The following is a 144,179-nucleotide window of genomic DNA, read 5'->3' on the forward strand; positions in this document are numbered from 1 at the left end:
GTTCAAACTGCTTTTTACAAGTTCAAAAGTACAGCACACAAAAGTTCTCATACAAACACACACACACACATAAAGCCCAAGATACACAGTTCATAGGTTTGCCTATTGTGCCATCCTCACATAAAGTAGCACACAACTCTGGAGTTTATATTGGCAGTATGTTGAAGCCCAGTCAGGTCAGGACTTATGACATAACAGAGTCTCCACCCATGTTGATCTGAAAGTACAGGCTCATAAATCTCCCGTGATAAAGAGCTACAAAAGCAACAGAGGACGAGAAATAGAGATAAAAGGAGGGTGTTTTGAATCAGCAGATACTGAGAGGGTTGTTACATTACTTTACGCTCAGCGATGAGTCAAAGGGTGACACAGTCAGGGATCGACTGTGGTTTTCATAATAAGGGGAAGACGAGACAACAACATCCCTGCGAGGCAGGTCTTACATGTGTTGTGCTGCTCTGATGGTTAGGCTCCAACAAGTCATAAGCCTGTGAGTGGACACATGTACGTGAGCACTGTAGAGGAAATACATGTGTTACATAGGCGCAGTCACCGCAACTCACCTAACTCCAGTCATTTTGAAATCCTTTAATTAAGTAAAATTAGCAATACCACGGTGAAAAGAATACTAAATTACAAGGTAGAGACCAAGTATCTTTGATAAAGTATCCAAAGTAGATAATACTCATTGTTCCAGATCAAACTGTAATTATTTCCTGGTTGAGTAGGAAAGTAAAAAGTCTCAATACAGAATACTTTAGTTAGTCCCACCACCGGGAGTCACACCGGGAGATGGAGCGCTGTACGTGCCGGCGGGGAGTCAGCTTAATCAGTGCTATCTGCTAACCTCTAATACGAGGCTAGGGTGCGAGTCGTTTTCTCGTTTTTGCCACTTTAAACCAAAACAAACTATCAAAACGTGCAGGGATCATGGTAATGTCAACATGCCCTGAGTCTGCAGGCAGCTGTGCTTCTCCCTCTGGTCTGAGGGCTACACTGTCTCACTATCGCCTCTAGAGGAACAAGTGGTATTACACACTGGACGGGCCAGGTCAGTCAGATGCTAATTTCAGTAGATATCTCTGCAACACAACAAGTCTTTGAAATAGCCTCAACACTGTTACCTCTTCACGGTCTGTTGATAATCTTAGTTCACTGTTTTAATGTGTTAAATTTAAATGATGGCATATCTTACACATTGAACCTTTAAGAACCAGTAACTCAAAGTTGTACTCGAAACGGAAAAAGACATAACGCTTATTTAAATCGAAAGCACTTAATGATGATGGATAGGAAGTGCAGGACTTCCTATTTGATGCATTCAATTTGTGTACTTAATTATGTTCTTCCGAGTAAATGGGCCATGTTAGTTTACTCCTTAGCTTAACACAGCCATATATATACCAAAAATCCATTTAGTGCCCATCGTCTACCAGGATTACCACATCCTCCGTTCCCTCACACATCACACACCGCCTTGCCTCCGAACACACTGTCCTTGAGTTGTCACTGGGCTTCTTGCTTCAAGTTTCAGGCAAACTTATGTTTGTCCTATACGTTGAAAGTGACAACAACACTAGACACTCTATAAATACTCTTGCCCGGGCTGTTGTGAAACAGCATCGTCATATGATTGGAAATGAGAGGAAGCATCTCTACGTGGCCCCCACAGGGAAGTGGTCTGTTCTAACTGGTGTTCTCACAGCCTGATCTCGCCTACAGGACCGGCTGACACTAACCCTGGGCTGGGCTGGTCTACCCTGACCTTCAGCAGGGAGAATAAATAGCCATTGCAATTTCATTCTAAAGGATCTTGCTGAACATCCCTAGTTAGAGTGAAATGATGGACACAAATCTAAATGTATTCCCACAATAGTGACTTATTGTTTACATTTATCTGCATGGAGGGCCAGCTGCTTTATTTACATTGTAGATAAGCTTTTGTATACTCAAAAAAAAACTCACATACTGGTGTCGAGCCATACATTTTGTTAATATGTTTTGGTTTAATTTGTCCGACTAAATGGTAAACCTCAGCACATGAAACAGGAAAATATCTACTTGGAATACAATTTTTGTTTTTTTTTAATTTGGTTGCACTGACCCTTTAATCTACATGGAGAGGCAAGTCTTTTTTAAACTTTTTTGAAATGTGACCTTTGTATACATTTTTGAGATTTCTTTAAACATTCTTGAATTCACTTATTACTTCAGTAAATAGCCTAAAACAAACAATCTAGGTGCAAATGATATTGTGCTCAGTTGATATTAAAAGGTATGATACAAGAGAACTGCAAACAAAACATATGAAAAAGAAAAAAGAAAAAGAAATTCCAGGTTTTTCTGAGATTTCTGCTTCCGAACCAATTAGTGGGGGTTAATGGCATCTCATTTGTATTGCTCATAGCACTGACAATTACTTTAAAAATATTCCCTGGACTTTTTGAAATGTAATTTGAAGAGAGAACAACAAATGAAATTCCATTCACCTGCGCTTGTAATGTGGTGGAGGCAGAGACATACTACATATCTTAAAACTCCAGCATATGCATCTGCATGTTCTTTGTAATTTGTACGAACAGACTCTTTTAATCCACATGTAAAGCCAGTTACCTTGACAGCTTGGATAATGTATCAGCCACTTAATATAAGCAAATGTGAGTTGTGTATACATTTGCCAGACTGCCTCTCTCTCTTGACTCTTGAAGTCACTGATACCTAGGTAGCCTAAAACAACTGATGAAGTGGAAAACTCTGCTCTCATTGTTTGCATTGGACTTGTCAGCAAATCATAATTGGATCATACGTCAAACTAATTTATTATCAGACTTCAACCAACTGCTGTCAAACGCTTTTATCAACCAGATAACGTTGCCCTTAGTCACAAGCACTACGCCTGATAAAACTACCATTAACCTCACATTATATTGTTAGTTCTTCTGTAAGCGTGCCACTGTGTATCCTCAGCAACACACACACACACCTTCTTTTGCCGTCCATACGTATACTCACAGTATGAAGAAGTCACACACCTGCCCCACACTGCTACACAGCTGCTACACAGCTGCTACATGCAATCAAGCAAGTCACACAGTTGGAAGAGAACACACACTTACCTGATACTTGATCACTGTACCGACTTCGGGTACATCCTGCTGCTGCAACACTGGCTGATAAGCATTTCTTGCTCTTGTGTGTACATGCATGTGTGTGTATTAGTGTATGTGTGCCAGTCATAGCAGTACACCTACCTCTTTGTGCAGACATGGGTTCTTTCTCAGCAGCAACACAATGCTCTTTCTATTCTTTGCCCCTCTCACTCCTCTCTGTCTCCCCCCTCTCTCTCTCTCTCTCTCTCTCTCTCTCTCTCTCTCTCTCTCTCTCTCTCTCTCTCTCTCTCTCTCTCCCTCTCTCTCTCTCATACACACACACACACACACACACTCGTTCTCTCTAACACTCTCTCTTCCTCTCTCTCTCTCTCTTTGGTAACACAGCTCTCTGCTCAGTCTTAACGCTTTTCAGCACCTCCTTTCACATACACTCGCTTTATTAGGAAAAGCTGAGCTTCTCTCCTCCCTCCTGCTCAGCCCACTCCCCTCCTTCACAAGCGCCTTTAGCTTTGCCTTCTGTTTTACCTCCTTTCTCTTCCTCTCTCTCTCTCTCTACACCTTTGTCATTCTCTTTGCCGCTGTCACTCTTTCAATCAGTCTTCCTGCGTTTTCTCCTTTTCCCACTTTCTGCATCTGTCTCACTGATAACTCTCCTGCTCTCTTCCACTGGTGTCTTTTTAATCATTTTCCTTTTGCCTCTCTGTCTCTTTGTCATTGTCTCTGTCTTGTAAAAGTGGGTCAAACATGAAAGCAGTGTTAGATCTGGATGGGAGCTGGAGCTCAAGCTGGAGGGATATTGGAGTAAAGGCAGCGGGTGAACTCAGTTTCATCTTAAATCTTTGGCAACCTCGTTTTTATAGATGTAATCTTAACTCTTTTGAAACATAATTGGTCTGTTAATGACTCCACTGAAGTCTTTAACCTCAAATACAGAATCTATAATTATGTAAGATTTATTTCAGTTCAGGATGATAAAGAAACCGTGAGTCCAGGGCCATGGCATTGACTCTGCTACCTGTTTATTGTGTGTGTGCTTGTCACACACTCTTAACCAAGGCTGAAAAACAAAGCTCTGTCTGTTTTGGAGTCACAGTCACACGGGGAGTCCAATTCAAATTCCCACACCACGTTACACTTTAACCGCAACAATAAGCCACCACTCTTCAGCACTGATGCTTGTATGAGAAAAATCTGCCACAATCAGCAGAAACCAGCTAACATATGGGTGTGATCAGTATGCATGCTAATGTGTATAGCGCAATCGGTGCAAGTGGTATTTGGGAAATGCTTTGCTTTTATTGTGGGACCGCAGATGGAGGTATTATTATGCTTGGCGCTCTCACAGTGTTTGGGGAGTGATAGAAGAAAAACACACATTAGTATGACAACAATAATCCCCACTTAATGATTGTCAAAATTGCATGCTGAATATTTCCTTCAAGATGGGAATAATGTCCTATCACTCAGCTTGAATCTGGAAACGCTCCATCAGTCTGTCACTAAATATGAAAATCATCATTAGTGATGGTAAATATCTATCTATCCAGTGGTGTGCACCGTGAGAGGGCAGGCAGGGTTACTGCCGCTGCTACTTATTCTCTGAGTGCCGGAGTCTAATTACCCCCCCCCCCCCACACACACGTACCATTCTAGTTGGTCCAAGTGTCCCTCTGCTCGGTCCATGTGCATCTATAGTCCAAGTGTTTCCTAAATGCTATTTTGTTTGGTCCAAATGACTCTCTGAGGAGCCCAAGTTTCCTTTTGATCTGCACAATTGCTCCTGTAGTCCGTAAAAGTGCCTTTAATCACTTCAAGCAGCTGCTCAGTGCCCATCTGGGTTTAAAGGAATAGTTCAACATTTTGGGAAATTCGCTTAATAATTCTTTTGCCAAGCGTTAGATGAGAGATTAAACTCCACCGTCATATCTGTTTAAAACATATTAAGGCTATGGCCAGTTTAGTTATTTTAGCATAAATATTTTGACTGTATCTCTCATATGTTTAATCCTTACCATACTTAAAGTTTTAAAAACATTAAGTTGCATTTTATGGACATTATATGCCGAAATATTTTTTAAACAGCAACTAGTTGTTCATTAATGTTTTGCTGTTGCCCTTTAGGTGCAATGGTGTGCATAGATTTTCTACATCAGCTGTTAATAGAGTTTTAAGAGATGAAATGAAGTTGTGACCACTGTTTACTGTCTAACGATACTTCAACTCTCTGTTCATATATGTAAAAAAAAAAAAGCTACCGCAGTTATGATGCTGTGACCACTTATAGAAGCTCAAGAATTGATCAGTTCAATACATCAATACAAGTCACTTGACATTTACCTGATGACCTCATCAGGATATGTTTTCATGACCTTCAGCAACAATCTCTGAATTTCTTTGTTCGTTTTGTTCCTTTTCAAAAAACCACACCCAGTGTTTCCCCTACCATTGCCTTTGTGCAGCGCCCCGCCAAGGGAACCCCGCTCCGCTCGCTCCCGACACACAAACACGTGCGCACACAGTCAGAGACAGAGCGGAGGAAAGTGTAAAAAAGTAAAAAATCCAACAAATGAATGGAGCGACGTCGACCACAACATTTGGACACACAGGCGAAAATGTCCCCGTCCACAGCCTGAATCAACCACCAGTGATGCTAATATTATCTCTGCTACTCAGACCAGCCAGAGTGCTGGCAGCTCTTCTGCTAGTCCTGAACACAACTCTCCTGATGAAACTGCACCCCCTGAAAAGCAGCACAGGTCTGGTCACAGGGCGACAGGCTTTGACGAAACTTGGTTGTTGGAGAAGAAATACTCATCCTGGCTGGACAAAACTGATCTGGGTAAATAAATACATTGATAAATACCTAAATACACCAATTAATAAATCAATAAAATACAGTGCATAGACAATGAATGGTCAAATTAAAATTGTTCTAATGTTCTAACTGTTATTATTTATTGTAATATAATTGTATTTATTATTATTTATTAGGTTAATTGTAAAAAGCAAAAATGCTTCTAATCACTGTTATTATTTATTGTAATTATTGTTATAAAAAAAAATATGTGAACACTTATAAATATGACTCCTAACCTGTTCAGGTCCAAATGCACTGTATTTGCCAAAGCAGTAAACCTAGGGGAAACACTAACACCCTTTCATCCTACACAAACAAAAAGATAATACAACTAATATTTGATCAGGGTCTAGCATATAAACTCCTAGTAGGCTTTGATGATTTATAAATTGGCTGCCATGCTTAAGATGAATTGAGCTGACAATGAACAATTGCTGGTGTTTTCTGAGATATTTACTTCATGGGACTCGCCCTCCTTGTTCTTAAAAGTGCAAATACCAAAGGTTTACTGAGGTTTTGTAGTAGTACTAGCAACATGTCATGTCTTTTGACACATTTGGTTTGAGTAGGTGACACATCTTTCTGTTTATGGCACATTCCTTTATCAATGCCATGAGAAGTAACAAAACAGTAAAGGAAGAGTGTTATCTGAAATAACATCATCTTGCTGAAGCTGTCGCGAGCAGAATGTGTTAGAAGTGTCACTGTTTCTTTGAGGCCTTTCACAACTCATTGTTTCCTCATTTCACAAATCGCTTACTGACGCAATATCTTTCAGTTCCTCTGAAGACAGAAACTGAAAGACAGACAGAAGAGGAACAGGGAACTAAGAGGGTCACCAGGCAAAGTTCAAGACGTTTGCTGGGACACATATCCATAATCAGCAAACACTGAAACATGACAATCAATAAATTAAAGTTGTAATTCTACGGCTTCTCCCTGTGTGGCACCCAGAGGGCAGTTTGCTAATGAAATGCAACCATAACCATAATATTTCATGTTTAATGTCTTTTGTTCATCTCTGCTGACCTCTTAAAAAGGAACCCTGTACATTATTCAGTTTTATATATTATCACTACGGATGTCAACAAGCTGCACAGTCACGGAATGTTCTACTTCTTGTTTTTTATTTTTATTTACTGATGTTTTGTAGATGTTTTAAGCTGAATAGACTGCATATATTATATCAGTCAACTTTGGTCAAATGATAATGACATCAAGCAATTTGTATTTAATTAAAAATAATTGGATTTTCATAAACTGAAAGATGATGGATCCCCACAGTTTATTTGAGAGCTGTTAGTGGAGAATGTGGTTTCTTGTCACCACCATTTCCAAATGTTACACAAACCTGACCACAATTTAAAAAGCACGTCAAAAGGTCATTTTCTGTGACCATTTAGGAGGTTCAATGTGGTTGAGGAAGTATGGATTCACTTTTGCTTTTTTTATGCCACTTCTCAAGTCAGTCACAAATGCTGTACTGCTGTATGCCGTCTGTATCATGATGCTGTTCAGTTGTTTAACACAGATGCACAAGACACTCTCTAGGACTGCCAGTAAGCCCTCTCATCATGTATTTCCCCTGGAGGTAGCCCTGTGGCCCTGTGTCACTCAGTATGGTTTAGTTTATTTTGGTTTTCCTAACAATAAAAAGCCAGATTTATGTCTCGGCTTGTTTGCCAAAGATGTCGCAAAAAAAGTTTGGGGCTCCATTTCCATTGTGGTCCGCGATATATAAACAGCAAGAATAATACATGAATACAATTGGCATGGCAGAACCTAACAAACACAATTCTTGTGATTATGATAACAATACATAGTAGCAACCCAAATAATCGAACAAAACAACATTAAACAATGTAGTTTCATACTAAAACAAACTGGATTTGCACTTCAACAGTCAACTCTCCTGAGTATCTAAATCGGCTCTTGCCACTCATTGTGTGGAATCTAACCAGACTAAAACCGGCGACACTGTATGTTGTAATGCAGCTCGGGATGTCATGAGAACCGATACTTAGGTACCAAGTCGATGCCAAAATTCTGAAAACGTGACTATACTGGTTGATCTACAGTATCACAGGTACTGTCAGGGCTCCAGGCCAAGGGAGTCCCGTTGTCCCGGGGACAATAGAAAAAGGGTTTGAAATGCAGTAAACTTAGTATCAACGTGTCCAGGGAACCCATCCTATTCTTTTCCTTGATCTTGCTACATTGTGTACAAGAGGATAACTAGTCAAAGTTAGCTGCTAGCAGTTGGTGGAGTGACGTTCCATTAAGTTACAGTTTGATGTGTTCAAGCTCTAGTCAGTAAAACTGACTATTTGATGAAGGCAAATTGTAACATTACCATGATGTGTTCAAAAGTAGTCTTGTAAAATGTGTTTTTTGGCTAGAAACTTAAATCAAATAAATACAGTTGTTTGAAGGAGATTTTAGAGAAAGAATTATGACCTTTTTAAAATGTTTTGTTTTTTACCGTGGTATCAAATTGCTATTGAGAATTGTGGAAGTTCACTGGTAATTAGTATTAACAGCTAAATTCCAGTTATTTTGACTTTCCTAAATGCTTCGTCTCTCATGAGAGAAATAATCTGTGATGTAGTTTAGAGCCCTGTTGTTAATGACTTTTTATGATTTTTGATTCTGTCTTCTCAGCTTTTGATAATTACGTTATGAATGAACTTATGCCTTATTGTTTGTTTTTATTGGCCTCGATTAAAGCAATTTGTCAACAACAATGTTAACAAGGCAATACAATATTGAAGTGAACTCTGTAATCAGTAATTAAATATCTTTACTTTTTGCAGATACAGTGAGTCTTAGGTTAGCCTTGCTATCAGTACGGCTCTATGGATGGTTCATGATGATTCATATTTAAAGGGATAGTTCACCCCAAAATCAAAAATACATATTTTGCCTTTCACCTGTAGTGCTTATAATTGATCTAGTTTGTTTTGGTGTGAGTTGCCAAGTGTTGGAGATGTTGGCCTTCTCTTCAATATAACGTAACTTGATGGTCCTTTTTGTGGTGCTCAAAGCGCGGCAAAAAAACATTTGAAAAACTCAACAACAAATGTCTCTTTCCAGAAATCATGACCCAATTACCCAAGATGATACACAACACTTGTTGTGAGCAGTTTCATACAGGATCTATTCTCTTTCCACCCTAGAAGTGTGCATCAACTCAAAATATGTATTTTTATTTTTGGGGTCAACTGTCCCTTTAAGAAATCTGAATGAAATGAAAAATCTTTGGCACGTTAAAGCAATGTTTTGCTCTTAACAGCATTCTTCAAATATATTTTTCAGTGCTTTACATTACACGTGTGTTTTTGAATCTTTGTTATGTTTAGGACATGGTGAAAGGAATGTGAGCTTGTTTGGGGAAAAAGTGACAGAACAAGTGAAAAGACTTTGCTTGCGCATACACACAGTGTAATCAGAAATGAGTCACACATGAAAGCATTTCGGCACAGGGGTTACAGTGTGGCCACCCTGCCAATAAATGGCTCATGTTCCATATTATATTAGATAGAAAATGGGAAGCCTTGTGAATGACAAAATATAATTAGTTAGGGGTCAATCAAAATAAGAAAGTCGGTTAGGGTTAATACATAATTCATATGACCTCTTCACTCATGTTGACCTTTTTTGGGTTACAGCCCATCCCGTTGGTGACGGGTCCCAGAGGAAATGGAAATTGTCAACAAAGAGGCTTTCTGTCACTTGTTTTTTTTTGCAAGATGAGAAACATGATTGTTGGGCATAAATAGCTCACATATACTCCTCCCTGTTATTGACTGGTGATAATCACAAGGATAAAAGAGCTTTATGTAACTTTATGCCATGTCATGTTTAGTGGAAAGCAGTTTCTCGTACAGAAGAGATCGCGTGGATTTACGTGGATGTGAAACTTGTGATTACAGTGAGGAGATCTAGTGAGGTCATGTGACAGTTTCTGAACTTGTTTCCTGAGAATTGTATATGAGCAATCACAACTTAATTACTTTACATGGGTCTCTATAATCTGACTCACATTTTTATCATGGTGACATGTAGGAGTAAGCGCAGCTTCAGCATTTATCTTCACGCTGGCCTCGTACTTTGATGATCAGCATATATGGTCACTCAGTAAATACTGAAATGACTTATGACTGACTAGTATGACAGAAACCTGCAATTTATTATCAGTTAAATGTTCCCTTGTAATTAACAGATTCTTCTTATTTACATATAGATTGAAGTGCACTGCCCCCTGTTGGCCTAAAGTGTTACTTGCACAGGTCAATAAGTCTTTTTGATTTTAGGTGATACTTTATTGGGTGAGTGCTACTGACAGTCTTCAAGCGTAAAATGATACTAAAGTATCTTCAGTGGTGACTTCTTCTTAGTGTTTTCATAGAATAGAATATACATATGTTGGAGACACTGAACTTCTTTGTGTTTGTGTATGTTTTGAATTAGTTTGAGGTTTTTCAGTTTTTTGTTTTTAACCATTGCCAGTTGTTCATCCACATTATTGTATTTTCTCTGTGCCCGCTGGTATTTAATCCCACATTTCATTAATCAACATACTATGCTATGCCTTTTAAATGGCATACTATAATTTTTAATGACCTATTTTTATGTTCTTTTTTATTTCATACCATATCATGACATTTTTATGATTTGTTTTATGACATACTTATATTTATTTCATGGCATACTACTGTATATATACTACATGTGTATGACATCTTTTATGACTGACCTTTTTTTTTTGCATATTAAACTATGACTTTTTATGACATTAGTATATCATGATTTTTTATAATGCATACCATACTATGACTTTGTCTTTACATACTGTATTATATTATGAATCTTTTAATTAATTATTTTATATAAACTTTCTAGTGAATCATTTTGTATGATATTTGTATGGCATACTGTACTGACTATTATATCATGACATTTTTGTTCATTGTATAGTATGACTTTCTTTTCAAAATCTAGCGAAGACATCTGCAGAAAAACTTTCAATGACCCCCAAAGCATTTTCAGATTTGTTTAATATTGCAACTTGCATTTGAAAGACATTGAGAATCCAAAAATGGATAGACCACCCACAGAGAGCAAAGGCAAAGAGCTGTAGTCCAAACAGACACTCCTCAATTAATCCTTAAAAAGAAGTCATAGGCAGAAAAGATGCCAAAGGAAAATAGATTTGGGTTGTTTTGTTAAGTCTCGTCTTGTACTGCACCTCACATCTCCCACAGACATAGCACACACAATGACCAATCACTTGACAGTCCCTTGCTGCTCAGCCACTTACACAATGTTAGCACTTTGTCATGTAGTATTTACATACAGCATTGACAAAATTACACATTTCATTGAGGATTAAAGCAGAGCTGGATCAAATTATTCCAAATGTTTGGTTTAATGTCTGAGTACCAGATGGATGGAGGTTACTGCCGCAGACAAAATGCACAGAAAAGTCGTTTCACATTCAGATAATTCCTATAAATGAAGTTACCAATAGATACTTTTCTATGAAATATTATGCTTCCTCATCTTGACCGATGTGAAAAAAACTAACTCATGTATAAAGTAACTGAACATTGATAGAACGGGATGTTTATTTGATTTTATTGTTGCTCTGGCATTAAGCAGGCACTGAAGCACCACATGTGTGTATTGTGGTATTTGCCATTACAGGTCTCATCTAATGTTACACTTTAAATACTTTACTATGACCCAGGTTGTTATGAAATCGTTCTAACTCTACTGCATTAAGCGCTTACCTTTTCTTAAGATCAGATTTCATTGCTTCACCTAATGGTTGTTCTACTTTTCCATGTCTTAAGAAAAGTACATATGGCACTGATTTGTGAAAAATCTATAATACAAATAATGCAATAAACATACTCTTGAAAATTGCAGGTTCTTGGCAAAAGGCGTAGTTATATGTGCTTATTAATGTGCAGTCATTTTAACAAAATACCTTTTGCTGTCTACAGAGAAAAGGCAGACTGTTACATCCATGTTAAATGCAGTTGCATACCACGTTTTTTGAGGTACAAAACCAGTTAAATTGTATGTCATGTCTTTGTGATAAGTCTAAACTGTGAAACTTCTGCCTGAATCCATAATGGCATTCAACCCCTGTATCACCTCGGCCTCTGTTGCATAACTTTATGTTCTCTGCATTATGGCTGAAGTGATTAATTATTTTTCTGACAATATTTCCATTGGAAAGAGTATCACATTCGTGATGTGCATGTAGTTTCTCAGATCTAATCTCAGATAGAAGTCATCAATAAAAGAAATGATGTAATGTATGTTCACATAAATCTTAACATTCTCCAAACTCAAGAATGGAATGTCATTGTCAATACATAAATACATTTACATAACTACAACTTTCAAAAATATTAAGCGGTCAATCGAAAATAACACTTAGATAAACATTTAAAGTACAGTATTATACAACAGAACTGAAATAAGAGACCAAGTTCGAAACAACACTTCATGACAAAATAATTATCATACATGTGAAATATACATTAATAATCTAACTTTTTTCATTTACAATTTTCATCCACTGACAGACAGTATATTACAGCGAGGATGGAGTTAATGGTAGGACAAGTGCATAGCAAAATAGATCATTTGACCAAGTTAAAGAAACCCATAAAACTGACAAACCAGCTTTTAGAAAACAACATTAAAAACCAGGTTTAAGGCAAATCTCGTCATTTAAAATTGGCATAGTCTGAGAAAATGTCGACAAAGTCTTGTACCACCCTGTAGCAGAAGTCATATTGTTCCTGTGGAATAAAGAGAACATAAAGAGTGGATTAGGTTTCACGCAAGATAAAGCAAGAAGCAGGAGGGTGAGGCATTACATTTTTGTAGACTTTAAGATTATTCATTATACTTGACACTTACCACAGTTTGGACCATATGAGGCCTCTGCATGCGTAAACTCTTCACAGTTTGGAACACGTCCAGCAGGCCTTCTGCCTTGACTCGCTCCAGGATATTGCTCAGTGCAATGAACGTACCTGTTCGCCCTGCACCAGCACTGCAGCACACAAACACAAAAACTCTTATTATTAACTAATTCATGCACGAACAGAAGCTTGCAAATACAAAGATTTTAAGTTGTCATTGCAAAAAAAGCTGCAGTAAACAACACAAATAAAATGAATAAAAAAGGCTCAAAAGTGTGTGTGTGTGAAGCTACCTGCAGTGTACGACAATCGGATTGTTCCCAGACTGCTGCTGCTGTCTCTGCACTGAGGCGATGATGTCGATCATGCCTTTTCCCTCGGCCGGGATGCCGATCTCTGGCCAGCCGTGGAAGTGGAAGTGCCTGATCACCCTTGTCTGCTTCTCCTTTGAGAGGAAACGGACAGGCAGACGAGAGATCATAATACCTTTTTAAATATGATTTATCAGCCGTATATGAAAGCATAATGGCAGGTGCAATGTCGGTGGAGGTTAAGTGTGCAGTAGATTAGTGCCGGGCTGATGGGTGCTACACCAAGAGGAAGGAATGTACTACTGAGCCTCTGAGAAGTGAAGTGGGTCGAATTTAATGAAATCTGAGATGGGAAGCTCCTCATTGATAATCCTAAACACATCCTGCCCACCACATTTCTTCTGGCAGTCAAGAGTTTAATTTACTCACTTGGCCTTTTGCTCTGTTATAAGACACTTTGTTAGATCCTGAGTAGCTTTACAAAGTAACATACACAAATGCTGTACATCAATAAAACATCAGTTTACTTTATATACCTGCTTGAGGCTTAAAGAGGTAAAATGATCAAATCACAAAAATGCAAAGTTTACAGAAAACTCCAAAAAGATTCAGTTGAGTTTTTTCTTCTTCCCTCATTAATCTTCTCACCCTCAGATTTACACTGTGAGCCTTTGGAAGGGGCCCTGGAAACACTGGACTATATTACCCAACTGTATATAAAGTAGTTAAAACCAGCTCCACCTCTACCAGTCATTGCAAATAATTAATTATGAGAAAAATTTGTGACACTATTATGATTTGAAGCAGATCCAATCTTACTCGCTCAATATAAGTGTTTAGTTGCAATTATGCAATGAAAAAAAAAAAAAAAAAGCCTCTTGGAAAAGAACAAAATGCTCAAAGGAATGACATCAATAGAGCCAATAAATGCCTTCTTATCCTGACAGGCATTGTGGTGTTAACGATCTCATTTACATTTGTGTGACAGTGTGAAGTTAACTTCATTTGCTTACCGGGACAAAGGTGAGTACCAAGTCTCGTAGACTGAAAGTGTCACACAAAGTGTCTCCTTTCAACTCTACTGTGTAATCTCCATAGGTGACCGAGTCCTCTGCGGGCCAGTAATGGCAACATTTGTCCTGCAACAGACGCAAACAAATATTAGTGTTTGTTTTCACACAGCTTAATACATGGAATGTAAATATACTTCAAAAACACACACTGACATAAAAGTACAGTTTTGTGAACGGAGCAGGAAATGGGAACACGGTTTATGTTGCACTGCTGCTGTAGTCTTTAAATGTAGCCATTAATCATGATTTGCTTGCAGTCATCAGCTATCACAGCTTACCTGCTCCCTCTCCTGGAGCTCTGTGAGCATGACAATGGAGTGACATTTCCATTCCCACACCATTCTCCAGAAATCCTCTACTGTGTGTGTCAGAGGGCCCTGGGTGGCAATGAAGTAGTCCTTCTGTCTGTAGCCCTGAGTAACAGCAAAACACACACTTCTTAAACTCCTACTAATGTGTGTTAAAAGCAATACTATCACATATGCACATGCAAGAAGGAAAGCATTAGGTATACAGGCTTACGTCTATAAATGAGGCATTGACGTAATCGGTGAACTCTTGACCTCTTCTCATGGAGAGAATAACCCTGTTGAAGTCATCTGAAACGGAAACAGGAAACTCATCAAAACTATTCAGAATAAAGCTTATCAACATGTTCGCAGAGTACCAAGAACACAAAGTGTACTCTCTAGTGTTCTCTCTGAATGCAGCGGAGCTCGAGACTGGAAAAACATATTCAGATTATAAACATAGTGACAGACAATATAATCTGGAGGTCAAAATCTGCCACAAGTCACAACATGGAACAGGCATCCAATATATTTCTTTCTATGGGATTCGTTATTTTCTTACATGGAATAATTTGCAGAACTCTGTTCTTCTTCATGTTGGCAGGAAGATTCCCCGTTCTCATGTTCTCCTTCATTATTCGCATGTTGGTCAGTTTCTGGGTAGAAATCAAGCAAAAGAAAGTGTAACAAACCTGCAGATGTTCTATCCTGTCGCTCACAAAGTCTTTACTATTGTTTTATTAAGGCCTGAGTGAGATTTAAGAAGTACATCTGTGGGTTCTGGCATCTTTCGCAGTTCTTGCACTGTTATGTAATCATTTTGTACAAATATATCTAAATGTGTTAATATACTGTATATAGTATTATGTCTGATTTTAACAGTCGTATTGTACAGTTTGTTTTTCTATTATCATTGGTAAATTAAGAGAGGCAGTTTAAAAAAAACTACTCTTTGTGATCATTTATGAGCCAAAACTGAATATAATCGGTCTTACCTTAAACTCTTCCTCTAGGCCGACCCGGTCACCGTTTGCAAATGTGTTGTGCAGCTTGTGCAGATGTCCTTCCAGAGACGACACGTCCAGCTCCGTGTCTCCATAGAGGTAGTATTCAAGCAGGGCCTGGTAGATGAACGAGTACTGCATCTGGAGTGAGAATAAACACAAAAACATGAACACACACTATGTAAAGGCACATTAGACATTTCACAGATGATTGAGAAGGGACAATTAACTGTCAAGTATAACTGTAATGTCACATGCATGATGAACAGCAGGAAACTTGTCCAGTCTCCAACTCACATCTGTCTGAACAAGCTGGGAGCGCTGCTCTCGTATCTTAGCGACAAACCCAAACACATCAACTTTCTGCTCCGCGTGCATGGTGTCGATCATGGCATCTATTACGATGAAGGTTCCGGTCCTCCCAACTCCAGCGCTGCAGAGACACAAAACAAACCACAATCCTCAGCTGACACTTGCATGTTAGAAGTCAACAGCAGTGAAACAAAGGGACGTCTGTGCTGGTATGTATCGCTATAGTCACTCACAATGTTTCCCAGCGCATATTTATCTCCATAGATACAAATTGGATAATTAAAACCATTTGAAAGTAGAAACACGTAGATCCAAGTACACAATAAATTGATAAAAAATGATGCATTAGATTCATTCTGGTACCTGCAGTGGACAACAATAGGCCCAGCAAAGGGTGGATTGACCACCTTGACCTTTTTGAGGAACTTGAGCATGCCGATGGGGGAGAAAGGAACTCCGAAGTCGGGCCAGCTGGTGAAGTGGAGCTGGGTGACAAGCCTGGGAGTCTTTGCAGTGTCACTGGCTTGCTATATAGAGAAACAACCGCAGGCAGAAAAACAGTGTTAACAACACCTACTGTACATAGCAAGTTTGAAGATAAAACAGACCCGGCCTGGCCCCAGGTCAATCTTTTCAGAAGTTATTCAGAAATGCAAAGCTACTAAGAGTTTAGCAATGATATATTCGACTTACTATGAAAAGGAACTGAACTACACACGATACAACATGTAGTAATGTTTTCGCAAACACCGCCCATGTTCCTGTTAATTTCCACTTTCTATGAGGTACAGTCGTTTCATAAGCACTGCTTGAAACTTACATATTGTATACAGAACTTGCGTATGGTGTAGTCCACGAGGACAGTGAAGTCTTCTACTGCCACCCTCACATTCCCATAGGTCCAGCAGCCCTGATCTGGCCAGTACTGGTAACACTTGTCCTGGGGAGAGATGACAGTTGTGATTTAATATTATACACCGACTGTATAAAGGAGTTGTTCTTCTGTGACGTATTCAAGGACTTTCGTTTCAAGAAAGAAAATGTCTCAAATGCATCCCAATGATGAGCTTTACTAAAGGCTCTCATGCTTCAATTTCACAGCCAGTCAGTTCAGATTAGTATTAAGTGAGAGGTGAGAAACCACTCAATATAAAGCTATGCTGGGTGATTATGATACTGCCGTAGAGGACTTTATTACACATTATGTAGCCATCAAGTGTCCACATGCTGATCTTTGCCAATTCTCCTCTTATTGATCTCTTAAGCCTCTCTCCTTCAGTGAGCGAGTTCTGGTTCACATAGTTCACAATAAAGACTTAACAATTATAGCAGAAAAACAGAAGTCAGAGGAGAGATTACAGGTGTGAATTGGATTATTTAAAAGTAGCTCTTTGGTATCACCTTTGACCGTAACGAATTAAATCAATTTAAAGCACATTTACTCTCAAATCTTTTTGTGATGCTCCATTAATCCCAACAGAGAAATCAGATTTTTCACGTGTCCCCTTCACAGGAAAGTCAGAGCAGAGGCTTGGCTGGAGAAGAGATCGTAGGAAAGGCCTCATGTTCATGTAGCTGAGAAACATTTAAGAAAGAAACGAGGCCAAATCACTCACTTCTTTCCTTTCTTTCAAATTTGTCAGCATGACAACAGTCGCTACTTTCTGCTCCCATATCATCCTCCAGAAATCTGCTACGGTGTCTTCCTTTGGACCTGAGAGACAAAAACGTTCAAGGATTGTAACAATACAGGATTTATCAAGACATGAAATTAATAATAAAGACGTCAACATAATTATGCATGTCGCTTCCAAGTGCACTATATCTTACCTTGTGCTGCAATGAATTTGTTCTTTTCCGTGTAACCCTGTTGGAAACAAATATTAAGTTAAGAACTTTAAGCTCCAGAACAGCTACTAATGGACCTTGTGGTGAGATTGTAACTTCAACTGCTGTTTCCAAGGTCAAGAATTAAAGACTTTTAATCTCAATTTTTAAACCAATGTGGAAGAGAAATCCTTAAATGCTCAAAAAAAGGGAAAATTGCAATTCTGCTGCAAATAGGCAAACTTCACCCGCTGATTGTGTGATAAGATTGAAAGCTTTAGAATAAATACTAATGGACCTTTCACCAACCAAACAGCATTAACCTGATTTATGAAATTCATAATAATTGTTATTTTGGTACAGTTATTGTTACCATTTTACAAATGAATGTACCATGTTGAGCAGAACAAAATAGTATTACTCACATCAATATAAGAAGCATTCACATAATCTGAACAGGGATTTCCATCCAGCTGAGTCAACATCACTCTGGAATGATCATCTGTTGGTGGAAATACATCGGAAAGTTTAGAGGGTGCAGCGACAAAACAATCCAGAGTGTGTAACATTACTCTGATTAAACACTACAACAGTGCACATAGCATATAGAGCAGTAAATAAAGAGTTTGACTTTATGTGAAATACACTTATTTGCTTTCTTACTGAGAGATAAACAAAAAGTTAGACTCTCATGCCACAACGGCAAATATGAAGCTACATCCACCTTAAACACTGGGAATAATTGGGAGCGGAATAACAGAAGTTGCTGCTTGTTGACTGGAAACTGCTTCAAGCAAACAAATAGTCCAGCACATACCCTTTCCATAAAACAGTCAATTATTGTACGTACATTAAACCATTAAGATATAATGTGTTAATTAGTGAGCTTTAGAGGTGTTGGAAGGCAGATTTTGTTAGCTTTAGACATAGCCAAGCTAGCCATTTCCAGTTGCTATGCTACGCTAAGCTAACCGGCCTCTGGCACCAGCCACATATTCACCATACAGATATGAGTATTGTCAATCCTTTCATACAAGTCTTTTAAAAAGGGCAGTTCACCCCAAAATCAAAAATACATCTTTATCAATTTAGATTGTTTTGGTATGAGTTGCCAAATGTTGGAAATATCGGTCGTGAATAGATACACGCTACCTTCTCGCGGTGATACGGCTGACGTGTGTAGTTCAGTAGAAAGAAAATAGTTCCTATAGAAAACTGCTCACAACAAAGTAAGTATAAGTAACCGCGTCATGATTTCTGGATAGAGACATTGCTGTTGAGTTTTTCTAATTCAATTTATGGACGATTTGAGCACCACAAGCTGAGTGCCATCTAGTTCCACTATATTCAACAGAAGGCGGACATCTCTATGGCCGATATCTCCAACACTCTACAACACACACCAAAACAATGTAGTCCCTTTAGGGATCAGAATGCATAGGTTAAGGAATAAAAATGATGCAATGCATTATTAATGAGACAGAGATGAGTGATAGGAACTGTAATAAGGAAACTCTCAGGACTGAGGTGCTACATTGTGAATGAATAAAAGCTGTTGGGGAGGAACTACTGTAGGAGTCAAAAATATGAGACAGGAAACTGTGAGCTCTGGGTGTGACTCAAAAGAAAATGTAGTTGCTACAGAACATAAAGTAAACTCACAAGGAAGGATGTTGGGGTATCTGTTCTTCTCCTTGTTGTCGTCCTTGTTCGCCTCCTCATATGTCCCGTGGGTATTACCCCCTGGCAAGGACTACAAAACAAAATTACAGTTAGGTTTTACACAACCTCCCATACTGACTTTTAACTTGTCATGACAAGTGACGAGTGCATTGTGTTCGGCTGTATGTATGGCTTTGTTCAGCCTCGATGTAGACACTTCCTCTGCTACCTACAGTCAACAGTCTTCCTTTAAAAGCAGATAACTTCAACTTCCTCTATATGTGCTGACACACTATCTGAATCAAATCATACTTTTATGAGTTACATGAGTCATACACTTTATTTTGACTCAGATCCCCAATGATAGCCATAAATACCAAAAAGGGTATTTTTCATGCATGTACGGAGGATATGTGTATGTGACACATACAGCTCCAGTAGTTTCCTGAATAAAAAATACACATATAGGTCTGAATCTTCTGCTTTCTGATGAACGCTTATCGCAGTTGTGGTAAAACCCCTAAACATTTTGTTGGTGGTTTTGTTGACGCAGTTGAAGGCACAAAACACTCATTTTCTAAGCATACACGTGGCTTTGACACAAAGTTACATAACAACAATGATAATTTGGTTATTTTATCATTTGCAGTAACTGTTGAAAAGCACTGCATGGTTAGATAAAACTTTAAAAAGTTCAATACAGATCGCGTTGTATTTAAAATGAGTCCAAAATCAACACATTTAAAGATAACTCATTCAAAAGCAATCCTTTAAAACGTTGAATATGTATGCACCACAATACTTTAACCCCAGACTCCTGATGTGAAAACTTCCAACACTCTGACTACAGAGGACTCTGCCTTATGACCACCTGTTACTCAAACTTTCAGGCGGAGAAGAGGATATGCTTACATTGTACTCCTCCCTGAAGAGCTTCCCATCGTCAGCTGAGCGGAGCCTGTTCTCCTCCTCGAGGTGGTCCACTGGGATGGGGAAGTAGGTCTTCGAGGCTGAAGGGGATCTGGGCAGAAGGACCACCGTCTGTTGCTCTGTTGGGAGAAAGGTCAGTGGGTTTATCATCCCTGCTGGACTCAGATTTTAATACTATGATGGTGAATAATTTGTGTTTAAGAGAATAACACATTCACGATTGGAAATTATTTAATTATTTCTATATAAATGACTGGCTCAGAGAAATTCATTCTAAAACAGGATTTGGGTTTAATTAGACCAACGGTTCCCAACCACATGTACCCACAAAACAGTTGAGCATGACACCACCTGTTGTTATATAACACTATTAAATTATATAAACGTGGATATTGTTACGATAATGTTTTCATACAACAGAATTTAGGTTGTTTGGTCAAGTTTTCGTTTTTACTACTACCACTTGGAGTGGCAGGAGGATGTTTCAACCATTAATATAATACTTTTAACTAGTAGGACTGACCCTTTTTTGCAAAGACCTGTACCTTTTCTTAACTCTGCAGAATAAGATTTGTAGGCCGGGATATCTTTGCTGCACCATAATACTTAAATCAGAATAATATTTCGACACATATTTTGCACCTTATGCGATCAAGTTCAAATAATTGTTCAGCCCTACCCACCAGTAGTTTTTTACTCATCTCAATACCAACACTTGATTCAATATATGAATATATATTTTAAACCAAATCATAATTTCTACTTTCAACTGCCGAAGTACCCCTGTGGTTGGGAATCACTGAATTAGACAATTAGATTATCAAACTACTCTGCAAGGATTTAACAAATCCTCATCAAAAACTGCTAATCAAAAGACCAAAAGGATTGCCACACTGATTTCACATTTTATGACAAGTTGGTGTGAGTTTGCCAACACCTTGATATTTAACAAAGGAGTGTGAGTATTCAATGATCACCAAACATCAACACTTTTTTTTAGAGAATCAAAGAACCCCAGGGAGAAGCCACTTACAGGAACCGGTATGTTTCTGAATAGAAAACTCTCTAAAGCACCCGACTAAGCATTCTGTTAGCGCTCACACTTTGGGAAATGGAGGTTGAAAAAGTACAGCGAGAGTGTTAGTAGCATGAGGTCCCTGATACCGCCACCCTGTATACCTGACCTGGTGGCACAGTGGTGTATAACGACTCAGTACTGTATCCAAACTCTAAAACACAACACATCAAATCAGCGCACATATACAGTCATAAAGGCAAAACAATACTGTCATTTTGACATCATGTGTATAAGACATTAGCAGTTACTGTGCCCACATGTATAACAAAAATATGTTTTAAACATGTACATTTCAATAAAACAGTGTAAGCAGGTGTATGTTTAATTCTTTCCTAATACATAAGAACCACTTCATAAGAAATCCTTTTTAAATTTAAAATGAGATGTATATATTATTATATACATTCATATATTACTGAATATATACTGTAATGCTTACCAAGCACAGTAAACGGTTAAGGTGAAAATTATATATAACATCACTCTCATACGACCATGTGTCATGTTTGCAATCACAGTAATTAACAGCTCAGCTAATACCTAGATATTTACTCAGTGTTTGTTACAGCTCCTTCTGGGTGTGTGGTGTGTTTTCCAGCCACATATCCTAGTTACAATCCTATCTGCAAGAATACAACCTGCTCTGAACTTCCCATTGTAACATCAGATAAGAAAATACTTCCTAAAGAACTCTGGCAAGTCCTCAAGACGTCTCGTTTCCTGTAAAGCCTAATAGCTGTTTGCATATTACACACACATAAGCTCATAATTTAAGTGATGCACAAGCTGACAACTTGTCTGATCTTTGCACCAGTAATACTTATTCTTATGCAGTGTGAAGAAGCTATAAAAAGGGGTTGAACATTAACCACAGGAAGTACACAACTACATTGCAGTGGTGGGACAGCCTGCACCTACAGTTAAAAAGATGAAGCTGCTGCTTCCTTCTGTCTGTGGTAACCTCTTTCTCTTTCTATGCCTCATGTATGTGTACATCGCCTTAACGTTCTCACTATGCTTCTTTTTACTGCCAGCCTGTCAATCTCACAATCTACAATCTGCCTTGCTGTTTCACACAATGTCCAATTCACAACAACGTTACCTTGTTCCTCCAGGATGCCATTTGGTATCTTCTTGTCGACTGTTGTGACGACCGCTTTTCTCTGGTTTTTTAACCTGGCAGAAAAAAATACAATAAAATGAGACGAACATCATATTCAATGATGCCATGGTAAAAATAAGCTTCTTTCCTAATCAGAGCTACAACAATTAAAAATGATCTAGGAAGCCATGAACAAAAAAGTCTATCCATCCTACCATCTGAAACTTGAAAAGCTACTCTTTCTCATTAGCTGATGTCTTGGGAAGACTATAGTCCGAATGGGATACAGAAATTGTTCTTCGTTCTCTTCCGTTGCCTGTCCAGGTCCACTGTCACAGCCTGCTCTCTTCTCACTAAGCATGAGAGGGAGTCAGCTAGCAGCACTTCCTGACTGGGCTCCGCCTCAATGACTAAAGGAGGAAGTGTTTGTCACCCTGAGCTCTGCCCCCGAGCCTGGCTCACAGCCAGCCAGGCCAGGGGAGTGAGATGAGATGGGTGAGCCCTTGCAGGGGTGGGAGAGTTTACCTGAGGAAGTACCAGGCTAGCAGTGCAACGATGAGCAGCAGCAGGGACAGGACCAGCACGGTGGGGAGGACGTGTTGGCTCGGGGATGCAACGTCTTCTGAGGAAGAAGGAGAGGCAGAGCCGGGGGTCAGGGAGCACAGTCAACAAAGAAGCAGGAAGAGGGAGCAAGGCCAAAGATATATACTGTACGTGTGTATGCTTATGTGTGAAAATGCATGGCTGCATTTGTGTGTTCTGTGCCATGTTTATATTGCATAGTAACTGATGGTACAAAATCAATACTTGGCACCTCCCAATGTTCTCTTCTGGTCGCAGGCCTGATTTAATAACTGGCTTCTGTAGTATTGTGTCTACTGAGATAAGTATCAGCTCATTTCATTCCGTCGGTATGTCTGTCTGACAGAAAATGAGAGGCTCTTAGAATGGAGAATCGGCCACACAGCCAGCTATTAACTGTGTTTGTAAAGTCACACAATAAGCCATAAATTACGGTCCAGGGCTGCTGAAGTTCATTGTGATCCAGTAATAACAAGGCTGTAGAAAAGGCTATTATCAAGCAGATGCATGCGCTTAGGAAAACGCATAAAAATATCTTAGGGGAAAGTGATGACCGCAGTGGATAGCAACGTGATTGTGTTGCTATCTCCAATTGTTCAGTGTTCAGTCTCACATGTTGAGCTCCCTTGTTATTGTTCTTACCTTGTGTATAGTTGCCATTGCCGGTGGAATTGGATGTCGCTGTGGTTGCCACCAAAAACAGAAGTGGCACCATTGTGACTGCAGAAAAACAAAATGAAGACGGATATTAGATTTAGTGCCAGACATGTCTGCAAAGTCAAGACTCATGCAAAACAATGCCGCGGGATAATATCACCATTTAGGAAACACAAACGCTATTGACAGACCTGAGGCATATTTCTTTATTCATGACTATCGCCTCCAGGAATGTGCTCATGTTCTCAGGTTCATGGAGACACAATGAAATAACACACTCATATCCTGGTCATATATTAGTCCTGTCATAAAGCGCACAGTGTAGTGCCTCACATGTCCACATGGAGGCACAATACAACAATATTTGAAAAAGTAAGGCTGGCCGTGATAACATGATCACCAACCCATTGAGAAAAAAATTCCAAAAGATAACATCCAGGGAAAGGAAACATCCATTTTACATTAACATTTCTCTCAAAAGAAAAAAAGGCTGCACGTGTCTACAAACACCATTATTGCAAACATCCCAACCCAATGCTCCTCCTTACTCCTCTAATAAGGCATATGCTTTAATCATGGCATTATCAGATAGAGCTAAGAGAACTTGAGTAAACGCCACTCTGATAAGCTGATAACAACCTTTTTTCCTCCAGCTGTTTCCGTGGCAAAGCCACACTGAAAAGTGGGATTTCCAGGATATAGCATGTGTAGGGTCTTGGTGCGCTATACCTTCGAAATCACACGCACACACACAGTTGCACTTGCACGCACACGCACACACACACACACACCAACAGAAGGCCCGGATGTCAGCTGATGTTGAACAACGAATGAGTGGTTAAGTCGAGCGAAACTGGATGAATCAGATTGTGGGGAGCGAAATCTAGAGTCAGGCTGCAAGAGGCTTAACACCTACACCCTCATGCTCCACTCTTTGCCAGCCCCCCTCCCCCCCAACACAAACACTTGTTCACACACACATGCACGCCCACAGCACTATGAGCTCTGTCCAGAGTGACAGCCAGGAGTCTCAGCTGAATGACTCTGATCATTCCTTCATTTTCTCCCCGTAGAAGAATGCGGAGGGGGGGTAAAGAGCATCTCCAATCGATTGTAGTGTTTGAGCATTCAGAATGGGTTTCACATCACATTGATTTAAGCACCTCCTCTCTTTATATCTGCTAACGTTGGAAACCAATAAGCCTCGAGTTGTTTGCAGTTTTAAAAAGGTGTTTTTTTTTTCTCTACACAAAAGTTGGGCACCAGCACAGAGATGCTATCACCCCATAATGAAGCAGAGCAGAGTGTGCTTTGTCTCCCCAAGGCTGCAGGTGTGTGTGTGTGTGTGTGTGTGTGTGTGTGTGTGTGTGTGTGTGTGGGTGTGTGTGTGTGTGTGTGTGTTGCTTTGCAGCTGCAGTGAAAAAGAAAGCTCAGGCCAAGCACATAGTCAATGAAGACACTGTGTGTTGAAGCCTCCTCGCTGTGCCGCAGTGTCCTGTAATGTGTCCAGACAGGACACCGGAGGAATGTGGAGGCAGCAGAGCAGAGACACTGACTGCAGCAGGGAGAGAGGGAGCAGAAGGTCCAGGTCAATAATATTTCCTGGAGCGATTAATAAACCCTGACATGTCCCCCCGTTCCATGGAGGAAGACTGATGAGAGAATTCTAATGAGAGAAGAGAGGAGAGGAGGAGCATGCTACCCCCTTCTCCAACCCTCCTCCCTATTTATCCCCCCTCTTTAAGGCTCTCGGCAAATGTCACACGCTTGGATGAGGGGGAGGTTATTGAGCTGAGTTAGTACAGTGTGGGAATCCTTAGGGTAGGGCTCTGTGTATAAGACTTGGATGTGATGTGGAAATTCACTCATGGAGCCGTTTGGGACTTTCCGCTACACAAGCTGCAATGAAATGTATTGCTGTGTCTGTTTGTTTATTTGCATGTATGATGGCTCAACAGGGACAGCCAGCAGAGTGCTCATAGCTAGCCCTGAGGCTGTGTCATGTGGTAAAGTGCTGCTGCGTCCCCTAGTTGCTGGCTTCCTCTTTCCCCTCCATCGCTTCTGGAGATGTCACCGTAGCACGCCTCCGCCTCCAGCACCATCGTGGCTTAAAATGCTCCCAGGGGACCTCGGGCTGTTCACCCCTTGCTCTAAAGCTTTTCCCATCTTGTCATTGCAGTGGTCTCCAGCCTGACCTCTTCAGCATCTCTGAGGAGAATCGCCAATTTCCTTTCCTCCATCTTTGTGGGGAAATGTCCCTCACAAAACTATAAATAACACTGCTTCCTATTCCTCTGGGTAATCAATTCTTCTCCTTTACTCCTCACTCAGCAGAAACCAGCCAACACCACAAGTCTTAAATTAGACTATTAGTATAAGTCATCACTTAGCTCCGGTCAGACTCTGGGTAACAGCTAGGCATTGTGTGTGCTCTCATCTGTGTATTGTCCTCCATTTAGAACTCCGCAGCTAGCCACCAACCATCAGCCATAATGAAAATAGGTCATGGGAGATGTCAGCTTGGGGGAAGTTCCAAAGCGTATTTTCCGATAAGACACATTTGCAAGTAGCCTAGGGAAATGGTATTGTCCCAGCCAGCTAGACAGCCAGTTACACTAGAGGTATGCGTGTCCCAAATTACCCAGCTCAGAGTTCGCTCTATCTCCTGGTTGGTCTGTGTCGTCCTGTTCTGCAGAATGGGAGGCCTCAGCTGTTTTGATTGGAACTGCAACACCAAGTGAATACAATAAAAAGGTAGAAAATGATTTAACTTATTCTTAACTTCATTCCTCCTATCCTGTCCATACATGCTGTGAGAAACACCAAATATGAGGCTTCATCAATCTGAGTTAGCCAAATCAAATGGGTATCTTTTTATTTATATGGAATTCCCTCGCTGAGCTGCAGTAGAGAGATGTAACATATTGACTTTCTGTGGATTGCATTGTGATTATTATTTTTACAAAATTCAGTTGTCCAAATTAAAGATTGCCAGAAAACTGTAGTTAAAAACTAACAATATGATAACAGAAATGTAGTTAAAGATTTGTTAAAGCATTTCAACAGTTGAACACGCAGTTCATAGTCTTAAACTCTATACAACAGAAATCAAACGACAGGTTTCTTTCTGCTTCAGCTACCTACATGATCGGTTCATCAAATGTCAGCACACAAAAGAGAGGAATATATATTTTATGGTTGATGATGGTGCATCTTATCTGTGAATTAGCCTGTCAGTATACCGTTAGTTCTTTATTGTTCTATACAGCCAATTTGCTTTATTTAATTGTTTTAATTTTAATTTTAGTTTTTTATTTAACTGTGTATTTGTATAAAATAACATAACTGTTTCACAATATGCATGAAGAGCCACACAACACAAGAGCCACATTCAACCCACATTAGCTAACTATGTCCACAATGTGTAGGATTTGAGCCAGCATCTCTATGTCACTGTGTCAAACAGCAATGGGACCCGAGGACACAGAGTGAGTGGGTTGAACGCAAAACATAGACTACAGCAATGTTCACCAGGACCACTTCAACTCATAGTAGCTTTAAACATAAAAGTCTTTTTTTTGTTTTGCCAAACCTGAACAGTATCACCTCTCCCTGCCTGCATCCTATATGACAACACCTCAGCCACTGTCATGTGTTCATAAAGACCTCCAGCACCTGGTATGCACTGTGTGACTCACAGCTCTGTCTCCACTGATTACAACCTGCCACCTCTGAATACCTGCAACCCTGACAGCATGCAAACCGAAGTGTAGACACATGCACAGATTTCAACATGTCATAATACACAAACAGGCAACAGGGAAAACAAGCAGGCTTGTCTTTGCTTCTTTATCCTTGCTCCAAACATGAAAAAGGCAGCGTGGGACTCATACAAACTGAATCTTGTGTTTTCATAGTCCCAAACCAGAAAGCTGATAAATGTTCTTGCCTGACAGTGTTTTGTTTTGGAGGATGAGCTATCCCTCCCTGTAGTCTTGTGTTTTCCGTGTGGTGTCCCTGCCCTGTCATTCTTTCAGTCTGGGTTAAAAGTGACATAATGATATCCCTTCAGCTCTTCACTATTGTCTCACTAATTAGCCCCAGAAAGCTAACCATCAGAATGCACAAGCCTGTTACAATTAGAAGATAAGACGGATAAATTGTCAGTCTTTGCCTCTGACAGGACACTTGGTGTTCCCTGGCATCGTGTCTTCCCGCAGACAGAGCACTGTCAGTTCCACTGAACGTGGTTTCTCTGGGCACACAGTTGCTCTGTCTCTTCAAATACATCAGCTGGGGAATTTTTAAAGTGGGTGGTGGGTGTACGGGCGATATAACAGGGTGAGCGGACAGGCAGTAGGTACATTGTGTCCTCTGAGGAAAAAGCTGCCAATTTATCCTTTAGGCAACAAGGTTTGAAACTGAAACCTGCAAGATGGCTTATTAGAGGAAAAACAACCAGTAATTTAAAGCCTTCTGTGCATTTTCTCACTGCTGCGTTCAAAACATGTTGGCAATCTCTTTGTTCCTGCCCAAAACTGATCTCCCAATTAAGTGTTTAGAAAGTATAAATATGCATACAGTAGATCATTTTATATCTTGCGTTTTTATTAACTATTAAAAGGAATTAATTGGAAATACTCTTTGTTGCTTTTTTTGTACAGGGTTAAGGCCCTGTCACACATATCCGTATGACAGAAACGTATGCTGGCGCATACGAGGACGTGTCAGAGTCCAAATACATCCAACTTTTCATCGGATCGGAAAAGTGAACATACACAGATACGCATATCTAACCTATTGATAGCGCATCACTTACTAATACAAAATGTATCAGACGAATGCCCAACAAATGCATAACGTATACAACAATATGGTGTATACAAAATATCGGCAACACGCTGGTGTACGTTGATATAAGGTAAGGTATAAGTAGTATTCGTTAAGAGCAGGCAGTGCTATGCTGGGGTGCGTTGTTGAACGCTGATGTTTTGAGCGTGTTCGAAATTACTGGACGTACCCGACGTGTGCTTCATAAGATATGCAGACGTTACGTGACGTTAGACAAATATGAAGACGGAATACGTACGTGAATACTTACCTACGTAAATACAGAACGTAAATATAGTACGTGAATACCTACGTGAATACCTACGTGACTACGTTAGAGGTACGTTAGATATAGGCTACGTCGGCTGACGGTGAACCCTACAGCCAATTTATTGATAACGAGTGGATACCCTATTCCTACCCTATGTTAAGATTATGCCTGACGACGGAGTAACTTATTAAACGTGTTTCTACAGTACAGCTAGCGTTCAGCATTCTAGCCGTTCTCCAGCATCAGCATGACGTGAACCAGATGGCACTTTTCCAGCTCCGTTGGCCAGACGCTCTGATACGTTTTAAATAAGTAAGTGATACGCTATAAATATGTTGGACATACGTATAATAACACCGCTGTGGAAAAGTTGGACGTATTTGGACTCATATACGCTGCCATATGGAACTGTGTGACAGGGCCGTATGTCTGGTGTGTTCGGCGTGTCGTCTGCGTCCTTCAAACGATCACAACTTACCTTTAATTTATATCAACCTATTGCCGATATTTCGTATGCGCCGGCATACGTTTCTGTCATACGGATATGTGTGACAGGGCCTTTAGATGAGAAGATCAATACCACTCTCATATCTGTATGTTAATATGAAGCTACAGCCAGGAGACGGTTAGCTTAGCATTAAGACTGGAAACAAGGTGAAAAGGCTAGTCTGGCTCTGTCCAAATGCTAAAAAAAACAGCACCTCTAAAGCTGACTAATTAATTTGTTATGTAATTTATTGAATCCATAAAAAGCGAAAAACTGTGGCTAGCTGTTTCCTCCTGCTTCCAGTCGTTTGCTAAGCTAAACTAAGCTAAGCTAACAGTCTCCTCGCTGTAACTTCATATTAAAAGGACAGATATGAGAGTGGTATCAATCTTCTACTCAAACTCTCCACAAGAGTTAATAAGCATATTTCCTAAAATGTCAAACTTTTACTTTGAACCAACTGTATTCCTTCTACATGTTGTCAATGTGTCAATGCTGTCAACATGTATTATGTGGCCAGACAGATACAAGTGCTGTTAAATATTACCTTTTGACAGATGAGTAACAGCATATGCCAGCCAATAAGTAACAAGAAATGTATGTTATTGTATATTACAATATCAAAAGTTATGATCAGCCTAAAATACTGTAAGATAAAAAAAGACACCAATTTTCTTAAATGATAATAGATGAACAGCCCAACGAACTCTCAAGTGCATTTACGGTAATGATTAGCTTTCTTATTTTGTCCTCTGCACGCGTGGCTGTGAGTGATAGCATCAGTGTTGACCAGAATGCAACATTAATGTTAGCATGGCCCTCCTCTGCTATTATTTTAGGTTCAATATGATCGTCCTCACTTTCTCTTTGTCTGCGGCTCGCTCACTGTGGTGCTGACACAGAGTGACCTGTGAGCAAAATAGAAAGGCCTTATTTACAGAGCAGCGCTACAAGAGCTGTTCAATGTGACTGTGATAGCGAGTCATGTCGTGGTTGGATGCTATATTGTGTTTGTTTCTGTAACTACAGCAACAGGTGTAAAAAAAATGTTTTTTTAATGTTTGGTTACCATTGCAGAGAGATATATATATAGGTACATGTGTTACAATGTGTCTTCCTGTTGTACAGTACTACAAGATTATAAATGTAATTGATGTGTTTGGTGTACGACACTTTAATAATCTACCAAAATCATTAAAGGTGTTATCACGTTGTATTATGGGAAGTGTAATATCAAATGCTTTTAGCAGCATGACCCATTTTATGGACTGAAAGTCCAGATACCCAAGCTACTGATACTACTGCCATCTTTTTTTAAATGTGTCTCCCAACTTTATTAAAATACAATACAAAATTACGAATGTAAAGGATATCAAGAAAACCTCTAAACAAAGACAGCCAGGTTAAAGTTTTAAATCACCCAGTTTCTACGTTCTGGCTTTCTATTTCAGTTGGTCGTCCTCATATCGGCACGTGTCTCTGTGCTCTCTGCCTTTGGGGAGCTGCAGTGAGTAAACCTGGGCCGGGTTAGCTATTTAAAGGACAGTGCACTACATTCAGTCCTCACTGAGGAAATGAAGGTGGGGTGTCCGTCTGCTTACACAGATGTGCGACTGCTTCTCATGCAATGTAACCTAGTTGGACAAGGTGAACAGTGTTGCTCTTTCTAAAGTCATTCACCTATTCCTGAAGATTACATCCATCTAAATTCAGACGGTATCACAATGTATTTCAAATTAATTTGCAATGAAACTACAGGAGATATCTGTGTCCAGTTGATTATTATATATTTCTTTAAGTACACTGTGGAAAATGTGGATTTGTTTCAACATTTATAACACTGTTCACAATGTGTTCCCATGGTAACCTGACCAGTAGTACTGCCACCAACCTGGCACCTATGGGATGTAGAACACTTCGACTTTATCCAGAATAAAAAAATTAATAATTAAACCCAGCATTGGATTATCTTGAGCAACCGGGTCATGATTTCTGTAAAGAGAATTTAAAGAAATCTTTTGATGCTTTGAGCGCCACAAGCCGAGTGCCATCTAGTTCCATTATATTGGAGAGGAAGACGTTTCTACACTCTGCAACTCACACCAAACAATCTAGAATCCACAGGTGACTATCCCTTTATAGTATAAACACACTATTGTAATGAGTAGTGTAACTAGTTACTTAAGTAATTAGTTCAGTAATATCTTTATACTTTTTCAGCATGTAATTAGCAAAGAGAAATTGATTACATTTTACACTGCCCATAACTGTCAGTTTGGAATTTCTAAATACTTCCATCAATTTAATTCTCTTTACTGAAGGTCCTACTTAGATACATAAAGATGATTATAATCATCAGCAGTAGTTGTAGCACTGTGTCACACTCTGCAGTATCTAACTCTAGCACTATCTATAGCACCATTATACAGTAACTCTGCAGCGCTGCACTCTTGCCAATCTGGGCTCCTCCTCTCCTGCGCTCCTAGCATTGTCATTAATCAATTCCTGCCTCCGTCCCAGGGCGCCCAGACGCTGTGGCAGTGGTAATGACCTTGGAGACCCGCTGGCTCCGCTCTGCAGTGTCAGCCCTCCACCTCTGTGAGAACAAATGTAGCATCTCCCACGGAGACCTAAGCTGAATGCGTGAGAAAAATGTCCTTATGTATGCCGGTGTTACGTTTGCATGCAGGAGAGAAACATTTACTGAATAAAAGAACAAAGACAAACCCACGTTAGTCATTGCCAAAAAAAAAAAGAAGCTGTGGTAGGTTGCCAGGTTCAGGCCATAACATCCTGTTGACTGATATGTGGCAGCTACTGTGTCTGCGCCTGAAAGCAACAGCCATTAGAGAAGTGCTCACAGGAAATAAGAGCTATTAGCCGCTGCATATTAGTTAAAAATAACACGGTACTAGATGAAAAGCGATTATCGATAATCCTCTTAAAAACATTCCAGCCATAACATTTGAATGCCACTCTCATGTAGCGTATAAGTTAATGTCTTCAGCATTTATAGCATTTATAAGCTAGTGTCACATTCTGGTGAGGCATGGAAAGCAAGAGCTTAATTGGTAGTAAATATTTACACCAGTCTGTCGCCTGCACTTGCAAACACCACATCTGAGCTTACACTTGGTCGGCTTGTTTGAGTGTCATGTAGTCTCACACGCACACATGCGCAAACACACACGTGCACACACAGTCAACAGGTCTTTAAATCACTTCTGATCCACAGATTTACACTCTTGCACAAACACACTTCATGCATGTGTTTCTGCCCAAATTCAATTGGCATGCAGAGCAACACTGCCTGGCACGAAATACACAGACACACACACACACACACACTCACACACACATGGGGACGCACACATACCCACATAACCACAAACACTTCAGCAGGGATCCATGGGAAACACATGTACCAAGGCCTGTTCGAGGACCACCGTGCCAGAAATCATTCTACTGGTGGTCCATCAAGTGTGTGGAGACAATCTCCCCGTGAGGGTCTCATCATGTCCGCCAGGCCCCTTACACCCCCAGACCTGACAGTATTGAACACAGAAGCATCCATCTTTCTCCCACCTTGACACCTCTGGGATTTACCTCCTCCCTTCTTTCAATTATTCAGAGGCAGGGCAATTACGACCTGGAATCAGAGCCGCCGATAGCCAGCGAAATGCGTGGCAGCTGGGCTGGAAATGACGAAGCCAGCGTAGTGACACTTCTCATTACCACCCAGCACTCTGTGATTATCGGCACTGTGCTATGAACAGGTATTAGTGTGAGAGACGTGGAGGGAAAGAGAGCGAAAGAGAAGTAGAAGAAGGGATTGTGTATAAAGCTTGGAGCCTGTCAGTGTGGTGATGCATGAGAAATGTATTGCGTAGCTTGCTGGGCCATTAAGAGGAGGATAAAAGTAACATACAGTGTAAACTAATGAGTAAACTAATGAGTGCTTAGGTTATTGAATATGAGTCCAGCATCCTTTGTGGAGGTATAGGTATATGTTGTACCTGCATTCTTCAACTGGTTAAAAGCCAATTCTGGTATTTGTCAAGTTGGGTGTTATTTTTATGTTTTATGATTATGATTTATTATGTCATAGGATATCTGGAAAACTAGGACTCCAGCAAGAATGAGAATTGGGGCAAGGATGCAAAACTTCTACAGCTTTAAAAAAAATAATTGTAAAATAGAAATAATCTCAAATACTTGTCTTTGAGGTTGGCGAACACAGAAAGTAGTCCCCTGAAAATCCATCTGTAGAGCAATTAACCACAAATGGAGTCTCTCTTTATCAAATAGAGGTCAATAAAAAGTGCATTGTGTGTAACTTCAAAGCTAAATGTAAGTGAGCCACCATAATGTATACAAACCGGTAAATCAGAAGGCAAATTGAAGTTAGCAAAAAGAGCTACAGGGATTTCAAGAGGACTACCGTCTGTGTTTACTTTCAGTCATACTCAAAGACATAGAGATAGATATATATATATATATATATATATATATATATATATATATATATATATATATATATATATATATATATATATATATATATATATATATATATATATATATACATCCAGCTATTAGCACTTCCAAAACTCACTAATTAACACGTTACGTTTTGCTAATTTAACCCGTACAAAAGCTGAAATGTAAAAACGGCCAGCTGCGGTTTGTCTGTGGAGAGTTACTGTATGTGCTGGAGCTCCAAGCTGAGGCGCCAAACAGCCACTAGACAGCTATTTCCCCCAACTTCCAGTCTTTATGCTAGGCTAAGGTAATCGGCTGCTGGATGTAGCTTCATACATTCATACATTGGTATCAATCTTTTCATCTAACTCTCTGCAAGAAAGAAAATACGTGCATTTCACCAAATAGTGAGTTATGCCTTTTTTGGAAAGCTGTAAGAGACTCCTTGCCCTCCATTAGGGCTATGCAGGTGAGTGAAATCATCAGTCATGGTATAGAAAAAAACATGAAAATGTTAAATCAGGGCTTATTACAATTTGTAACACTGCCATTCTATGGATATGAGTTTCATTAGACTGTGTGGTTCTTTTGTAGTTGGAATCCATGCAGAAACATTAGCCATTCAGGAACCACATCCTTTCTGATAATAAGCTTACACATTAGAATAAATCTGAAGCAATAAACAAAATGATGACTGGTGGTAACATTATGGAAAATCATCTCTTTAACTGACCATAAATCCATCAGACGTCCTTTTTAGAAACGTTAATGGTCAATAAAAAGGATTAAACAGATTAGAATGTAGTTCTATGCAGAATCATAACAGCTGACTCAGATGGCGTCTGGGAGCCTGGTTTTAGAGGAGGAGCATTACAACCAACCACACTGCCTCCCCTGAGAATGTATGGCTCATTTTCATGTCATGTTATTCAAGCGGAGAAATAACAGGCAATTGAGAAATCCTGTGGGATAAAGAAACCTACTTCACTCAAATGAATAAATTGCAGTGTCAGTGCCTGTAATGATGACAATCCACAAAGCTTTTGTACTGGTGTGAGATTTATTTAACATCAGTGCTGACGCAGAGACTGGGGATAAACAGACCTGGCTCTCGTAGAAAACCACCCTCCAGAGAGAGAAGGGGGATCTTGCATAGAACCCCCCACTTTCAAACACAGACAGACAGAGATAACCACAGTCCTTCAGGATCTGCGCAGGACAGACAAGATCTATCCCCAAAAAATCCCCTTTCATTCCCTGAGAGAAAGATGGGGAGGAAGGGGGAGGGCAGCGGTGGAGAAACAAGTGATAAGCTCTGCAGCGGGAGAACAAAAAGCCACTTGATTCTGAGGGGCGGAAAAGAGGAGGAGAGGAGATGTGGGACCAGAAGGGATAAGTCAACGGCCCACGCTGCGAAGATGAGGAGCCCGCCTCTGCCGCTCTGCAGAGATAGAGCAGACCTGTCTGCTCAGTGCAGACGCGGACTATAAAAAACATCAAAAAGGGATGTGAGGACTGGTTCCTGACATGTCCCCAGAGTGTCTGCATGCGTAGTGAGGTTTTACTGTCGAACAGCTCTGGTTTCCATAGCAAAACCGCAGTATCACACTTCATCTTCCAGAATAACAGCTCCCTTATCACACACCCGGTGATAACACGTTTGACAAACAAGCAGAAAAACAAACACAACTGGTATTTTCGTGACATAGTCCAGCTTCACAGTGATTGCTGATTCCAACAGCAGCCTGCCTCCTCGGAGAAACTGGAAGTGGTAGCACAGTAATTATGTTACCCAAACCAAAACCCCAACCTAACACATTTTTCAAAATCCTCTTTCGCAGGATCATAGCCCCTGCAGAGCACATTATGAGCAGCACTTTGTTGATTAAGATTGTGTAACCCTGTTGTTTGGCCTCTGCCTGAATTCTAAATAAATATGAGTCATTCAGTGGGGCCTTGGGAACCATAGTGAGCCTCATTGTCCTACCTCCTAAGCAGGCTTGTTACACGAATGAGGAAAGACACACATAAACCATATGGAGAGCAAATGACTATTCTACGTCGAAGGCCTCTCAGAGAACTCCCTGCCCTCTTGAAAAAGGAAGTGCAACATCCAGTCCTCACACACTGCTGACAAAAGCTTTGCATGACGGGCCAGCATGCAGGGAGAGACCTGGCCCACCACTAACAACTCCTGACAGAGGCACAGAGGCATGACAGGCCATCAGAAATCATGGGCGTACAAATCAGAAGGGGGGCAGGAGGAGGAGGAGGAGGAGGAGGTGGTGATGACATCCTGGGTATCAATAATCTCAACAACAGACAAATGTGTTTGACCTGCAGGCTACCGAGGTAACACAAGGGTCAAATATCAGCTCTACTAAAGTCCATGAGACAAGGTAGAAAACTAAACTGTAGAACTAAATAAAATAATAATAATAAACTGTAAATAAAAATATTTTACTGTTTTTGCCCTAAGGACATGACTTGGGTTTACTGAAAGAAGTTCAGGCAGTATTTGAGATATTCATACCTTGCATAATCTGATTCTTTTACAGTTGGGTGAATAAATCCCTGTCAGCACTCTAGTGCAAGTGAAAGCAAAGCATGATGTGCAAATACTTTTTGACCCTGCTCTGATTTTTCAGAGGTGAATCGAGATTGTAAGGTTGAAGAGCTACAAGGGACTTCAGCACTATGTTAAGTATAAATAGGATAAGCGGCGGGGGGGGGGGGGGGGGGGGGGGGGGGGGTGGGGGGTGTCTTTGCTATTATGAAAACATTTCAAAAGTGCATTTGAAACGTTCTCATTAAAGTAGAACTCTATGAAAACTTCGCCACAGCTGACAATTGCGAAGTGTGATCTGGGTCACACTCTTGATAAAAGCTACTGCATTTGCACATAGTTCCATATGTGTGTAGGACTGCATGCATGCGCGCTTGCGTGTATGCCTGTGTGTGTGTGTGTGTGTGTGTTTCTGCAGTGTAAGCACATGCTGTCCTCCATCTGCTGTTTGATAGAGACTGTTTCCTTTCCTGTGCAGCCAGCCAACCAGCCAGCCTTCCTGTGCTGCTCTGCTCCAGAGCGGAAATGGGAGCAAGACTGCCACACACTCCTGACAAAAAGCCTGGATAAGATACGTACACATGCAAACACATGTGGACGGACAATGACTTAGCCACACATTTTAACAGTCCTCTTTCCTTTCTCTTTCCTTCCGTCTTAGACGTCGGGCTTTGTTTTCCATTCCTCCATCTACTGTATGTTCTTTTTTTCTTTATTATTTCTTCTTCAAACACCTCCACAAGTCATTAAACAACTTGGCCAGGACCAACATATACGAAAGTCAATCTGTACTTGAATATACTGATCATGTGTGTGTATTTATAATTTGACAGAAGCAGACAATCTAACTTGGAAAGCCGCAGCGACCTAAGTTGATTGCGGAGACTGCAAATTGAGAAAGAAACTATTTGATAATATATAATCTATATATAGTCTTAATCATAATGGCCACTTGAATGTCACAATATGATATTAGGAGCAAAAACCTTGGTCAAATCTATAGAATATTGGAAATTAATATGGTCATCTGTAATGGCGTTGTATCCCCTTTTGATGAATCAATGTAGCCAGAAGCTGTCATAAATGTCCTTTTTTATCCAGTTTCAAGCCACATCGATTCGATACACTTTTATGGTCTTGCTTGTTTTTTAAATATACTTTTTAATTAAAATATATAAAAAATATTAAATGACACGTGGCCTTCAAAAACCAGTATAAAGCTAAAAGACGCATAATGAGATGTATTTAAGACAGCATGAATACAAACAATACCATTTTATATTCCAAAAATAAATCGTTGTTTTGAATAAACCACAGCAGGCACGGTCAAGTTAATAGCAGTCCTATTACTGTGTACCTTCTGTGCAGTCTTTTGTTCTCACTACTGTTTCACACTGCTGTCCAACTTCCTGTTTCTTGGTCCTTTTTACCAGCTGACACAAGCTCTGGCCATGAATCTCCAGATTGAGGAAGTGACTGAATGGCCACAAATATGCCAGGAACTTGTGATAAAAAATAAGTCTAACAATACACAAAGAAAATAAACAGCCCTGTGCAAATCTAAGGGAGTTGTGTGTCCAAGTGAAATCCTTAACCTCAAGTGTGAACTCATAAAAAGCTCATACCAGCAGCTAAATACATGCATGTACTGTTATGTATGTAGGTCACGAAGTGCTAAATTACCTGGATGAGTGTTGATTCAATGTATGCTGATTCTCAGATCCATAACAGCAGGTCACATGGTTCTGACAGAGTCCAGTAGTCACATTGTTGTCGTCATCTTCAGTGAGAGGTTGGAGCTGGAAGGAGGGGGAGTGAGGTCTGCTCTCACAGCCCAGTGACGAGAGACGATCCCTGGAAGCAGGAAGGCGGCGGTGAGTTGCAGGTCTCAGCACTTCACTTCCAGGGGCTCACTGAGCAGCAGCCAGCTTTGTGATGCTGCTCACCACCTTTATTTTAACAAGAGAGCAAGAAGGACAGAGATCACATTTTTGCATTTAAAAACTCAGCAGAGACAGATGAGGAAGGGAAGCTGGAGGAGGGAGGTGTGATGCAGTTCCTGTCTAAAGCAGAAATAGTATGGAGCAAGAAGACAAGAAGTGCAGTTAAGATTAGACGACAGCTTCCTTTAAGGAGCAGGCTGTGAAGTAATAAGGAGACCCTAGAGCATTGTGAAGCAGCATATATGCCCTCTATAGCTTACCCTTCATGTGTAATGATGCCATTTAGCTTTGAGGGAAATTAAAAAGAAAGTATGAACAATTTCCTCATCTGCAAAGAAATGGTGAAATGGCACAAAGTCTGAGAAAGCGCCCTAGGGTGATATGCAGATGGTCACAAAAGGTAACCATGGTGAAGAAATGACTGTTAAATTAGTCAGGAGAGTCAAATGAGTCCATTTTTGGGGTTAACATTTTGCAAAGTGCCTATAATGCAAATTAGTCTTCCAAACCCGTAGTGCACATCACTTTGTATCCAGGGTAACCTCATTTGAAAACAAAAAAGTTTCCCTGATTTATAAATCTACTGACGGCAAAAAGATATCAGCCCAGATATGGAGCAGAGTTTCACATAAAGCCTCTTTCTGTCTCGTTATAAACACATTTATTTTGATCCCAGAGAGAGTTAGATATGTCACTGGATCCTTTTTTACTATTTCAGTCTGTTTGTATGGGAAAATACTGGTGCATACTGTGCATAAACTTGAGTAGAGATTGCAGGTTGGTGCCATCTAATATATAATCCCTACTATTACACACAGGAGGCCTGAAAGGAGGGTATGGTAGGAGTGGTGGGGGGGGGGGGGGGACAAGAAATGGGACAAGGAGCACAATTTATCTACCTGAGAACGCTGAGCAGCCAAAGAATCTGGAAGCAGCGTTTAAATGTGGAAACCTCGTAAGTACAGTTTTACCTTCAAATGATTGAGTTTAGGTGAAAACGTGGACCGATTTCATTCTTTACAAAATATAATGAAAACATTTTCAAAACCACTTGAAACTACTGGCTCACAGGTCTTCTTTTCTCTGCTCTCGCAACTTTGACATTTCAAAGATACAAGGTTTACTCCCATGCCACAGGCGGGGAGCATGCCGAGCGGTTGCCATGGCGACGTCCTCGTCTAGCCGAGCAAAAGGGAGGTGTGGAGGGGGGTTCTCTCTCTCTCTCTCTCTCTCTCTCTCTCTCTCCCTCTCTCTCTCCTCTCTCCCTCCCTTTCTCTCCCCGTTTCTCTCTTTTTCTAAGCTGCAACGATAAATGAATGGACACATCTCTTACAGTCCTCCCCATGCCCACCCCTTTTCCTTCTGGAGCTCAATGAAAACAGGCACTCAACGTTTGCTCTATGACATCCTGGAAAATTAGTTGTCATGCTTGAGGATTGCCATGACAGCCAAATAATGGCACAAGCTAAAACGTCCGTGCTCAGAAGGCCAGAGTAGAATAGAGAAAAAACTAAAGATCATATCGTTAATCCTGCGTATTATAGTTTTCAATTTACAATTTCAATTCACACCTAAATTCCTGGAAAGCACTGCGAGGGAGTATTTCAAATCACATATCATCTCAAATCTCATAAATAAATAATGGGAGGTCTGACAGTGTGGAATCAGATCAAGCAAACTATTGAATAATAGAAGAACCTTCCTGGAATGCAATCGGAGGCAGAGCATCAGGCTCGAGGGAGAAAAAACACAGCAATACACAAAAGCTGCTGAATGCAGAATACAATTTGTATGTATCAAGTCTAGTTATTTCCTTTCTGTGTGTTGAACAAGCAGTCCATCGACAGTCACCATTTATGCCCTCTCACAGCATCGACCTGGCAGTGCTGCTGGACAATTGAAAAAGGTAAGAAAAGATAGCCAAGAGGCAGAAATATTGAAGTTCCCCAGGTTCTGCCCTAAAGTTGAATTGACTAATTCAAACAACGTGCTTTCTTACATAATTTTCTTTTATAAAAGAAATGAAAACAATTTCCTCATTGTTTCCAAGCTAAAATAACACAATCATCATCGTGTTAATTTCAGAGTTTATGTGAGGGAAAGCAAGAGCACCGTCACTGACAGGCAACCTTTGGTGACTGTCAACAGCTAATAATGTATCACTTCCATACACCGAGTACCACAGTGCATGTGGTTAACACTGCAAAAATATGGCTATTACTCATACAGGAATTAATACTACATTTGGATTGTGTAATTACAAATGGCAGCCTAAATGTGTTGAGGTACACTGCTAAAGTAATTTGTGCTTATCTTAAAGTTGTATGACTCCATTAACATACAGAGGGAAAAAAATGGTGTTTCTTGAAATTTGAGATCAAGTCCATAACGGCTACAGTACTTATATCTGCAGTCAGAGCACAAGCTGTTTGTGTCTAATAAATATGGAGTGCAAATACACTCATGCATGGGTTAGGGTTAACTCAAATTAGCATTAAAACATGAGGTGAATCTCTCTCTCTCTCAAAACTCAAAAACACAGTTTTTCCAAAACTTTCATACACCTGTTAATTCCCCAACAAGACCCTAAGCTCAGCTGAAAATACATAGAACCAAGGTGACAAATACCAGCTCAAAGACATCAGTCAACAGTGTTTACAGAAGACCTCTCTGACCTGCCGCTGTGTGTCATTTTAAAAAACATAAACAGTTCAGGACCCAAAATAAATCTCAAAGGTCATGAGAGGATTAACAGGATAGAAAAGAAAAAAAATATTTTTTTAAATCTCATGCACTTATTACTTTGCATACTCTTTTTTGTCAATAAGTTAAACAGGTCATAAATTCCCTAATGTTTATTTTATAATGCTGTGAAAACCTCTCCTTCAAACAACTACATTTATTAAAGTTTCTAGCCAAAAACTCCATTTTACAATTTTCAATTGAACACATCATGATAGCGTTATATTACCCAGTAGTAATTTTTATTGAATAGAGCTTGAACGCACCATAATGCTACTCTATGGAACCTCCATTCACCTGCTGCTAACAGCTAACGTTAACTAGCTTTTCAATACAGATCAGTTGTACACAATGTAGCATTATCAGGTTAAAAATAGCTTGCGTCCCGTGGACAACAACGCAATGTTGTCTCGGGCCCGTTTTCAGAATGTTTGATTCGACTTGGTTTAGAAGCATCGGTTCACTGAACAACCCTAGTTTTAAAAAAGAAGGTTGGGAACCACTAATATAGTCAATATATTTATAATATAGTCAATATATATTATCAGTCAATATAAAAAATAAGAGCATGACTATTTTCTAAATGCTGCAAAATGGAAAATAATAAGCTATACAATAATAAGGTGGTGTTCAATTTTTAATGATAACGCTATAATTAGAATAGAGCAGCAGCAGTCTAGCACCTGCTTTACCAAGTCTGTGTTAGAGAGATGTAAAAGTGAGAGGTGAGGCTCATTGTGATTTATGGTGTTTCGGAAATCTGAAAGGGACAAAATCAGCCCCAAGACGAAAACTGCAGCAGCAGGAAATTATAATAAATGGCACTGCAGGAGAGAAATGCATGCACATGGACTTTATGCCTCTGTGATCAGATGTGAATAGAGCTGTGTCCTTGATGAGCTGCGGTCCCCACATTGTGAGCTTAATGTTCCAGAGCGAGAGGACAGAGGGCAACAAGGAGTTCAATTTTGTTAGCCGAGACTCCCTCGTCTGTCTGTCCGCCTCGTCTGTGTGTCTTCGCATCCAGGTTTGCTGAGCACCACTGGGTGGCCCTGCGCCAATGCAAGCAGGATGTGAATGTGATAATATCATAAAGCTGCTAAACTTGGCAATCGCTGTTCAAATTAAATATCTAGAAATGTCCTAAAGGACCCAGGCATGAATAGATCATTTACAGACAGACTGTGTATGTGACAGACTATATCAATGGTGTCATTCATTTAGTGGGTAGCTCAATGAGAACCCTGATTTAATACTCACCTGTGGCTCTCTAAAGATCAATAAGCAATAGAGTGATGGAATAAGCCTCTAAAAATTGAGGAAATGTCCAAAGTCCATCAAGAATATAAGTGAGAAACTGCTGCTAAGGCCTAATGTAATGACTCCCAGAGAGTTTTTAAATATAAATCAAATACCTTCAAAACTAATGACATTCCCATTGGGGAATTGATGCCAATTGTTTGGTGCTAATTACCAATATTTGCATGCCAACATGCTAAACTAAGATGGTAAACAAGGTAAGCATTATAGCAGCCTAATATCAGCATGCTAGCATTGTCATTATTAGCATGTTAGCATGCTGACGCTAGCATTTAGCTCAAAGTATTTTTTACTTGCATCTACATTGGATTGATTACTGAATGAATCTAGTTTCAGGAGTTCTCATGATTTTACCCTTTTGTGTTGCAGCCTGTTTATTTGCTTATCATCCAATGAAGGTCTGCAAAATGTAGATTCTTTAATCAAATAATGTGCTGACAGTGTTTGGTAGTTCACCAATTTTTCATTATAGTCCATTCTACGCATTCTACACATCTGCCTCAAGGATTTGTATTAGGTAATATACTATTTTGGTTTAACAACAATAGTAGGCCTATACAAAAAGAAGGACCCGTCTGGACAGCCCGTCAATCTAGATCTCAGTCGCAGCCCCAGACACGACCAACATCTGGCCAGAGGCCTCAGAAGATCCCCAGTTCATTATAACTGCAGCATGTAAAATTCAAAATTATTCAGCCTTCCATCCCAAAATTCGACACGCATCCCCTCAGTGGTGATGTCTCTCTTCCCTTCCTCTTCTCACATCCACTCCCAAAGCTTGCTCTCCCAGGCACCTGGGAGCAGCTCAGACAGAACAGGGTTAGGATTAAACAAGTCCCCAGCCGAAGATTCCCTGCAACACTTAAACTCCATGAACCCCATCTGGTAAATATTCATGATGGAGAAATAGTGGTATTCCAGGGAGAAGGGAGGAAAAACAAACCCATCTCCACACATAAGCAGATACAAACCCTTCTCTAATACACACACACACACACACACACACACACACACACACAGACACATATAGACTGACATTAATGGCTATAAGAAACATGTACACCCACACTAAAGGAAACAACGCCCTGTGGATTTCTCAAGCTTTCTGTGTGTATATCTAGCTACAGCCCAAGGCTACATGTCGTGTCTGTCTTCACTACCTTGTCTGGGAACAGAGATGTTTCGCACGTTGGTGAGAGAGCCATGAACGCCTCCACTTCTTTCACAGAGAACTGCCAAAAGTAAGAACCGGAATGAGAAATCAAAACACAAATCTAGCGGAGAAGTAATATAAAACAATGCTCTCTTTTCAGGAATTGGGTTAATCGCTTGAGATAATTTTGTCAAGAAAGGTCAGGCTGTCTATTGGATGAATAGCACATACATTACCAAAAATACATTGTGAGAATAGTTTTAAGCTTGAACACAAACAAACCGTGTCCCTCCTGTCCGTATATCTAACATCTTTGTCTACTGATTAGTGAAACTCTGTCTCTCTTCTTCACATCTTTGTGATCGTATGAAGCTGACTCAGAAGACTTGCTGTCCACAATCAGGAAGAGAGACAGTTTAGATCATATCCTGTGTGTCAACTGTGGTTTACAGTCAGAGACGGGGGATACAAAATTAGCCGGACTGTGAGAACTAGAGAGAGAGAGCAGATAAAGAGAGCGAAGAGACAGGCTCAACCCCCCACTCACATAAAAAAAGGCTCAGCAGAGGGAAAGAGTTGGAGCCATGCTTGAAACAGCTCTGCATGCGCCGTCTTCTTGTCAAGTGTGACAACTCTGGCTATACTAACACAGATGTCGACGTTTGCTCAACGCCAGATCAGTTGTGTGGCACATTAAGCCAGATTAGAGAAGGAAATGGCTCACTAAAACTGCATATTTGTGAGCTATGACCTAGAACATTTAATATGGGTGTGTCTCACACCCATAAGCCACGCGTTAGAATGTTAGCATTAATCTCACTTTACAGCTAAAGCTAACCAGAATCCAGCAGTAAATCTAAGGAATCACCACATTCTTTAAAGTTCATGCTCAGGGTGCATGTACCAAATGTTATTGTAATCTATGGGTTTGTCAAAGTGTTGGCCAGAAAGACAGATCATCCAACTCTGCCATCCCTAAAGCCACTGCCGGAAAAAAGAAAATCTTCTACATACACAACAACACAAAAAATAGTTGATTAGCGAAAGAACCATGAATGTGTGAATGAACCAAAGAAGAGCGAGTCGAGTGGAGCCGTATCAAGATCATGCAGAGGAAATGCAGCATAAGACGGTAAGACGCTGCTGTAATCATTTAAATTAATCTTAAAGTTAACATATGACAAAAGTCAAGTGAACTGTGATCTCAGTACTACAGCTGGTCACCCCCATGCTGTCCTGAAGAAAGTATTCCTGCAACAGGAAGTAGGAGCTCATAGAAAGAACGCCCTGTAAACCTAAATCAACAGGATATGCATGATTTACAGGGTAACATCCACTACACTAAGGAGAAGTAGCCAAACACGGCTGAAATAAGGTTCTCAAACCTCTTGTATCTTTCTCTTCAAAGGCATTACTTCAGCTGATCTACAAGCAGGGCAGAGCGCTCAAGTAAATACAGTAATCTAGTCATCAGATAGAGGGGAACTTGAACCCCCCCACCCTACCCTCCTTCCAGGAAATAGTCATGTAAATACTCTGTAAATGCTCTGCTAACATGAAACATACTGAAGGCCACTGGCAGCAGCTTGGAGGGCAAAAGGATCAGATTTGCAGATGTACTGACCACAATTTCGATATTCCTAAAAAAGAAAGTTTTGATGGAATTACATCTCTTGTCGCAGACATGCTGTTCATTTCACGCACAGGCCAGAGAGAATGGAGTCCTGTTTTTCAGTGCACCACACTTCAAACAATATGGCAAACAGGAGTTCTTCTTGGATTGCAAATTATCCAGGGGCTCAGATTACAGATGCAAAATCCCCTGGTGTGTTACTTTTATCTATTTCCTAGCAGTTACAGCAACTCAGAGGGATATCATGATTCAGAGAGCTGAGAGAGAAGCCCTGCTGTGGTGATCTATATTTAACAGGTAACAGGAATATGGCCATTCAGCACATCATCTCCAGTAGCTGCTCCAGTCAGCCAACGCACTGATGTATGTATGGCAAGTCACACTCAAAGTGCGACACCATCGATTTTCTTTGCATACAACCCAACACTGCTGATTCAAGATAATGTTACATTTTTAAAATGCTTCGCTGTGATATTGGGGTGATAAATTCAGCCCATGAAACTGATAGAGGAGCTCAGGGGATATTGACGAGTGAGATTTATTTCCAGGGCATTGATTTATACGTCTGGATGATGTACATTATTTATAGTTTATCATTAAATGTGTTCTTTCATTTCTGGTGCAATATCAGTCTTTTAGAGACAAATAGATTATTGAGAATGCTGCAAAACAAGAGACTGAATTTCCTGTAAGGGAAATGAAAAGCTGTCCTCTGTTGTAATAAACATACCTAGAACGGTCAAATACTGTTCTTCCAATGAACCACAGTGTCATTTAATGACATTTTACAATATTTACCACATCACAGTTCATCACGATGATATAAACTGTGGGTCTTTGTGAATTTGTTGTTAGCCTCCATTGATCCGAAACATCAATGCCCTCCTTACCCTTAAATCAGTCTATAGAGTTACAGTAAACATCAGCTCAAGCGATATTCTGTAACCCTTTATCTTTTTACTATCCACATTACTGTCGACCAAATTCACATAAAGTCAGCATCTCTATGTTTTGGCCTCCGATCCACACAGAGCTGCAGCTTTTCACACCCAAACACAAGCTTTTTCACAAAACCTGATTTATTTTTATTTTTGAAAGCCTGTACGAATCCAAAAAACGGCGGCCTGAGGCTTGAGTGAAAATGTAATGGGTTATTCCTCCGCTCATGCTACACACTTCCTGCTGACAGACAGACAAACCGAGCCAAAAACATAACCTCCTTGGCCTAGGTAATGAAAATAAATAAATAAATAATAAATAAATCATTAGTTATGCTTTATTTAAGCACATTATAAGTTACCATGGAGAGCAGGAAGGAACAAAGCTGAGGTTTGAATTGACAGTCAGCTCCACTTAACAGATGTTGGCTGTGACTAACCGTTTGTTGAGAAGAAAAGTAGGAAGAAGAGTTTTAGTCATTTTCCTGTCGTTTAGGTGGTACAGTGTGGAAGGAGTTCTTTATGAAAATTGACTTGAAAACACCGCTGTTGACCCACAGAGTTTTCACATTTAGTTGGCTTAGCGTGTGGCTGCGGTCTTAGTGCTAGCTCTAGTCCAGCTACTATCAATCTTGGCCATCAGTAAAGGGATGAAAGGTTGGGGACTTGTCAGAGTCGTGCTACCCGTCATGGAGATTACTGGTGTGGATCATTGGAAAGAACTGTAAACAAAAAGGCCCACGTGCCTAGCTCTGAGGAGAGGAGATAAGGAAGGGTTCTGGCGGAGGAGGGGGGTGTTACTGATTATTGTGCCAAGCTAGCAGCTGTGTGATGGATTTCACACATATCTACATCTCTACCTCTGCATCCCTTTGTGTCGCACGTAGAGCAAAAGAGCCTCTTCTGAGTGCACGCAGTGGAGGATCCCCATTTTACCATTCATGTCATTTGCCCTCGCTGCACGTTGTGCATGGGTGAGCAAACACACCCCCATGGTCTTTTGGTGTGTTGAACACAGGCATGCAATTATTGTGTTTGTCAGCCAAACTGGTCTCAGGCATGAATATTTTATGGAATGGAAGGTAAACAAATAAAAAATGTGCCTTTAGGAAAGCTGGTTGAATTGCATGCAAAACCATGGATATATCTGACAAATCCAGCAACATGACAGCGCTGCATTGTCTGTGCTGTATCACACAAGTGCAGCTTCTTGGCGTACACAGCAGACGAAATCTGAACAGGATATTGTATCCCGCTTGACATAAGCTGTGAGCAGCCCCCTTCATTTTTTTAGAAATCACTGACATTACACAAGCAACTAACAACAGAGATGCCATGTCAGCCTCTCCAGAGGGTCAGAAATGTGCGGATTAGACTGTCATTAATACTGAATCTGGATTATAGCAATCCTGAGGCAGCTCTACAGCTACAGATTACTTCTATCCCAGCCGCAGCAGTGAAAGACAATGGCACATTTTGTTCACCCAGAACTGACAGTACCGCACAGTAACAAAGAGGACTCGTTTCTAATAGTGTCAGGAGTGATTAGACAAGCGGCAGGCCTGGCAGCCCATAGAGAGGCCCAAGATCCCCCAGAATCCCCCTGAATCAGACTGGATTTGTCAGATTACGAATCCAACACCAACTCCAATTAGCCTATTAGTGTAGTTAGATGTTGTAAAAAAGGTTAAAATGGCATTATAGTCTCTCCAGGTTGCACCTTTTGAAGATATATTATTACAACATGGCCCTGTAGAAAAAAACGCACTCAATATTAACAGATCTTTGAAGGATACATCAGAGTTGCAAGTAGCACTTTACTGCGATAAAACAAATGGCACCCGACTGTCTAGACATCTTAATATATCTTGTGATGACAGCCTATCCTTTATGGCCGTTGTAAGAGCCGTTGTGCTTTTGATGCATAATTTATTAGCCCCCCACAAAAAAGTCAAAGATTTGAAACTAAGGCTTAAAGACTTTAGAAAGCGTAACATATAAAGCAGACTAGTGTTGTATCGGCATCAGTGTAATTTATAACAAAACGCTTCATCAAAGACTAATTTCACTACAACTTCAAGCCAAAGCTCAGATATATTTTAATGGCATGATTGTCTCCTGCTGTCTCAGCTATTTTGCAGGAAATCTAATACAGTGATTTATAAAAACGTGCAGTATTATGTTATTTAGACACAAAATAAATAGCCAATGTTCCTTTTTTATGCCTTCAAACTAAAATCTCATTTTATGAGATTAACGAAACAGATATTCTAATACCTTGGGTTTCCTAAGCATTTCTTCATTCACAATAATACGTGTTAATGTTATTTCAAAGGAAGAAACTCAAAAGAAGGATGCAAAGTGGAGAGAGAGGATCAGTGGGAGTTACTGTAAACAAGAAGTGAAGATAGGAAAATCTGAAAAGAGAGGGGGCGTAGGGGAGGGGAGAGAGACTAAGAGGCAGAGAAAGAAAGAAAGAAAGAAAGAAAGAAAGAAAGAAAGAAAGAAAGAGAGGGAATACAGATCAGCCGCACAAAAACAAATGACATCAGAGTAGCTGCCAATCAGCTGACGTGGCTCAGAGGGAGGCTGTTAGAATTCACTCCAGCAATTTTTTCGGACACTCTGCCATAACCCTATCAACAAGGAGAACAACTGCTCACTGAAATGGCACAATGGATTAGTGAAATCTCACCAAACGTTTTAGTACAGAACACACATTCTTCATTGTTACCTACAGTGGTGACAAGCTGAGCCTGCTACTCTTCATGTAGAAGTATTCTTTAAACAGTAGGACTAAAGTGATTCTAAGACACTTCAGTCTAATTCAATCCCAGACATATTAAGGGAAATCAATTTAGAGGGAAAAATGTAAAAGCAATTACAGTAGTTGATAGGGCTGGATTTAATAAACTTAATTAGACTTTGATGATGAGGCATAAACCATTACAAACAGCAGTGCAACAGGTGCTTCCATTGACTGCCATTTCAAAGCCAAACACTTTTTGAGTGGAATCACTGATCGCCATTAGAGCAAACAACATTATGAAATATATGGACAGCACTTGTCCAAATTAAATATGAGTTAACAAACAAGATTTCATTTGACCTGTTGCAAAACTAAATCTATTACCTACCGTCCAATCATAGCTTAGCAACCATAACTAGGCATGGCAGGCTTGTAAAACTTACAAAGAACTAAACTTAATATATAAAAACGTCTGGGCGGTCGAGGGTGTTGTGTTTGTTAAGGTTTTCCAAACACAAAAGAGAAAAAAGTTCAAGGATTGGGTTTAACAGTGTGTTTATCTGCTCTAAAGTTAGCTGCAAACGTTAGCATATCAAGCTAATTAGCTTATAGTAACCAAACAAAGTTTAGCATATACTTAGCTAACAATATTATTTTGTGGAGTTACAGGTTGTATATCGGTGCCACTATAAACTTAAAAAGTATTGACACATTAAAAAGTCGTGAGAGTTTTGTTTGTGAAAACAGGAGAGGCACTCCTTCTCGTGGCATCATACACTGGAGAGTGTTGACAGAAAATCATTTTAAATCTGGTGAGCGTCCAAAGGTCAAAAGCAGAGTGTGCTCCCGCTAATCAACCCACCTACTGTTCCAGAACACCAATTTGAACTCCTTATTTAATGATCTATATTTATGACACAAAGTAGACAGCTATTGACTTTAATGATAAGCATTTTTTACAAGGACCTTCTATGATAATCATATGGCACTGAAACAGGCTGGTAAAGGTGACTTTCTCCAATTCATCATATAAATAAAATATAAAACAATATGTTCTGACTTATTGCACCTGAATTCAGTCTGAAACAACACAGCAGTGGACAACAGCCGTTTTAGGCCGATTAAGCTGGTTTTACTGATTTCTAACAGAAAACAGTCAAATCAGCAGGTTTTATGACAGTGAGGTCATCTCTAATGACGTCCAATGTGTTTGAGATAGGTACGGTTGTTATTAGATTGCAGCTGTATAGATCTGTGCCAGACAAATACTTTGAACAAAGCTTTATGATGAGGGCCCCCACACAATGAAATGCTGAGCTACATATTAACCATGAACACACACACAATGTGGAACATTATAATCACTTTGGATAATTCCAGGTCTGTCTGCAAGGCAGCATGGTACAAAGAGATCAAATAACAAAAGCAGAATGTTGAATGTACCATAAGATGATAACTAGTTATCTCTGTCACTAGCTTAACTGTGGTTTAAGGTTTCAAGTCAAACTCACATGAACAGTTAAACCCCATTGCTGTGTCAGAAGCTGCAGTTTAAAAGGACATTGCATCTGAGGTTAAACTTAGACCTACTGGAGTTTAAGGTTATAAAGTTAAGTACAAGGACATATGTATACAGCTCAGATCATTTTATTTATTTATTTTACTTTATGTTATTTAAAAGGTAAAACTATAACCAAATGTCAACAGCCAGTAAATGAAGGCACTGCCTCATGTGGAGTACCTGCAAGGAGGGCAGTAATGCATAAATAAATAATCGCACATGTATTGTCAGACCAAATTGCACTACAGTTCAGTTTTAGTGTCAGCTAATAAAGTATATTTGACGGATTATTGATACTGTGGTAAATAGAAAGGAAACACAGGAGCAAATGTGCTACAATATAAATATTTGATGTGAAATATTTTACTCAGTTGTCTATCACAGGTGCAAGCAGACCATGAATAGTAAATAGCATAGTTAGGTCGAAAAAAGTAAATGACTCAGAAGGGACAGCGTTTCTTATGTGATGCAATAGCAGAATTGCCATGCCATCAAATTAAGAGAAGTGTGATAATCTCAAAAATGGCGTAATCGCAGTCACAGCTATTGCCTAAAACTACACCAATATAACATTGCAGACCACAAGGCAGATCATAACAGCGCAGCAACACGAATACAATAATGATGATAATTCAATTGCCCCAGTGCATGCTGGGAAGCCATCCAACATCTTCTATTCTTATTTTGTCTTTAAGCAACGGTTAAGTTTATACAACATGACGTCTTTAAATTGCTTGTTTTTTCTGAACAACAGTCGGAACGCAAAGAGCTTCAATTTACAATTACATTAAATGGAGAATAGCAGAAAACCCTCAAATTGGAGAAGCTACACGCAGCAAATGTTGTACATTTTAAATGACATAAGAGATAATATCATAACAGATAATAAAAAGCAAAACTATAATTTGCGGCGTGATTTATTAGCTCAAGGGGTAAACGCTAAATAAATAGATCCTCTACATCACTGCATACATCACCCAAAAAAATAAATAAACCCAAACAGATTAGTTCAGGACCCAAATACTGCCACACCCATGTCATCTCTGGCAGCCACTGTGTGCTTTAAGAGAGGAGACTCCAGAAGAAGCCCATGCCACTATCACCCCAGCAGGATCTTAAGGAAACCTAATTGAACAAATGCAAATAAAAGATGTGTTAAATATTCCTCTTCATCATGGGGGGATGTATTTTGGCACCAGCAACCATAGCTCCCTGTATTTCATATTTCCCAGTTGTGCTTGTGGTTGTAGTTTGAAGTGAAATATACACCCACCCCCCATATTTTCTCTCCCCTTTTCTCTTAATTTCCCCTCCACAGCCCCAACACACCCAACCCCCCCTTAAGCTTTTCGACAATAACCAATTACAGGCGCAGGAATGCAGGGTGAAATGTGTGGCCTGGAGCATGTAGGTTTTATATCAGGCTCCACACTGATATGATAGTAACAACATGGGTGGGGAAGCTATAAAAACAACCCTCTGCTTCACCTTTCCATATTTTTGGAGCTTGTGGAAAATGACAGCCATAGTGGCGGCTGGTAGTATCAAGCTACCGCCGGCAGACTAATGAAAACAATCACGCCGAGCCGCGGGAGTTCTGACTGTTTTCAGGACAAAAGTGCACAGCGTTGAAGGACCAACTGCTCGCTGGTGCAGCCACACACAAGAAGCAGCGTGCAGCTCGAGCTGAGCATAATGAAAATTGACTCAAACTAGACTGCACTAATGAGTTTTTATCATGAGACTGAAGGCATATCTCGGGCTAACTAAGCGGCTAGCTAGTCCCCTGCTGGGGCCCAGCTGCTGGATGTGATAGTACAGTAATGAACTGATAGCAGGGCCTTTTACTTGTTTCCCGTTGTTCAGCTAAGTCGGACCGACATCACTGATGGCCCAGAGCTGTGTCCATGTGTCGGATTTAGTTTAAAATGCTGCCTAGGACACAACAGACTCAACATTTATCTCGAGTACAACACAGCAAATAAACAGTGCAATACAAAACGAGTCCGTGTTTGGGGACAACATCCCAGTATGAGAGAGCTTCAAACAAAGCCGGCAGTCCTAACATCTACTGTCTGCCTCCACATCTTACACTAGCTCATCCCAGGCAGTCATAAAAGACTGCAAATGAAGGAGTGTCTTCAGAGAGAGAGAGAGAGCAAGGCGTTTTCCCTCTCCGGGGAGGACAGATCTGATGATCAAACCCTTTCCTGCTGCCTTGTTGAGCCCTGCTCCGTGGCAAATAGAGGGTCTCTCATGTGTCACACTCTGCTGACCACCAGTTTTGATGAAAGGCATAAATATGTACAGCCCAGAGAGATTACAAAAGGTAAACAAGGAAATGTTGATCTAATTACAGACAGATGTAGAAAATTCCATATGTACAATCTCCAACATATAGAAACTTAATTCTGTGCAGCAATGCCAATCAACTGATACAGTAGCATCCCGTAACCTGGTGAATAAATCATAATAAATGCACTTTGAATGTTCTTTAAACCACAAATACAGCAGAGCAGCAAGTGGCGTGATTCATTTATAAGTAAAAACAACACAAATGCACAATTAACGACATCCAGTGTGGTTGTTTTCTAAAGCAGCCGTGTAATTTCTAGCAGGATAACAAATTAGTCATTGTGCAAAGACACAGCACATGGAGGAAGCCCACGGGGGACACAGACTCACAGTTTTTAAAAATACATATCCCATAATGTTTGTTTGTCTTCTGTTTTAGCTCCAGATGCAGAGCGAGTGAAAGCTGGGAGGAAGAGGGTTTGAACAATTTGTAGTTCACCAGCAATAACCTAGACGTTTGTGTGAAGAGCCACCCACTGACTAGTGTGGGCCTACAAAGAGAAACACTGTGTGATATTCAGCCCTGGGACACATCGTTATTATGATTACCATGATCTTTAACCTTATGTGCCTCCATTTCTTGGTTCTCTAGGAGCAAAATAAAAAGAAACTTCTTATCCAACTGTGTCACTGTACAAGGTGCCATGAAACAGGGAGGACAACCCAGAGGACAAATGGGCGGAACCAGGCTGTAAGCATATGTTGCTCAATTATCATCAACATGTGTAGCGCGCACTATATTTCCAAGAACTTATTAACAGCTCCAGAGACAACCACAACCACTTCCTTTACACCCAAGTGTGTGGATTTGAGTGGGATGCCTTTGTCTTACTTCCATTAGTTGCACATACTCAACAGATGTTCTTCAGAATAAGGAGCAAGGTCAGTAAAATTAGCAACAAATAGAGTGTGTTCCACTTCTAAACTAAAATGTGTTAACACCACTGTCTATACAAGCTATACAATTATATACAATATAAATAAGTTCACATCAACAGGTCGTAAAACTCTTTCCTCTTTATTTCTTAAATGGAGATTGGTTTAAACTAGAGCTGAAACAAGTAGTCGACAAGTCAACTAATGGAAAGTTCATCTGCAGCTGTTTTGATAATTAATCATCTGCTCAGCAAAAATGCCAAAAATGTGATTGTTCTAGATTCTCCAACCAATTTCCACTAAAACACAAGTTCCCAGGAAGTCAAACTTTGTTGTGTTTTCTGCTGCACAAAGATGCTCACCACCATGATTTACAGTAAACAATGTCCCAAAACAAAGAGTGTGAACAGTCAATTGACACTTCTTCTTTTTTTAAAGCTGAAAATGAGTTCTTCATACTGTATATAGCACTCTCGCTTAACACCAAATCACTCCTCATAGTTGAATCTCTACTGGTATCAAAGCAGACTCTAATTATGATAAACAAATATCCCATCATTGTGAGCGATCTTGTGGATCTGGCATTGTCTCTGACTGAGCACAACACAGGCTTTGGCAGTGTTTGGAAGAGTGCGATCATCAACAGCGTAAAAACATATTGTCTGACCAAATTCTGCGATGATTAGAAACATACAGCGTAATTTATCATGAAAACCTAAACATACAAACAAAGGAAAAAAACATGTATGAGGACTTATGACGTGTTTTTTTCATACATAACTCACACTTATAGATTCTCACCTTCAGAGCAGAAGGTCAGTGTTACAGAGTCACGGTGTGGCATGTGTTTTCTTACATGGATGAATCAATCCAACCTCCCCAACCTCCCCAAGAGGACAAAGCCTATTACATTATCTACTCAAAATTATTATTGAGGACTATGATTTATTTTCTGATTGAAAATATCTTACGTGATGACACTATAAACAGGGCCGAGGCGACCATCTAACTTGCTTGAAGCACATAATAACATTAATCAAATGTCAAACACTGTTCAGTTTTGCGACATGAGGATTTTATTGGAGAGTTGGCATCTGGAACAACATCTTTGATCGGCATTATGAAAATGGAAAAACCTCAAACAGTATCATTACAGCAGAAGTAAATATGCTCCTTCATTTTGGAGAAGGTCCATTTTTACGGCTGCTGTAACGATAGCGGTAATAGCAGCCAATGACGGACAAGACTTCATAAATAAAGATGTGACATCAAAGTTGAGAAACAAACACATTTTTGGTTAGTAGACAATATCAGCTGATATGAGCTTATCATTGGTATAGTCACATTGGCCGGCATTTAAGAGTGCAGTGAATGTAAATGTTTAGCAGGCTGCATTTTTTAAATTAATTCCACATAATGTTCAGATTCCACTTGAATACATTAAGCTGTATTTATTTTTTTATCTATACTTAATAATTAAAGTTTCTCTGTATGACAAGAACCCTATTTTTACAACGACTGATATTTCCTTAACCTTAAAATGAGTTGGCGCAAAAGCGAGCTGTTGGTATTTTGTTGGAAAATAGTTCAAGATATTTCATTCCTGAGCAAAGTGGTGATCCAATCAATAGGCCGACATCCCTGAAGCTGGCGTAGCTAATAAAATATTGTTGTCAGATGTTTCTGAGAAATATCAAGAGCAGTCTCGGTCATTTACAGATCTGCTGGTCTTTATTTTTCTGTTGGTCTTCATCAATATTAGTTCTTTCCAATCAGCAGCCTGTCAGAAAGCTGTCAGAGGAGCTATATATATATATATATATATATATATATATATATATATATATATATATATATATATATATATATATATATATATATATATATATATATATATATATATATACTGTATTTGAAAAATTGACAAATCCTAACATCACAGTTCTCCCATCCCTTAAGTGTTAGCGTTTTCTTTTATCTAAAACATATCCTCTTTTTTTTGCACACAGAGATAGATACCATCACATAAAAGCAGCTGAAATTACATCTTTAAAACACTGACAGGAATTCATTAAGATGAAGCATGTTCAAGATCCATCCCCTCATTTAATTTCCAACACACTGCATGATCCAGGCTACCTTTAACCTTGGTCCCTTATATCACCCAGGACAGCATTGATTATCATCCCATATATTAACTCTATAGCGCTCGCCTGAGCCTTACATGCCTATCAGCATGCAGGGCATGTCAGCTAACCCCTGACTTCTGGGGGCTTACTGCTGCATCTGAGGGCGCTCACTTAGACACATTCATCATAGCCAAAAAAGTCCTCAACACTATAAAGCTTCTCAAAGAGTCAGAAGTTAAAAAGGTGCTTTGAATGAAATAGACCTGCACTCGCTCACCACGCTACATCCTTTACAGCTCCACACAAAAGGTGACAACGCAAACATTGAGTTACTGCTCGTCACTGTCACTGCAGGCCTTTGGGATGTGATCAGCACATTTTTAATTACTACAAGCCTCAGGAATACTGATGTTAAAAGGAACCTTGGAGCAGATAAGACTTTGAATTAATAAAATAGGAGTACTCTCTGTGTTGCGTGTTAAATTGCTCTGTATTTAACACAACGATCAAACTCAATAAGCCTTCCCTTTGAATAAGCCTGTTGTACTTGTGTGAAAATGTTTATTGGAGTTGCTCAAGTGCCTTCAAACTGCATCATGTTACTGAAAACAAAGTGGAAAGATATTGAAGGGTTCTGACATGATGATCACACACAACTCCCTGTGTGTAGCAGCCCTGAAAGAATGAATAGGAATTGGCCTGCTTTAGTAAGCATCCATTATTCATTAAGCACTGTACTCCTCCATGTCAACAACCTCTGTAGCGACACAGCCAAACCATTATTTCCTCTTTCACTCACTCACTCTTTACTTCACTCTTGTGGTCTCATCCAGTCACACCCAGCTTTCATCTCATATATGATCAGCTGCCAGCTCTTGAAGAGCCTGTTAACTCGAAAACATCCAACAAAAAACACCTAATAATCCAGCTGTAAAGAACATGATACTTTGAAGTTTCAGCAGAGACGGGAGCCGAGGCTGCAGCTGGTCATCGTGACAGTTTAAGAAAATCATCGCATATGCATATATATTGCATGGTAAAAAAAACATTTCTGACATTTCATGCAGAGACTCATAACATACGTTACAAAGACTGTGTGGGACATCTCCAGCCGGTTCTTTATAGTTTATGGTGCTGCAGAAATAAGGGAGATAAACACTCTTTCTATATGCACCATCTCCATGTGAGACACTTGCCTGAGGCTTTTAGAATCAATTAAAAGCCACTTTATATTTTTACATCCTAGCAAGAACATGAAGTTCAAGATGGTTTTAGAGGGATATTAAACAACTAAATGCACAAAAAGACTTTAGGAACATCCGTGACTCCACGCATGAACACATGTACAGTAGTAAGCCTGACTTTCACATTATTTACATCATCTTTTAACCCTAGAGCCATGATCCTAAACATCAAGCTATTTAATAATGTGTTCCGGGACTTCTTGTGTGCATATTAGATAACTGCGTCTCAGATTCACGATCAAACAAACAGCCTTCAAGGAAAATCCACAATAGCTGAATATTATTTTCTTCCTGGCAGTCAAAGCGATATTAATCCTGTTCTCAGCCTGTGGGTCGCCTTTTGTTTCAAAGTGAAAAACTAATATTTGTTTTTCTTTAGTCGTTCATTCAGATAAAATAAAGCAAACGTGTTTTAAGCCAGAGCTGGAGATGTTTGCTTTCACTTCAGTTAAAATCAGGCCACATAGCGCAGGGATTTAATCTCTGCTGGGCTCCACCCTGCTTTCTCTGAGCAGGTCACCAAATTAGGTTGCCATATTTCAGCCTGAGAAAGAAAAATGCTATCTGTCAATGCTGCCCCTACCAGCAGCAGATGTTCAGTACGGGACTGTGTGAACCTTTGGCATTGTGCTGCCTTTTTGGCTATTTCTACAAGCTAAAAAAGAAAGCAGACAAAAACATACAGATCCTAAAAGTTTTCAACAATGATTTTTCTGCCCCTTTAGGGACTCATAAAGCAACTGCAAGGTCACCAGCTCAATCTCTCAAAATCTTCTTTTTAGGGCTTTGTGGTTCACTTTGTAATGCGCTCATGTAGCGACTGACTGAAATACAATAGAGAAAGTATGTGTTGCCTGGAGGGCGGAATACACCCATATTACTACTGGGCAGCTGTTGTGGAGTGACATCATGCAGCACTTCCCTGGGCCATGTTCTCTTATTGAAACCAGGAGGGTTTAACCTTGTGGTTCACAAGCCCGAAGGGTCCTAAAATAAATCTGAGGGGTCACGAGATGATTACATGGACAAAGATATATTCTGTAGCACAAAAGGACATTTAATCGTCTTTGACTTTTCCCTGATTCTGCATTGGTCTTGCAAAGATATTGGACATTTTTACCCCTTCAGGCTGGTTTTCATACCACACCCGCTGACAATGAGTACGATACTCCATTTCCAATTCCAACTCCAGTGTTGCAATCAAATGTCTTGTTTTGTCAGAGCAACAGAGCAACATTTACCCTGGAGTCATCAAATGTTTGGCCTTTTAGCTTAATAATCGACTTAAATCAACCATCTAAATAGTTTCTTCTTTCCATCGATTTTGTCTTTTTTGTGCCTAATGTGATCGGCCTTACTAACATCTCAAAGCAGCAACTTACAATACCTCCTTTGAGCAGATGGTGGATGAGTTCTGACGCATCTAAAAAAGGGAGAAACCTTGATCTCTGTCCAGCTTTTTCAATGCTGCAGTGGCCCAGCTGAGTTTAAAAAACAGCTGATAGTAAACAAATACAAATCTGCACAGCTTGAGTTTGCACAAATATCAAACACCAGGCACCATAGCAGTGTCTCACTCGCCTTCCCCAGCAGCAGCAGCAGCAGCAGCGCTGGCCCTGGGTGCAACAGATGTGTGTGTGTGGGCCGCAGGTAGCCGTTTGCACAGCCATAGACTGCCCTTGCAGCGGCCATGTGTTTAACAGGGCCTCTGACAGAGACACACCTTCTCAGTGTCACTGAGGTCCCACCTCTCTGCGAGGCTGCGGGGGCTTTCCGGATCTTTTCCTCCAAACAGGAAGCAATACACCGCTCACATGCTCTGTTTCTGCTTTCCCTGGTTTTCCTGTCCCTGTTGCTAGTCTGGCCCTGTTTCCAATCATGGTTCATAGTTTCTGTTTAAATACAACCTAATACAAGCTGTACAACCGCCCCCAACAACCCCTTCTATTAATCATGCTTTGTTTTTAATCCACTTGCCTGGTTAAGTGAGGGGTTAAAGTTTCCTCACTCTGCATGAATTATAATATGTTTTATCATTACTAAATCATTTAAGCGTGATGCCAAAATCCAAAAGGATGACTGCAGGGTTTGCATTCTGTAGCACTAGCCGCAAGCACAAACAAGCCTATGGTTGCAACATACTGCAGCTTAATGTGCTTTAACAAGCTTCTACGAAGGCAAGCAGATAAATAAACAGGTTGGAAACAACTGCATCAATCTTAAGATCGTACTATGACAATTCCCATGCCTAATTCACGAGCCCCTCTTCGAGGCTGGCTGGAACAGTTTCTGCCTGAAAATATCTGACAAGTTCTGAGTCGGACCGGGCTCATCCCTAATTGTCGTGACTTTATACCAATTAGTTCCTTCTCTGCCTATTTGGGGGGAAAAAGATCACCTCCAAGCAGAGTGTAGTTAATGTGGTTGCAGACTCAGAGAGCGCGCGGCACAGCGTGCAGTCTCGCAGCTCAAAGTCAGACTGAGTGTTTCCGAGACTTATAGAGAGGTGGCGGGTGGAGAGATAGGTAGAGGGTGGGAGAGCTGCGGGGATTTACTTCGGGCTGGCAGTTTTGAGGTTTACACCGAGCAAGCTGTTAAAACTACAGGTATGCACAACTCATTCCTCCCCACCTCGCAGTGGATTTCATTAATCACCACATCTGTTAGTTTCACAGCCGCACACCCACACTCAAATAACACGCGCTTCTCAAGCATACCAATATGTCTTTTTACAGTTCTAACTATAGCCGGAAAAAAACTAAAAGAACATTTTGGCAGTGTGTTAAACAGCAATTAAATGCAGGTTAAAAATAGCTACTGCAATTACAAACCTGTTGAGTTTTTTGCACCTTTTATTTAGAGACGTAGACACAAGTAACCTACCTTCTCCCAGTGAAATGCATCATTGCACATAATATACAATACAGTTTATAATCTATTCTATATCTGGAGTCAAATATGAATTGGAACCGAATCAATCTGCAGACAACACACAGCAGTTAAACGTTATTTCTTCCTGCGTCCTTACACAGCCTCATTTGTCTCGGCAAGCAATGACTATTTGTTTATTTCAATGTATCCTCATTAGCTGCAGCCACAGTAATTGCCATTCTTTCCAGGGTCTATACGGTGTAATGAAATTAAATTCACACTGAAACATCACAGACTGTTTATGAACCAGACAGAAGAGTAAAGGCACTAAAATCAAGGCGAATGAGGAGAGATCTCGTGGCTGCGACATGCATATGAAACTAGAAGACTAGTTTAATGAAGCCAGGTGTGTTATACTAAATATGGAATATGCTTTTTTTTTTCCCACTGGTTAATAAAATGTGAAACATAAAAAGTCTGGCAGCTGGTTCTATTGAATAAAAGCTCTGTGTGTTTTAAGAGGTCGGTCTCTGCTCCATTGGCAAGTTCAACATGTTTAGTCTGAGTAGGGCTTCAAGTAACGATTATTTTCATTGTCGATTAATCTGTAGATTTCTTTAATCAATTAGTTGTTTGGTCTATAAAATGTCAGAAAATAGGGGGAAATGTTGATTAACGTTGGTCTTGCTTTGTCCACAACTCTAAGATATTCAGTTTACTCTCATAAGAGGAGTAGTGAAATCAGAAAATATTCACATTTAAGAAGCTGAAATCAGAGAATTTTGTAAATGACTCAAACAGATTATTCAATTATCAAAATAGTTAGAGATTTATTTAATAGTTGACAACTAATTGATTAATCTTTGCAGCTCTTGGTCGGAGTATTAAAGTTAGACTGAAGAGAAGTCAGGTGTGTCTGAGAACATTATGTTTTTGATGGAAAGTAGCAGCAGAACTGATTATTATAAGTCACAGCAACTTGTTACAGTGATGGTACCATATGGACAAGGAGCGGCTGATATCACAACCCTTGTTTTTTGGTTTGTTAGAATGTTGCACTCATGAAGGTTATTATTTGTTGTCGTGACAGAAGTTAAACTTTCCACATGTGCATTCTTTTTCTCATCTGTTGATCCGAGAGGCAGCCTTGCTCAGTCTGCGGTACCTGTCCCTGTCAGATAGACTTATTAGAAGTAATTTAGCAGCGTCTCTTTGACATTGATGAACTCAGCTAATTCTCCAGCCCTGTTGTGGTCCAAAATACAGTAACAGCACAGCATTTAATCCACAGAATGTGCCCACACAGGTTAGGTAAGTAAAAGAAAAAGGAAAACGTGGCAACGAAAGTATGCGGAATATTTTCACTATGAGATTATGAGTGTATTTTTAGTTTCATAATGAGGTCTACATTAAAGTCTCCTCAGGAATACAGGCTGTCAAAGTCCCCAAAGTTCTCTTTGTTAATGGGCAGTGGAGCACAATCTTGATGGTGTCTTGGTTCATTTAACTTTTCATTGTCATGGTTTGATTAGACAAACGTCAGACTCGGTTCGCCTCCCCTTCTCTCTACCCAGCCCCCTGCCTGTTACAGACAATCTGCTCCAAGGATGCTGATGTGTTGCTGACCCCGACCTCTGACCTCCCACGGGAGAGACCAGCCCTCCCTATGGAGATTAATATCATGTCCAATGATTACTGTATTTAAAACCAGGTCTAAATTAAAATATGTGCAGCCAAAACGACGTTTAGCAACTAAGGCAAGAGTCAACATCTTACTTGACATGACTCAAAACCCATGAAGAGTCCTCCTACAGTAACAAGTCTTAGCAGATCCATCCATGATATCTGAAGTACCAATATGTTCACCGACATGTTGTAACTGGCTCAACTGCAGCCCACATAGACAAGCATCCAGTCACAGAATATAAAGAAAACACTGATAATCTTCATTGTAATGAAGGCAAAAGACAAACGAGGGAAAATAAAAACCACGAGGGGAGGACAGAAACTCCAAACGCTTGCTCCATTAACCCACATTGACACACAGCCGGGCTGACTGAAGGCGCTGCTGCAGGTTGTCAAACAGAGAGCACCCAGAATTTAAACACACGATAAACATCACCGGTTTAACGAGGAATGTATTCACTACCACGTTAAAGATGAACACACACCTGAAGTAGGCGAAAAGAACAACCGCGCGCTGCTGTGCGTAACGGACAGGTAACACGGCGTTTTGTGTGACTGAAAAAAAAAATGGACTGGAAATTTGACGTGTTCCGCGCGGCAAATGAGATGCAAAAGACGGCGCTATGACACAAAGTAATGTTATCACTCACCTTAATGGCACCGACATTAAGTCCTGAGCGCAGATTGTGTTGGAAAAGGCGAGGCAATGCTTCAGTGTTGCCGCCTGTCACCGGGAAGGAGGAGTTTGTGTTTACTCCAACATAACACAACTGGCTGTCAGCGAGCACACGGGTCCTCCTCTCTGGTTTGGCGAAGAAAGGGAGCCACAGTCTGGTCACACACTTTATTACAACATGTGTGCTTCCTTGTGTCTTTAGAAATGCTTGTTGTGTGTTATTGTTGCATTTAATTCTTGTTAGAATAAAACTTTGGGTCATTATTGGTCAAAAAAACACGCTGATAATTATGATTTGAATGAGTTGCGGATTGTATTATAATGAGTTTCATACGTTTCTTTATATAAGAATGACATTATTTTTTTGTTATTTAATGTAACAGTGCTTCTTCAATACCTAAAAGATGTCAAACAATAATCACAATGTCAAAAATGTATGTAACAAAAAATTACAAACATGTATGAAATAACTAAATATAAACCTGTTGCTAAAACTATGAACTTTTTGCACATTTTTAAAGAGATTCTCTAAGATTTTCAGGAACCAGGAAGTCCTGAAGCTTTATTGCTCCACGCTGGAAAAAGATTACACTCTTCCTGTCGTGTCTTCATTTTGTGCCATAAATCAATGGCAACGACCAGGTGGCTTACAGTGTAACACTACACAGTTATAGAGGCCAGAGAAAATGTTTCTCTGTTTTTTCTTTTTCTTTACGGTATTATGTTTCAAATTCTAACAAAAAATAATATCCTTTAAAATAAATAAAAAATGGAGCACATAACTAATCATGAACAAAACATATCGTCACTGTGCAAATACACCAACCCTGGATCATGGCTTTAGGGTGCCATTATGACACATACAAATAATCAGATTGTAAAGTCTCTTCCAGTAACTTTTCTTATTTTTAGTGAGACAGGTAAATAATTAATCTGCATTATGTTTTATGACCCTACAATTTATACGACAGGACTTTGAATCCAATACTGTGAACATGTTTCCTGAACCACTGACATAAACTGGTATCCCTTCCATGACAACCGGCTCTGTGTTTTCCTTTCAAACCAAAGGTCACTGCCATAATCAAGATATTTTATGAGCAGCAGTCCACTCCACCCATACTAACTCATACTGAGACTCTTTAGAGGATCAGAGGGTCCTAATCTGCTTCTGTGGCTTCATCGGAGCTTTAGAGGAGCGACGCTGGGAATTATAAGTAACTAGTGCAACTGGAATACAACGATAATGCCTTCCACTAAGAAGAGTTTACATTTCCTGTCCAGTGCACTGCTTACTGCCATCTCTATTGGGGTGATGGGGTACTGCATGTCAACACAGTGGGCTGAGACGACCATGGACTGCACAAAAAGTGGAGATAACTTCTCCAATGGAACTGCTGTGATCACTTGGGAGCTTTTTATTGGAGATTTGAACAGATTCTATTGCCCCTTGTTTGGAGCTCAAGAATCTTTCCAAGGTATATATTTTAACACTTACATACCGTCTCAGAGACATATATCTGAAAACGTGTGTAGACAAAGGTAAATGGGTTAATATGATGAGTTTTTTTTATTTTGGATGATCAGACCTAGAAGACATAATTACCGTGGACATAAAGAAATACTGCACATTATTGCTAGACCTGACATTATTGAAACAACTGGATAACATCTTTAAATATTCTTCTCACAACGTTAAGGCCTGCTCACATGGTCTGAAATGTACTATAATGCATGTAATCTCTACCCCTAATCCTAACCCTATAACCCTAATGTTCTTCTTGTACTGTGTGCTATTCTGTGTTTGTAGTGATCCCTACATTGGTAAAAATAGGACAAATTACCCCTGTGGTCCTGCACGCTTTGGTTTTGTGCCTGTTGGCCTTGTGTCTGCTGTGTTCCGCCTGCAGCATCCTTATCTCCCTCTACAACAGTGTCAGCAACCCTTATGAGACCTACATGGGGCCTGTTGGCTTCTACGTCTGCAGCTCGCTCAGCGGTAAGTGACACAAAGTTAGAGCACTGAGAATCTGGGAGTGACAGCAATGACGAAGATAGCAGTGGTTAGGATTAAGGGTGGCAATATACCGGTATTGACGATAACCGTGACATTAAAAAAAAGTATAACACACATATGATAATATCGTGTAAATAATCCAGCGTCTTGTAAATAGTTAATTACCTTTCTTGGACACAAATGAGTGTAATTAATTAGCCAAAAATGAGAAAGTGCACACTAAACTGTTTTTCTTTTTTATTATGTTTATTGTCTTTTTGTTCATTTTTAATAAACAGAACCCAAACCCCAATAACAAAGCATTCTCAATTTAAAAAAGAAAACCTTAACAAACATAACTTTAAATATAAATAAGCAAGTCATTATAGATAAGGGGAAGTAAAAAACAAAACAAAAAAACACACATACCTATTAAACATTAAATTATATAGAAACATTATATAGAAATGTTTAAGAGAATAATATAATATGTGTATGTTTAGGCCAATATCTACACACACAACTATACAGAAATAAACACATCCATATTTACACCTACATGTGCACGGCATGATAAACAAAGATAAAATACATTTGACTGATGACGTTTTTTACTTCAAATTTTCTACAGATATCGTTATCGTGAATTATTTTAGTCACGATAATCATGTATTAAAAATCGGATTCATGACAGCTCTAGTTTCTCTCTCTCTCTCTCTCCTGCAGCATGTCTGTCCGTCGTGGTCCTCATAATATTTGTGGTGAACGTCACTGTGACGAGCATGGCAGAGGATTTGGTAAAGAGCTCGTCGGAAAATATTCCAGCAGAGCTGAGGAACAAGTCTTCACAGATGAAGCTGGGATACTACCTGGTCATCCTTTACTCCGTGCTCTCGATCTTCGCCATTGTTGTGATCTACCAGTACGAGCACGCAGCCTACACACAGAAGAGAGAACAGCAGAGGCCTACAGAAGACGCACCCAAGGAGATCATGATGTATTAGTGGTCTGCAATGGACTCACTTCTGGAGTAACTTACTATAATGGAAAATTACAGACAGAAATCAACAATGCCCAATGACATTTTTTATGTGTATGTTTTTTCTCTGAAAAATAATTGTAAATAAACGAATGAGATGAGGTTGTTTTCCTTTTTGATTTGAAAGGATGTATTTAGAAATAATTTTAACCTCAGTTTTTGTAGTTTAATGCTCCAGATTTACTGATATAATGGAACAAGCACAAAGCATATGTTAAAGGTTAAACTTAAATAAGATGTTTGCGGGAGGCAAGAGAGGTTGATGAGGCCTATGGGGATTCATTGATCTCTGCTGCCCTCTATCTCTGAGAAGACCTAAATGCAAAAAGTCAACTCATACAAGTCAACGCCTGAAACAGGACGAAAGGATTTAACTGATTTCCTTTGGTTTGTCTTTTTTTTCTGTCAAATGGTCTGACTTTTTTTCCTCTTTAGCCTTTACTTATACAGGTAAAATCTCATTGAGACATAGGGTCTCATTCTCAAGAGAGACTTGATCAGATGGTAACAGTAATTGAATTTGTACCAGTGCAGAGATCTGCGTATTGATAGTGATGTCCAGTTGACTAAAGAGTACAGCGTGCAATGCTGTGTGAGGGGTTTACAGTTGGTTATGAACCTCAGAGCCCCATGATAGACAGCGTCCAGCAGATAAAGAAACATGTAATGCAAAGTAAAATAGCTGTGATATATTGTAAAAACTGAGAATACATACTTGGATTCTTAAATGCATTCTCAGACCAGTGGTTCCCAACCTTCTTGTCAGATGTGACCCCCACGCTACTGTCAGATGAACTCAAGTATCTCTTCACGACACCACTTGTCCTGTTAACTTTTAAATAACTTGAGGTTATTTAAAATTGGATGTTATTTAACACTATTAAATATATAAAAGTTGATATTGTTACTGTCAGCTTTGGTCAAGTTTGTATTACTAGCACCACTTGGAGTGGCAGAAGCTTGATGTTTCAAACATTTATCCAATACTTTTAGCTGACTATCTACTACTATTTGTCAATTTCCATATCTCTTTTTATCATTTATTCATTGCTTTTAGCTTGAACTATTTTGACTGTTTAACCCTTATCGTTAGCTAACTTTCATTTATTACTCATAGCTCTCCATTTCAAATGACATTATCCATCAGCTTACTATTTAGCCGTTAGAACCATTTATTCATTGCTTTTTTGCTATCTATTTCAACCATCAAGTCCATTGAGTTTAAGAACTATTTCAACACTTTATCCATTACCTGCATCTACAGGGAGAACGGAAGTTGAGTATGGAAGCGCTGAGAGGCAAACAGAGACGGTATATATGAGGAGAAATAGTTTTTATCTGGTGATCCATTTTATCAAAGTCTGATGTAAATAGTTTTCTCTCCTGTGTTTATGACTTAAGGAAGTAAAGAACAGGAAACAAAGAAGAAGAAAAAAGTCTTTGGCAGGATCATCTTTCTAAGTTTCTTAATGTTTTCTTCATCTGTGAAACAGGTGGGATAATCTTTCTAGGTTACTTTTTTTTTTTTAAGTCAAAAACACAGGAGCGAAAACAATAGATCAGACTTTGAAAACTTTCCTCTCAGGGCTTCCGTACTTTTAATCGCAACACAGTCGATGTACTCTGAAATCCTTCCACATACTGTCTCCCCTTAACAACTGTAGAGGTACTTCATGGATTACTTTACTTACCTTCATCAATTCATGGCTCATGATAGAAGCAGCGCTTCAGCTGAGCCCTTTAAACTCCAGTGATGCATTGCATCTTAACCGTATCCACTTTCAAGTGGGATCAACTTGCAAACGCTTTGATAAATAATTACCGATCTGTTTAATTTATTTCAAAAGATTTTTTTAAACAGAAAAACAAGCAATGCTGACATATAAAGTGATCAACACAAAGCTTGCTGATTCTGTAGAAGCTGAGCTAGATCTTGCTGAGAGTCTATTGTCTCCTGGATCTTCAGACGCTCTCACAGCTGTGATTCACATGACTGTGTTGACATGAGAGCAGGGGCGAGGTGTCCTCTTACCGTTTCCCGTGTCCCATCACTCAGAGCCTAAAGTCTGTTTGGACATGCCCTTCCTCAGCACCTCTCATCCCTGCAACGCCTTCTACCTGCCTTCAAAAGAACCACTCTTCCTTCAAGTCTCACACTTCAAGGGACCTGTGGAAGGATGCGGCAATCTGCTTTGTGCTCGTCTGTGTGAATGTGTATTAAATTTCTGAAGATGCGTGCTTTCTACAATGAATCAAAAGCACTTCAGGAAGAGTAGAAAATCCTCTGCGCCTTCAAAGGTGCAAAAGTTATCCGCTTATTCAGAGTTTAGTTTTTATTCATTATTCAAATGCATTCAAATACTCTGTTTATTTGTCTACTAAAGGCATTGAATTACAATGATCAATATTCAAATTTTAACATTTATTTTCTCAACAAATAACTCCTGCCAAAAATATTCATGACGCAGCCTGATGTTACCGTTCAGCTGTGACCAGGACTCAGGTTGTATTCTCCAGAAGAGGCCACGTCAAAGCCTGTTTCAGTGCTAAATCTCCTGCTGTGAAATTGATAAGCTCTTCACAACACAGCACAGAACTGTCAGCCATTAGAGACCCTCTTATTTTATTTTTTACCCTTTGAATTTGACTAACCCTGACCTCAGACTGCAGCCAGTCATGAAACTAAAAGACATTTGAGAGCAAAATAGTCAAACTTAACTTTACTGGATTTCTAAAATAATTATTTCCAGTCGATTGCCACACATATGCAGCGCATCCTTTTACTCATCGCTTTTTAGCCATGATAAGAAATAAAATGCTCCCCATAGACATGGATAAAGGCATTTACATCAACCTGTTTAACAGCTGCTGGAGGAGATATTTAACTATATCTATTACCGATCTCCTCCTGCGTGCACTGAGGTGTGGAATAGCTGAATTGCTTCTGAGAGATCCCTCTCGACGTTTGCTGTGCAAACATTGATTCAATAAAATGTAGAAATTGGGAAGTAATCTCTTCCTCTCTGCATACTCTCTGTCTCTTGGCTCACCAGAATGGATAAACCCGGGATAATGCATGAGCCCTGACCACTCACTCTGTGTGATAGGATTAAGTATACACTTTTGTACCTGTGAAACCTTATCCTCCCTGGTCCCGCATTATAGAGGCCTGTGAAACAGACACCTCCAGCTGCAGGGCAGGGGGGGCACACATTCAGCCATGTAGAGTCCACTCTGGTGGGGCACAGCGGGCTGGGGGAAGGGGGTCTGGTCTTCAACCTGGTAGTTCATTTCACATTCACAACAATGTGACAACTGAGAGGTTTGGGTCGGTGTATATATGTAGGGGTGAGGGGGTGTATACAACACTTGTTTTAACACTTCACAAACACTTTCTCACCTATAAATACAACCGAGTCTTATACATGAATAAATCAATAAATGAAGCTGTTGCCAACACAAAAGAAACATTCCTCAGAGAAACTACTTGAGCCTATCAAACTGAGAAGTCCAATCATGCCCCAAAGCCTTTTTATTTGATGTCCTTATCACCACCCAGTGACCTCCCACTACAGAGGCAGTAAGATGGGTGTGTGTCCCTGTTGAACAGTTATGGCTGCTTGAAGTCCAGACCTAGCAATAGCTGTACAGTGCATTACACGTTTTACACACTACACACATGACACTTACTCCTCTATACTGTCTAATGTCTACTTTTGTTAATGGTTGTATATATTTTAATACATTCACAGTTAATGGCTCAAACTTATACAACTGATTGACATACAGTAAAAAAGTCAAAATTGAGCAAAACATTATACATTTTAAAAGGGAATATAATCAAAAAATAGAAAATGTAAGTTTATTTTTGATTGCTCGATGTGTCTACAAATATTGCTCCTTTGTATACATTTTATTCAATGTAAAAGGAAATCCTGCATATTGTTTGATTGTGTATATTATGACAAATAAAAAATGGCCCAGGGTAAGGGAACATTGACAGGGAACATGTAAAAGAGAATAACACCAGCTGATGAGCTGTACTTTGCTGTATGCGTGAGGTGCTCTCACACTCAACCTGACCGTGCGATATTGGAAGGCAGGCAGGTTCCTTTCTTATCTTCATCATTAATCTTAATTTGTCAGTGAAGGCTGAGGTGAAGGAGGAGGGAAGGAGGAGGAGGAGGAGGAGGAGGAGGGCTGAAAGGTAATTGCACCCCTGCTGCTCCATTACAGTGTCATTCCACTGTTAACAGCAGATAAGATCTTCTCCAAATCACCTGAAGCCAATTCTCCACTTTACCTGGCTAGGACAGAGAGACAGAGGGGGTATCCAGCCTGGTTTTACAGCCCATGATGGAGACAAACTGAACTAATCAATCTGTGCAGAATCTTTCTGACCAATCTGTATGTGTGGTTAAAAAAATATATTTTGCCGGATGACGCTTTACAGCCAGAGTGATGGATGGATGGAGGGCCGAACACTTTCTCTGCCCCATGCCGCTTGACACCGTTGTTGATGAATGTGCCCTTGATTGGCAGGTGTGATAGATATCAGTGGGTGCAACGCGCAGAGACACACGGTTAACCTACAGACACAGCACGCCGTTCAACTGAATTGGCTTCATTTGACCCTGACACAGGAGCCGTTAACATTAACAACAGTACAAAAGAATATATATTTTTGTGTTGTATGTTAATCCAAATCCATTATATTGGAAATAGTTAGAAGAAAATATGATATGAGACAAAAGATAAGATACTTGAAAGTGTTGAAGATTATTGTGAAAAACATTTCCTTATATAAGCAGACACGCTGGTGTAACGCTGACAGGATTTTGAGTCTGAATTTGTTTCATATCTCACATTACATATTTGCATATATTGCATGCAGAGCTGTCTGTGACCTATTTATGTCTAGATATGATGATAACACCTCCTCCTTCTAGATTTCAAATTCGGTCATTTAGACACACGTGAATACATAAAAAAATAAATACATGAATTAACTAAGTTGTTCTGTGATTCCCTGCAGATAAATCTTTCTTTCTTTCTTAGTTTTTTTATTTTTGGAAACTCGCAATAACCCAATACATGCTGTGATTGGTTCAGGTGTTTCAACAGTGTGTAATAAATAAGTGAATGGGAAAAATAATTTTAAAAGTATTTTTATTTTTTTGGCTAGGACGCAGGAGACACTTTTATTTAGATGTATTGAAGTCCACGGATAACGGTGCTCAGCTGGAGCAGCAGTGTGCTCTTCAGGAGGGCGTCTGAGAGGAGAGCCTGCTCGACAGAGGTAGACATCACAAATCACGCTGCCGATTCCAATCATTTCATGCGGTTCATTTCAAAGATTCATTCATAGTCACTGACTCAGCAATTTGCGCACATTTTATTTTCATAGCTAAGTGGTTGCACCATCACTCAAATGCACTTCAGTATCACTGATCATCATATGGCCCTGATGTGTTTTCCACTTCAAGCTGTCACGTGCAGTTCAGAACAAAACTAGTCCACACAAGCACTGCACATGAGATTTTTCCATATGACAATTGCAGTCACAATTTAGCCTGAATCCTCTGCAACACTAAATGCATCAGACCTACGTTGAAATAGTTGTTAGTTAGTTACAAAAGCTTTGCACCAGGTGGCAGCATTCAATAAGTGAATCACCCAAATCCAACAAATCCCGGTCTGAAAGTTGACAGTACAGAAATAGTTTTAAATATTACTATAACACAATAACTGTGAAATGAATTTGAATGTACTTTGTGTTACACATCAGGGCTGCTATTCCTTTAGAAATGTCTTGTCTGTACCGTATATGATTGGACAGAAAACTTACTTTATTATCTTATTTTACATGAGAGTTTATAACTTTCAGCTTTTTTGCGATCTGTTTCTCCATTAGATAAAAGGCTTCTGTGTGAAGGAGGCGCTCAGACTGTCACTGGAGCGGGACACAAATCCATAGATCACACACACTCGACTGTAACCAAGACACTCAGTCACAGACCGCAAGCTGTTCTCCAATCCATATGGCCATAAAACTACAAAGATCCCAGCAGTCTGCACCCACGGACAGCACATATGAATTGTAGTCTGCCTTGTACAGTATTTCCTTACCCTTGTTTGTCCTGGGCAAAAGTGTATTAAGAAAAAGTGTGTGTCAAGAGCCTCCTCTGTACGCTTCATTAATACTGTACACTGAGTTAATTTCCATGATGAGAAGTCACGTCTCATAAAAGCTCTCAACGCTGCATGTCATCATCCTGTCAAGCATCTGATGGCGCTGAGTGTCTTTTACAGAAGCCAGATGGGGAGAGGTGCTAGGATAAAGTGCATCAAGTGCCCCCCTATTGAGCTTTATGAACGGATTAAAGGATTTGCAAAGCTCTGTCATAAGGCAGTCAATCATTGTCACACTCGGCCTGAAATTTACGGTGCTAACCAGAGAAAAAAACCTCGGGGCTGTTGTTATAAAGAGTATAACTTCATCTGTCAAGTCAGTCACCTAACATCAACACCTTAAGCAATGGGAATTAAAAAAAAAAAAGAGAGAGAGAGATTGGGAGTATGACACAAGACACTACAAATCACCACAGCATCTCAATACCTGAAGTTTACCTTTAGGAATGTTGTTGCAATTCAATACTCCTCTACTCCTTTCATCATCAAGTTTTCCACCTCTCCTCTGAGCTGTGTCGCTTTGGCACTTCAGCCTGGGATGCAAGGTCTTAAAAGCTGCACTCACCTGTCTGTCTTTCTAATAAAACAGAGGTTCTTTGAATAGAGCAGAATTTGATATCGGCTTTCTAAATCCTGCATAAGAAACAATGCAGCCTCTCTACAGGAGGCAATGTTCAGTGTCATTCACCATCGACGTGGAGACATGGTGTCTGACTGCTGGAGGGATCAGAAGTGCCTCAGGCCTGTTTGCATGTGTATGAAACAATTTGTCAGCCTATATAACCAGCTGACCCCTAGCTCACCACAAACCTGGCCTACTTCCAGTAAGGGTTAAGTGTGTTTTAGGTCTTAATTTGTAGTTTTGACCATCATTTATATCGGTTTTGAGAACATTATATTCATTACAGTAATTTCTGAGATTTGGGAACACAGCATTGTCAGAGCAAACAAAGGGGCAAGAAACACAATCACAAGTCCATCAGGCAGTTTATCTAAATCACTTTATTTGGATGTAAAACCTTTGATTTTTAATAAGTTTGGCTTTGGACTTTGTTTTAAATCTGTGATTGTATTTCTGGCCCTGTGAGACATTTTTAGTGATGTCAATTGAATTACAGCAATATACCCAAAATATCCTTTTAAATATAACCATTTATTAGCAATATTAGCCTATTGCATATTGGTATATATGTCGGCTGATGAGTAACAAGAAATCGCAGTCAAGAAATGTCAAACTAGGTTTGAGGTGCTTTAGAAACAGTGTTGCTATTGCACAGTTTGTCCAACAGAGAGAAGTTGAAATTTTCCACGTAGTATGTATCTTTTTCTTTAAAAAAACTTGTTTATGTTATAATAATAAAAACAATAATGAATTGAATGTATATAGCACACTTTAAATTACAGCGAAATCTCAAGATATTATGTGGCCATGTTTAAAAAAAAAAAGAACAATCCTATCTGCAGATAAATCGTAAACTCCTAAATATCAATATCAGTGCTGGCCTAAAAAAATCCATTACCAGTCGGGTTATAATACATACATGAAAACTATACACACAAAACAACATAAACAAGGATAAAAATTGGATTTTCAGTTGTGCTGCCGCATAAAAACCTGCATACATAATTAGACCACCACAGAAAGCGGTAATGGTGGAGATAACACTCCCAGACCCGTCTTCACCCTCTGTGTCAACTCATCACCTCCTGCCTGGGTGTCAATGAAGGGAGGAAGAGGAGAGAGGGGTGAGGCGAGAAGGAGGGAGAAGGGGAGCGGCTGGCAGGAGATGGATGGGGGGGGGGGGGGGGTGTGTGTGAAGGGATCACCTTGCCAAATCCGCTGTGAAGGCCTCAGCTCGGAGCACTTATCGTAGCGGCCGGAGCCAACACGTAGCTGGGTCTGGCTCTCCCTGAGGCGACACTCAGGCCCCGGCCTCCCTGCCATTGTCATCTGTCCGTCTCTCAGCCTCTCCATCCAGCAATCTGCCTGGAGGAAACTTACTTCCTCCCTCCACATTCTTCCTCCCTCCATTACCCCCAGGAGGAGCAGGGGAAGTTGTGTCGAAGGAGACTCCCAGGCAGTATCGATGTCGGAGCCTAAATCTCGAGGTCTTGCCACTAATTAGATCATCCATAAAGCACTGTGAGACATAAAGGAGTGTAATCAACATGCATATATATTCTTTGAATTAACTCTAAGGTGGACAGAGGATGTGCATGGCTTGAGCTGGTGGATCTCTGACAGTGACAAGTGATAAGATGCTCACACACCTCACTGACTGGAATGGCAAATATGTCATCATCCTGAGACAGGGTCTAGCCAGGCCGTTTCAATGAGTGCACCCATGTCAGGGTGATGTATGGACGTAGTAACACAACCTCTGAGAAGGCATAGGGGGGAAATGCTGCGCTGCCAAACAGTCTCTCAGATCCTGAGCAGCAGAATAGGGGCCGCATGTAAACATTTGAGACATGTCACTCATTTCTCCTCTGGTGATTTATGACTGGCCTGGACACTCTGCCTGCCTGCAGCCATGTGTGCAAATCTGACTCAAAACTCCATCAGAGGTCAACATTTATTTTAACTTTCATATGATTAGTGATGAAGATAGACATCAGATAGTTCAAACCAAAGGTCAGCCACTCTGCTTTTAACACTATGGATTACACCTTCAGAGGTTTGTCTGACAAAAACCTGCCCTTTGGCTGGTTATACATTTTGTGAAGCTCACAGAAAGCCCGTTCCAAGTCTCTTAATGGAAATGGCTTGGGAACTCATTTGTGAGGAGCAGCGAGAGAAACACTAAGTCTTGGAGGAATTTCTTCCCCTGGGGATCCCTAAGTGATGTCCATCTCCCCTCAGTCATTCAGAGAGCTGCAACTGGAGAACATGACACTTTGAGTTTTCTCACTCAGGATCTTTTCAGCAATCTATCTATCTGAATCCAGTGGTGTGTTTAAAGGGCTGGGTCACCCCCACAAAATGTTCCTTATGTCCAGTGGCATTTAGTCGTACAGATAGTTTGCTAGTTTTTGTTTTGATTGCCTACATTTTGATACATCCGTCTATGACATTTATGCGAATACACTGCAAATTAATTAAATGTCTTTTATGGGTCTCAAAGCATTGCAAAATTATCTTTGTTACTCTGGACAATCCACAGATTTTTCAGGACTATTTCTTTGGTAGTGAGTAGTCCCAATGAAAACTGTCTGATCATGCAGAGTAACAAGTTCTGGACACATATGTTGCCTTTAAATGTTTTTAGAAAGAAATTCCTTCACCTCCATTGTACTGGCGTGGCAGAAATCTGTGGAGAAGATATCTCAAAATACAGGCAGATAAAACCAAAACATGCCTTGATACCATAAGAGGTGATTGGGATGTTAAAGAGACAGTGCTCATTGATCAACAGAAAAAAGGGCCAGAGTTAGTACCCGAATTTCCCTCTGCTGTCCATGGCCAGATGTTAAAAAGGCACCCTAAAAATATAATAAAGAGACATATCTTATCCAATTCATATACACAACATAATACATATGCACAAACCAGTAAAGTACACATCCACCAATTGATAATGCCACAGTTTACTAACTAAACAGACTAAACAAGGGAACACATGTAAAGAAAGAAAGACAAGAAATCAAGATGGCAGCAGCCAATACAACGACAGTATAGTATCCTAAGGTTTAATTATCAATGATCAGTAATTGGTCAGTAATAGAAGGGTATGTATTAAGTTCTCACTGAACCTCAATCTTGAAATAACTTTATCACTGTAACATGAGCACTATTTGTAAAGCTATACAATGAGAAAAAGTGAAAACAAACTTATGTGGGAACAAAGTCAGATTGAACTATTTTTTACAGAAGGAATCAGTGCCACAACCTGCCCAGCAGAGGCCCTCATTCCCTCTCCTCCTTCAAGTCAGAAACCAAAAACCTCTGTCACCATACCAAAGCAATATCAAGACAGAGGATCCTAAGACACTATAAAACTGGAGATGTATGGGAACCATCTAGGTAGAAATGTCTGCAGTGATTTATCCCAGCACGCCTTTCCCAGTTTAGACTCAGACATGCCTGCATGTGAAGATTTAAATGTGAGATACAGGTGAGGGGATTTAAAATGACCCTTGCAGAAACTGTGAAATATGGGAACATAAATGTACATTCTGTCAAATGGGTAAAATATCATATACGGGTAACACACACTCTTCCATCCAGTGAACCCCTGCCAGCTCCTGGAACAGTGCCCAAAGCTGGATTCTTACTGTATTCTGGCAAAGTTGCTAAGTCTTGACCCATAAATAAATGTGCGGTTCATTGCTTAGAAGTAAAACTATTCAGTAGGTGATTCCAAACATTATTCCTTGTGCTTTTCAAATGCTTTCTAATCCTTTAAGTGTGACACAAACACTTAACAAAGGAATGCTTCTTCGCTGTGCTTAAGCACAACCCACTGAGAGGAGAGTTCTACTTGTCATAAGATGTCAAAATAATCAGCTCAGAGTGTTCAGGAGCTGGCACGGCCTCAAAGGACCGGCCATCATGTATGACAAAGCCAGAGTCTGCAACCAGGACACAGTGGAAAGCACCATGCCTGGGAGTGCACTGGACCAACAGTGACAACACAAACACCCAGTGATAAACAGCAGCTTTATATGGAAAGGCTTGCAAAGTCTAACCTGTTGTTGGTAATCTTTAGCACCCCAAATAACACAACAAATAAGCATATTACTTTTGGGCCAAACTAACTTAAACAGGGTTTATTCGTAATCTTTATCTGTGCTGACTTCATTGAGTTAATACAGAATAAGCAAAACTGATGACATGTGAAATAAACACGCATATAATCTGACAACCTTGACCTCTGCTAACATTAGTACGATATGAGCTGAGCGATACGTCAATTGTCTTTTAGCCTGTTGACAGAAAACAGCAATCGATTCATCGTTAGTGATTCTTCAAGCAATATCTCCAAACGTTATTAGTTCCAGCTCAGTTGTGAGGATTTGCTGCTTTTCTTTCTTTTCTTTGATTGTAAAGTGAATATCTTTAGGTTTTGAAGTGTTGGTTGGACAATTTTTTTAAATTATATTTGATTACTTTGAGCTTCAGGAAGTTTTGTGTGTGTGTTTGTTCACTCTATTGGTCATTTTATAGACCAAACAACTAATCGATTGATGATTGCTGCCCATATTAATAATAATAATAATAATAATAATAATAAGAAGAAGAAGAAGAAGAAGAAGAAGAAGAAGAAGAAGAAGAAGAAGAAGAAGAAGAAGAAGAAGAAGAAGAAGAAGAAGAAGAAGAAGAAGAAGAAGAAGAAGAAGAAGAAGAATACATTACACTTGTATAGCGCTTTTCTAAAAAACTCCAAAAAATGCTCAAGACATATTAGTCAACGTGTTTAGGGAATTTTTATTAAATCCTTTAATATTTGTATCATACTTCTAATTTTTTATCTTTAATTTCTTTCTTTTTTTCATCAACTTTGTATTTAATTTGCAGATACTATTTAATATTTTCACTTTGATAAAAGAACATGAGAGCAACACAAAAACAGAGAAATGAAGACAAGATGTGGCCAGTTTTTGTAAGCTGGAGTCAAACTTAGAACTTGAACATTAACGATGATTCAAATGTTATCTTTCTGTTTCCCTATTTGACATCTGTGTGAGTTATGTGCCAAAAATCTTGTAATTATCCAAGATATCAGCAATGAATGGACATGACATAATGTAACCGGCATTGTCACAGCTAGTACAACATATAACTTCTTTGCTTACAATCCATGCCAATCACAAAGGAGGTGAAGTAGACTTACAGTATGTTCATAATCCTTGAGACAACCAAGATAAGTAAACAGTTCTGAGACTCAATAGCAGGACTTCTTTTTTACATTTATGACAGTTCACTAAAGGTGGCCATCAGGCAGGAAGGTGATTACTATTCAAAACTCTTGATCCATCCCACATGTGGATCCCCAGCGCTGTTGACTGTAAATAAAAGTCCAACCCGACCTGCAGGTGCTCTTCCCTCCAACAGTTGCTGAAGAAAAATGAGACAAGAGCAACTTGACAGACAGTGGGAAGTGTTTCTACTGCCAAGATATATCTGAGAAAGATAGTCGATGCACAAAGCTTGTCAAGCCAGTGCCAACATTTACATTTATCCTCAGGATCTTCTCTTCCACTTACATCAGCATTTATTTCTTCATTCATATCAGCTTATTAAGCAGCCTTTTACTTTAGCATCAGTAGATTGGGCTTTGTTGGAAAATCTTGGGTTATATGATATGGACTTTGTCAGAGTGGTCTAATGAAGGATGCATTGTCTGTGAGAGCAGGTTTTGTTTTCTGTCTTACGAAACTGCTGACAGCGTCCTCTGGCATGAGCTTGGCTTTTAAACAGAAACAACACTGTCATACCTGATCAGCCCGTTGACACCAGAGCAGCTTTGTGCCGTTACAATTACGTCATTATTATATCAGAAACATCTATTTCCAAACATCTATACCTCAATGCACCTTTGTGTCTGCTCTGCAGATATTATTCAAAACTAAAAACACACTTTTAGGGCTTTCATGAATCTGCAGTTAAAAAACAAATTTCATTATTGCGTCCATGACGAGCATGATTCATCTGAGGATCATTTTAAACGCCCGCTTGACTCTGATCATGCACTTTAGCAGGTGGCTCTTTTCATTAAATCTAAACGCCTGATGATTGTGCTCTTCATTAAAGGCTGTCCAGTAATATGGGCCTGAGATGATTGCCCCTGCACTGGTTAAATATAGTGATTGGACAAGGCCTCTACCGCCGCGTAATGAGAAAAGTCAATAGTGCCGGGGCTATTACGCTGTCAGCGCTTGTACCATTACAAACTATTAAAAACAGCACATCTCTCTGATTCATCCTCATTATATTTATTGGATAGATGGCCTGATCTAATTGTAGAAGCAGTCCGAGCCTTACATAGTTCAACATGTGTCATCATTGTGTAGCCTCTCTGCTGGCACCCTCCTTTATTACCTAATAAATACTTTATCTAATTAATGAGGGATTGATACATATATGAATATATATATATATATATATATATATATATATATATATATATATATATATATATGTATATATATGTGCGTGTGTAATTTCTGAAGTTTTTGCAGTACTTTAGCTTTCTCATGAGTAGAAATATTGATATGGGATGATGCAGTATTTCTGCTGTTCGTTCAGATAGAGAAAAGTGCTAAACTGTAAACTCAGCCATTAGTGTGTGACCCATACAAGCCCCCAGTGTTGACATGTACGCAGAGGGCAGTGTGCCTGGCTTATTTAACAGAATGGAAATTAACCACTTGTCACTCCCCCTTCATCAAATTGTGCCACAGTGCTATGGGTCCACATTTGGCACTGTTAAATACTAACTACAAAGCCTACAGCTTCTTAGCACAGGTACGAGACAAAAAGGGGATTTGTAAGAGCCAAACATGCCCAGACACCAGAGTCCCGAGACAGACCCAAACAAAGCGTCTTCTGTGTGCTCATTTGTGAATTGTCATTAATGTCTAATCATATTCAAATGGCTCTCGAGGAGGTGTCTAAGCAGCCCACCAGTATGTAGATGGTGGTCAGGTCATCGGGGCTTGCCCTCCAGGACTTGTCCCAAGGCGACTCTCCCCTCCTGGTTTGAATCCCCTGTGGGCCTGCAGACATGTCACGGCCCATCACCCTGCAGACAGACAGGTCTCTGACTGGGGTCGTCCACAAGACTGGCAGACTAGCTTGATAGCTACTGTTGACCCCCCCTCCATTGTGATTTAACTGCTGGTCACAAGCACCATTAGCATAATGATAAGGGATCGTGACACCTCCCTTTGAATCAGGTAGCCTGAAAGCTGAGGTTAATGAAAGGGATAATTACACAATTTATATAGGGAGGGTCACTGACAGTTGCACAAAGCTATCTGGCCATGGCCTGACCCACCTAACTTCAGACGGTGTCCCATTAATCCTGATGTCCCTGTCAGTGGGTTGGTGCCTGGCAGTTTAAAGTTAATAGAAGAGTGTGTCTCCTAACACTTCTTTTAGTGGCCCATTTAGAGAGGGTTTTATAGAAAATGGCTTTTTTCTTCTTCTCTGGTATGAAACCTAAAGAAAACTTGATCATTACAGACCCTATTACAGAAGCTATTCACTGCTTTCTTGTTGTAGTGACAAGAGTTTTAAAAGGCGCTTCATGCTGAGAACAGTAGGGGTTAGAAAAACAAGGCCCCCTTCAATCACAGCCTGGTTTGCAACAGAAGACAGCTGAGAGGAACACTGTGAGATATCATTACTACCAAAGTCTACATTAGGACGCGATGATATCGGCACATCATCCGTATTGACAGCTACAGCTATTGAAACATCGGCTATCTCCTACGATTTGACAAGCCGATATGTAATATGTCAATATGTGCGTTTATCGATATCGACATCGGCGATTGGCCAAAATGAGTTGGGAAATAACGGCATATCGGATATTGGCAAAAATCATGCACCCCTGCTCTATATTGATTTTCATATATTTTACTAAACAAACACCAGATGTAGTTTTTTTTAATCACAGATAAAGTATTATCTCCCCATGCAAGGGCTAAGATAAGCAGGCCGCATCTTATTTAGGATGTATACTGTGACTCTTGAGTCTATTTTTTGTAATCCAGAATGATGCAAAGTGACATACGCTGTCCTCTCCTCTGTCTCTCTGTCTCTCCTTTAAATGTAAGTCAACACAGGGGCATGAGAGTGACCCAGTGATTCACACAGTCGTCAGCATCATCTCTATTTCACGGGCTAAATACAGTCCTGCTGTTTTAATTATGCCTTTGTGTGCCTCAGATTATCCGAGGCTTGTAAAAACCTATTTTCCCTCACGCTGAATAAAAAAGAGGCCTCTTTGTCAAGTGGGGGCATGTCAACACACTTCTGTGGACGATGTTGGCCTCTCAGCGGTGCTGTCAGCATCATCGTGGAGTGGATACACACGCACGTATGAAAACATGCATGGCCGCACGTACGCACGTGCATCCGGGATAATATCACAGCACGGGAATGCCATCACATGACAAAAGGGGAACAAGCGCGACACAACACTCGCTTGTTTTTATCACGAAACGCAGTGTGGGTAGCAATGGCAGACTGAGCCACAACTCACAGTGTTAACAGAGGAGCTTTTTGCAGCAGCAGTGAGTCTGGAAAACAGTTTCCCCAGACAGGGTGCACGTCTTGTGTTTATAGTTGACACAAAAGCTGTTTGGGGTTGATAGACTCCAATACCAGAGTCAGCACACAGCACTTGCTGTGTGCTGATGTTTGTTTGAAGACTTGTCTGGCAAATAAGCATCTCCTCTCTGTTTCCTGGGCTGCTGCCTGCCGCACAAGCCACGCTGATTTTCATTCCTAAAATAGTCCCTGTGTTCCACAAGGACATGAATGCATTGAATCCAACAGTTTTAAACCTACTTTTTAAAGCATTAAAAAAGGTGAAACAATACCTAGTCTGTGTAGAGATTTCAGCATGCTAATTATTCCAGGCAATAAGAGAATGAACGTGTGTGGTAATAATATTAATAGGTGAGTGCGGTATAATTACATGCTTAAGGGGGTTATCAACTTATCATGGTACTACATCTTCTTGATTAAAGCAGTTTAAGAGCACTGCCTTTCTTTACCTCCTCTTTAAGATGATAGCAGCTGCCTCAGAAGTGAAGTGCAGGCTGGGATTAGTGATGAACACAAAGGGAGCATTTGGAGGGGGCCAGCCTGTCCCTTTTGAAAGGCTATCATTTAGAGCCTTCAGCCATAGATCATCTGCGGCTTACATGGTGAAAACTTGGTTAAATGTTGATCAGGCCCATTATTTGACTCTCTGTGAGGGGTGCGTTTGATGGTTAAGGTCCAGGGAGGGCTCCAGAGGCCTCTGAGGCTCAGTCTGTCTCGCCTCTCCTGTCTCTATTGGTATGCATCCCTCATAATAGAGGCAGGAGGTAGGGGGTCTCATTAGGGGCCGGGGGAGTGTTGTTTTGGGGGGGGGAGCAGTCAATGAATTCCTCGGGGCAGATGCACCAGCATCACACAGAATTAAAGCTGAATAATGCATCATGGGAGCAGGTGAAACAAATAAGGTCAATTCCTGTTTATGTCTGCAGCAAAACTATCTGTTTCAGAGTGACGTGCATCAAGATGTGTCTCAAAGTAAAAAAGTGCTCCAGGTGGGCTGCGTCTTTTGACAACAGGAACTTCATCCGATGTAATATTCACACTGAGAGATAGCTTCCTTTAGAACTACTGACAAGACTGACAAGTGGTACAGAGGTAGCTATTTCGAGGATCCCCTGAGTACCGAATGATCTCCTCACTTCCGTCTTGCCAACAAGAGTCCAGGCTGCAAGGAGAAAAATGGATTCCCTCTGGGTAGCTACTTCCTCTGTCATCTGTCACCACTTCCTGTCTGTGAAGAGCAGGTAATGACAGCACGCAGGTGTTGCTAGCCGGGTGGTATCTCTGCAAGGCCTCAGCAGCACAAAGCATGCTATTTTCCCCAGAAACATTAACAGTTTTGTTCAGTTGTACGTAGCACGGAAAAGAGGAGGGGGGACGAATCATGTACCTTTGCGAGATCTCATGAAATAATCTTTTTTTTTATACAACATAACATTTTCCCCCTCCATGTCCCTTCCAGGGCTCCGTACAGTTGCTTTAATTAAAAAATGAAGGATTGCATTATTTTTTAGTTTTCTGTCTCCAAGTTATTCACACACTGCAGCAGTGCCCATGGTGAGTTTTAGTGTGTGTAGATAGGTCAAAAGCACCATTATCGTGAGCAAGACTTAAAGTGGTCCCTGAACCGAGCTAAAATGATTACATATTGGCCGTTACTCAGATATTTGTTCTGCTGCACTGCACATAGAAATTGATGTTCCATGAACCCTGGATATTGTTCTCATAAGGTCATGGTTTGGAATTTCATGTAGGTGATGAATGGCTGCTGATTTATTGAGGCGCTTATGAGTAAGACATTCACCGTATTGAGATTATCAGAGAATATAGTTCTAACAATAACAATTTGAAAAAGCATTTGGAGCAAGTTTTTCTTTACATATATGATTTTTTGAGTCAGAATGACCCATAGCTTGTATGAAACATCAGACTGGTTGATGTGAACTGTCCTTCCTGGCTTCTCAGCAGTGTGTAAAACCACTGCCACGGTTTGTTATGACAAAGGTCACGGATAACGGATGATCTGCCTACAGTTCCCTAATGTGAGAACAAAGACTTTGTCAAAATATATTCCAGCAATAGAGTGAGCGGGGGATAAGTTACATTGTTTTGGGGATAGGTTTTCCAGACGGAGCGATGTGAAGACAGGCCCTGGCTGTGGATTTACTGGGACTCGTTCTAGTCCGTTAATCCTTGTATCTCTTTGACTCTTTCAGCAGGTTCCTCTGCTGGCAAGTCTTACGAGTTCTGAGGTGGCTGCCCTTCCTGTGCTCACCAATAATTCTAGCTCTGCAAACCAACATGTTTGCACTGCTGGAATGGAGGGAAGCACTCGAGGTTGACATGATACAAAGAAAATTATATGTACAACAAAAAAGAACAAATTGCATTGTGGGAAATCGATGATTTAACTGAGAATGATTTTCGTATTTTTTTCGTTTTGATTATTTTAGTAACAGACATATAATCTAAATCTGAATCTTTATCAGATTAATTGGATCTAAAATGGGAATAACATTTCTTTTTTTTTAGAAGAGCAAAGCTCAATTTAGTTACAAGTGGTGTAGTGAGAGGTGTCTCCACACTTTTCACATGCTCTCAACAACCGAGCAGTTTGCGCTTAAAAAAGTCTCATGTTCTGTATAAAATAATCCATATGGCTGCTCGTCCGGAGCGGGGATCCCATGCCGTTACCGGCCCATACGTTAGGCTTTTTATGGGCCTCGTACTAGGAATGATGAAACTGAATCAGGTCATGCCAATTGATAGACATTCTCCTCAGCTATCATTTGCACACACAATCCTTTCAAAGTGCTGTGAAGAGAGGTGCACCCCTCCTTAAAGCCTTCCCCAGAAGCTGTCATCATATTGTTCCCTAAAATATTTAACTTCCTCAAGAGATTGAGCTGTAATATAAGAAATTATCCCTGTAATGCCCACTGACTGCTACAAACAGATGTGAAATTTCAGGGTAGGCCCAGACTGTAATCAGCCCCCCTATGGCCAAGATATCATGTTCTTCACCGGGGTCAGACGCACAGTCTCCCTTTTCATATTACCGCTCAGATTTGTCTGTAAGGTAGTGTTATATGGGCTGTGGAGAATTATTAGGCTCTGGAAACATCTTTTTATTTGAAATCCTGAATGCTTTACAAAACCCACAAATTGCCTTACAACGCTCATCTTAAAGTTACTCTACACATCATCAGGAATAAGTCAACGGCACATGGCAAGAGGCCTGCACAGCACATATTTAGAAGCAGGTTTTAGAGTGAATGAAGGTTGCAAGTCTTGTTCTAGTTGCTTGTTTATCAGTTGAGGAGATCTCGCTTAACAGCTAATGGGCGTTAAGTTTCTCACTTTGCTCAGTGCAACTTTATCCAGCAATGATTCATCACTCCAGCTCATGTCACTCACTAGATAACACGGTAAAGCCTCCGGGTCTCAAGCTGCAGACAGCTCCTCTTCATGTCTTTCCGGTTAAACTGCGACATCCTAAATTGAAAACCTTTATCTAAACAGGGCAACGTCCTTATTTGTGTATATTTTATTTACTCCCTCTGTAGCAGTTAGAACTAAAAGTAAAACTCACCACAGGGGAGTGTAATACAGATCCCTGCTCAGCATAGTTGGCATTGGATGAATTGCTGGTGTATCTAGTCCCGTAAAGAGAAAGAGGATTGGAATAATCCAGTTCTGAAACACCAGCTCCTTCATCTATGAGCCAACCTCACCTTTGGAGGGATGACCCTTTGAGGCTGAAACCCATCATTATGGGTTTAGCCCACTATGCATGTGCGGGGACCGGGGCCACCCTTATGCTGAGGTATTCTGCTGGGCCTGGGCCTTCAGCCTGGGAGCCAGGGGCCCCGTAGACGGTAGAGCAGAGACATGGTGGCCTGACTGATATTCATGTGGGCCAGGTAAATGTGCCCTTCAGGCACGGGGCACTGGAGTGTTACGTTTCTGAGAAGATTTTAACTAAGACATTAAGACATTAGTTTAAGACATGTATTTATTATTATATTACAAATGGGGCATTATCTTAATAAATATGTGCTTATTTGCATAGATTTATGAAAACAATGTGTTTGTGTCGTCATCAAAATATACTTAAAGTACCAAAGGTACTCATTACACAGAGCAATATATTATATCATTGTGTTATAATTACAGCTGCATTAATATGTAAGCACCACTAATGTTGCAGTTGGTAAAGGTGGGGCTCATTTTAATGACTTTATACTGCAGGGTTTCTTAATATATAATAATACATCAGATGTATTAGTCGATTATATCTCTTATTGTGAATCTGCAAAGTAACTAGTAACTGGAGCTGTCAAATAAACATAGCCCATTAAAAGGTACAATAGTTGCCACCAACATGTATAAAGTATAAAGTACACAATTCAAATACAGTATTTGAATTTTATATACATATTTATACATCTAGTACTTGAAATACTCAAGTAAAGTACAAGTACCTCAGTGCTTGAGCGATGTACTTAGTTGCATTCCACAACTACCCATTTTTTTTTTTTTATATTACACTGAATTATTGTATTCTGACAATTCCACATTCAGTGAAAAACTAGTTGAATTAGGGGATCAAGAAATGACAGTAATAAGAAGTTAAAGGCCTCTGAATGTGAAAGGCTTTTACACTCCATTCACTGGACGTGATGAGGATTTCAACAGAAAACTTGTTACTGTGAGAACCTGCTGCTGTATGACAAAAATCCTCTTTGTCTGACCGTGGCCCTGCTCCACAGATAATAGAGCAAAATGTGGCCTGAGGGAGATAATTTGTTCCCAGATCTTCAGATCGCAATATTTTCATTTGAGCCCAGGAGGGGATCTCTTGAATTGCCAGCTTCCATTGTGTTCCAACAAGGGGCACGAAAGTCTTGTCAATTAATTTTTCTTTTATTCCAGACCAAAGAGCGCCTGAGTGAATTCAATTATCAACCAATTAAGAGGTGTTTTCTTTAATTTACAGGCTTTGATTCCGTGCGTATCCATATTGTCTGGAAATAAGACAGGAGAGGGGTGTTAAATCACTTGAACATTTCCTCTGCGTGGGCTGCAAAATATTTTCTCCCCAATAGCAGGCTTTGTGTCCCCTGGGTCACAAGCACAACAAAAGAACATTACATGCCGTTGAGCTCTCTCGTCAATTGTTCAGCGGATGCTCTTCCAACAGTGGTTCCCAATACAACAAAACAAAAACAAAAACACACAAATCCCATTAACAGGATTCACGCACGCGCACACACACACACACACACACACACACACACACACACACACACACACACACACACACACACTCGGAACAGCCAGTGTTCTACGTGACAAGACTTTGGGAATAGATGGAGACAGGTGCAATATTCAGAAAACAGGTTAACATCAAACAGGCGCAGTCTGAGTCAAATCCAGCCCCAGACAAAAAGCTGAACTTCTGAACCTTGTGGAAGTAAGTTAAAGGTCTGATTGCTTGATGAAAAGGGGCTATTAGAAGTGACAAGCGGAAAATGTCTCTGTCTTACACACTTTACTGCTTACAGCCACTTGACTTCAGATGTCCTGACAGGCTCCAGAGCAGTTATAGGCTACTGGTTTATTTAGGCCTACCACTTTCTTGGAAAACGTTTAAGAATTTAATTTAATTTTTATAATATTTGCCTGTTTTGCCTGACAGAGGCTTTTTGAGAGAAAGAAAGCACAGCAGGGTCTCCAAAATATTATAAACCGTCTAATTAATTTGTAAATCTACAAAAAAAGTGGGTTTAGATGAATCTGTTGGGCTTCAGCTGAATACAAAATTGTACACTAACATAAAAATAATGTCCTCTCAGCAGGGTTAGTTACAAGGATATCATACAGGGATGAGAAAATAGACTGACCTTACACAGCCTGTTTGTCTAAATGTGAGTATTATAGGAATATGAAAGGGATTTTCCTCAGGAAATAAACAAAACTAATAATTTGAAGTAGATATCAGTTTGTATTAGAGAGTTTTAAAGCCTTATCTCTCAGATTGTTTTCATCCAACACTCAGATAAGTGAAATGACACATAAGCCTGGAGTTAAAATAAAATGACTTTTATTCAAACATAGACGTGTTTTTAAATAAAACACACAACACAATTCAGTCTAAAAATACATGTCATATCGTCTTATGAAAATAATTTCTGTACATTGGTGTCTTCTTCTTCTTTAAGACAGGGAGTCGGGCCAAACGAGCAGCTACGATTAAGAAAAAAGAGAAGTAAAGCACGCATCCATCAGTTCAAGGACAGACTTCCGTGGGCTCATTTGTAAATTGATTATTTTTCTACAAATAAACATATTTGTTGCACTTGTATAAACAAACCATAATGGAGAAGTGACAGATTGTAATGTTCCTTTTCAATACACCGAAGTATATTTTCCCAGTTATGAAGGGATGAAAAATAAAACGGTAATTTCCAGTGCTAGTTTTAACATGAGGCCTACTAAACCAGAGAAGCAGTATTAACAGCAGGCTACTAAAGAAATGTGAAGGCTAACAATGAGTGATAAACTTTTTTTTCGGTAAGCAGCCCAACACTGACAGAGTCTACACCTCTGTTCCTTCCCGGCTGTATATGAGGTTATTAACACTAAAATGGTTGGAGAGGCTCTGTACTGATGTGTAATAGTTCATTTTGTTATTGTCAGAGTTCAGAGGAGAGATTAAAGTGGGCGAGTAGGAGCCGAGTCCAGACATGCCCTCTCTGGTCTGAGACAGATGCCCAGAGCCGTAGTCCCGCTCCCCGCCCCGCGAGCCCTCGTTGCTTCCCGCCAGCAGCGAGTTCACGCTGGACACGAAATGGCTGTAACACGGGCTGTGCTCCGCGGACGGAGACGGGGACGACTTGGGCTCCGTGGGGGAGGCCGGGGATCCGTGCAGGCTGGGCGGGGAGGAGCTCAGGAGGCTGGCGGTGTCGGAGAGCTTGTGCGGGCCGTCTTCTGACTTGACGGGTAGAGCGGTGCTGTCAGCCCCGGTAATGTCAGCTCTCCTTTTTCTCTTCCGCCTGAAGTTCCCGTTGTCAAACATCTTCTCACAGTTGGGATCCAGCGTCCAGTAGTTTCCCTTACCTGGATAAGAAACACAAACAAAGGGGTTAAATATGGATGACAAACATTTTGCTCACATTTCACCTGCGCACTAAATTGTTGTCTTTAACATATGGTTCACTGGAATGATTCAACTTGTTTCGAGATCAACTTTTTCAACATGTCAAGCCAAGTCTTGAAGCACATTCAATAATAATAATAATAATAATAATAAATCAATCTCACACAGAAATACTTCATTTTGACTCACCGGGGTCATCCTCGTCCCGTGCCACTTTTTTGAAACAGTCGTTCAGTGACAAGTTGTGGCGGATTGAATTCTGCCAGCCAGCTTTGCTCTTCTTGTAGAAAGGAAAGTTCTCAGCCACATACTGATAGATCTGACTGAGAGTCAACTTTTTGTCTTGAGTGTTCTGTATGGCCATGGCGATCAGTGCTGAGTAGGAGTAAGGTGGTCTGACCATCTTGAAGAGTTCCTGCTGGCTGGATATGGACAGCCAGCTCAGGTCTGCTCCACCAAACCCGGTGGGAGGCGGTAAGAACGGCCTCTGGTTCGAGCCGTATCCAGATTGAATATAGGACGTGCCGTTGTTCCCGGGAAGATAAGGAGAGGAGTTGATGCTGGGTCCGTTCAGCCATAGGTACGGGTTCGTGGACGGGGAGGTGTACTCTCCGAGGCCGTAGCTGGAGGGGTGCGTCGGCGGCCTCTGTGGGTGATGGTGGTGGAGATTCTGTTGGTACACACCGTAGTTATCGCAGTACACGGCCATGTCCAGGAGCTCCTGCGCGCTGTGGTGCTGAATGGGGCTGGACTGCTGGTTAGATGGTTGGTGTCCAAAAGCGTTCATAATCCAACCTAACCAGATTCCCAAAAACCTAATTTCGTCTATGTCTCTCTCTCTCAGGACTGAACTCATCCTCAGAAGGAGGAGTATTTATGCTCAGCGCCCGGAAACTCTACAGGTAGCCCATTGAAAACTTTTGAGATGGTCACACCCCTCTTTTCTGTCCCGCTACAGCTCAGTTGTATTGACCCACATCTCCCTATCAATGAGCACCGATACTGTTTTTACATGCAATGCTGAGCTTCATATTATTTACGGTATATTCCCATTAAGGCAGGTTAGTGATTTATAACTATTGCCCGTGCGTAATTACGCACTGGAGCTTTTGTTGTACATGGCAAAGTTTTTCGAATTTGTTTTAAACACGATATGATTTAGTAAATAAACTATTAAGGATCACCAGAGTAAATACATGTCCTGAACTTTTATGGTTCCCAAATATATTTTGGTAGATTATTTTAGGAGTTTTTTGTTCATTTTCAAGTTTCAGTGAATTAGATTTTTTTTTACATTCTTCAAGTTCCTGTTATAAACATATATACCTTAAATCTCACATATATGTGTGTCTTAAAATATATATGTCTTTCCAGCTCTATCGATGAACAATAGACAAGGGTTGTAGCCGCTTGATAAAAAATAGCGCACCATGTCTGAACTCGTTGACTTTTCTGCAGGACAGTGTCAAACCCAAACAGCGAAGACCCGCGTGTTTCTAAAGAGCCACCTTCTCTTAAAATAAATTCGTTTTCAATAAACACTTCACAAGTGCCGAAAGTTTAGTGTCAACAAGTGACTCGTGGAGGGGAAAAAAACCCAGCAGGCTCCCGAAAAAAAACAGGCAAAATGAATAATTAAAACAGGCATAATTAAGTATGTCATTATATTACATTATTGAGCTCTGTGAATTTTACTGTCAAGAAAAATTAGGGAAAAAAAAGAAATCGCGTCCAACAGGTTTTATCTAACTTTAACTTTTGAATTAGAAACCAAAAATAGAAACTCGTATGGTATAATAACAGGGACATGTTTTAAATGTTTTAACATATAGTGATAAATAGGACAATTGTTGCATCCTTTAAACGTGATGCTTCCACTTTTAAACATCAATATGAATATATTTCATAAAACCTACAGTGAAGATATGGAGCTCCTCAGAGGAGCATATACAAATAATAATCTGCTCTTTAGGATTGACACTATTCTAATGTAATGCATGTGGTCAGAGGGAAAAGAAACCCTGGAGGTTTCTAGAGCCGACCTCTGGCAAAGTTTCGATCGCGAGGAAAGTGCCCACCAATACTTTAGTCGACTCGTCTTATGAAAAGTTCTCCCACGATATTATGTTATTATAACACGTCTGGAACCTATTACAGCATGGCCGTGAACTACTGTATGTGATAAATCATTTTTTAAATACGCTGCTGTTATAAGGGCACATGTCTAACAGTTGTATCGCCATGATCCATTCACAGGCCCTCGTTCTGTGGTGTTTAGGACTGAAGTTTCCATTTAAAAAATGCTGAATTTAAAATGACTAGTTGTCTACGCGTTCAGGTCTGTGGTCATCCCTGTGAAGAGTGGGCTCTGCAGGTTGCTGCCGGACTCCTGCACTAATCGGCAGAACATTCCTCCTCTCCATGACCTTGATGTAATTGTTTGGCTCCAAGGTGTTGTCCCGACCACAGGCTGTACGGCAGCGGCGAGCAGTGGACTCCACGGGGGGGGAAGTGGCATTAACCCCCAGATGAAAACAGCACAACCTGTTCGGTGTCCAACACCCTGTGCAGCTAATTACTGCTGACTGGACATCTGAATCTGAAATGATAATTATTCTCAGCCTGACACTTATTCATAATCTTATGGGGAGTTTTGTGTTGTTGAGTTATCATGAGCCCTTTTAACTTTCAATTCTAATATATTATTTATTACTGTAGGCGAATAATAATGTAATACAAGCGCTAAATAGATTTAATAGGGACTCATTTATTTATTTTATTGTTATCACTGTTAGCTTTTTGTACATTGAGGTTGATTAAGCCATCAATCACAATTTTCCTTTCAGAGATGTCAAATGTGGCTCAACATGGCAACCTCAAGCCCCTGTGTCATTTCAAAGTAATAATTCAAACATGCTGACTGTGTGTGTGTGTGTGTGTGTGTATGTGTGTGTGTGTGTGTGTGTGTGTGTGTGTGTGTGTGTGTGTGTGTGTGTGTGTGTTTGTGTGTGTGTGTGTGTGTGTGTGTGTGTGTGTGTGTGGAGGGAGGGGGATGTCTATTGTTGCTCTGCCATGTCTGTCTTCATCCCCTGTTTCCTCAAGCTTTTTGAGGTCATGGGAGCTTTTCTCTGGGAGATCAAGTCAATCACGGCCGGGGTCAGAGAGGCAGGGCCGAGGCACCGCAGGCCCCTTCAGACTGAGACTAGAGACAACCACTGCTGCAGGTGATGGGGGGAATAACCCAGACTGCTACTTCTTCATTCAGTATGTATCTGTGCATTGTACTGCTGGGATTACAGCTGAACCACGCTGGAATCAACAAAGACCCTCCAGATTAAAAGGGCTTGTTTTCTGCATACCTTGGCTTTAATGTGGGCCGATGAATTAGATGTCTGCTACCGTTTATTGCTTTGAAGTAATTACTAGACAATTAGATGCACTTAAGGGCAATGCAATCACGAGAGGCACAGATAAAGTAATTCATTCTGACTGTGTAAACAAATGCATCCCCTTTATCTAGCCAGGGGCTTGTCCTTCTCACAGTCTCCCCCCAGTGGAGGAACAAAGCGAAACAGACAACACAGTTTGAGTGCTAATTAATGTGCAGCCTGGATGCAGAGTGACAGAGTGAAAATAAAAGCTGGTGCTGCCGAATGCTTTGCAGGAAGTTCTTTGTCAGCAGGTCTGACTGTGCGGGAGATTAAAGACACTTGAAGTGTTGCTATGTGAAACTTGGCAGGCAGAGTAGCTGTCTGGCCTCAGAGCATCCTTCATTTCTACACTCTATGGTCTTTATTCTTTAAGATGGCGTGTCCACTGAAAGACACCTATATAATAGGATCTCTATAGCTGAGCTTTGCACTTTCACCTCAACACATTTCAAGAGTTTAAAAGGGACGAATAACATTTCAAGTTTCACATTGTGTCATTTTTGACAACTTATATGAGTGTTAAGAAAATAATGTAGCATTTTAAACTCACATTTAGCTGTTGCGTAATGCAAGGCCAATAATATACTTATAAAGTAAAAAGTAACAGAGTAATAATACTTACAGCACAGATTAAGGTAAAGATCCCATCAAGATGTTTCAAGATATATACAAATATTTTGTTTCATTCATGTTTCTTGTTTGTTTTATTATCAAAAAACTCTTATAAATGAAACATTCTGAAGACGACATTTACTCTGTCCCTCACTGAAAAGTCAATTCCCAGTGTATTTGCACTGGAGGCCTCACATTCCCATATTAAAATTGTTACATATTGAACCACGACTGGCTTCCAAACTATTAGATTTCAGGAAATCTTTTTTTGAGTGGAAGGGGGAATTTAAGTTTACTTTGAAAGCATTTGGGTCAACAGCCTCAACCATCGTTAGCACATAAATATCTCAAGGTATTTGTGTACCTGCGAGGCCCAAAGGAGGGGAATATGTTTCTTAGTAATTAGACGCTCCTCCATGTGGAGTCCCCTCTGACCAATTACTGCTTGGCCCTGACAGTCCATCTCCAGGAGTTAAGGAGGCAGCCCTGCAGACAGCGTGCTGACCGAGAGAGAAATACAACCAGCCCGGCCTTCTGCATCGCGGCTGCTGCTTGCATTAACTTAATGCTCTCCTCCGCTGGGCAGATTTACACCTCAGCTCCTGATTACAGCCTCGGTGAGATCAGATGTTACTGGTCTGTTTGTGGCAAATATCACAGCTTGCTTAGGCTCACCATCAGTTGCAGACCTATTTCCTAGCAAGGTCTTTAAAATACCACAACTTGGCATAGAGAGAGTCATGAAATTAGAATTATAAGCAGAGATATTTCAACTCTAAAATTGCAGCACCCTTTAAATAACGGCTCACACCGGATACCGTGGACATGATTTGATGTAGTAGGGTGCGGGTGGTGTCAAGACTACTAATTTGACTTTAAGATTGTATAACCACAAGCCAGAGGTTTTTGTCACTATGGCAGTGTGATGAGGCAGGATGCACTGACGGTACTATCCAGATGAGGGCAGCATTGCTTCAAACATGATTCCTTCAGCATCGCTCAATAAACCAAAAATCTTTACAACACCACATCTATCAACCATGCAGTGCAGCTTCCTGGGAGGCAACATATATCAAAATGTAGAAATGGATATTGATTTTAATCACACAGAATTTATGAAACACAGAGGTGTTAGAGTTTAAAGTGAAAGTGATGAAATATGTTCCTCTCTCTGGAAGTTAGTGCACAGGGTTTTGTTTTTACAACCGTACAGTTCCCTGATAATAGTTTTGCTCATTGTTTACAATGGTGCTTTAGAATTATGTATAATATTACAAAATGATACATAAATTCTGCTCTGAAAAGGTTGACAAACGCCAGTGTATTATAATGTCAGACGTAAGCATCGGTGTGTGTGTGATAGTTAATCACAGTTTGCCATTTAACAGTCAGAAATATAATGAAAATAGTCCCTTAGTAGTCTAGAGTTTGAGAAATATCAGTCTATTTAATACTTCCACACAAAATACTTCTGAAGCAGCTCAAAAATATAGACATGAGATCAAAAAGACCAAAATTACAAAGATTTAATTAACCGGCTCAAATCAATATTCTGCTACTGGGACAGCATGCCTGTAGCACTTCAAAGTTATTTCCGTGTGCAGCTGACAGTAGCTGGGAACTCTGCTTCCTCATCAAACGAGCTCTCCACCCCCGATCTCTAGGTATGTCTCCTAGCAACACGTCGCACCGACTGCCTGGGAAAACCCAGTGCTTCATAATAGCCTTGGCTAATATAGATCACCACCACTTGGCTGTTTCCCTCAAACCAATATAATAAGCCTGTGTACAGAATGTACATTTTGTATTTAGTGCTGAATGCAGCACAGGATAAACAAGCTCAGATTGAAAATGCCAGCAGTTCTCCCGTGCTGTATAGTGCGATGTGGACTAGTCTCTGTGCCTGTAAGAGCTGCTTGTGACAGCCCCTCTTGATAAGAGAGTGATGGAGAGTCTGTCTGGAGTGTGTAAAGTCGTAGGCAGGACAGAAAAAAAAAGCATTAAAGTGTGCGATCAAAGGCTTGGCTCACGGCTTCCAGCCAGTGCAGGTGTTTATAACAACCTCTTGCGGCAGATAAGAAACGTGCTCAAAGGACAGTTTGCTATCAGATAAATACAATTAAATGTCTCTAAAAGTAGCAAAACATCCATTATTATCAACATTTACTGCAGCCCATTTAGAGTAGTGCTGCAGTAAATTATTATTTTCAACACAAGGAGAAAATGCAAGGCGGGAACACCAACTATCCAGGGGCCCAAGACCCTCACAGGGGAGGGGGCAATTATTCAACCATCAACAATCATTTGAGCTCTATAGTACTGTGTCCATTAGGGTCCAACAACAAATAGTTCCCCGAGGGGCCATAGCAGTAATCCGGTCTCGATCGAATGTCTTGTTTTGTCCAACAATCCAAAGACGATCAATTTCCTATAATTTCAAACAAGTAAAAGCTGCTAATTCACACATTTGAGAATTTCGAAGCATCAAATAATGAGCAGTGTGCTTGAAAAACGACTAAATCAATTATCGGAATAGTTACAGATTAATGTTTCTGTTGAACGACTAATCAATTGCCTAATTGCTGGAGTTCTAATTTAGAGACATGCAACTTCAACTGTACCATCATCGTATCACTAAACCTCGTCGTGCTGCTACACGCGAAGCACAAATGAAATAGTTCCACAACACAATGACCTCAATGATTCATCCGTTAAAATGTTGGTAAAGAAATTGAATGAAGAATTTTCAGTAAACATTTACATGTTTGTGGAGAGCAATGTTGTCGCCACACACGAGATGTTTGTGGCAGTGAACACAACCCACTCAGGTAGTTTACTGAACCAGTGTGACAACTCTGGTGAGACATGAAGGGGCCTCATGGATCCTGCATCACAGTACAAGTGACAGCTTCACACAACACTACACTGTCATGCTGACGATTGACTGCTGGTGAAGCTACGTGTTTGTTACAAGATGCTATAACAGGCAGCTGTACATTAATTCGCCGACAGGTGATGTAAATGCAAATCTTTTTCATTTCGATTCATGTTTCTTTTAAGATTCCTTTTATGGCGCGTTCTTCTTTATTGGACGGTTAACTGCAAATAGCAGCAGTAAATACAGGCAGAAAGAGATAGGGATGGCTATATGATAATAAGAAGTGTATTTATAGATCGGTGCGCAGCAGTTGCAGTGCAAGGTAAGAAAGAGTGTAAATATACAGAGTGCAAATATCAAATAGAGGTGCAAGTATAAAAATATCAGATCCACAATATAGCCCACACAACGCCAAAAATATAAACGAGGTGAAGGGTAGGGAACGCGGGATCATTATTTACATAGTTTGTCATTCAAGCATTTGCATCAAACTGCTGCCTTCCTCATACCAGATCTTTATCCATCATGGAATGTGTAGCCATGCTAACGACATGACTCCATGGATGCCAATGTCAGTCGGTCAGAATGTCCATTATTTTTTAAACATTTCAACAACTATCGGATTGTTAAGACATTTTGCAGACATTCGAGGTCCCCAGATAAATCCTACTGACTTTGGGAGTCCCCTCACTTTCCCTCCAAGCTCCACCAGCAGGTTGACGTTTGTGGTTTTGAGAGAAACGTCTCAACAACTATTGGATGGATTGCAGGTTGAGTTTTTTTTTGCAGACATTACCTGTCATTTGGTTTATGAACAGCCTACTTGCCTCGGCCTCACTTTGTGTTTACTGCTAAATAGCACATATTAGCATGCTAACACTCTATCTATCTGTAGTTAGAACTCTAGTGCGTTGACGTTAGCATTTAGCTAATAGCGCCGCTCTGCCCTAAGTACACCTCACACAGGGCCGTGTCTAGATGGTAACTCTGGATTTGCGAAACAGCTCAAAGCCTAACCGTAACCATGTTGCAAGAGTTTCACAGCGTTAGCATACAGAAACGAAGATGCTACTGCCAAGTTTTTTTTTTTGAAGATGAGTATACTAAACAACATACACTCATTTAACCTAACCTACATTAGTATTGTTTATACATTTCTGTTGGCAACTAAGCAACAGACAATAACAGACTAAATGTATCTGTTTAGCATAACAGCTAACTATTGAAAAGCTGTTTGCCACATCGACAGTATAATATTAACCACTAACGTTAGGCTACTTGTAGTGAGTCTGCCAAAAAGAAAGGCATGGAAATCCCATAGACGGCTGTGATTGCATATATGCAAGATTGTTGATTTATGGTAATATTGTCCCCTTTCATTATGCAAAGGAGACATTTACAGAGAAGCATGCACATCATGCAAACTCCCAGCAAATGAAAGTGTTTCAAGAGGGAAGGGAAATATACACATAATTCCAGGCTGAAATGACAAATGAGATGGGGATAGAGTGCACTGTAAATACATTTCTCCTGGAGAGTAGGAGCTAGCTCACAGCTTCCCTCCATACAAAGCCTGTGGAAATCCTCTCAATTAAGCAATGCATTTCCCTATGCTTTGAGGAGAGAGAGGGTGAAGCATAATGCCTGAGCACAAATTACTGAGAGCCTATTGAAATAGCTGCCAGTTAACTATGTAATATTACCACTGCTGAAATGCTTCACCCTTTATCCCTTTTCAATTGCAAGGCTAGATATTGAGGGTGCACTGGGTATTCTTGATAAATCAATTATGCTATTGACAAAACTTTTTATTCCCACCTCAGTTTGGAGAGAATGTGCTTATCATTGCAATGCAATAAGCAGGTTACCGTGACTATAGAAACAAGTATTGGACCCCCCCCCCCCCCCCCCCCCCCCCCCCCCCCTTGGAATTCGTCAAGTTTTATTGTTTTACTTTAGATCATTGTGGATGTGGAAACTTTCAACACACATCATCCTAAAACTTTTTAGTGCCTGAGTGAAAACAAATGTGTAGAATTGATCTAAATTAAGTGCAAATATAAATAATTAAGTGATTGATTGCATAAGGATTCCCGCACCTTATGTCAATATTTAGTAAAGGTACCTTTTGGCAACACTTGCATCCTTTAGTCTATGCAGATAGATCTGTATCAGCAAAAGTTGACATATTTTTACTATAAAGTTTATTACTGCCACAAATATTTTTGGACTGATGTCTGGGCTCTGACTTGGCAACTTCAGGATATTAATATTGCTGTTGTGAGGCCCTTCCTGTGTAGCTTTGTCTTTTTGTTTAGCTGGAAAATAAATCTTCCAAATCGCACTCTTGCAGGTTGCAGCAGGTTTTCCGCAACGATTTCAATGCATGTGTGTTCCCTGTATCGTCACAAACACCCCCCCACTGCAATGTACTGCGACCACATGGCATCACATTGTGCCATGTCTTTATTTTTCTCTTTGCCACGGCGACATAAAGCTGCTCTTGGTGAATCACCGGGGCAACAGGTTTTGTATGCACAAGCTCAGCTATAGAAGTGTTGCTACTTCAGAGCGTCCACAGACCTGCTCCAGGCAGATCTGCAGCGGTGCCATTTTTTGTTTTTTATGAATGATCTCACTGGGCTTTCAGTAATGTGTGTTTCAGTAAACTCATCACAGATTTCTTTACTTTGTATTTTTGACTAAGCAGCTTTAAAAACAACAACTTTAAATCACAACCTTGATTACACACAGGTGTTCTCCATTTAACTAACTATGTGACTTCTAGAAACAATTGGCTGCACCAGTGATTTTTTAATATCCATTAGTTTGGGTTAGGGTTAGTTCAATTTGAAATAAATGTTTAGAGAATTATTCATTTTGACATATTGTTTTGGCAGTCGATGTGATTCAAAATTGCAAATAATGACAAAGTCCACAAAAGTCTAAGGGGGAGGTGAATACTTTTTACAGGCACTGCATGCAGATGTATGCTTTATATCATCAATGTATGGACCGTATGAACCGCCTGTGTGTTGTTTAACAGAGCAGCTACCAAAGCTTGTAGCTATTGATCAGCGATTAGGAGGGGTTGTTAAGTTAGCGGCCATTAATGGTCATTCATTTTTCTCAAGTGGCATCTTTTACACTCCCTTAGCTTTTTTACATGGAATCAATTGAAACCATAAATTCCAACCTTTGGACGTTCATGTTACCATGTAGTGGGTCGAAGGTGCATTGGCACTGAGGAAAAGGCTTTGATGAACACCATCGTGTTTTTTGTTATTGTAAGCAGAGTACGGTGCTGCACCGCAGCAAGGGTAATGGTCCCGAGAGAAAGTTAGGCGGTCGAGCCTTGGGTGGAACTGGAAGAAAGAACCTGGAAAGATGGGAAACCATGAGACATAATAACATTGGTATGATAGTGAAACCTGCATTTTTATTGAATATTACTTACTCCATTTCTTTCTGTTTGGAGAGCAATTCATCATCTACGCAGATAGTACAAATGAAGGTCCTATGGAGCACATTCTGTACCTTGTATTAAGCAGTGGTAATATGTACACAACAACGATCTGTCCGCAACAGGATTAAATGGATTTTTACTGTGTACATGAGGAAAGAGGGAGCTCGGGTGATTTGTACAAGAAGCATGACAGGAAATTGAATAGATTCCAGATGAGTATTATATTCGATATCATTGTTTTTTTATTTTATGAAGCTTTACCACCTTTCTGATTCATTCTAGCCCCTTAGGAGATTGTTTCTGTAGAGAATTATATATATATATATATATATAAAAATGATTTACTTGGTGTATTGATAAACAATTAGGACAGCATCATTGAATTCTGCCTTTTCTTGTAGCAGGTGAATTGCCAACATGTTAACAAGACATTTTACTGTCATGAGCAACATTACAGTCATCTCTTATGACTGCTTTCCCCAAATAAAACTCTCAGGGAAAATATGTCATTCGGTGTTCCTAATTAGGACAAGAGAGATTGATAAACCCTAACTTTCTTGAGATGTAAAAAAACCAAAACCCATTCAAACAACAGATGCTACAGTTTGAGCATTTCTCCTCAGGCGGACACCCACTCACAAAATGTCAGCAGAATAAGAGAGCAGAGGAATATGAGCCACCTGGGGCAAACACTTCAAAAAGGCCCCACAAGCCGGTTTTGTGCTGCACACAACGGGGCCTGTAAATACATTTACAAAATGTGCAAATGAGGATTCGGAAAATTGAAGGTTCAACAACAGCATTTTACAGGAGCTTTCACTGGAGCACAAATAACAGCTGGTAAACAGCTGTGTATTTCGTTTTTATTTATTTATAATTTTACTTTCATTTTCATAATATGGGAAAGAAATAGGCTAATAAAGCTGCATGGTGAGAATCACAGGATTTCCTTCCAATTAAACGGACTGTGCGGAGAGTTTAAAGTATATAAAACGCATCACTTCAGCATACATAGAAAGACATTATGATTAAAAACTATTTTTGTATGCCTCATATGCCATGTATGCAAAAGTGATCACCGTCGCCAAACTTTACATTAAGTCAACTTATTCCACCGACAATAAAAGTGACGCACATATTACTAAACTAATTAAAGTGTAATTCAATTTAAAGCTGCTGCACAACAGATACACTGACTTAATGGTTCAAACATTAATTTGGAGTCAAAATACATTAAACCCATCAAGCGTAGAAAGCTGAGAACAAACTTGTCAGCCTGCGTGTCCCATGACACCAATCTATCATTTTTTAAATGACAAAATTAAACAAAACCATAAAACAATGATTAACTTATCAACAGGACGTGTTATTACACTGCAGCAGTGTGAAGAAACTACAGTTTTTAATAAAGACATTTAGGTATGACCTTCAGCAGCTTCTAAAAAAGCAGAAATCAAAAATGCATGAGGAATGACAAAGCTGGCACCTGCAGTTTGTTGGCACGTCTAACTGTATTTCAAATATGGGCCACATTCCAGATACGTACTTTCAGCTTTGAAAGAGATAAATGATGCTTGGGTGAGCGGACACATTATGTAGATGAGATTGCATTAGCCTAAATAGAAGTCATTCTGTGGCGTAACACTTTGGGTATAAAACGCCTGTGTGTTGATAATGATGCGGCTGTTGTGAAGGCTGTCAATCAAGGGAGGCAGAAAAGCTTCGCTGCTGCTCAAGTAGAAGTGAGGAAAAGCGTACAGATTGCCAGTTTGTTTTGGATTTCAGAAATATGGAAACGCGCATCTATTTTCAGCACCTCTCGCTTTGGACGGAAAATAATGAGGCAGACATCTTCTTTTTAAAAATACATACATTTGAAATTTTATTCAGAAGTCATGTCAGTAGTAGTGAATTGGGATATTATTGAAATCCAAGGTTACAGCAATCTAGGACAAGGTCTGAACAATGATAATGCGATAGGAGTTAGTTGTATGTGCACTCCAAATTTTTACCAATAAAATCCATGATAGGGTCACAGAAACTCTGTAAAGTCCCGTCAATTTAAAACCTACACGCCCTTTTTTGTTTCATATAAATGCCACTTAATCTAATGATACGTTAATACAAAAAGAGTCATGATCAAAACACATACAAAAAGGAAAAAGAAAACTGAAATAAAATAAGATCATATATACAAACCTCTGTACATAGTGGGAATATGAATAAAAGAGATAAGATTTATTCTTTAATGATCTATGTGCTCTCATATACTTGAGAGTGGGTCAGTATTGGAAAGCTGCTGTCTGAACACAATGTCCTGATTAAGTCCTCGAGTGGCGTGGTTTCGGGCGTAGACGGCATCTATAAATTCAGAGACTACTCCCCTGTTGCAGACAGCTTCGTCGTCAAACTGTAGGCAAAACAAGATAGGAAGAGAATAAAAAGATGATAATAAGGGGCGGGCTGCAGTGAGGTATTCATCTTGTCAAGCTGGGACAGGGAGCGAGGAATGTGTTGGTAAAAAGAAAAAGAAACTGCCGCTTTTCGGTGGGAGCGGTGACTGTTGATGTCGTTTTTGTTGTGCTGTCAGCGTGTCGTTTGGTCCTACTGTCAGCATCTTTGTTCACTGTACAATCCCTGAATCGATAGAGGCCTGCTTCCTGGTGGTCTTGGGTGGAGGTGGAGGAGGGGTCTTGCTGGGCAGAGGAGGTGGAATGTGCTGCGAACACACAAAAACAGAAACCTTGAAATAGTCATTATTCTCAACTGAAGACAACTCGTCTTTCCACTTTGTTTTCGAAACTCAGGGTTTGAAGCTGCTGTCGCTCCCAGTTTGATTGACAGGTCTTTTATTACGGGGCCCAGGATCAGCTTACACAACATTCACGTCTTTTATGATTGTCACTGTGTCACATTAGGTGATTATGTTCCCTTAAATTCTCAGACTAGATGTTTGTCAGACCGTACGTTGAACCTCAACCAATCATATATCACCGTCTGCATGAGAGTAGGGGCAGACCTTCTAGTGAAGCCTTCCATAAGACACACACATTGTTGTATGGAATCTATTGGATCGAGCCATGTTGGGGCTGATGTTCCCGGCACAACAACGTTTTAATCAATAATGTTTGCAAATAAAACGCATGAAAACAGGCCGACAACACAAAATGTTCTTTAGTCATCCATCGGTCAAACTACTGAGTTATTCTTTTATCAATTTACCCAATATTCATGTGGTCAAAAATGACAGATTGGGGCTTTAAGATAAAGGAGATGTTGGAGTTAAACTGTCCACCAGCGTGCCCTTCTTAAGACACCTGAGTCAACGACAGACAAGGAGTAATGCTCGTCAATGACCTCACCTCTGTCTCCGATCAAGGACTGTAAATGAAGAGCGGCTGTCACTCAGCCTGTCCACGGGCCATGACATTGGATAAATAAGATTAGTTAACAGAGTGGCGAGGCGAGAGGACGGAGAGCGGAGACGCAGGGTGAGTGTGGAGAGACGAGCCGCTGATTAACAGCGGGAGAGCTCCTGATGGATGTGAGAGGTAAAGTAATCATCCAATCCATCACGTCTGAGCACCGGGCCGGCTGGGGGTGGGGAACAAGTATAAATAACAGCGGGGTGGACAGGCGGGCGTGGGCCCTTGCTGCTAACTGACATATGCCTACATTCTTCTGTGACACACATTATTACAAAAATACTGCACAAATGTGATACATTCATGAACACGCCCACAGTATCACAGGACGTACAGGTGTAGCAGGTATAGTGGAGGAGGGTGTCCCAAATGTCAAGTGTGTGTAGCGACCTCTTGTTTCATCATATAAGTGCCACGCATCAGTAAGGGGCTCCCGCTCAGCCCTAATTAAAACACCTACCCTCTGATGTGGCGGAGGTGGTGGAGGCGTCGAGGGACTCGTCAAGTCTTGATTATCCAGCAGGTTGCCGTAATCAGCGTTGCTGCCTTTCACCGGCAGTGGAGGAGGCGTTTCACCTTTGTCAGAACAGCCCATCCCGTTGAGCTCCAGACCTGTGCAAGAGGGCGTTCATCAGCTCACATCCATCATCAAACTACATCAGTGTTTTGTAAATAGTACGACTGGGAGCCAAAGAATAAATCGCATGGCCTATTTCTGGTGAATTCTCCCATCATTAAGATTTGATGTTTTACAGAAAGTAGAAAACAACTAAATAAAAATGAAATTTGTGAGAGCAAGACTCCTGCACACACTTCAGTGGCTCAACGCTTGACCTCGATCCCCCGAGCGTGATCTTGGCTTTGAGATTACACATTTGATAGCACTTTACTTACACACCCCTGATTCAGCATTTATACATGCACTGTATACATATATATATTTTTTTTAAGTTATATTTTTGGGCTTGTCATGCCTTTATGATAGAGAAGTGCAGATTGTGAAAGGGGAGAGAGAGAGGGAACGACATACAGCAAACGCCACAGGTCGGACTCAAACAAGTGGCCGCTGTGGGCAAGGACTAAGCCTTTGTATATGGGACGCCTGTGCTACCGGTTGAGCTACCGGGACGCCCACTGTATACATATTTAATAAATAGTTTACAATAATAATGAGGGGTTAAAATTAAGTGTCACCACTGATTTATAATGGAAAGCCTGTGTTACAAATTGAGGGCGTGTAATTTAAAAGGCTTTAGCACTTACCACGCAGCGAGGATAAAAAAAAAAAAGATGTTATTAGTTGCTATGCCATCACAGTTGCACTATTTGAGGATTATTTGAGGCATCTATAAACATCCTTGATAAGTGAGTTAACACACTGAGCCAATAATGAGCGATTCTAGTGTCAGCAGCCAGCCCTGTGACAAATCGCCAAATTTAGAGGTAAATGTGGGGTGCTGACAGCCGTGATTTGCAAGGCCATTTAAAGAAGTGTCGCTAACATGACTCATAGCGCTGTGTTTGGGATCAAACTCAGCATCACCGTGTGCACCACTGCACATGGTAACAGTGATGCAAAGTGGTAAAGCAAAGTCAGAGGGCGGGCAGAGCTCGTAGAAGCTCCAGCCCAAAGAGGAGAGAACCTCTTTAGTGAGCGTTTGAGTGCGAGTGAGATTGCTCGTACTGGAACCAGTGAGCAGGCTGAAGGAGAGTTTGCTCCGGGGGGTGATGGGCGGGGGTCCAGGCGAGGAGGAGGAGTTGGAGGAAGATGAATTGGCTCCAGGGGACACGGAGAAGCGGCGGTCTCCACCGATCTGGCTGAGAACTTGACTCCTTGGTCTCTGAGGCCGCAGGGGGCTGATCTGAGGGTTCACGCACAAACAAAGAAAAAGAAGAAGACACTGTAAGGGATTGAGTCGTTAATGAGGGCGCAAAGTAAAAGTAATTACACAACAAATCCATAAAACAGAAGTGAGAACAAACTTTATTATCTGGCAAGTGAGTCGAGTCTACGGTGAAATATAACAGAAGATCAATAAAAGAACATTTGTTTCCCCGTCTCCTCTGGGACTGTTGTGTGTGTATCCACGCGCTTATTAAGTCGGCTGTTTGTAAGAAACCATTTGGATAAATGTGCTCATTGTGTTGCAATATCTCATTTGTGGTTACAAATCATTGTTTGCACGCAACACCGTGCTCTCCCAGCGTTATTATGGCAGGAATTTGAATATGAAAAGATCCGTCCTCAGGGCTATTCCACACTGTAGGCCACATTAACAAACATCTTTGCAATCGGCGAAACTCAAACAGTCAGCCACAAGGGAGGCACTAGAAATAACAACACACTTCATTCAGGGATGTAATGCTTTTTCCAGAACACTAAAACACAAAACTGTCATTTGTATTGCGGGTAAAAAAGCAATTTTCTTGATTTACGTGTTCCAGATTATAACTTCAACTAAAAACGACTATATTTTGCAACTTCTCGGTAACTACTGGAGACCCCTGGGTGCTCTACCCTTGACCCCTGAGGCAAGAGGCTCCTATCACAAGCCAGACGGCTCCAGCGCTGCCAGGGGCCTCTCTGGATCCCATCGCGACCCTTATCTTAAGCCAGTGAGCATTCCCCACTGGGCATGCAGAACACAGTGATACCTCTCTGCTGTAATGGACCCAGCACTGGTGAAGAGGGACATGAACACAGGGGAGAGAGGGGAGGGGGAGATATGTAGAGTGCTAAGAGAAAAGGAGGGAGCCGCTGGGTGGTAGAAATGTAAGCCATGTGATGTAGAGAGGAGGAGGTAGAAGATTTGAGAGAGGAGACTAAAAGAGCCTGTTAAGAGATACACAATATGTCAGAACACCACATTCAACAAAGGCCTTCCAGTGATTTATATTGTAAAAAACAAAAATTGACATAAGAGTGGCGCTGGTGAAAAGTTCAAATTGTCCTTTGGGAGCTTGAACGTGTTCAGCAAATATGATAGTAACCGTCCCATTAGATTTAGATTATTCTTGTGGTGGTCTGATGGCGGCACTAAAAGAAAAAGGTCAGGGGTCACCTTTCCGAATGCCTAGGAACCATGAATATACTGGAATCAACTAGAAACAGTGGAACAAGGCTTCCTAAACATTAACAAGAAGAAGAAGGAGAAGAAGAAGAAGAAGGAGCAGCATGTTGATGCTTAATGGAAAGCACTGAGCTTGAAACGTTTTGCAATACAGAGCAGCTGCCAGTCCAAACCAATTTGTGTTCTTGGTGCCGATACGTGCCTGAAGTTGTGCCCATATTACATTCTCTCTACATTTTCTCCAGTTAACATCCCCCCGACTTTCTTCTTTGTGAACCATGAACGCCGACGGAAATTTATCATTGCTTGCGTAGGATAAGGGAGAAAAGAAGAGAGGCGCAGGAGAATACAGAGTGGTTCAGAGAAGCAAAAGGGATACAAGTTAAAGGAAAGAAGAGAAGGAAAGTAACACACAGGTGAATTCGTAGCACAGGTCACTTTTTTCATTACCGTCTCTGACAATATGACGGCTTCAGCGGGCTGCAGAAGGATCTCTGTGGTCTTCATCTCTTTGTCAAAGATCTCCTGGTGCTTACTGCTCCTCTTCTCCTTCTTCCTGTCTTTGCGATCCCGGTCAGGCTCATCGCGGTCCAGCTTGTCCTGAGACTTGGTGTGCAGCTTCTTTGGCAGGAGAGGCTCCAGGGCAAAACTGTAATGAAGACAATATGATAAAGAGTCAAGCAGGAATAACTGCAATAGTTAATACATATTAAGTTGTAAAGGACGTATGTGAGAGGTTTAGTCACGAACTCAACAATAAAGTGAATTAATCAAATAAACACATCCTCAGAAATCCTCTTAGGTTTGAAATGAAAAATGGAAATCTTTGAGGCCTGAGGCTCATCGAGATAACGACGACGGAGCTTTGAACGAGACAGTAATCAAAAAAAATATTTTCAAACTGCTGCTCTAATGGGAGGAACACAAAGCCAAAGAGGACGTTTGGTATTTTACGCCCTGAAGAACTGCAAACTAGGTGTTACCCATCTGAGCCAGGCCTGGAGGGTGAGTTGTCAGAGGAGATGGAGGTGACTGAAGCCACTGACAGCGGCCTCTGGGAGGAGGGCATGGTGAAGGAGCGCACCATGGAGTGAGGACGAGACCCCCGCCGCTCGTCTGCTGCCGGCTGACACCGCAGGAGAAGAAAAACAGAAACAATTCGGCTTAAAAGTCAGTGACTGCTTTGAAGTTACCTGTGCATTCTTTTTAATTTCTGATTTTACGGTCGTGAAGGAGGGGACAGGGAAAATAAAGATTATCCTAATCCTAAGTACAGTACAGAGCTTCAAACACGGCAACATAATCAAAAAGAAAGAATCCTCTGGTAACAGTCGCTCTAACTATGAACCCTTCTGTATTTAAAGGGTCTTTTTCCAAGCAATTATACATCTGATAGGATAACCTTATTATCAGCCTGGAGAGTGATGGCTTTTCTCTCGTTTGAAAGGTCACCACCCTCTCCCTTTAAATGGAGCGAGGGCGCCTTTACCTCAGGCAAGATTGAGGGAAAAGCTTGGCCAAGCAACAATTAAAACTGTAAAGGAGGAGAGAGATGGGAGGCTTGCAAACAAGCTGACTTCAGCTGGAAGTAAAAGCAAGTATGACATACATGTTTCTGAGTGCATTTGGGGGACTTAATGTAAAATAAAACAGGCAACTCAAAATCAGATATTTGCATCTCAATAAAGTATGTTAATTATAATTGTGTTCTTGACATCAGCTCTTACAAATGGCATCAAATGCTGTTAATTGCCGTCTTAATTATGTTGTTTATTTTCTCAAATATTATCTTCACGTCCTGGTTCAGACACTGACTTTGAAAAACTACATCATGTCTGAAAGGTGTGACGATACACATATTGCTATCTAATAAACTGTATATGTCACATATCCATTTCCTAGAAATCTTCAGCCAAACACAACAGAAGGAATAAAAGTAACGGCTGCAGATTCCATTAGTCCATTAGCTACAAGGCACTTTTCATGTAAGAAATACCCAAACAAGCAAAAGCTCTTACCAGGTTCTTCACCCCATACTGTTTCTCCACCTTCTCCCGCAGTTGCTTGAAGCAGGCCTCCAAGCGGTCGTGGAAAGGCCTCAGCGCTTCTGTGACCTTCTCTCCGTGGATGCGAACGCCTTCGGAGAGGTGCGGGATCTGCGGGAACAAAACATTAGTGTAAGAAACCTTCATCCGACATGCCCTGGAGAGACGCGAGGTTAGCTACACACTGGTTCTTCCTTCACCGGAGAGAATACGCTCCTGTCCCATCACGTACATACAGTTTAACCGCACATGACCTTCGGCCTCTGGGCTGTGCACACTCAGCACAAGCAGTGAATGTACTTGTATCAGTGCACAAAAAGGAAATACAGCTGCAACCTCATCCAGGTGGAGGTAGACTATAGAGACGACTGTTGCCATGACACTGCCTCCCTCTGCCTCCCACATCAACACATCACAGGTGTATTAAACAAGGCAAGAGAGCGTAGATTCACTACATGTAAAGGCATGTACAGCATGGGATGGATGCTTTTTTTCCCACCTCTGACGCAATTAGAGACGCAATGCACCCTTTGCAGCACACTGCTGCCTCCCTCACTTGCTGGTGAATAGCAAGATCTAAAAACATAACAGGAGCATCTCAGGTAGAGGGAGACAGAGGGAGACAGAGAGAGGGAGACAGAGACAGAGAGAGACAGAGAGAGACAGAGAGAGACAGAGAGAGACAGAGAGAGGGAGACAGAGACAGAGAGAGGGAGACAGAGAGAGACAGAAAGAGGGAGACAGAGAGAGGGAGACAGAGAGGGAGACAGAGAGAGACAGAGAGAGACAGACAGAGAGAGGGAGAGAGAGGGAGACAGAGAGAGACAGAGAGAGGGAGACAGAGAGAGGGAGACAGAGAGAGGGAGACAGAGAGAGGGAGACAGAGAGAGACATAGAGAGGGAGACAGAGAGAGGGAGACAGAGACAGAGAGACAAAGAGAGACAGAGAAAGACAGAGGAGACAGAGAGAGGGAGACAGAGAGAGGGAGAGAGAGGGAGACAGAGACAGAGAGAGGAGACAGCGACAGAGAGAGGGAGACAGAGAGAGACAGAGAGAGGGAGACAGAGAGAAAGAGAGAGGGAGACAGAGAGAGGGAGACAGAGAGAGGGAGACAGAGAGAGAGAGACAGAGAGAAAGAGAGAGGGAGACAGAGAGAGGGAGACAGAGAGAAGGAGACAGAGAGAGGGAGACAGAGAGAGGGAGACAGAGAGAGGGAGACAGAGAGAGGAAAACAGAGAGAGGAAGACAGAGGGAGACAGAGAAAGAGGGAGACAGAGGGAGACAGAGGAGCATAGAGACAGAGAGAGAAGACAGAGAGAGGGAGACAGAGAGAGGGAGACAGAGAGAGAGATAGAGAGAGAGGGAGACAGAGACAAGAGAGAGACAGAGAGATGGAGACAGAGAGAGGGAGAGAGAGAGGGAGACAGAGACAGAGAGAGGGAGACAGAGACAGAGATAGACAGAGAGAGAGAGAGAGGGAGACAGAGACAGAGAGAGAGGGAGACAGAGAGAGGGAAGAAAGAGAGAGAGAGAGAAGGGAGAAGAGAGAGAGAGAGAGAGACAGAGAAGAGGAGAGGAGGAGACAGAGAGAGGAGAGAGGAGAGAGAGGGAGAAGAGACAGAGAGAGCAGAGAGAGGGAGAGAGAGAGAGGGAGACAGAGAGAGAGAGGGAGACAGAGGACAGAGAGAGACAGAGAGAGGGAGAGAGAGAGGAGACAGAGACAGAGAGAGGGAGACAGAGAGAGGGAGACAGAGAGAGGGAGACAGAGAGAGGGAGACAGAGAGAGAGAGAGAGAGAGAGGGAGACAGAGACAGAGAGAGACAGAGAAGAGAGAGAGAGGAGAGGGAGACAGAGACAGAGAGACAGAGAGAGGGAGACAGAGAGAGGGAGACAGAGAGAGAGAGAGAGGGAGACAGAGAGAGACAGAGAGATGGAGACAGAGAGAGGGAGAGAGAGAGGGAGACAGAGACAGAGAGAGGGAGACAGAGAGAGAGAGGGAGACAGAGACAGAGAGAGACAGAGAGAGGGAGAGAGAGGGAGACAGAGAAAGACAGGGAGAGGGAGGGAGACAGAGAGAGGGAGACAGAGAGAGGGAGACACAGAGAGGGAGACAGAGAGAGACAGAGAGAGACAGAGACTGCTGAAAGCCCAGTGTCACAGTCAGTGTCAGCACGCTCTGCTGACTAAATCTGGGACGAGGAGGAAGCGTCATCCCTTAGGAAGCGACCCTTCCAGTGATTTTTCTCACATAAAATAAAATAATAATCATAAACCTGGTGTTTTAGTGCTACATGCCATCTTTAGGTGTGGAACATTGCACAATAACTTGCCAGAAAGCAGCTACAGTCAGCTGCGGTAATAACACCTTTTCTTTCCCCATGGCAACTGTAAACTGCCTAAACACCATAAGTGAGAAGAACTGTTGAGGGTGAAAGGAAAGCAGCTTATGCTTTTATGCTTATTAATAAGGTTTGAAACCGAAACTTGGTTCCAAGTAAGAACCAAATCCAAAGTTTTGTTTCGTCTCGCCACTATGGGAAGAGTAGTGAACACTTTAAAAAAAAAAACTTTTGCGAGCAGGCAGCTGACTGGCTGTATTCGCTGGCCCGGTGTCTGTTGGTCGTGTCGGCAGGTTGTCAGTGTTACAGTAGGGGACACCGGGTCAAATTGTAACATCTGAAATTGCACCTTTCAGAACTGTAACTGTATGCAATTAATTTACAGGTTCCATAAACCATATGAAGAGAATTGTGGATATGTGTAAAGGTTTTCATAAATACGTTTTTGTCCCTGTGAAATAAGCATGTGACCTGTTTTGACCCCCTCAAAGAAATGCAAAAGGCAGAACGGTTAAGAACTGAAATCAATAAGAAGAACCGGTATCGGAACCGGAATCGTTAAAATCTAAACGATACCCAACCGTACTTATGAATAAGTCAAAACTAAATAAACCGCATTAGAGGATATTTAATTCAGCATACTGCCTCTCCACAGCTGGCTACAGCTTCACTCCGCCTGCACGCAACGCTAATTCAGTTTTGTGATGCAACCTTTGGTAATAGTCTAACTGTGCATGTTTTATTTACACATGTTTCAACATATGGAAAGGCTTATATAATGTTGTAGCTTCAGGTTCTCAGCCATGTAACACACCGTGCCAATACATTAAACAGCTTCCTATGATAGGAGAAGCACATCGTGAGTTGACTTGAAAAGAGAGACTGAGCATGTGGAAAAGAATCCAGGATATTTCACTCACTGAATGTTAGTTAGTGTGCTGTGCTCCACAAAATCAAAGCTCTGACACAGAAAGATAAATGACAGAATGCTACAGACACCCTGCGAGGATTCCCCCTGATATTGAGCACCTTCATCATCACCGCTGGGAACTTTTGGAGGAGAGAAAGGGTGCAGAGGAGGAGGCTGAGAGAGAGAGACTGTGAAAGGAAAGAGAGGCAGAGAGGGGGGAAAGGGTTAGGAGTGAGGGAGAGGAGTCAGAAAGGACGAAGTGTTGTGAGAGGAAATAGATAAAAATGGGGGAAAAGAAGAGTGAGAGTAAAGGCTGAGACGAGATTTCCGTCTCTCAGGATACCCATATCTTTTTATAGACCTTAGGATGATGGAGTGCGACTGAGTGGCGGCATGGCAACAGAATTCTGCTTGATGGCTTCACAGCGATGAGCTTATTGTGGAAGACAACGAGGCTCAAGGTCGCATTCACGCTCACTAGTCTAATCACATATACCATGTTTTTAATCAGTCAGAGATATTACCTGTTAATATCAGATAAGTAGGCACTGAGGCACTAGCATGCATAGCTGCATTTAAAAAAGATTCCGCGCCAAAGGTTAGCATACAACGCTTACGAGTTATTTTATTTAAGAGTTATTTTTATAGGAGAAAAGGGCAAAGTTGGAGTGGCAGAAAGAAATCTGTGTGTGAGAAACTGAAATGTTAGCTGGGAAAGTCCAAGGCCAGAAGGTTGGTTTGTTCATCTTAGTCGGCACAAAGTCCACAGCAACAGTGTCAGCTTTAACAACTATATATATATATATATATATATATATATATATTAGAAGAAGTAAGACACAGTAAAGTCAATTAAAAAGGGTAAGAAAATCCAAGCAGTTGCCGAGTGTTAGCTTCTGAGCAAAGAAATGTGCCAAAGTAAATGAGTTGCTGTAAATGCCAAAGCTAAAGAGACAGATGCCAATTGGTGTCACGGCCTAAACAAGTTAGCCAGGCAGAAATACTTCCATAGTTGTGGGAAATCATTTATTGCAGCTATAAATGTGGCATAAACAATAGGGGCATCATGAACCCATAAAAGTTTATTGTAAATAGGGAGCAAACTAGACAGAGCAAAGCAACAGATAATACAATTGAGACCGGATGTTCCTCTGCGATATGATCAACGTTGCTCGTTCTCTGCACTCGCAGAACACATAAACTGAAGTGTTGACGCCTCATTGTGCGTCTGCATCCCATCATATTTCCATGCACACCACAACTTTTGAACTAAACATTTCACGACGCACTTTGTGAGGCATGCTGCGATTACAAATGAAGCCCCGACTGCATTGACGCAGCCGAGAAGAAGTATGAAAGAAATGGTGTTGCTGCAGATCAGCAGAGTCTCTCAGAGCCTCGTGTTTTTAGCTGACTTCTGCCCCTCTGCCCCTCTACCCCTCTCGAATGCACAGAGTTCTCTGCCACTCCCTAGGGTGCTGGACGTTTTCTTTTGAGATGCTGGGTATTAAGGCTTTGCTGACATATTGAGACCTTTCATGAAGATCACAAAGGTCTTAGAGACGTACAAAGCCAGTGAGGAGTCAGACAGAGTAATAGGCGCGGCAGACTCTGCTATATATATATATATATATATATATATATATATATAAACAAGATGAAAGGACCAGCAAAACACGTAATCAAAATACACAATAAAGAAAACAGAATTGTCACCGAAAGATTATGATGACAATGCCCTGGTGAAGTCTGCCTTCTGAGAGCCGGTATTCAATGTATTGATCGCTCAGCTGCCCTTAACAACCCTCAACAGACTGGATCACGCTGCAGTGGGAAGTGTCAGGTGCTAATTTAGGCAGCTGTCAAGAGATTCTGTTAATTATATCCAGATATATCACAGAAAACTGACTTTATATTTGCATGGGAGCGTTTTCGCGATACCTAATTTCCTGATTTCCAGTTGCTCATTTCCTCTCTAATTACTTGACGAGGACAATGGGTATTTCAGAATAACAGTGCACACCGGCTCATTTCGAACCGTTTAGTTTGTTTATTGGAGCAGGCGCTCCTTCATTTGTCTCATTTAGAAGGATTCAAGACGCGACACAAACAAGCATGCTGGCTCTGGCAAGGAGACGGCGGATGCCATTTCAAATCAACAGCTCTCTGCCTTAGTCATGTCTTTAAAGCTTCCTTGTGTGGATGTTTTGGCGTGGGCTCCGCAAAACGCATTACTTCTTCCTCTAAGACACGTTTCTGTGATGATCGCACCCAAACAACTTCAATCGTGTATTTTTGTGCTTCTTAAACACTTTTATGTTACAGCTTTGATGTGAAGGACGTATTTAACTGGGCACAGCTGCCCAGATAGGGGCAGCAACTTTATTTCATAATGGTGTGACTGGGATGTACACGAGAGCTGTTGCTCATTAGCGCTGTGCATTGCTACATTTTTCAAATTGCAGTGAGTTTTCAAGCTGAAATCTCAAATTGATGCCGAGATGGATTGGGCTTTAGCGTTGCATTGGAGCCAGCGCAAAGCTTTTAGACAGAAACAGACATTATTGTTCTTTGCTTGGAGATGGATGTAAAAATAACTTGATAGGTCTTAAAAGGTACAACCTAGTTGAAGACTTCAACCTCGTCAGATATAATGCATTTGTCACATTCTCGTCTTTCCAGGAGCGACGCGTTTATTTTTAGGTTCCCCCTCACCTGCTTTGACTTCTACTCCAGTCAGTGACACTCTACATTTCCTCATGTTTACACAATCTGTCTTCATAAAAATAAATAAGGAAAAACGAGAGCTACAACTTATATGGGGAATAGTAATTATAAAAACAGCCTTACAGCTAAGGAAAAAAACAAATATGCGAGCAGCGTCACAAATGACATCAAATAAGAAGCCAATGTATTCCTGCGTGTCTTCTAGAGAACAAAAGGTTTTCACAAACACAAAATCACTTTTCATATTCGGAGGAGTTCCGCCAGAGATGCAGAGCACAGAGTTGACCTATTTTACAAGAACGGAGAGGGGAACAACTATTGCAAATTCAATTAACTTACTTTTCCCTTGAAACTAGCGATAGGAAGCAGATACAGAAACTGCTCCAATCTGTGCCCAATTCCTTGGTGAACCATAAGGCAGGGAAACCGTGACTTCCTGATTATTAAATTGATCCTTAGTTCAGCGAGAGTCATAAAAGAAGCAAAACAAAACAGAAAACCCACAGTGCAGCTTTATAATATCCCGAAGGGAGGACGTTTTTGTTATTCCACTAGAAAAGCACAGACAGCCAGGAGTTTATTAATCAGAGATGAGCCACAAATGAGCTAAAGATCTGTGGAGTTTCACAGTAATCTGTTAAACTGCACACGCTGTGATGTATTCCAACAACATGTGTGTATGCGCATTTCTCGTCTGCTGTGTGTGCACTTCCTTCAGGCTCGGAGAGGGTGCAGAGCTCGCGGAAAAACACCAATACTGATCTCACGCCGTGTGTTCACACTGTGGAGCATCCTCCCTAACTTCAGAACGTTTGCTGCAGCACTCTCCCTACCCATTATCTCCACTGAGCTCTTTAACACACTTTTCCCCTGCTCACTTCAGTTACTGTCATTGGACACTCTTGGCAGTGCACTCACAAGTTCTTGAAAATATATTATATTTTAAGCTGTAACCTTTAACAGTTTTTCTTTCGGGTTTTTTTGCAGCATAATCGCTTTAGTAAGTGGAAAACATTTCAGATATAAATGCTGTAATATACAGAACAGAACAAGTATACTTCAGCATTCAAACTGTCCACTGTGCATGTGAAACACTCCGCCCGGCATCTACAGGGTGGTGCATGACTCCCTCATTTCTGGTGCCGTTTCCATTAACAAACTCAATAATAACTTAAAGCGTAGTAACTGGACACGATGCTTTCAGCACCTCGAAGGCCGAAGTGAATCAATGCAAATGAAAAAAAGCTGAAAGGCCAAGTGGCATGAATTCACATTTTCATGCATGTCATGCTACTCCGTACCATCTCATCACACTCAGTGTCTTCCTCTGCTCTATACATGTACCACAGAAGAAGACATACTATGTAATAGGATGAAAAATGTCATCTTTTAAAGTAAACAAGGCAAAAGGCAATGACCCTCTCCCCTGACAGCCTGGTGCTTTACAAACCACAGTATGATGCTTTACTATGATCATATGCACTCCACATAGCTGAAGATGAGCATTATGAACTTCAGCCTCACCTGCCAGGCGATGAAGTCTTTCAGTTTCTCCAGCTTCTCAAGGTCCTCTGTGTGTTCCTGTACGTACTTATCATTGAAGAAGGCCTGGAGAAGAGGGAGAGGAGACACGTGGGTAAGTACAGGCGAAGACAGGAGGCACAATCTGAAAGGTTTGTAATATAAATAAAATGAGAAACTGGGGGAGAAAAAAAACCCGACAAGTCAAGGGAGACAGCATTGGGAGGGGCTGTTAAGATGAGAAAAACTTACAACGAGACATCCGTCTCTCCTCCATCACCTGCACTATTTCCCTGAGATGGAGTGACCCGAGGGCAAATAATTCACGTCGTTCCTCCTCTGACTCATACTGCATCGTTTCACGAGGTTGTGATATATACTATCACTTTTTTAGTTTATTTATCAAACAGAAAGTAAAAATAGTTTCCCTTTCTACAGGAGTCGCTATTGTGTTACGGTGAATAAAGTGTGCAGCTCACAAACCAGTGAGAACACCAGACATGTGCTGACTAACAAGATACATCTTGTGTTCGACATTATGGGAAATCCACTTATTCACTTTTTATATCAGGGTAAGAGGAGATTGACAGCACTTCCATGCCTGTATGCTAGATATGAAGCTGGAGCAGTAGGTGGTTAGCTTAGCTTAGCGTAAAGAATGGAAACAGCTAGCCTGGCTCCGTCCAACATGTGCCTATCGGTACGGCTAACGCTCACTTTACACATACACGTCTCGTGTCTTTACAACAACTGAAGTGTAAAAAGGACGTTGCATGTTGCAGGGTTTATGTGCTGGTGCAGTGACTTCCTGCCTCTGCTGAAGTAATGTAAGGTGTGCAATGAGCTTTAGAGATGCTGGTAGGTGGATGTTGTTACCTTAGGAGAGAAGCAGGCTAGCTTGCTTACAGTCTTTATGCTAAGCTAACAATTTTTGGCTCTCGCTTCGTATTTAGTGGACACGATGTGTGTTATGTTCTTCTCATCTCAGCCATGTTTAAATAATACGATAGTAGTACTGCTAACAGCAATCTAAATCTTAATCTATCTCAATCTTAAATCTAAATCCTAAGAAGCTGGTAGCATGACAGTCACCATGGAGATAGAAAACCTCGATGATTTGCAGTTAACACCACAGTGTTCATTTCAAGACCTCTACACCTGTTTATAAAGGACCTGCTGAAACCCTGTATAGAAATAGAATTGAATCCAGATTCCTTATGTTGACTACCTTCTCATAGTTGGTAAAACCCCCCATGACAGCTGGGTCCACAATCCCATTGAGCAGCATGGAGAGGGGGTTGATGGGAAGGTTGGGGTCGTTGAGATGCCTCTGCACCATGCTGCTGATCTTCTCATTGGTCAGCTGCATCGTTTCCATGGCGTTCTCCAGTGGACTGATCTCCTCCTGTGCAGCACAGTAAATGAAGTTGTCATCAAATATTCTCAGCTTCTACTCACCCGTTTCAGAATATATATATATATTTATACATACATATATCACCACTGTAATCCCTACAATCAAGTGTAAACATTTTGTGTTCACTGACTAGGGATGTGTTATGAGAAGATGGGCTTTGGAACCCTTAACTATGCTCATAAATCATGTAGGGTAGAGGAGCAATTAATCATTTTCCACCGCGCCCAAACATGAACTTGCAAATGTCAAATGAAGATGGATAGTGCATTGGTGTACGGGAATTTCACTTCCCATGTCAACATAATATACATTCTGAGAAAAGATGAATAAAATGCTTGGAAATGCTGACATTAATTCCACAACTGTGTGAAAGAAAATTCAATCCATGTAACTCCACGTGGAGGCAATATCATTACTTTTGGGTGGAGAAAAAACCCCCAAGCTTGCTAGTAAGAATTTCAGGAGTGGATTGTTGAGTAAATGTCAGACCAAAAACTAAATAAAGACGTTGTGCCAGAGAGACACATCTCCAATCTGTGCTAGCATGTCTCAGGACAGCTTGGTAAAAAGCATTGTCAGATTGAAGGCTTTAGCTTGGTGAATCTCAGCCCGGTCATTAAGCTTTAAATAGAGAGTCTAACCTCGGGGACCTGGCCTCTCCCCGGCTCATCTGGAGGCCAAGCTGCTTCTGACAGTATGTTCCTACCCAGCCTGAAGGAAGAGGCCTCTGCTCGGAATTAGTGTGGCAATGGAGAATATTACTATATGGAATTGGGAGTTAGGGGTGTGGGGGAATACAAATGTTTGTAATGAAATGATTGTGCTAAGGATGTAGCCACCAGAAGAAACATTGTGGTTTGCTAAATGTCCAAGCTGCCTGCTGTGTTGGTGCCATGTGGTGCGCTTTGATTGCGATGAATGCTGAGTGAGCAGACTCCAGTTTAACACCTTGGCTAAAGATAACCTCCGAGAAGTGCCCCTTTCACCAGCGGCACAGACAAGAAAGGGACTAATTAAAGCAACAAATAAAGAGTAATTGATTGGGCCACACTAAGGCTGGATCATCATGCTAAGTAGAGCATCAGTTTGAGACGAACTAATGACAAACTAAAAAGGAATGAGATGGGTGTTTTGGCTCTAAGTGACACTGTAACCTGCTCTTTGTGCTCAAACTCATATTACTGCCCTCATTACTCCACACTCCCTCTTCCAGCAGACAGCATCCCAGCCCAGAATGGGGACACCAGACCAGCGTTTTAATTAGTCAGAACTACAGAGCTAAAATAATGAAACTTTAATGCAGTTTCCGTGGGATGGAGTGGAAATGTGCTCGCTCCAAGTGCATCAGTAAACACTTAAAGTCATTTGTTGCAGCTGTTAGAGCATCCTGTCATCAACAGGGTTTTTTTTTTTTTTTTAATACAGCAATCCAGGTATTTCTATTACAGGAAAATCAACTCTCCTCAAGTTGTATTTGTGCTGTGTAGCTATTTCCAGTGGATACAGTCTTTAAGGAGTGCTTGGCAAATCAATGTGAGCCCTCTGGCAGAGAGAGAACGTGCCCCGTCGTCAGTCCGGGGAGTGGCATGCCACACGGCTGTCTATACAGCTTAAGTGGACAAATCATATCGATTGCCTCTGAGCAGGGCTGCAGATCCTCATCTGATTAGAAGGCCTGCCTGGCACACAGGTCCTTCATACTCACTGTGGAGACTGACTTGACTTCAAACCAGCGCAGGATGCCAGGAAGTTTGTATGCTGTCGAGTACGTGGTCCTCTCGATCCACATGTTCTGTTGACAAAATGACAAGAGACACACAATCAGAGCACAGCTCAGAAATCAACTGACACGACACATGAATTGGTTTTGTGTCAAACAGCATTAATGCATGCTTTTAGGCTGTTTTTGTTGTTGCATGAATGGGAGTAAGATGATGTAATGGTTGTTCAATCAAAGCTCATTTCAGAGGGAGCTGACGGGATAGAGGCGGACACTACCTCCCTGTCTGGACGGCAGCTCATTAAGGCTTACTCACTAGTGTGCCGCAAGAGATCGTCAGGTGTGCCGTGGTAAATTATCCAATTTCACGTAATTAGTCCGACAGCACTTCGCACCGGAGCCCCGACAGCACCCCCCCCCCCCCCCCCCTCCCCTCACACACTCGATATGAATACAGGTGTGCCTTGAGATTTTGCCTTGGTCTTTGCTGTGCCTTGGCCAAAGCAAGGTTGAAAACCACTGGCCTACACTATCATTGCAGTCAGCTTCTCCCGCTAAGGATTTCTTCATTGTTCATCGTTCAGGAGGTTTTTTTAACGGGAGCTAGTATCTCCAGAGATCTCCTTCTCTCCAAAAACAAACGGACCAGGTGATTGAAAGCACTGAATCAAGCAGTTTCACTTTAAAATCTCAACAGACATCCCAGAGGGGTTGCCAATCGAGTTGTTACTAATGTTTGCTGAGCTTGTTTCTCTGATAACTTAAGATCCAAACGTTCACGAGGATTTTACCGGCATCCGAATTATCTGAAAAGATCGCCTCCTCTCCAAAACTAACGTAGAACATAGGTCTAGTTGTTTTTAGACATATTAACGAGGAAATGTGAAACATTATATCTTTAATAAGAACAACATACACCACAGGAGAACAATACGCCAATCTGAAGCATTAGTGTCAGCTTTAGAGCACACTTACTACTTTAGAGCTTAATAGGTTTGACAGATGCAATATGTCTAGCATCACCTCACTGACACTCAGAGTCAGTGTGAGACGACTTAAATACATCATCCTGCTCAGCTGAAACGATGTTACAGTCAACACTCGGGAGGAAAATGTGAATGGATTTGATTTTTCACCCTCGTCAACATGGATATTAAGTGTGTACAACACATAATTCATAAGAGGTACTAAAAAGCAGGAGTTGACAGTAATAGTTGCACTAGGCAAGATTTGGATCACTGTCAACTACTTTATACACTCTGGATGGTCTTGTTGGCACGTTTTCCTGTGTTTAATGAGTTCTGCTTTCTTAATGATTCACTTTTCTGGAAACAACAACAACAAATGTCTAAAAAAAAAAACACAAACAATAATCCAGCAGCATCCTATAATAAATTAAAAACGGCAGTAGCAATACCTCGACAAAGAAAACCAAAACGGACACAAATTAAAACGTTTGCTGCAACACAGCGTCGGAGAAGAAGCTTTATTCTGCTTATTGTAACTACTAAGTACTTTATCTTGCAGATGAACATTGCTGTGAAATCTGTTAACTGTTTGTGTATCTGTGGTGTGTGTGTGTGTGTGTGTGTGTGTGTATCTATTCCAGCTATCATATGTCAAAACTAAAACATGGGATTATAAATACAGCGGAGGAATATCCCTCCAATCCATAAATTAAATGCGACTATTTGATCAACTTTTAATGATCTTTATTAAAATGCTCTACATTATAGTTCAACACCAAAGTAGCCTACGTGTTCTTTTTTAGAAATTAACTGGCTTAATACCCCCCCCCCCCCATTTAAAAAGAGCGTTAACATTATGCTCATGATGATTGTAATGTTAACAAATAATTTATTAGACAAAATTAAATGGACAAGCCAAGTCATAGTGGGGAAAAAAAGAGACAGCAATTACCGCAAACTCGTTGTCGGGGTCATTCTCGCCCTTCCTCACTGGCCTGGAATACTGGAATTTATGGACTTCATTTACTGTGTAGAAGCTGAGGAGAGAGAAAGTCAGAGCCTGAGTAAATTAAAACTGTTATGGGCAATCTACAGCTTGATTCAAAGGTTGATTGCTTTGCTTCAGGTCAAACACAGGACAGGCCTCCCCCAGGCTAGCTCTGCCAGGAACTGTGGCATTTAGCATGTTGGTTTCGACTAGCTGCCTCATCTACATGGCAAAGAAATTCATTTTTTGGGTCACACACGTCACCGGCAGCACCTGAGGTTAGTCCGACGTGTCAGACATATAGAGAAGCTGCAGCACACAACAGAGACACATGACTAGCGGGGATGAACTTTGCCAAATCGGGTTAATAGACTTTTCACACTAGGAAAATGATGGTGTTGCATAGTGGCTGTGGGAGCAGCTGTCTGGACACACACACACAGTCCCCCACACAGACACATTGCTTGCTCTTTTACCATCTTTTTATTTGTCTGCATTGCCTACAGAAATCCACATTCACACTCTCCTTGGGAAATGAGTTCAGAGATGATTTAGCATATTGCATTCCTAAAACAATGCCATATGTTTCCAAGAGCATGCATTGCCATTATCAGCAAACAATTATGAATAAAATATGTAAGGAATCAGTGCCTGTTCCAAAACCTCTGCAGTAAGTGTGTGCAGAGCTTTTTCTACTAAAGCACTGTTTATGTATCGCTGATGAACAGACCACACACAGATTTTGTGACTCAGGTCTTAATGGTACTTGAGCCATTTATATTCCACCGACAATCAAATGTTCCCTTCTGTGCTTGGTCACAAAGGGCAACACGCTATTTAATGAACAGGATGAGAATTAGCTGAGAAAGGCATTAACTTTAAAAGAAAAAAAGAAAAAGGGGGCCTCTAAGCTTCTGATCTAATAAACAGATTAATAAAGCAGCTTTAAATCAGCTGCACTACCCCAATTAAGACTTTTACATGTCATTAGCTGGCGGGCTAGGGAGATGATGCAGTAGCATGGTCTGGACAAAGCAAGGTCAGAAGGGTGTGTGCTCTGCCTGCTGCTGTGACCCTTTGGCTCAAACAGCTCAGTCTCATTATTATGCACCGCTGATCTTTTGCACTGGATGAGAGAATATATGAGAGAAAACAGAGAGAGAGAGAGACACACAGAGAGAGACACAGAGAGAGAGAGAGAGAGAGAGAGAGAGAGAGAGAGAGAGAGAGAGAGAGAGAGAGAGAGAGAGAGAGAGAGAGAGAGAGAGAGCACAGTGAGAGCTAGCTGGAGAAAGAAACAGAGAGACCAGAGTTGGCAGAGAAAGACAGACGGACAGACAGTTGGTGTGGAACAGTCCTCTATCACTCTCCAAACACGGTTGTCTAATCTAGGCTATTAACAGAGTTACATATTCCAATCAGACACAGTTCGCAAACAAGCCAACAGGCTGCTGCAGGGGGATGTGACCAATGGTGCAGGCGTGTGATAAAAATCAGTGCGCAGGTATATTTGCCTAAAGGTTTTCCAAGTAAACGTCTTCTTTTAATTACGTCCATCGATGCGTCGGGTGGCATATCAAAGTGAATTTGCACAGCCGACTGATGCAGTGCATGGCTGGCGTACAGATTGGGCAAACAAGTGAGCGAGAGTGCAGGGGCCCACTGTTTGCTGTGGCCCCGGCGCGCGACACAAAGGTATTAATGATGTCAGAGAAACAATGTTGTACTTGGCGCAGTGACTAACAGCAGACGGCCGGCGCAAGTTAATAACCAACGAGAACAACAAGAAGGTCGACCTCTGTTTGTTCTACACAGACACACATTTACATCAAGATTTAAATCGCTTTCACCACGGCGGCCCTCGAAGCACCACACTAAACTGACGGGGGGGGGGGAAAGTAAATTGGGCATGCTGTACTGCGATGCTCGCTGTGTGACTTTGAGTAACACACTCTGTAATTGTAAAGCAATGAATGCGTGCGGAGCGGTGATATCCTGCTTACCTCACTATTTGTTCAGAGACGGGTTTGTTTTGGAACTTGGCAGGCAGGTCGAGGATGGGTTTAACCGTGAAACACTGGATGTCTTCAGCAGAAGCATCAAGGAAATAAATCAAACTTCAAATGAATGGAATACAATCAATTGGAACCCGGTGATAATCCTGTTACTGTCCATCCAAGTCAAATTGTAAAGTTATGATCCTATTGCTTCACAAAATTCTATCGGCAAAACCGAAAACTAAACTAAATAAATGATTTAAATTTTTGTAAATAAAAAAATGTAAATGAAAAAACAACCTGATGAAAGTAAACTAGGAAAAGAAAGCACATTTCCTGTTTAAAAAGGGAATAAAATGACTCCTGCTGAGGATACACTGTAGAGAAGAACACTTTATGTCCTCGCTGGGCGGCGTGGTCGTCTTCATCTTCTCTGCGTTGGGAAACTGCGTGAGCAGACGTGCTTCGAAGTCCTCTCTGCGCTCGTACTCCTTCCCGCGGTAGATGAACATTTTGTTCTGCAGGACAATAAAGAAAACGGTTTAGCCCTTGGACGTGTACGTGAAGGCGGACACCCGATCATGCAGGAAGCAGCTGATCATTTTTTTTCACACATTATGCAGACACATATTGTCCCTATTTTATGAATACGGCAGCACTGGCAACATACAGGGTCATTTCAGGGACCATTTCACCAAAGATTAGATCCAGTCGCTGACATTCACTCAAGGATGGCAGTCAGGACAGAACATTGTAATATTAACAGAAAGCTACATGGATGAGAGCGGCTTTGATTTGTAAATCTACTTGGCCCGGTACTGTGGCTGGGTTAAAATGCATTATCATAATCTCCATATTAAATACTTGGAAATGAGGGTGACGGAAAGTTCTTGGCACCAATTCAGTGGCAAGTCAATCCCAGCTGAGTTCAGAGAGTGTGGCTTGCTTGGGGAGTTACTTCTGCTTTTAGCAAACTCAAAGACTGCAAATGGCTACTAACATTTCGCTGGGGGCTCTTTCACACGCGGCTGCTGAAGTTGCCTTTTCGAACCACTGTAAAAAGATTCAGAAATTTCAAAATCAGTAATGTAAAGATCTTGGGCCATATTCACATCCAGGCGGCTTGATCTCTTATGGATATAGCCTAGGCTTCTTTTATTATTCCTTCACTACACGATAGCTCCCACACAGCAAACCCTGTGTTCATGCACAGCACGCAGGAGATTACCCTCACACCTACACTGGTTAGTCGTGGCAAAGACAATCATTGAGATACTAATCACTCATGCTGCAATGGTCTGGCGGGTATAAAAGGTGGTTTCACACAGTGACAAAGCAGCACCAGCATCATAAACTGCAATGTTAAGTTGAAATGAAACACATATGGTCAAGATTCATGCACTGTATCAATACACTTATACCAGACTGTAAGATTTGTAACATCTGGGGAAAGCAAAGAGATATCAATGCCTCGCCCTCTTGGCAGCGATAGTTTCAGAGAAAAACTGTAACGTGTGGAAATTCCTTTCAATCCACTGCTGTATCACAGAGGCTGGAGGAAAGGGAACAGTTATATGGGAAGAGTGCACAGAGTGCTCCTAAAAATGTATGAGTCGGGAACGTTCCTTCATCTCCCCCAGTGTGCTCCGGGGTCTGTCTGAGGAACATTTTTTGGAACGATAGAACATGACAGCTCGTATCCGAGTGTGGTGTGTTAGGATACATATTTCAAACCAACTTTCACACACCCTCAACTGCTCCTTTAAGCGGAGCGCTCACAGGAAACTCAACACGGGGATTACTTAAAGCATTGATAGGAAAAGAAGGTGGAGAAATACGCAGACTGGAAGTAAAGTGAGAGAAAGTCTTTGAGAAAACCTTTAATGTGTCCAAAAGGCAGAAAGAAACTCAGAGGATTCTTTGTGGAGCGAAACAATTACAATAGAAGCTTTGAGTCATGTTTCAAAGCCTTAGGACAAGGCATTGTGACCCTTAAGGTTGAAATGATAAAAATGCTGTGCATGTCTTTGCCATGTTTGTTTTGTAAGTAGAAGAAGAGTTTAACAGTCTGTGGAAGTTCCCAGCAATGGAAGAGAACTACATAACAAAAGGAAGACAACTGGGATCAATGGCTTAGTTGCATCTGCACATCTGAACAAATTACATTATATAGAGCATTTTATAATTAGCGAGTACCCCAGTGTCCAACCACATTAACAACTAATAAATCATAAGCGGCTGAATCAAGCGCTCTTGCGTAAAATCAATTCTTAAGGGGGGTAGATACAAAATTCCTTTATCAGAGCATTGATTTTCTCCCATAATTGACTTTTCCCCGAGGACACTGCGATGCCGCAACACAAACAGCGAGATGGGGTGTGAAACAAAAACCCTCCGAACTCAATTCATCTTGATAAGTCAGCCGCGCTGGAATGCTTCCCTACGTACTCGCACAGAAATATTTCAACATAATTGTGAAATATATCAAGGAGGGAGAGCAAAGCCAGAGTCCTTATAGGGGGATAATGTAAAAAGCCATAATGCGAGAGAAGTGACTCGCTCTCCATCAGGATAAAGTGTTCTATGTAATATTAACTGGTATTGAAGACCAGCTTGTACACTCGCTTACTGTAGCACAAGGATTCCAGATTCCTATAGGCAAAGATTTTGACCTTACCTGAAATGCCTGGGTCATTTCAGGTAAGGTCAAACGGCTTCCAATCATAAATAAGAAAAAAAAGGAGAGCGAAAAAGAGAAGCTGTCCTTTAAAAGGCTGTCTAAATGGCCAGTTAGATTAGGCCGGTGCAGCTTGCCCTGTCTGTAATGGGGTTTCTGCCCTGCCAGATGAAAGGGGTTAGCAGGGGCACATGGAGATCGCAGAGTAGCGGAAGACCATTGTGAATTGGTTGTTGTTCATAATAGAATGAAAAGAGTACGATCGGGGGATCACGCCGCATGAAACTGCACTTTAAAGGTCACATATTCTATTCATTTCCAGGTTCATACTGGTATTCTGGGTTTCTACCACAAGAAGTTTACATGCTTTAATGTTCTGACTACACCCACGCCGTCCGTCTGAAACGTTCCCTTTCTCTCTGCTAATTTGGCTTGCAAGAAAAATATGGCCGCACCTTTGCAAAGGTGATCAAGATGGGGTTTGGTATATTCTAATGAGCCTGCATGTGACACAGGAAGGGGAGCCAAATCTGGAACGGCTTGTTGAAACCCATGTTTTCAGACCGAGGCGGCCCACAAAGAAAACTGACTGCGTCGTCTTATTTCACGGTTTGTGCGTTCGTAGGCAAATGCATGTGCACAAGAAAGCTTTCCCTGATTTGTCCCCTTTAACAACGATCTTATTTCGCGAGAACTACAGTGTGTTGCTTGCGAGTAAAAATGACTTAAACGTCACCTTCAGTAGCATGCCAGACGACAGCTGTAACAGGGAACATGTTCAAAGCGAAACCAATCCTCAGCACTGCCACTTCTCTTTTTTACATCAATTTAATGTTCTGTCTGATTTCTGGAGATAGCAGGAGACCCATCACAGACAGAGAGCCAGAGACGGTTTGACGTGCACACGGTAGCACCTCAGACACTGGAAAAGGCTGGTGAGGAGATATCAAACAGCTGCTAAACTAATTCTAAATGCGTGATAAACTGGGATCAGATTGGCACATGGCCAGCCGGGACATTTAGAGGGGAAGTGCACATCAGTTCAGCTTTAACGGCCTAAGTATACTTGGTCGGGGTTCTGAAGAGACTTAGGGGTGATTATTCCTATTAAGGGTTCATATTCATTATGATTAATGGCCAACTAATAGTGGTCGATTTGGAAATCAGGATGGCGTCTACTTATAATCTATGATTTAGCAGCCTCCAAAAACAATGTGAACGTTTCACTTCCTTTCCCTTTGCAGGCGGTGATGGGACACCCTGTGATGTTCAGCAGAAGTTCAGGTGATGGGATTAAAGGCGGTGTCCGAGCCTTTTGATCGGACATAGGAACACAGGAAGGAGAAAGACTGAAGGAGCTGAGAGAAAGAGAAAGACCATGAACGAGAGAGGAAGATGCTAGGATGGAGAGAGAGAGAGAGAGAGAGAGAGAGAGAGAGAGATTGTTTTTAATTCACAGCTCTCTCCCCACTTTTCCCGGGATCCGTCCAGCACAATATTCTCGATCTCCTCAATAGCCCACACATGCAGCAGCTGCTTATGATTCACAGTTTATGTCCTGCGAGTGAGTAAGTGAACCGTAAGTGAAGACCGGACCGGGTGGGACGCTTATCAAGTGAGTCCCGCCAAAACACCCAAAACCCGTGGGAAGATGTGAGAGACACATAAGAACTGAGGCTGACATTTAAGCAAGCAGCGGTGAACCTATTGACAAGTGGCTCACACACGCTGCGCTATCAGTCGTTGGCGGAGAGCCGAGAGCTGCGGGGGAGGCATGTTGATGTGAATACTCACGCGTAGGAAGGAGGGGAAGCCCATGCCGTAATAGCCAACGGCAAAGTAGTCCGGTTTGGGCCGGATGACCTTCACTATGTTCTCGTAGAACTGGGCTTGCTTCCGCTGTTGAGAGATACAATGGGAAGCTTCAGTGTCGTGGAAAATGATGCTGCTTTTTCTTTTGTATGATCCTTATTGGTGACCTTATTTACTTATTTGTGTCATCTCTCTTATGTTGTTGCTGCCAGGACCAGAACTCTCTTACACGAGTGATTTTAATCTCTGTGAGGCTTACCTATATATAAAGATATATTACAGTCCTCTATCTAAAAAACCTCAGGTCGCTGTGCTCTAAAAGTGTCATTTTAGAGTTGTCCGTATACTACTAAAGTTCAACACAAGATGAATATTACTTACCAAGGATGCGCTGAGCTGCTCAAAGTCAAACATTTCATTCTCGTACTGTTCAGCCAGTTCCTTTCCCAAAATGATCGCCTCCTCCCACATCTATTGGGCACATAAACAAACAGAGACACTTAGTAAATTAATCAATAGTCAATTTTTAAGCTGAGATAAAGCATTCCATTTTACCGACAGCTGAATTGAACTAATTATCTCTCGCAGGCAAAAGCATTCAATACAAGCCTTTTGGAACGAAATAAAAAGAAATGTGAATAGTTTTTACGATGTTCTATATTTTTGTTTTCTTTGATCTAAAACGCTAAAACTCAAATGCCAGTCCTCTTTGGGAGAAGCACATAACTCCTGGTGATGCATTTCCCCTCGAGACACATCCGATGCGCTGGAGTGGTGTCACAGATAGATAGGAGCCACTCGAACATGTTGAAAGGCTTCTAAGTGGCTTCATGACAGACTAGATTGGCCTGAACTGATCTGGGCCAGGCTGGAGGTGGACTGAGTCCAGGCTGCTACTCAGATCAGCTTGCCATCAGTGAGAGTGGCGGTGGCAACACCATCTGGGACTGCTTTCTGGATGACTTCGATGACACTCTTAGAAAACTGTCCTCACTTGATACCACCCACCCCCCCCCCCCTCTGGAGTGTTGGTATATTCTTACAGCCACTGTAACACTTCCTGATCACTCTGCTGTGTGTGTGTGTGTGTGTGTGTGTGTGTGTGTGTGTGTGTGTGTGTGTGTGTGTGTGCGCATGTTTAGCCAACTCTTCTGAATTTGTTGGCGATATCCCGCTGAGTGACAGTTGGCAAGAGAACCAAGAGTGGCGGCTGCACCCCAACACTGGTGACACGTGCCTTGGGACACCGTCTCTTGAGAAAGCTCTGGCTGCGGTCCTGCACACCCACTCCAGGCTTAGCTTATGGGCATGAGAAACATTTCTCTCCGCTGGAACAAACATTTGAAGAGAGTGGAAGAATAGCGCGGTAGCTGGTTCATATGAGCCGCCTGCACAATCGGGCGGCGTCACACGGAGATGGTATTCAAGTACCTCACTGAAATGGTGGGAAGAAAAAATAGAAAGCGGGCGAAAACAGCAGGAAAAAAAAAAAGGTTTAATGAAACATAAGGGACGACACAAAAGAGCCACATTAATGCTCGTGTGGTCTGATATGCACATTCGTCCGTAAGAGCTTCGGCTAAAAGAAGAGGATTATTTAAAATCCCCGTTCTTGCGAAGAGGAATATAAAACTTCCATTCAGCGGCGCTTCTTAAAAACCGGCCTTCTCATGCCAGAAGAGGTATTTAACAGAGATGTCAGCATCTAAAAATAGCATCCTCAGAGTCCAGGATTCATCATGATTATGACCACTCTGCTGCGTGACTGTGCCAATGAGTGCGTGTCTCTTACCTTGCCCTTGTCGAAGTAATTGATAATCTGCTGGTAGAGCTGGTCCTTTAGCTGTCCTTGAGTGGCAGCATGGTAGCCGTCCCTCTGGGTCAGGTGGGCTGCACATTGCTCGTCTGACCACTGCAGAGGACGAGTTAGAATTGGGGTCAACACTGTGCAATACAATACGGAGCAAACGGGTAACATGTGACAAGAAATCGATCGCTGAGTTATAGCCAAGGAAAATGGGTCTGATTGATGTGTAATTCTTTCTAAAGCCGCCCGGCACTGATGGAAACTTGAGACATGGGCAATGAAACGTGCATCGATACATATTGAATGGCTTCAGTGAGAGAGCGTCAGTGGTTTTCTGAGGATAATACTTGCTGTTATAGTGTTAAGCACAAGTATCCCGGCGAGCCAAAATATTGGGCTGGCCCACTGGGAATCCGGTCCAGTGACCTGTAGCTGTGGGAGCAGCGAGAAGCATCACTTATGCCTGTGTTAACCAAAAAACATCAGATACAATCGAGTCATAGCACGCAGCGGCGTAATCTTATTCATTACAAATGCTGCTCGATTTTGTAAAGAATCGCAGGCAAGGAAGAGTGATGCAAAAACAGAAACAATAAGACTGCGGGGGCTTCCTTTTGTGCTGACCGTGTACTCCATCATGCCTTTTTTTTTATTTTCACCCAACAAGGAGAATAATGAGGTTTCTGACAAGCTAGAGCAGCTTGGTTTACGGGGAGATGGACAATCTGATTGGCCTCTGTGTCTAAGGAAGCATAATCCTGTGCGTGCTGCCAGGGCCGATTCATTATCCAGTTTGTATTGGGATTCCGTGGCGTTGCGAGTAACCTGAAGAGATAAGATCTCTGTGAAAAACCGGCCCAAGTTTTGTGCGAGGGCCACATTTAAATAGCAAAGCCAAGGAATTTGCATACCCAGTGCTGGAGATGGCTGAAAAAGTAATTGCTCTGCACATTGTTGCTGTGGCATGAGCAGGGAAGCTGGGAGGCTTTGGGTCAGGTTATTGATTCCTTTTACAGCTGAACTGCACCATTTACAGGGTAAAACAGATCTTGCTTTATTCATGGATGGCTGATGACCCGGCATCAACAGAACTAAAGTGCTGACACATTTTCTGACTGTACAAAAAGAGAAAAACATTTCTATATACTGCTGCACTACAGGAGTCAGTTTTACTCTATGACTGCTGGTGGATGCAGAATTATACATCCGTCATTCTTTCTCATTCAAGCTTGTTTACACGTGCCTGTGTGTGAATACAAAGGGAGGATAGTGACTTCAGAGATTACACGCTTATTGGAGAAGAAAGGATTTATCTAGTCTCCGGTGGAACAAAATGAACCAATTTCCACAATATAATAGCGAATCCCCCTCCGAAGGTATGTTTAGGAATGCCACAGCTGCGTAGAGATGAGCGGGATTAAAATAATAATAAGAAAAACAACTCCTGCAAATGCTACTGTGACTGCTCAGCGAGGAAAATGTGACTCAGTCACAGCCTGCTTTCCTCTGTCGGGACCTGTACAAAGGCTGATGCAGCCAGCTATTTATGCAAATACAGATGAAATGTTGGGTGCAACCATTTTGGATAAAAAGGCAGAGAGGGAAGAACTCCAAATTCAGGGTATACCAAACCCCTTCTGGGAATAGACATGCTCCTCTTTGTGTGAGGAGCTCGCTGTGCAGAATCAAACATATTTTTGGCAAAGATAAAAAAATTATATTGCGAGACGTAGAGCAAGCTCACATAAACAAGAAGGTGTGATCTCAAAAGAAATGCGTATACATATTAATATATATAACTTTAAGATGTCATAACTTTAAGATGTCATTGCAGACTTTTCCCACCTTAAACCAAAAGGTGCATTGCACTGAACTGTGTGATTTATAGTGGAGGATTCTTGGTTTCTAGCTGACAAAGAGGACAGTAAAAGTACACCTTTATCTTGAAGCACCCTCAGGTGGCTGCTACTTTAAACTATGCCTCAGCTTTTTTTTTCTCCAGGGAAAGATCAGATACGAGCTGTGATTTACATCGACTACGCAAGGTGAGAAAGATGCTGCTCAGCAATTCTGCCCTCTTAGCATCCATCTCATGCCATGGTTGGATTAAAAGGGATGTGGCCTTATCTCACTAAATCCTGCACACATCCAATTGCACGGATACTCACTTGTTTAATGCCGGAGGTTAAATGCCATGTGCCATGACAATAGCGTAACAGCGTGTTTGGGCTCCGTTTGAAGTTTTTACGAGTGTGCTTGGACATTTATTTGCTGTTGATATTGTGTCTGTGTACCTTGAGCAGTTTGGCGTGTAGCAGCAGAGTGTAGGCCGCCTCAGTGTAGTTGTCGCACTCTTTGTGGAGGTCACACAGCTTGTACAGGTACCTGGAAAAAGGAAAAAGCAATGATTTATGGGTCATGTCTGGGTGAGTCTTTCACACAACAGAGGGAAAGTTAACTGCGCTAGACTGAAGCGTCTTGACAGCCTGTTTCACCTTAAATAAAGCTTGACGGACAGGTGCGAAACTCTAACTGGTGGGATTGTGGAAATGGAAATGTATTTGAACTAAATCTAATATTTTATTATAGCTCTCTGGGGCTGGGGGAAGAAAAGGGCCAAAAAGTGGAGCAATAATTCCAAATGTACTGTATGCAAGTACTACAGTGGTGTAAAATACCTCAAAATGGATCGAATGTACACGCTTAACAGACATAAAGCTGGATATGACTTACCTGATGTACATCTCCTCTCGGTCTATCTCCTTGTAAAAGTTCTACAGGAAGGAAAGAGGACATTAAAATGGATTTCAAAGGGTTCATAGACTTCCTGTGACCACAATGTCAATATAAGGTTCAGTGTATCATGCTTACATTGAGTAACTTAACCTAAATCACTGGAATGGAGAATCCTTTTTTAAAATAGAACAATATTTGGCAGTGTGACAACTACATAACAAAAAGGATGAATAGCAATGTCCTTGCTCGAGGCAGGAAGACGTAAAGTATTCGCTGACATCAGGATCCTCGGGCTAAAACGGAGCAAACATTACATTTTACACAACCTGGCAGAGCACTGAGGGAACATGACTCAGTTTTTGCTTTCATGTTACGAAGACTAAAGGCCTATATTCATCATAAATCTGACGATTCAGTACTCCAAGATGAAACGTCACTTCACAGAGGAGAGGTGTTCCTGCTCTGTGATAACATCATGTGGTCGTTGGGCTGGTCGCATGTCATTATGATCACTTTATACACAACAGCAGCCTACGCACAGAGTGTTGATAACATACACATCTTGCTGATCATTGTTAAAAGGATTTATACATTCCCCCACACGTCATTCTTGCAGGGGATTCCATGTGTCATCATTCGTGGCATTGTGCACATTCAGGAACTGAGAAGAAAAGAAAACATCTCACGAGCACGTTGACAGTGCAGCTCATGCGGTTTTCTTTGTTCTCGTCGTGCATGATGGTCCTGTAGTCGAGCAGCCTCTCCAGCAGACGAACCACCAGAGTGACAAAGTTCTCGCCCGTCTTGGCCAAGTACTTGTGCTTCCTGCAGTGCTCCAGTAAACTGTGTGTACATGTGGAGGAAGAGAAGCCAGGGGCAGAGAGGAAAACAATTGTGAAGCACGTAAGAGACGTTCTCCAGACTCTTCCCACTAAAAAGGATTTGACGGAGGCAATCTTTTTTTTGCCCATTAAAGCAGAGTTAGCATCCAACGGTGCTGAGAGCAAATATCACAGTGGCAAGCTGTGAACGTCGTGTGATCGTCGTGATTATTTGAAGGCGTGCCGCGTTGCAATTAGCATTACCTAACTTGTGAGGGGCTCGGGCGTAATCCTGCCCATTAATCAGCACTTACATTTTCTGAAAGAGAACTTTGTACTGCTCGTCTCCGCGGCCCCCCTCCACCTCGTGATCCAGCTTGGTGATGATCTCGTTCTCGAACTGCAATTAAACAGAGCAGGCGTAAATAATCAGTGTAGCTAATTTTTCAATTCATTAACGCCATCTCCCCGTCTCACTCTCGCTGCATCGAGGATTGGCTGAGGGGGGGGGGGATCGGTGCTTCCACTTTAAATCGCCCCTCTGTTGCAGCCCAGCTGGTGGGGTGAGCTGCTATTTTCTGCACCTTTATCCTATTATTATTATTATTGTTATTATTATCATCTGTATAGATTTGGTTAGTACACATCCCCTTTACTTTTGCTCTGTTGTTGCGGTAGCTTCTGACAGTGATGCATGTACCTTATTTCTCCGATATTTGTTTGTAGCAGCTGCATAAAATCAGGTTTTATTGTGCTGAAACAAACCAATTTTCACTGACTTCTTTATTTGCTTGTGTGTTGGCTAGGGACAGAGCGAGTGCAGCCGAGTAAGAAAAGATACAAACGCTCTTCTCCGTTAAGCCCAGGATTTACAACACACACGCACACACACACATACACACACACAGGGAAGGAGAGAGACCTGGTAAAAGGAAATATTAGAGGCTTACAGCATAAAAACGGGGTCAGGCCAATGTGAAATTGATTACATTTCATTTAAGGGAAAGAATAAAAAGTGGCATTCACCTCCAATGAGTCAGATCCTGAGTGACACATTGATTTAATTAGCAGCTCTCCCCTCCCTTGAGAGAGGGATGTTGGTTTAACTACCACTGTCTTACACCGGACTACAAATGCCAAACAGACCCCAGGAAGCCATGGTGCTGCTTAACAATTTGATACAAGTACAATAAGCATCGCATACTTTGGGCGCCCACATAAACATCACAAAGCTGAGAACTGCCTGAGACATCTAACAGCTGTAGCCGAATGGATTTCCTCATGCAGAAAGGCTTAATTTTGCACTGGAACGCAACATAACATTAAGTTCCACTTACCGTGGCTGTTGATAATCGGAGCACAACAAAATGAGATTTGCAGAATTACAAATAAGCTTGTGGCTTTTTTTTTTTTTTTCTGTTTTAGTGTTTACAGCGGCTTTAGATTCTCACACCGACACCCGCTACTTTTCATAAAGTCATTTTGTTACAGTCCTTTTTTGGCTTAGTCATGTTTCGGAGGACGCACCCGCTGGAAGCTGCATGTGAAGTGGAACTCGCACTGCATCATGTCAAAGAAGATGGGGATGGTGGCCTTTCGCAACTCGATCTCAGGAACGAGGGTCATCTCCAGCATGGGACCCACCATCTCTGGAATGAATTTTATCTTGTGGGGCCCTTAGGGAGGAAAAATGACATTTTCATTTCAACGCATTTACAGACTTCAATTTCAGTTTCAAGAAAAAAAAACTTGTCGATCCCATCGATCGGGGCATGAACAGATTTGACATTAGACATCTCAGGTATATAAAAACAAGAAGAAAAAGAAATAGCAAGAGGCTCATTAAAAACAGTGAATGAGCCAATCTAATCTGGTGGAAAGCTCTAATTAAGGGATCAGGTGGTGCAGGGTACAATGAGGAGACTTTAAGGGAGGCACAGGTGCCCAAATCTAACGCCGCAATCCCCACACTGCAATTTCATTCCATTGAGAATTAACAGCTGAGTCTCTCTCATCACACAACACAAATCTAATTAACACATGGTCGTCTATATTTAGCTGATGTTCTTTGCGGCGTTGACATGAATCTAGAAAGACTTCAACACGTGTCAATTGCTGGTGTTCTACCGCAGAGTTTGTTTGATTGATCTTTAGCTGTGAATTCATTTAGATGTTTGTTTTATTTTCCTTTGGATACAAGTGAAACTGAACAGTACCGGCCCAATATTGGTGCAATTACCTAGATTGTACCACATGTCCCTGATTTCAAAGCCAATTTGTCTTCTCATGTCCTGGTACCTGAAACACAAAATGTTACGCAACAGTCAAATTATGGCAGAGAAGATCACATTAAGTCTCATGTGTGAACTGAAGTGAGAGCAATACAAATACAAATGAGCATTGGCTAACAATGTTAACTGCCTGATTCAATGTAACATATTATATGTATGAATGGTCGTGTCATGTTTCAGCTGTGCCGCAGCAGCTGCTGGAACACCTTGTAATACGAAGATTAAGAAATTAATGCTGAAAACCAGGATGCTTGTTTAAAGATTCAAGTGGACATCTGAAACACAGTGGATGCAGTGTAAGGACGTGAGATGCAACAACAACCAAGGGACTATTACAGAAATGTCTTCCTTTGTTTTTGGCGTCACAGAGTTAAAAATGTATTTCAAAGCCCCTCCGATTGCTGCTTTGCTCGGATGGCGACCCATATGTGCGGTGACCAGGCTAAAGGCAATGTACTGTAGTACAATAATAAGTGTATTTCCGGTTCCTGAGCTGCAAAAATGGTGATAAGCGTTTCCTTGAGTTTCCCCTCATCTATGCCTTAATGACACTCGTTACAGAAGCGTATAATGAGACCGTTCACACAATGCTCTGACCCTGGTAAGATACTTTGTTTTGTCTTCCTTTAATTTGCTTTTGAATACGAATGCACACTAATGAGTTATTTCCACTCTTGCAGGTTAGCGACACGCACACGCACACGCACACACACGCACACGCACACACACACACACACACACACGTCGGCATTGAGCGGGCTGTCAGCTGTGGTCTGTCTTCTGCTCTGTGTGTTTGACAAGAGGACACGAGGCAAAATGTTTGATCATAGAGTCTTTGTTGGTACTAGTTCTTTGAGGTCGACTCTGGGTGTCAAGAGCCCTTATGTGAAATTAAGATTTGCAAAAGAAGCTGGATCTCTCCCGCCCTTGTCATTTTGTCTCGCTTTTGCGAATGAGGGCTTATAAGCTGATCATTTCTGCCATGTCCAGGTCACGAACCAATCTCCACGGCATCTTGGAGCCCCTCTCCATGCCCTGCCACACAGGCCCAGGTCACAGAAAGGACACATAGTGAAGTGGAAAGGACAGAGAGGGAAAGACGGACAGTGAATGATGGAGAGTCTAACCGGAGTGGAAACTGGAGGCACAAAGTGAGACCAGCTCTGTGAAAACGATCACATGAAACATAAGTAATGGATTTAGTTCTTTGGAAAGCAATTGGACAATGGATAAGAAAAGAGAGTAAGTTCAAGCCTGAAATTGTTTTAAGATGAAGAATATAGAAGACACAATTGAAGATAACATTCCTGAGAGAAGTGTTTTACCCGCCTGGTATAGCATGCTTTAGCCGCACCATTGTAATTAGATGTATTTCCACTGCTGGCTTACTGTGGGGAATAACTGCAGTGGAAGCAGTGCCCCACTGTCACAGTCTCTGCCCCCAACCAAGCCTTGTGGTTGCATGGCTGATCAGCGAAAATACAAGCTGCGTGCAAAGTCCATGGATAAATCTATCCCAACTGCCGTAACGTGTTACCCACTGTTCAGGCATAAAATGACTTGTCACCTTATATACACACCTTTTTATTATTATACACTTTTTTTATTTGGTGGAAAGTAGAATAGCTAGCTAACTAAGATTTCGAATGAGGTAACACATAGGTGATTGAGCCTATACTTACTTATTTATTTCCACTGCATTATATTTGTTCAAAAGGTGCCATATAAATAAAGTTTGATTGATATGGTCCACTGATGAAAGCCATGACATTTGCAGTATTATAAACTTGGCGTTTGTGGCGACATTCCCGGGAAAACATCTAGGAATTGAGATCCAAAAACACACCTGCAATTAGCGCTTAGCACCACAGGCGGCGCCAGAGAGAATGAAACGGAGATCTTCAAGGTTGTAACTTTAAGGCGCGCATCAATACGACAGTGGTACGGTGCATCGATGGTGTGAGAAACTCTAATGCATCTGCAAGACAATAAATCAAACATCTGCCACCACTTTGAGGGGCATTTAAAGTTAGATTTGTCATCGTTAACCTTTTCCTCCCTCCAGCCTCATGTCCTCCCCAGCTGGTGGCGCTGCAGGGGACTGCATTGTTTGCCCATGCCAAGGATCGGTCCTGTCTAACATCAGACTCTCACACTGAGTGACGGATGGTGGCGACTCGGTCTCCTCTTCCTAGCACACTGATGGCATGACACCTTGGCATGACATTGCGGAGAAGTAAAAAGATGAGAGTTTGAAGTCGTAAGCGTGATCTCTAATTAGTATATACGTTCAAAGCCTCTTTCACACGATGTGACATTCCAGAGCACCCTGCGGCCCCGATGGAATCCTGAAACTCGATTGATTGCGTTGCCGATATAATACAAAGACACACTAAATGTATTTTGACGGAGAGGAGATGAGCACTGAAATAATCTTTAACGAAGAAGCTGCGTCAACTCTTTGTAGTCCGGCCGGGTGAAAACACTTAACCACATTTAGCTGTCAAAGGGAGGAACGTTGCCAAAAGGATTGATCTTTGAGCAGAGTATTGGCAAGATGATAAGAGTATAAAAAGATGCCCGCCTCAATAAATTACTGTAACGCGGCATGCATTATGTATAACATCTTTCACTGTTTTTGCCTTTCATCTGCACTTTGCGACTCGATACATCTCCTATAATGTCAGCATGCAGGTGTGCGTCTCTACATATAGGCGTGCAGATGACTGCAGCAGATGCAGGGGGCTGTTCTGTCACACTCCAGTAGGCAGCGAGACATGCCGCCATGACTGTCGACTGTCAGGACCTACAACACATACCTGTCAGCTGCGGGGCGGAGAGCTCTCGGAAGGGTTGACTAAGAATAACAGAGGGAGAATGGAGGGACAGCGGCGAGCGGTGAGTGGATCTGGGGGCTCTCAGCAGCTTGTGCTGTGAAATGCCACTGGGTGGGAAAAGAGCAAGACTGTGAGGAGAAAGGAGGACATGGATGTGGAGGCATGAGGTGATGGAAACAGAAGAGATAGTTGAAAGTAATACAGACATGGAGGGCAGATGGAGCAAAAGAGAATAAAGCACCCAAGTGATTGACAAGCTGTGGCCTGTAAGAACAGATGAGATGTGATCAAAGCCGGAAGCAAGTGTGGGATATTCACAAAAGCTGACAATATGACACTCCGTCTCCTCGTCACTCATTTGCAAATAGCATGACAATGACATTGCTGCATGCTCATTTGTACAGCTCTGTCGATGTGTGGCTGCATTTCCAAGATCTCTGGCCAAAGCCCTTCTACATGAACGGATAAAGGAACATTCCGGTTTAACAAAACTTTGGAAACACAGCACAATGGCTCCTAGTGATGGCTGGATATCAGTTATTCATGTCTGAAACCGAAACCTTGAGTTTCTGCCGATCTTTCCCCTCTCTTAAACAACAACATTGTTAACTTCAGATCATGTAGTGATGAGATCACACTAGCCGCAACACCAAATCTGGCCAGGGGGGTGTCACACCCACACACACACACACACACGTCGAAAACAAGTCAAGCGTCGCTGTTAATAATACATTTGTATGGATGCACTTTGCTTAACCCAGCCATCTAAAAAACATCATGCTCAAAATGGGGAAACAAATCTTCTACTCCTCTAATACTCCTCACACAGCCCACAACATGACTCTGCTTCTTTTTATTTAAACTTTTTCACACACACACACAGAACCTTTAGCAGCATCTTTGATTGGTCAGCAGAAGGAAATTTAAAGTGTAACTTTGTGCAAAAAGTTTCATGATGAGTATTTTGAAAAACAAAAGGAAATATAATTCCAGTGTAAAATACAGGATTAACTCAACAGTGTAGAATAACTTAATGAAAGCTATTGACGTATAGTTTGGGCTAAGTATCGCTCTATACTTTCTTCTGTCTTTACTCGATCCAGTGATTTTGGCCATCCCTAATGGCGACACACAGATGCATTTATCCTCCTATTCAGGCCAAGCAGTTCATGTCAGTAAACACATGTTAGCCTGTTTCCTGAACTGAAGGGGAAACAAGGATCTCCGACACCAGTTGTAGACCAGAACCTCACAAACAGCAGCGGGAGACGTGAGTGACGCAGGAGAAAATCCGGTGCTAAAGAGCCACGCTCGACACAACTCTGATTTCACCCCTCTTTTCTCTGCTCCCAAGCGAGGCCCAGTAATTGGTATTGCAGGCAGGACTGACAGTTCATGCGCCAGCACACAGAGCAACGGGATGCAGAGACGAAAAAAAGGTAAAATAGAGAAGGTGAGTTGTAGGAGGAGGGAGAGACAGAGTGTGTAGAAAGAGAAACCCTGTATAATATCCTCTTGAGTTGCTCTGAAAGCTCCCTGGTTGCATTTGAATTACACATTTTGGAATGTCAAATAAACAGTATGGAAATAGCAATGGCAGAGATCAGCCCCTTTTCTGTGTGCTTACACCAGGAATGGTAGTTCCTGTGTGTGGGAATCAAATAGCTTTTACTTTCGGGGGGAAGGCTGACAAGTGGAGTAAGGCAGGAGGGGGGGGGGGGGGCTGGGAACTTCTTGTTTGCTGTGTTTGGCTGTTGGCGTGGGAACTTATCAGGTCCGATTACAAAAGCACTGACCAACGAGAAGCCTCGATGTCAGGCCCGGGCCGGTGTGATGAATACTTTAGTGGCAAAGAGCTCCTCCAGATGAAGATGAGAGCCAATAGGCTCCACACGTTGGCCCACAAATTATTTACACGTTTGACTGCATTAGCAGACTCTATGAGAAACACTAATGTAGATGAATGGATCTTTGTAGACACGGGCAGAGCATGAGCGGGAAATAAAAACCACTCTCTGTATTCATAACTGAACGGAGAGAATATTTGGACGCAATAAATATACATAAACTTTGTGGATTTGAAACTTTAAAAACTCTGTGCTCTCTAATAACAAATGTTTGCCCCCTTTTTTTCTTCTTCTTCTGTTGGGGGAATAACAAGAACAAGCACACAGGAGAAGCTTTGGGGTGGAACCAAAGACCCGTATCCCACATTTCACGAGGGGATTCCCAACTTTGATACCTAGGATTGGAGTACAAAATGTGCTGTCCATAACCCCTGGAGTAACTGTGAGGCTTTGTTCAGAAGGGCGAACAACTAGAGCAGCCTCCACTGGAGGAAAAAAAGTGCTACGGGATCCCCTGTGAGCCTCCCTGTGATGAATTATATAAAGCCTGCTCATGCTTCGGAGGGAGCTTGGGCTGTGTCGGCGTACGATGAGGACGCCCGGTGGGTTGAGAGAAGCGCTCGTACTCACTTCTGGAAGATCTTGGCTCTTTTGTCGCTTGAGAAGTTCTCCAGCTGCAATGACTCCTGGGTGAGGAAGGCTACAGCCAAGTGAAAGTAGTTGTTCCACAGCTGACAAACATAAAAACAAGACACAGTGATAAAATAAATAAAAAGGACATTTAACTCACAATCAAAAAGCAGTTTTAGAACAATATCTTTCCGTACCACGGCACACTATGTGGGCTGGAAAGCTTTATAGTTTCATTAAATCAAAAGGTTTATATGCGATGGCTGTACTTGTGTGTCGGGAAGGTAATAGTCCATTCATGCATAAGAAATAGGTGTCTTCATGACGAGTTTTCAAAGAATATAGATAACTCACTTCCTTATGAAAATACCCATCAACCAAAATACATAACATGTACAAGATTATATCCAGATCAAGTATCTTTACACCAAAGCCAAGACAACCCAACACTTTATTCATAAACCATAAACAGAGCTGGAAGTCACACTGTTAGAATAATCAATCCATAAAGGCACTAACTAACTAACTAACACTTTCTTCCATATGTCAGACATTTAAAACGCAAGCAGAATAAAATCCATTCTAAGAGGAGCAGGTTAAAATATTCTGAAATGAACATCAAATTGCCGGCCATTACACGGTAATTTGATGTTCCCACTGCACAATTTTTACGTCTACTGCCTTCAGATCTTTACCCCGCTATTCAGAAGTTCCAACACAACACTGCATCTGGGATATTAAAAACAATCTCAGTGTGAAACTGCAGCGAAGTGATGACTTAAAAAGTGCCATCCAAATCTTTTCCAAAGCTGCGAATAGTACTTAACATGACTAAAAGAACATCTGTCTTGAGGAGGGGGGGGGGGTGCAATAGAGGCCTTTTCCAAACAATAACAAAATACTTTCAAAAAGCTCTTACCTGCAGCTCAAAGTTGGTTTGATCCAGAAATTTCTTGTTCAACACTGCTGCATACTGATTAATGGCCCGCAGGAACACTCTGCAAAGAGAACACATTTAAGTCTTCTTACTGATGAAGTAGGATTTTCTTACCCCACTTTGAAATAAAAGGTATAAAATAAAAATAAAAGTCCACTTTAATTGCAATAATACAAATGATATTTAAAAAAATACAAACTTTGGTCAAACTTAAATGTAAATGATATAAAATAATTGGGGAAAGAATATGATTCTAGATGGGAACCCTGTTGTTTGACCCTAAATAAGTGGCACTACTTCCTGCACTGAGCCTTAAACACTGGATTACATTGTATACTTCAGAATCTCCCAATATGAACTCCTTAATTGGTCGACAGTACTTTTAAAGCTGTAGCCAGACAAGAAGAGAAAGTTTGCCCTTCTTTCAAAAAAACAGAACAGAGGTGAAACACAGGTTCAATCTTTCTCTTTGGCAGACTGAGGTACAGAAGGGGCTCGAGGCACTCTGGAAAAAAAAGACGCAATGAGTAGATTTTAATGAGAACACTGTCTTGATGGGTTAATCTACTCTGATGTTGCAGAATTAAATGTTAATAACTTAAGTGGCATGAAGCTTTTAGAGGGGAATTATGATTGCTACTCACAGAGTCAGAGGCCCATTCTCTATTTAACTTCATTCCCTGGCGGAACCAGCCATACAACAATGTGTGTACTAATCTCTAAGAATTACCCACGGAGAAGAAAAAAAGAAGCCTTATCATGAGTGCAAGAAAGCAAATGTCTAGCACAGCATATTCATACCCTGGCTTACTTTATTCAAGGAACTCTCCAGGTTCTTATGATTTCTCAATGTTTCTCAAAACCACGAAGAACAAACTGCAACGAATGATTGCCCGAGGCAGCGTATGAATCAAAATGTGTGATAAAAAGAAATGGCAAGGTGAAACAAGGACAATTGTTATGCCACTTAAGTGGATTGCATCAGGGTTTCATGAGGGGGCAATAAAGCGGCATGAAGATGTAACGCTCATGTAACTGACACTGGCAGGTGCTCAGACATCTGCTGCACGGCCAGCTCCAAGAAGCCCATCCCCCCCCCCCTCCTCACTTAGACATGACCCAACGTAAACCTTTACTTAAACAGGTTAAATCACTGTGGGAATTTAGAAATTCCCCCCACAAGAGGAGCCTCTTACTTCATGCTTCAGCTGCGTGGCAACGAGGGTCCCAGTCACCTGAGCTCACTGGAAGAGTTACATTTCATCGGCATAGAGACAAGACCGGGGATTCCCTCACCGCCCAGTCTATCTGACTTGAACAGGAATAACTATCACTGTTGAGAGGGCAATGCTGTGGGATCTGGGGGTATTTTAAAGCTATACAATATTCATGTCCCACATTCATCTCCATTGCTGACTAAATTCTATCTGGGGCCGATGTGTGATACATATTAAGAGTCACCTTAATCATTAGTTGGAAAGGTTAACTGTCATTGAACACCTTTGGATAAGCCATTAGAAGTCCATTTCTCTGGCTCTCTGGCCTCAGAGTGGGAGACCTTGCACCCCCCTCCCCATCTCCTAAGCACTCAGACAGCTTATTACCAGCATCCTGTCTGCACGAGCACAGGCTCCCCCTCTCTGCACACCTCACTCAATTTTCTGCAGCTGTGAACATGTCAATATAGTTGATGCGCTTAACACTGGACTGTGGGCTGAGGAATATTAATGCTCAATGGGGGCTCATTATGTTCAGCTTTTAATAAAAAAAAAAGGGGGATTTATTATTTGTAGGGCCCAGCAATTTGAAGCCTAGAAGCTTCATTTTTAACATTTTAATAATTTCCAACAGTCTATTAATTGTGTTTAAACCCAGTATTTCTGCACAGTTTCAGATAAAGAGTAGGCTACACTAATATTATCAGTATTAAACTATTCACTGATCATAGGCTCAGACATAGTTTTCAATTGACAGAGCCGAGTTTACAGGTGAAGGGTGAGATGGGTCGAACTCAAAGTCATTCATAATCCCCGACAGCTCTACAGACATTACCAAGGTAGCACACAGTTCCCACTGCTGGGTCGCACAGTGAGTTAAAGAGAGAGATCAATACTCCTCACAGCTTCAGGCTAATTACAGCTACATTTTGCCTGTTGTAATGAACTGTTTCTGCTTGCTCTCCCGTTTCCAGGAGCGGCACTCCTTCACGGTTTCCACAAGAATTGTTTTTGATGACGCTGGCAGATGAAATCTCCTGCGCTCTCTAACACGAATGTTTCCGCAGTACACGTGCGCAAACGTGAGACGCTTTCGATAACCATCGTGTAAGCGCCTCTCTTTCATGTCGCAGTTCACATGACAATGTAAACTGCGTTACCCAAAAGCCTATTTGAAGCCAGCAGTCTGCCTGAGCTCAGACATATAATGGGGCTTTAACGAACAGACAGGACAGTTCCTCTGTGGGCACATCCTGCCATTAATTAAAGTGAAAAAACTTAATGAGGTGGATGAAAATAGAATATACTCCCCCTCACAGTGGGCCCCGACTAAGACACTCCACAAGAGCCATTTCAAACCAGATTAAAGGCTATGCACAGATCATGTTTGGATTCTAAAGCTTTATAAATGTGGGATAAAAAAAAAGTTGGGGTTCTAAAATAAAAGTGAAATACTAACAAAAGCCCTACTTTGTCTGTATATGAGTTAGTCTAAGGGGAATTATTCTGTAAAAAAAAAGATGTAATTACTCTCTAGTCTATAATTAATTGCCGTATTGATTTCAGGGAATATTCTTTGCACAGACACAGCGAAATGTTGTACAGGCTGTGGTGCCACGGCTCTTTTAAGCTTGTATTATTAACAAAGCCAAATGCCAGGGGGAAAGATGCTTGGCTGCCTTGCAACATCTGTGACGGCTGGTCATTATGCTGCGGAGGGAAAATAAGATGCAGAGGGAGAGACGATGACAAACCAGTTCTTTATAACTCCATTGCAACTACAAGTAAAAAATGCTAATGAATGGGGAAATTTAAGCTGCTACTATAAATGTAATCAAATACTTATTCAAAAGGATTTAGGGTTTCTTTTCGCCTTCAGCTGAGCATTTCTGGGGACACCCTGGAAATGTGTAATACCATACCTTCTTATAGCTTTCTGTTTTGTTTTTTTCATCTAAAGTTCAGCAGGGAAATCAAGGTAGCTTTAATAATCTCCAGAATTCACAGGCTTCCCTATTTTCTGCTTAAGGAGACAAAAACATAACTTGGAGATCCTTTAACTTTTTAATTAGGCAGTGAGAAAGCAGCATAGTGCCTCCTTCACATTAGAGTGTGATACTATATACATATGGCATCATTAAGATAAATATGCTCCATCAAACTGTCAGTGTCAGAAAAATTGCCCCATTACCGCTGATTGATGGGCGTGCCGTACATTTACATTTTGGCACAGACAACAGAGGATTTGCTTCTCATGGTCTCGTTGCTTTATTAAAAATGGTTTTTAAATGCGCTAACTTCCTGCACACAGATTTGAGTTCTGTCGGATGATGTGCGCTCCACAGACACCTAGCACATTATGCTAATGAAAAGTTATCAGCAGATCATACTTGCTAATTGAGTTCAGAGAGCATACCCCGATAATGATCACAATCTATTTGCATACTATTGCCGTTAATAGCTGGCGTATCTGCCTGTGCTCAAAGATAAGGCAAGGTCAAAAACCTTCAATATCGGAGCAATTTATTAAATTAGCTTTATTTCAGACTCATGATCATAACATTATCGATTCATCCGTCAACGTATTTTCCTCACGATTCCTTCAGATTCTTGATAAAGTTTATCGTGGCTGTTCAGATAAACTATGTCGTCAGAATGTATACCGAGTAACACACCCCAGGGAAGCTAAAGGAAGCTCTAATGACTCTGAAATATCACTGGGCTCGGCAGCGCTGCTCTCATCTGCTCGACCTTTCCATTTGCGCTGAGGGGAAAAAGAACTCACTTCCCTCACTTTAACATTAAAAACCACTTTAAGCAAAAATAGCTCTTAAATCTAGCCGGGTTAATGGTGCCAAAATAAAATCTTAGCACAAGATACAACACGGGTCTTATATTTTAAAAGCTGAATTCCATTCAGTCCTTTAATTAATATGTCTGGAGCTGTAAATGGTGGTTTGTGCTGAAACACTACAAACACAGCCTTAAATGAAAGATGTAAACTAGTGATGATACATTTGAGTTGTAATGCTATTTATTAAGTGACATATATACAGCATTATTATTATTATTATTATTATTATTAAGCAAAATAATATTAGAACTGCAACAATTAGTTGATCGACGTAAAA

At 41.2% G+C, this 144,179-nt stretch overlaps 5 protein-coding genes across 8 annotated transcripts in view; 1 reads left to right on the top strand and 4 right to left on the bottom strand.

Moving 5' to 3' along the window:
* Positions 1–3,510, bottom strand: part of entpd1 (ectonucleoside triphosphate diphosphohydrolase 1) — a 15,259-nt gene extending 11,749 nt beyond the window's left edge. The window contains exon 1 of the mRNA XM_029456674.1: positions 3,252–3,510. Coding sequence (XP_029312534.1) covers positions 3,252–3,267 — 16 coding nt within the window. The 5' untranslated portion in view covers positions 3,268–3,510. The remainder of the gene's footprint in view (positions 1–3,251) is intronic.
* A 7,499-nt stretch (positions 3,511–11,009) lies between these two features.
* Positions 11,010–62,373, bottom strand: ptprea (protein tyrosine phosphatase receptor type Ea). Of its 3 annotated transcripts, none has more exons than XM_029456361.1 (21): positions 62,229–62,373; positions 38,062–38,327; positions 23,728–23,805; positions 23,029–23,125; positions 22,504–22,577; positions 20,306–20,442; positions 19,394–19,484; positions 18,157–18,233; positions 17,735–17,771; positions 17,521–17,618; positions 16,725–16,844; positions 16,268–16,431; positions 15,890–16,025; positions 15,584–15,733; positions 15,151–15,244; positions 14,821–14,897; positions 14,577–14,711; positions 14,239–14,364; positions 13,208–13,359; positions 12,910–13,045; positions 11,010–12,788 (listed from the first exon to the last, which is right to left on the bottom strand). In XM_029456361.1, exons 3-21 carry the CDS (start codon positions 23,798–23,800, stop codon positions 12,714–12,716), a joined length of 2,049 nt encoding a protein of 682 aa, XP_029312221.1. In that variant the 5' UTR covers positions 23,801–23,805; positions 38,062–38,327; positions 62,229–62,373; the 3' UTR covers positions 11,010–12,713. The 3 variants fall into 3 exon arrangements, with proteins under 3 accessions (XP_029312221.1, XP_029312222.1, XP_029312223.1); XM_029456362.1 differs by lacking the exon at positions 62,229–62,373 and adding an exon at positions 43,544–43,563; XM_029456363.1 differs by lacking the exons at positions 23,029–23,125; positions 23,728–23,805; positions 38,062–38,327; positions 62,229–62,373 and adding an exon at positions 22,719–22,843.
* Positions 62,374–63,500: 1,127 nt separating this feature from the next.
* clrn3 (clarin 3) lies at positions 63,501–65,254 on the top strand. The gene is made up of 3 exons (XM_029456878.1): positions 63,501–63,732; positions 64,065–64,253; positions 64,977–65,254. The coding sequence occupies exons 1-3, from the start codon at positions 63,501–63,503 to the stop codon at positions 65,252–65,254; spliced, it is 699 nt and encodes a 232-aa protein (XP_029312738.1).
* Positions 65,255–87,359: 22,105 nt separating this feature from the next.
* Positions 87,360–88,707, bottom strand: foxi1 (forkhead box i1). The gene is made up of 2 exons (XM_029456705.1): positions 88,110–88,707; positions 87,360–87,880 (listed from the first exon to the last, which is right to left on the bottom strand). The coding sequence occupies exons 1-2, from the start codon at positions 88,705–88,707 to the stop codon at positions 87,360–87,362; spliced, it is 1,119 nt and encodes a 372-aa protein (XP_029312565.1).
* Positions 88,708–100,162: 11,455 nt separating this feature from the next.
* The window catches only part of dock1 (dedicator of cytokinesis 1), a 156,482-nt gene continuing 112,465 nt past the window's right edge, over positions 100,163–144,179 (bottom strand). For both annotated transcript variants that reach the window (XM_029455855.1, XM_029455854.1), the window contains 23 exons: positions 139,814–139,892; positions 138,895–138,995; positions 133,529–133,587; positions 132,817–132,965; positions 131,604–131,689; positions 131,155–131,311; positions 130,466–130,506; positions 130,027–130,117; positions 127,718–127,837; positions 126,307–126,396; positions 125,908–126,012; positions 121,813–121,954; positions 121,443–121,524; positions 119,404–119,488; positions 117,469–117,555; positions 115,575–115,751; positions 114,350–114,433; positions 106,822–106,959; positions 105,787–105,929; positions 105,254–105,452; positions 103,417–103,594; positions 102,193–102,344; positions 100,163–101,026 (listed from right to left, as the gene is read on the bottom strand). In XM_029455855.1, the coding sequence (XP_029311715.1) occupies positions 100,931–101,026; positions 102,193–102,344; positions 103,417–103,594; positions 105,254–105,452; positions 105,787–105,929; positions 106,822–106,959; positions 114,350–114,433; positions 115,575–115,751; positions 117,469–117,555; positions 119,404–119,488; positions 121,443–121,524; positions 121,813–121,954; positions 125,908–126,012; positions 126,307–126,396; positions 127,718–127,837; positions 130,027–130,117; positions 130,466–130,506; positions 131,155–131,311; positions 131,604–131,689; positions 132,817–132,965; positions 133,529–133,587; positions 138,895–138,995; positions 139,814–139,892 (2,641 nt within the window). In that variant the 3' untranslated portion in view covers positions 100,163–100,930. The remainder of the gene's footprint in view (positions 101,027–102,192; positions 102,345–103,416; positions 103,595–105,253; positions 105,453–105,786; positions 105,930–106,821; positions 106,960–114,349; positions 114,434–115,574; positions 115,752–117,468; positions 117,556–119,403; positions 119,489–121,442; positions 121,525–121,812; positions 121,955–125,907; positions 126,013–126,306; positions 126,397–127,717; positions 127,838–130,026; positions 130,118–130,465; positions 130,507–131,154; positions 131,312–131,603; positions 131,690–132,816; positions 132,966–133,528; positions 133,588–138,894; positions 138,996–139,813; positions 139,893–144,179) is intronic.

The sequence above is a fragment of the Cottoperca gobio genome, chromosome 19 (genome assembly GCF_900634415.1).
Source record: "Cottoperca gobio chromosome 19, fCotGob3.1, whole genome shotgun sequence".
NCBI classification, from domain to species: domain Eukaryota; kingdom Metazoa; phylum Chordata; class Actinopteri; order Perciformes; family Bovichtidae; genus Cottoperca; species Cottoperca gobio.

Coding starts and splice junctions, on each gene's coding strand:
- clrn3 (XM_029456878.1), top strand. CDS start 63,501: ATGCCTTCCACTAAGAAGAGTTTACATTTCCTGTCCAGTGCACTGCTT. Junction 63,733..64,064: donor AGCTCAAGAATCTTTCCAAG/GTATATATTTTA, acceptor CTGTGTTTGTAG/TGATCCCTACATTGGTAAAA. Junction 64,254..64,976: donor CGTCTGCAGCTCGCTCAGCG/GTAAGTGACACA, acceptor TCTCTCCTGCAG/CATGTCTGTCCGTCGTGGTC.
- foxi1 (XM_029456705.1), bottom strand. CDS start 88,707: ATGAACGCTTTTGGACACCAACCATCTAACCAGCAGTCCAGCCCCATT. Junction 87,881..88,109: donor ACGGGACGAGGATGACCCCG/GTGAGTCAAAAT, acceptor TTTCTTATCCAG/GTAAGGGAAACTACTGGACG.
- ptprea (XM_029456361.1), bottom strand. CDS start 23,800: ATGGTGCCACTTCTGTTTTTGGTGGCAACCACAGCGACATCCAATTCC. Junction 20,443..22,503: donor TGGCATCCTGGAGGAACAAG/GTAACGTTGTTG, acceptor TTCTCCCAACAG/AGCAACAGACGGTGGTCCTT. Junction 16,845..17,520: donor ATTTGAAAGAAAGGAAAGAA/GTGAGTGATTTG, acceptor ATCTCTCCCCAG/GACAAGTGTTACCAGTACTG.